Source organism: Bos taurus, chromosome 12, assembly GCF_002263795.3.
Source record: "Bos taurus isolate L1 Dominette 01449 registration number 42190680 breed Hereford chromosome 12, ARS-UCD2.0, whole genome shotgun sequence".
Taxonomy (NCBI): Eukaryota; Metazoa; Chordata; class Mammalia; order Artiodactyla; family Bovidae; genus Bos; species Bos taurus.
This window is the reverse complement of record NC_037339.1, coordinates 34,603,137-34,747,315: the sequence shown is the minus strand read 5'-3', so window position 1 is coordinate 34,747,315 and position 144,179 is coordinate 34,603,137. Positions and strand designations below refer to the sequence as shown.

Here is a 144,179-nt window from a genome sequence, read left to right as displayed (position 1 = left end):
CACAAGTAAGAGCCAACTATTAGGTCCATTTTTCAGACTAGGAAACTGAGGCACAGATTGCTGAGTGACTTAGCCCTACCCAGGCAGTCTGTTTCCAGAGTCTGAAGTCTGTTTTTAAATGCTGCTCTACTTCTCAGTCCCAGAGTCCATTCAGGTATTTGTCATGTCCAACTGAAAGGGGGAATTCTGAAAGCCTTCTCGCACTACAGTGGTCCAGGGAACCTGTCTTTCTTATAGAAACCACAGGTTACTTGCCTATCCTTGGCCATGCTTGCCTCAAAAGCCCGATGAGAGTCACATGCATGATGTTTCATGAGCAGGAAAAAGAAATGGGCTCCATAAATCATAACTGTACACATCTGAGAAGGAGAAGAAGACCCAGAAGTAACGGTAGACTCTATTCAGATGTTGGACAAACACTTAAATGCTCATGACCCAGTGATGAAGGGCAGGCGGCTACCACACCTGTACATGTCCCATTCAGGGGGCTGTTTCTCAGAGAAAAATGATGGCTCCTCCTTGGAAATAGTTCCTCCTTGATCTCATATTTCTTGTTAATTTTAAGGTGGTAATTTCAAATGGTTATTCCCATTTGCATCAGATGAAAACTAAAAGATTGAAAGCAGAAGGAGAAGAGGGTGACAGAGGATGACATGGTTGGATGGCATCACAGATTCAATGGACAGGAACTTGGGCAAACTCTAGGAGATAGTGAGGGACAGGGAGGCCTGGCATGCTGCAGTCCATGGGGTTGCAAAGAGTCAGACACAACTTAGTGACTAAACAACAATAACAAAGACTGAAATGTCCATCGAATTCAACAACCAGGTGGTGTGGCTACAGTAGAGCAAACCAGGGAAGCAAGGCAGGGGTGAGATGCCCAGGCTCACGGAGCCCTGTTGAAATGCTGGCTTTCATGCTGAACATGGTGGAATCATGGGCATGACTCAAGCACAGGAACGGTGTGTTCTGGCTCAAGATGTTAAAGGTTCATGCAGGCTGCAGGGTTGTGCATAGGCTCAGGGCGACCAGGCAAAACAGACCCCTTAGGAAGGGATTTTAATCATCCCAGCAAAGGAGGACTAGAAGCTTTGTGGTAGCAGGAGAGATGGAAAGAAGGGGTGGTCAGCTGGGGTGCAGGGGGAACCAGTTAGGTTTGCTGATAGATGGGATGTGGATAAGAGAGACAGAAGGTCCAAGGATGACTCCAGGGTTTTGCCCATGGCACTGGTCCTGGCTTATTGCTTGTTTGCTTGTTTTCTTGGAGTGTCTACAAAGATGGAGTTATCAGAGGAAGTATTCAGAAGGAAGAACAGATTGTGCAATGTGTTGGTGCCATCTTATTCTACTGCATTAATTTGATCAATAAAATGCATCGAGTGTCAATTTCACGGCATGCTCTGTGCTAGATGTCAGAGACGGAAAACAGAAAGACATGCCATCTTTGCCCTCAAGGGAGTCACAGTCTAGGAGGAGACAGACATATAAGACCATGTTTCAAATAATTTCCTTCCCTCTCAAGAGGAGGAAATTTGTTACCAGGGAAGAGAAATTTATCACCTCACCGAACAGGACTAAACAAATCATCCCCCAGCCCCATTTACTAAGGTTCTATAATGATAAAAGTTTGAAATGTCCTCACCCAGAGCAGGTCCAAACAGCTTAAGCCCCAAGGACAAGTCAGTGTTAACATCACTCCCCACCACAAGAAGATACAAGATGACTTTATATGAAGAGACCTGAGCTGAGAGAATAACTATTTTTCTATTTTCAAAATTTCCTATTGTCTTGAAGCACCAACTGTGAGAACCCAGGAGCACAGAAAAAGATCTAGGAGTAAATCAATTTAGAATAAATTGGCATCCTTCTGAACACAGAGATTTGGAAAATTGGAGGAAAAGTGTCAACCAGAAAACTGAAATAGCATGTTATCACTCTGAATGCTTTGTTGGTTCTGGAATTCTTCCTTCAGCTTTTAAGATCTTAGACTGAAGGAGAACATGAGAAACACATCACAAGCTTTATTCTGAATCACTTATTTATGGTGTAATCTTTTTAAAGTTGTCATACATTGCAGACATTTTAAGTTTAGCCCCTACTCTTCAGAAATATAGAACTTTTCCTTCCAGTGTATATATATGTTTCCTACTGTGATTATATAATATTATACATATTCTTAAATTATCATTCTACTTTGAAAAATAGCCCCAGTAGTTTATAGCACAGCTATCTTGAGCCAGCATCCCTAGGCTGAGCTGATCATATTTCATTTCTAGAATTTATTAGACACAAATTCCAGGACTAAACCTAGGTATGAGCAAACTTGGGGTAAGAGCAAAGCTAACAAACCAGTGCTCTGACTTTTTATGGTGACATTTCTACTGTGGTCATGAAAATCAATGTGGCTATGTGTCTATGAAATTATTTTAAATGTCAATAAAGACATACAGTGAACATTGAAGAATCTATGGAATAGAAATTTTATTTTTGGATAAGTTTTATATTTGGATCTGACTGTGGGCAGAATAACCAGAGATCAAACTGACAACATTCACAGAATCATGGAGAAAGCAAGGGAATTCCAGAAAAACATTGACTTCTGCTTCACTGACTGTGCTAAACCTTTGACTGTGTGCATCACAACAAACTATGGAAAATCCTTAAAGAGATGGGAATACCAGACCACCTGACCTGCCTTCTGAGAAATCTGTATGCAGGTCAGTAAGCAACAGTTAGAACTGGGCATGGAACAATGGACTGGTTCAAAACTGGGAAAGGAGTACGTCAAGGCTGTATATTGTCACCCTGCTTATCTAACCTACATGCAGAGTACATCATGCAAAATGCCAGGCTGGATGATTCACAAGGTGGAATCAATACTGCTGGGAGAAATATCAACTACTTCAGATATGCAAATAATACTACTCTAATGGCAGAAAGTGAAAAGGAACTAAAGAGCCTCTTCAGTTCAGTTCAGTTCAGTCACTCAGTTGTGTCCAACTCTTTGTGACCCCATGAATTGCAGAACACCAGACCTCCCTGTCCATCACCAACTCCCAGAGTTCATTCAAACTCATGTCCATCAAGTCGGTGATGCCATCCAGCCATCTCATCCTCTGTCGTCTCCCTCTCCTCCTGCCCCCAATCCCTCCCAGTATCAGAATCTTTTCCAATGAGTCAACTCTTCGCATGAGGTGGCCAAAGTATTGGAGTTTCAGCTTTAGAATCATTCCTTCCAATGAACACCCAGGACTGATCTCCTTTAGAATGGACTGGTTGGATCTCCTTGAAGTCCAAGGGACTCTCAAGAGTCTTCTCCAACACCACAGTTCAAAAGCATCAATTCTTCAGCCCTCAGCTTTTTTCACAGTCCAACTCTCACATCCATACATAACTACTGGAAAAACCATAGCCTTGACTAGATGGACCTTTGTTGGCAAAGTAATGTCTCTGCTTTTGAATATGCTATCTAGGTTGGTCATAACTTTCCTTCCAAGGAGTAAGCGTCTTTTAATTTCACAGCTGCAATCACCATCTGCAGTGATTTTGGAGCCCAAAAAATAAAGTCTGACACTGTTTCCACTGTTTCCCCATCTATTTCCCATGAAGTGATGGGACTAGATGCCATGATCTTCGTTTTCTAAATGTTGAGCTTGAAGCCAACTTTTTCACTCTCCACTTTCACTTTCATCAAGAGGCTCTTTAGTTCCTCTTCACTTTCTGCCATAAGGGTGGTGTCATCTGCATATCTGAGGTTATTGATATTTCTCCTGGCAATCTTGATTCCAGCTTGTGCTTCTTCCAGCCCAGTGTTTCTCATGATGCACTCTGCATATAAGTTAAATAAGCAGGGTGACAATATACAGCCTTGACGTACTCCTTTTCCTATTTGGAACCAGTCTGTTGTAATGAGGGTTAAAGAAGAGAGTGAAAAAAACTGGCTTAAAATTCAACATTCAAAAAGCAAAGACCATGGCATCTGGTCCCATTACTTCATGGCAAACAGATGGGGAAAAAATAAAAATAATACAGCATAGTATATACACATATATCAGAGAATAATTTGGTGAAACCTTGACTTGACAGTGGAGTAAAACATTTTGAGATGCTATTTAAAAGATACATGCAAATAAACCTATAATTATAAAACTGATAGAATTGTATTAGAAAAATTATAGTACCTCACTTAATATGGCACTTTGAGAATTAAATGGTATAATATTAATACAGGTAAAGCCTTTGCATAGTGACTGAAAACTATATGTGTACTCTGGAAGATGGGGATTCAGGAAGGACTATTGGCAGTTAAATTTGTAAAACCTTGAGAAAAGCCTGTATGAAAATTTAATGAGTTAAATAAACATTTATCAATGACCTGTTCTGCTGTGTGCATGCTCAGTCATGTCCAACTCTTTGTGACCTCCATGGACAGTACCCGCCAGGCTCCTCTGTCCATGGAATTCTCCAGGCAAGAATACTGAAGTGGGTTGCCATTTCCTTCTCCATGGAATCTTCCTGATCCAGGGATCGAAACTGCATCTCCTGCACTGACAGGCAGAGTCTTTAACTACTGAGTCACTCAGTGACTGAGTGACCCGGGAAGCCCTATCAATCACCTACAACACAGCAATTCTGAAGAAGTTGTTAGACTTCAAAGCATGACTAAGACATGGCTTCTGCCTCTGGTGTGTGAAGGTGAAGTAATGATAAATAATTCAAATGCAACATATAGGTGCTCTGATGCAGGTGTGTCCGAAGCTCTGGCAGGGGGTGGGGGTGCGCAGAGCAAGATGAGCGACTTCCCTGTTGAGAAGAGGACCAGGAGCTGGGGCACACAGGATTTTCACAGGGCAGAGGAGGAACGAGTTTCTAAGCAGAGAAAACAGATGCTCAGGAACTTGGCAGCAAGACCATGGGGTGGATTCACTTTAAAGGGAGAGAAGATGTGGAGTGAAGCTTAGGCAAGACAGGGAAGAGTGGTGACCTCAGACTCAAGGGCCCTTTGGGTTTAGTGTTCTTCTCCTAGGCAATGGAGCACCACCAAAATTTTGTATATGCCACAGCCTAAAAGGTAAGATATTGCAAAATACTTTGGAAATCTTCTGAGAGTTGAGCCACTGAAAAAAATATACAATGACTAGAGTTCTGAAAAATCTCAGGAGACAGAGTCTAGCCTTTCCCGGGTCTCTCTTGGGAGGAATGTGGAAAGCTGGAGTGTTACTAGCTGCACTCCAGTGAATTTAAAGAACTTAATTTAAAATAAGGCATTAATGACAGCATTGGAAAGAATCCGGTCCATGGTCCTTAACCAAGGTCATTAAACAATGCTATTTTTGCATATATTACATACAAAGCTAAAATTAATCCCGATTTTCTTATATTTCAATGTTTCATCCCAGAATTGCCCATGCAGCAGCAAGAGGAAACATTGAGCAGACTCCAAGGCAAGAATGAGAAATAGGAAGATTCTCCTGACTTGTCTCTAAATCTCTATGAAAACTACATTGACAAAGTATGTGATGGTCTTCATATATGAACTCTTCTCTTTAGAAATGAAAGTCCCTATCAAAAATTTTAAAGTACTGACGATTATGAATATAAATAGGTCTTTAAATACTATGGGCTTTAAATGGTTTCTAGCCTACGTGATAAGAAAGTAAGCCTCTAATCCGAAAGTTATGTTTCAAAGGCAAGCATTTCACACTTTCTGTGTCCATTATTACATTCTATTGAGGGAAGGCAGTCAGCTTGGAATAATGCAACTCCATTTCCTACTTTTGGTAAAGAGCTGTCTTTGGACGTAGATACGGAGCTGTTTCAGTCATAGATTTTCATGACAACCACTCAGAGTTCACTGCAAATTCGATTACGTTCAAATTTGGCAACTCAGATGGTCATAGCACCGACTATGTTTCCTCTATTCCTCAAGAAGATTGGTACATGTTTTGATGGCCCCTTAGTGTCATGATGAAAAATAAGTGTCCCTGTTTTTCCTCTCCAGTGTCAACAATTTTGGATGATTATATATCTTCTGAAATTGCTGCTGTTCTAGTGTTGTTCTCAAGGTCCACTTAAGTACTCAAATCTACTCACATTTTTATGCCTGGGATGGCAATTTGGAAAAATGTAAAATACTACAGAGCAAAATGAAGGCTATCTTTACAGAGATATGGCAATTTTTATCTTCATTTAAAAGAAAGTTGGAGAGATTTTAACCAGCTCAGAAGCCCAGAGAGGTTAAATAACTCATCCAAGATCATATTATTAAATCTGGTGTCAGGTGGGTCTACCTGACACCAGATTTCAGTCTCTGCTGACAGTGAGACCTCTGTTCCTACTGGTGTTAAGCTAGGATGTTTGTTTCTATTAATATATGAGTCTCCTCCACACCTGGACTTGGGCAGGTGAGCAACTGAGATGCTGTATTTTTCTGTGTTTATCCATTCAAAATATCTTTTCCAAGCACCTAGTTCCAGGTCTTATGTTTACAACAAAAAACTAAGCACTGTTCTTGGCCAGAGGAATCTTTAATCTAATTAGAGAGGAAATCTCATGAATTACAAAAATAAAGGGGTAAAACACTGCTATGTATCAAGTGCTGTTAAAAAGAACATGGAATTGCAGAGAAGGAATGAATCTGCTGCCACTGTGATGAGTGTGGTAGGAGGTGGAGGAGGGGCCCAGATCCGTGAAAGTGGGCAGAAGTCAGTGTCCCCACAGTCAAAGGGAGTAGAACCCAACTCCTCTTTCAAAAATTCACATCCTGAGACAGCAGTCCCCTGACTTGCCTTTGATGGCTCATATCCATTAAACCACCCTGTCCTGCCCATGTTTTTCATGTCATGCCCTCTTTTTTAGTTCCTGTATTCTGTGCTAAGTTCTTAGCAGCAGACACAGAAAAGGAGACATCCAGCTAAATGATTCATATTTGGTGTATAAGATGGGCTGGGTCATTGTTGTAATCAAGATTTTTGATGAATACTGGAAACAGAGCTAGAAAACAGTATTTAAGCAAGTATTTGAAAGGTGCCCATTTCGTGGGGTTTTTCAAATTTTGACTCTACTGAGGTATAACCGACTTATAAAATTATAAGATATTTAAAGTATATATCGTAGGGATCTGATATATGTATACATTGTGAAAGGACTCCCCATCTAGTTAATTAACACAGCCATCATCTCCCATATATATCTTCTTTTTTAGATGAGAACATTTGAATTCTACTCTCTTAGCAAATTTCCATTATGCAATGCCATGTAGTGTTGACAGCTAAATAAAGAATTATTTGACTTAAGAAACAATGGAGTTGGGTTGGGTTGGACACCTTGGTGAGAACCAAGATTCTATGAAGATGAAAATAAAGCCAAAAATTTTATTAAGACAATAACTCTACATCTTTTCTAAGGCACAGATAGACAATGGAAACCTTAAAGTTGTCATTCACTGCATGATTCTAATAATTTAACCTTGAAAATTTGAAGCAATATCAGATAGTCTGCCACAGAGTGCAAAGGAAAAAAGAAATGTCTTAATACACACAGGAAATGAAAAAATTTTATTGCACCTGGATTTAACTTTAATAAATGCTTTTTAACTTTCTCCAAAATGACATTGGTCATTTGACTAGAAGGAATGCTGAGGGGAAATTTTAATAGAGATAATTTTAAAGGCTTAGGAAAAAAGGTGGTGCCAAAAAGATGTTAATGAAAATGGGGTTACAATTGACATTAACTTTTCTTTATACTCAGTTTTTCAAAATTTCTACAATGTATGTGAATTGGTATCACAATCATAATTACCATATACGTTAAAAACAATGGGAATACAAAAGGAAAAGATATGCTCGTTCATTGCAAGATAAATGAATCCGCTTTCAAAAAGTTTCCAGATGTACAACTCTTCTGTCTGAATTTCTTGGCCAAAATACTCTGGCCATTTTTAAAAGAAAAAAAAAATCACAAATTAATAAAGATAAATTGCCTAGAGGTAGATTTTCATGAAAGTGAACTCACAAGAGCAGCATAGTTATTGCCTTGCACTGGCAGTTTACCAGGGGCACACCTGGTACTGAAACGCACACTGTTTAAGCTGTCTGAGCACATCTGGTCTTATCTTACCAAATAACGCAGATTCAGGTGAAACTGGGGAAGCCCTCATGTCTGTGGGTTTCTGGTATAAAAACTTTCTAAACAGCAAAACACACAAGAGATACAGGAACACCTGCAGAAAAACACATTCAATCATGGGGAAATTTCACTAGGTATGTGTCAGATCATGGGAAAATCTGGAGACTGACGAGCTCGATTAAAGCCACGCTTGCTTCAGAATAATGACAGTTTTAAAATGAAAGAGAGAAAAATAAACTTATAAGTACATTCTAAGAGCATATGAGAAGACAGCTTTAAAATTTTAGTTCCTACAGAACCATACCCTTATTCATGTGTGCACCTATTTGTGAACCAAAATTTTTTATTTAGACACTCATGTGCCAACCTCTGAGAAGCCTGGTGGGCGACAGGTGAGTGAAGAGAATCATCTCAGAGTTCCAGGTAAGTGGGGAGCAGACAGCATGCTAGAACCTGGGGTGTGGTCTACAGGGGGGTCCTGATACTTCAAAGAAGCCCCCAAAGGAGAGCAATCAGGTACCCACCACGGATTCCTACTAATCCGTAACATAGCTCCTACGATTAAATCAATCAGTCACAAACTCCACTCCATGAGCAGCTAAACAGAGGTGTGGTGGATAAGCCAGCTGGACGAGGCCTTAGCCTCCTGCATGCAAACTGGTTCAACTGAAGTGTGTTGTGTATGCCTGCTCAGTCATGTCTGAGTCTTTGCGACCCCATGGACTGTAGCCCTCCAGGCTCCTCTCTCTGTGGGGATTCTCCAGGCAAGAATACTGGAGTGGGTTGCCATGCCCTCCTCCAGGGGATCTTCCCGATCTAGGGATTGAACCTGGGTCTCCTGCATTGTAGGCAGATTGTTTACTGCCTGAGCCACTAAGTGAGCACCTAATAATAATAATGTTCAATGAATGAATTGTTAGATAAGGGAGTTAAGGTCTTCAAATTGCTTCTCACTGCCTCTCTTTAAGAGATTCGACAAAATTTCCTATGTCTGGGAAAACATGTGTGAAAAAAGGAAGCTATTTTTTTTAATGTCTAAAATTTGCCTTGGAAATGATTTTAAAATGTTAAGGCAGTTTGAGAATCATGAAAAACTGTAATTAAGTAATTTAAATTATTGAAATTACAGATTTTGTAAACATGACAGGAAACACTGACCCAGATATTGTAAATACCACCACACAGAACTCCCTTCCCTTCCATCTGTTCTGAATCTGGAGTCTTACTCAGGATAGAATACTCCAGGAATCACTGGAAACGTCTTTTTGACACTTGCTCAGAACTTTCTCCCCTCTTTAGCATGATTTTATTTCACAAAGCAAGGATAAAATATTCTAATAAAACACATCTCTAATTTAATATTAATAGGAAAATGATTTCTCTTTCAAAGGTTATTTTTTAAAAGGTCGAAACAATTTATTCCTTAAAGCAAAGAATTATCTGTACAATTTATTTTAGAGATGCTTTTCTATCTCACATGGAATAATTACCTAACTTAACCATTTGTGAGCTCCATATTCTTAAGGATATAGAATTAAGACATGATTACTGCTACCAGTAAACTTACAACCCAGCAAGGTAAACACATAAAACAAAACAATATACTAGAAGTAGCTAAATGAATCTTGAAATATATTAGATGGCATATACCAACCAAGTCACATGATGCAGTAATTAATAAATGGCTCAGAGAATAGACCCTCAGAAAGGACTAGAGGGATCCAAGAAGACTGCACAGAGGTGTCAGCCAGGGAAGACTTGAAGAGAGAGGGTTTTGACTGACTTTGACTAAAAGTCAGTACAGATAAATGGAAATTTCCTACAACACTCTATTGCCCTTTCCATCTCCATCTAATCTGAGAAACATTAAACGAGGTATTCCATGCAAAACTGGAATTCTAGAGAGAACATATAAATATATATCACAGGCATCTACATAGTACATACCAGAAGGATATATGTGTGTGTAATATCAGATCAGGGGCTTCCCTGGTGGCTCAATGGTAAAGAATCTGCCTGCCAATGCAGAAGACGTGGGTTCGATCCCTGGGTCTGGAAGATCCCATGGAGGAGGAAATGGCAACCCACCCCAGTATTCTTGCCTGGAGAATCCCATGGACAGAGGAGCCTGGCGGGCTACAGTCCATGGGGTCGCAAAGAGTCAGACACAACTGAGAGACTACAAAACAACAAAACATCAGATAGATACATATCATATCTGATGGATGTATTTCATGCAATATATACATATATGTATCATTTCGTATCAAACAGAGGGACCCAAATCCTATCTATGAACAATGATGCTGACCCTACCTACATTCCTGACCCTCAGAGCTTTCTTTCCCCAAAAAATCCCTCAAAGGAAGTGGCTTCAGAGCCACAGTCTCAGTCCTAAGAGCTAACATCACCCCACAACCAGCTGAGAAAGCACCAGGATGTGAGATGTCCCATAGCAGGTTTGCCTGAGCCCACCATCTGGGGAGTTCTCTTCGTGTTTACTAGTCAAGAGGCTCATTAGTTCTCCAGTTGGTACCATCATGCCACCAGCCTTTCAGCCTCACTTACCACAGTTGATAACCCCCTTATCCATGAGAAGCCACATTTATGAGGCTCTAAACATGGATCACCCTGTGTTCTCTTCCCAACTTCTTCCCATTTCAATGGGGACACCTTCTCACCACGCATTTCTTTGTCCTCTTCATCTCCCCAACTCTAAATACTATTGTGACCCAGAACTGAGTCTTCCAGACTCCTCTCTCCAGCTGCACCTCTGTTCCTTCAGTATCTTCCTCAGGGTCATGGCTTAAATTCCAACTTCCATCTTCATATCCCCAGCCTGGAGCCTCCCTCCTCAGTTCTTGATGCAGACATCTGCTCATGGGATGCGTCAGCTTGATGTCTTAAAGAGGACTCAAATTTCACAAGTCTAGCACTAGACTCTTCACCAACTGCTTGAAACTCTTTTCCAGCCATCCCCTCCAAATCAGTCCTCAGGACCATCATTCACCATTTGTTTGAGGCAAAATGTGAAGTTATCTCAAACTTGGCTCTTTTTCTTACCTCGTATCCAATCCATCACCAGAGGTGTTGACTCTGGGCAGTCCTCCACACTGACCCGCTCAGGCTGTGGTCACCTCCCACCCGGCTATTGCAGTAAAGGCCTGTCATGTCACCCAATCACTACAATCTACTCACTGAGAAGCTTATACAACAGGCATTTACATCTCACAGGCTGGAGGCTGGGAGTCCAAGATCAAAGTGTCTGCAGGTTTGGTTTCTCCTGCACTCTCTCCTTGCCTTGAAGATGGCCCACCTCCCTGCTCTTTCCTTAAGCAGTCTTTTCTGCTTTTCCTCACCCTACTAGTGTCTTTCATGTGTCCTGATCCCTTCTTATAAGGACACCAATTAGACTGGATTAGGGCGCCACCCTAACAACCTCATTTAACTTTAATTACCTCTTTAAAGGTCAGTCAAGTCTTAAAGTGTAAATATAGTTACACTTGCAGCTGGTGCTTCAGTGTATGAATTTGGGGAGGCAACATTCCATTATGGTATCATTCAGTGGTTTCCCATCTCACACAGGAAACAAGCCAGCATCTTTTCAGTAGCCCGAGAGACAGCATGTGGCATGGCCACCCTGTGGCTAGTCTTACTCCAGCTCCAGCACGCAAGCAAATCAGCTTGTTTGCCATTCGTGGAAGAACAGGCACCCTCTTTACTTGTGATTCCCTCCTTGGAAGGGTCTTTCTCTCCCTGTCACAGGGTTCTCAGGTCTTTGCTGAAGCATCTCTTCTCCAGGAGACCTTCCTGCCTAATTTACAGCTTCACCTTGAACACCACGACCCTCCTCTCCCACTTTATTTTCCATCAGGACACCTGTCATCATCTCTCCCAGTGTTGACATGACATATATTTTACGTATTTATGGGTATTTGTCTGACACCAAGCTTCCTAGTGGCTGAGGTCTTTGTTTTATTCAATGCTGGTTCTCCATCATCTTGAACAGGAACAAACATTCTCCGATCAAGGTGACAGAAATTCATGACTGTTTTCAAGGGTATAATGCTGATCAGAACTATCAACTATTTCTAGAACTTATTTGATCTTGGCCAATAAGCAACCTCTACTTTCTCCTAGTTGATAATAAACTCGTACTGGTTTTGAGATCTCTTTCTGGTGACTGACTCTGCACAGCTACCCCAAATCCATTATTATTTCTTGTTTCTTTGCTTGTATACTTAGAACATGCTGAAATAAGCACATACAAATTCATAAATTCAGACCTCAAGGGCTTTTCTATGAAAGTCCCTGGTTTATTGAGGTGTTAACATAAACCATAATCCTGCAAAGAGTTAGAAATTTTAGATGAAAGAAGAGAACATTTATTGAGCACCCACTTTGAAAATGTATGGTTTCATTGAATCCTTACTACAAGTCTGACTTCCCGTGGCTCAGACGGTAAAGCGTCTGCCTACAATGTGGGAGACCTGGGTTCAATCCCTGGGTCAAGAAGATTTCCTGGAGAAGGAAATGGCAACCCACTCCAGTATTCTTGCCTGGAGAATCCCATGGACGGAGAAGCCTGGTAAGCTACAGTGCATGGGGTCGCAAAGAGTCGAATACAACCGATTGACTTCACTTTCAATACCTTTACTATAAGCCTCTGTTACCACTGTTATTAAGTCTGTTGATACTCATTAAATCTATTCATACTGTATTGTCTATTGATACTGGATTAAGTCTATTGTTAGTGTTATTAAGTCTACTGATCTGATTCTGATGTTGTTAGTAAGTCTAGTGATACTGTATTGTCTATTGATGTTGTTATTAAGTCTATTGATACTCTATTAAGTCCACTGATCTGATTGTCTCCTCCCACACATCAGAGCCAATATGGTTCCCTGAATATATAACAAAATCTACCTTTTTTTTCCTCCTGAATATGAGGAGTTAATTCACAACCCTTAAGGATTTTGTATAACAAGAAGCTTATCTTCTCCACTGAGCTAACAACATTCTCCTGCTGGACACCCTGTGCCTGTTCTCACATGTGGAACCCTGGATACAGCCTTGATCTCAGAGGCTTGGAATATGCAGGAGCCAGGAGGGAGGAAAGGTATTGTCTTCAGCAATTCTCCAAATACAGCATAATGTACTCTGTAAGAGTCTGGACTCCTGAGTGCAAAGCCCAGGTTGTCCATTGACTAGCTGTACATCTTGAGGAAGATACATCACTTTTCTGTTAAATAGGAAAGATGACAACAAATACACTGACAGCATTCATAGAGATGTTATGCCCACAGCCTGTAAGAGCTTCAGTAATGTAAGCTATTGATCTGCAACTTGCTTTTTTCATTTGTACCAGCAGTCACATGTTTCCCCTGATGATACACATTTAATTTCTGATCTCTTGCTTTAACAATGCAAGTCAAACATCCTCATACATATTTCCAGAGGCTTATGTGAAAATTAGTCTAGGATATATACAGAGAACAGAGTCTGGCAAGTGTTCATCTCCAATTTGTCTGGATATCACAAAATTGTTCTCTAATGCATTTGTACTGACTTTTACTTCAGTCCCCCCACATAGCAGTGAATGATACCCTCCCATCATCTGATTGTCAGGATTGATTGAGTGTGGCCTTCTGATGTGTGTGAGATGACCTCATAAGATACTCTGTTTTCATTTCCCTGATGGTTAATAAGGTTGGATATCTTTTCATCGTGTCGACCTTTCAGATTTCCTTTTCGGCTGATTGCTTATTCACAATCATTTCTACTACATTTTATTGATCAAGGTAATTCATAAAACCAACTTTGATTTGAGGGTAGAAGAAATAGAGTCCATTGCTTAAACAGACAGAACATCACACCACACAGTGCATTTATCAGTTCTGTGGCTTGCTTTTTGTAACTGTTTTAGTTAATTTTACTGGAATTATCTATCATTCCCAAATAATATCTTCACCCATTTAGATTATTACAGAATATTGAGGAGAGTTTCTTGTGCTATATAGTACATCCTGAATGTAAAGAGAATTTGAAAAAGGATAGATGTATATGTATAATTGAATCACTTTGCTGTGATTTATGCATCACAGATGTCGCTTCCCAGCGTGTGGCTGATCTTTTCACACTTTACAGTGTCTTCTGACTCATAGACATTTTCAGTGTTAACATAGTCAAATTTACTGTCTTTGTCTCATGAACTGTGATTTCTGTGTCTCTTTTAAGAAAATCTGTGCTCTCCAAAAGTCATATTCTGCTGTTTCTCCAAATGCCTTAAATTTTAGTATCTACATTTGGGTCATAAACCATTTGGTATTTATTTTAGTACATCATTTGGGGTAAGAATAGAATTTAATTTTACTTTTTTTCATGTAACAAGCCAATTGCCCCAGCAGAGTTTGTTAAAGAGTCTAGATTCCTCTATTTATTTGTAATATCCTTCTGCTGTATAATAAGTTTCCTTATATTTATGGTTGTATTCAAGTCCTCTCTAGCTAGAATACAACACTATTTTAACAACTGAATAAGTTAAGACTGAACATTTGATTTGATACACCTTCATTTTTTTCTCCTTTAACTTCTCCTGACTATTAATGTTCTTTGCTTTCTCATACAAATTACAACTGGTTTGTCGAGTTCCACTTATTAGTATCTTGAATGTTATTATATCAAATTTTAAAATTTAATTACATTGTAATCAATGCAAAAATCTCATCAGGAATGTTTTTCTTAGAGACTGAAAAGATTATTCTAAAATTAATATGAAACCGTCTAGCATGTAGGAATCTTGTCTATCCAAAGCAGTCTTTGAAAAGAATTAAGTCGAAGGACTTAAACGACTTGATTTCAAGACTTATTATAAAGCTGTAGTAATCAGGATTAGTTTTACTGGCATGAAGACTGACACATCAATGGAACAGAAAAAAATTCTGGAAGTAAACCCACATCTGTGCTGATGTTTGATTACCAGCAAAGTCAGCAAAGCAACAACTGAGAGGGGAACCTTTTCAAAAGGAATTGTGGGAACAATTGGACATCCATCTAGGAAAATAGACCATAACACTCTCCTCAAACCAAACACAAGCATAACTCAGCATGGATTACAGACCTACATTTAAATGCCAGAACAGTAAAGCTTCTAGAAGTTACAGGGTCCAAGTTAGGTCTCGGAATATCTGTACCAGTCCTTAACTAATTTAACAAGAAAGAGCCAAGCAATAGTAAATTGTTTCATAGCCCTGTTCCCATGAACAGCACAAAATTTTCTCTAAAACACTACACACTCCAAAACTAACATATTCAACAGCTAAATCTAATCATACTCAATATGCTTCTACCTTACTTTGTGTCAGTGCGTAAAATCCTAACAAGATTCTTTTAAAAACTCCTTATGGGAAATCTGTCACCACCTCATTTCCTGAAGCTCCAAAGCGAGCTGTTTAACTCAGCGTTAAGAAATTTCCCACATCTTTCTTTTTGTTTTCCTTCTCCTGGCTGGCACAATTTTTGATATGTAGTAGGTACTACTTTGTTTAATTTCATTTAATTGAAGATATAAAATCAAGGTTTAAATGTTCATAAAAATTTATGAGGGAAACATTTCTTTAAATTACTAAAGCTGAAGCCAATAAAATGACAGTAAAATTCTAAAACACCTATTTTCTTTCATCCAAAAAATCCCTATTCTTCTATTGCAGATTAGCTCAAAGAACTTAAAACATTTTTTTTCAAAACCAACAAAGAACAAAAGGGTAAAATTTTAAAACACAATTCAGGAGTTTGAGCAGATTCAGAATTTTCTTGTCATTAAAGGTAATGAACCTTTGACACTGTAGCTTTAATATTCGGAGAAGGCAATGGCACCCCACTCCAGTACTCTTGCCTGGAAAATCCGGTGGATGGAGGAGCCTGGTAGGCTGCAGTCCATGGGGTCGCTAAGAGTTGGACACGACTGAGCGACTTCACTTTCACTTTTCACTTTCCTGCACTGGAGGAGGAAATGGCAACCCACTCCAGTGTTCTTGCCTGGAGAATCCCAGGGACAGGGGAGCCTGGTGGGCTGCCATCTCTGGGGTCGCATAGAGTCAGACACAACTGAAGCGACTTAGCAGCAGCATTCTTCTTCAAATGTGTTCATAACTATTCACGGTGAAGCAGTTTTAGGTTCACTGAATTTACATGCTGCATATTACAGAGCATGACAGCTTTGAAATTCCATAGGCAAGAAACTTGTGACTTCCAATTCATTGTTATGCTGTAAATTTATAGATATGTAATAGATATTTTCATCTACAAAGATTACACTTGCAGTAAGAAGCATGATAACCATTTCATTTCTGCCATGTTTAGCACCAGTTTCTGAATGAGCACATCCAATCACGTTGTTATCTATTCCTTAAATATTTTAGGACCTTTCATGTTTGTTCCAGTATGCTAAGCCATGCAACTCTAAATTTCTAGTGCCGTCCAGAGGCTGCAAAACTTTAACATATTTTTGAAATCAATTATTAGAACACAAAGGTGTCTGAAGGAGAACGTGACACAGCAACTGCGGAGCTATTTTATTCACGGGACTTTTTTGAGAATCTTATAAAGATTACAGACACTGTCAGAACAAATGCATACTTTCACGAAATTTTGCTTACAACTTTAGGAATTTCAAAGAATACTGAAGTCTGATTCTTGGATCCCAGATTAAGAATCTTCACCTAGTTTAGTCCCCTTGAGTAAGTGAGTATATGTGTGCTCAGTCACGTCCGACTCCTTGCAACCCCATGAACTGTAGCCTGCCAGGCTCCTCTGTTCATGGGATTTTCTAGGCAAGAATACTGGAGTGGTTTGCCATTCTCTTCAGAGGATCTTCCCAACCCCATGTGCTATGCTGTACTTAGTCACTCAGTCATGTCTGACTCTTTGTGACTCTATGGTCTGTAGCCCGCCAGGCTCCTCTGTCCTTGACGATTCTCCAGGCAAGAATGCTGGAGTGGTTCGCTATGCACTCCCCCAGGGGATTTTTCCGGTTCAGGGATCGAATCCAGGTCTCCTGCATTGCAGGCGGATTCTTTACCATCTGAGCCACCAGGGAAGCCCCTTCCCAACCTATACTGGGAGCCAAAGCCCAGCACTGTGGGCCAGGACTCAGCACTTCAGTGGCCCAGCCAGTCTAAAACTCAAGCTTTTGCTGTCTGAGTTCATTACTATTTTTCTGCACAGTACTCAAATTCAAAAGAGGTAACTAGGAACAAAACACAGGATAACAATTCAAAGTTCTTATTAGATATGGAATAAAGTCTGAACAAGACAGACAAGTAGGTGCAGTAATTCTAGCATAATATATTTAGTGGTAGAAAATAATCATAGCAAGCCATCAAAAATGACATCCTAGGGACTTGCCTGGTGGCCCAGTGGTCAAGATTCTACCTACCAATGCAGGGGACAAGGGTTCAGCCCCTGGTGTAGGAAGATCCCACATGCCACGAGGCAACTAAGCCCGCGTGCCACAACGAGAGAGAAGCTTGGATGCCGCAACTAGAGATGCCCATGTGCTGCAGCTAAGACCCAACCAGCCAAATAGATTAAATAAATAAAAGTGACAGCCTAGGCATGAGTGGTCAAAGTACATCCCACACAGTGAGCACAGATAACCAATATAAAGTGATCGCTGGAAGGAAGGAGGGGGAAGGGCAGAGACAAGGTGGGAAGTCAAGGAGGGGAGGGGAGAGAAATGTGTTTACCAGCACAGAATTAAACATTCATCTAAAATGTCGTGCTTCTGCTAAGGTTAACACAGTCTTATTTGTCCAGTTAAGTGAAAATGTGACCATGATATGGTGCTTCCCTGATGGCTCAGCAGGTAAAGAATCTGCCGACAATGCAGGAGATACACGGATTTGATCCCTGGGCCAGGAAGATCCCCTGGATGAGGAAATGGCAACCTACTCCAGTATTCTTGCCTGAAAAATCTCATGGACAAAGGAGGCTGGTGGGCTACAGCCCATGGGGTGGCAAAGAGTTGGACATGACTGAGCAACTAAGCATGCACATCATGTGACAATACAAAAGCCTGCTATTAAGTAGTTATCAAACGAACAAATATTATCTCAGTTTTTTTTTAACCTTGGAGTAAGATGGATCCTGCTAAGATGGTGCTTTGTTCAGAGAAGGAGCAGGTGGGGTGGAAGAGCCTGGGAGATGGCGGGAGCTAAGATTTCAGAAGAAAGCAGAAGCCACTCTGCACAAAGAGGAAGACGTGTTTAGAACCCCTCGTAGAGGGAAGGACAGAGATGGGAAAGAGGACAGGGTGCAGAGTGGGCAGGTGGCAGGAGGGCTCTGCTCTGGGAATGTACTGGAAAAGGGAAGGACTAATCTGACTCCACATCTCACCTGTTTCTTTTGCTTTAACACTGTGCTCAGTTGCCCGTGCTGAGTCACATTGGCTTTGCATCTTTTGTAAAAGAATGCTGCCCAGAGCCTGAAATACACAGGGGAGTCTGTTCTCAGGGCTCTGACCTTTAAGGGTCCATCCACATAGAGATAAAAAGTTGCAGAACAGACAAGAGCACTTGTTTTATTGGAAGTTTATAGAAACATAATGACCTGACCTAACTGCACAGCTGCAAGAACAAAGGATTCCTACACCAAAACGTCTGCAACAGAAAACAACCCCCCTTCCTCACCTTGCCCTTTAAAAATGTTTTGCTGAAACACTTCAGAGAGTTTGAAGTTTGGGGAGCACAAGCCACCCATCTCCTTGCATGAGCCTGCAATGACTCTTTCTCTGCTCCAAACTCTAATTTTTTTATTTGTTTGACCTCACAGTGCAATGGGCACATGAACATGCTGTTGAGAATATGAACTCAGTAACAGTATCTCTTTCTCAGAACCCCCAAATCTTGAGATTGGTCTAAAACTCAAAGAATGTTTAATATGAGTGGTCAGTTTATGGAAGACACTGAATGACCTAAACACTTTCTTTAGGGGCACCCCACTCCAGTACTTTTGCCTAGAAACTCCCATGGATGGAGGAGCCTGGTAGGCTGCAGTCCATGGGGTTGCTAGAGTCAGACACAACTGAGAGACTTCAGTTTCACTTTTCACTTTCATGCACTGGAGAAGGAAATGGAAACCCACTCCAGTGTTCTTGCCTGGAGAATCCCAGGTATGGGAGAGTCTGGGCGGCTGCTGTCGATGGGGTCACACAGAGTCAGACACGACTGAAGCGACTTAGCAGCAGCAGCAGCAGCAGGGGCCAAAACAAAGCTGTTAACTCTAGCTCAAAGGTTAAAGCATTTGCCTGCAATGCAAGAGACCTAAGTTCGATCCCTGGAAGATCCCCTGGAGAAGGAAATGGCAACCCACTCCAGTATTCTTGCCTGGAGAATCCCATGGACGGAGGAGCCTGGTGGGCTACAGTCCACAGGGTGGCAAAGAGTCGGACACGACTGAGCGACTTCACTTCACTTCACTTCAACTCTAAGAAAACTCTTTCTGACAATAGAATGTATGTCCAAAGAATATTATAGACTCTTCTCTGGAAATGTTAATGTTGAATTAGTTATCCAAGAGATTGAAATGACGTAGGTATAAAACCAACTGAACTGAAGTTCAATCAACTAACTGAAGTTACCAAAGTCTGCTAAATATCTTCTTTAGTATCTTTTAACTCAATTTTTATGTTTCCATGGTTTGCTTTCTTCAATAGTCCACATGTTTTAATATATTAGACACCATTAGAAACAAGAATTTCAGGTACTGAATTTAAATATATCTGTGAAATTCACTCATGCACATGGATTTCATTAAGTTCGGTGAAGCAAATAAAGTCTGTTGTTATGAAGAGGACCTTTGACAGCTCATAATTACATAAAAATAAGTGCATCAGTTGAGGAGTAGAACAAAATTAAGATGTCAGCATTGATGAATCTCATAACTAAAATTTTAAGAAGCACTTTAAAACTCGGTAACTTTTCCCTATTTTGTGTGGCTACATTAAAGTGGTAATAATTAATTTTGCAGCAACTTGACAGTAATTATTTAACCCAACACATCATGGAAGGTAATTTTAGAAATGATGGACTAAAATACATTAAATCTGCTTAGCTAATTAAACCATGAAAGACTAAGATTGGAATTGCAACGAGAATTCAATTTAATTCAAAACCTGAACAAAATTTATATATTAGAAGTAAATGATTGGTTCTAACACTTATAAGTAAGGATAACAATACTAAAACAAAAACAAGCTCCAGGTCAAAACGCTAGTAAGAGGCATCTTTGGCAGTGGTAGCAGCAAGATTCTTTTTGGTAAATACTGGTAGCCAACAATAGTTAGAACAGATATATGTCCAGGCTTCACTTAAAAGCTAGTCTCAGATCAAAACCCACCACACATGGTAGGTATTGCATTGAATCTGTAGACTGCCTGGGGTAGTATGGTCATTTCAACAGCATTAATTCTTCCAGTCTACAGGCACAGTATACCTTTCCATCTCTGTGTCACCTTCAGTTTCTTTCATCAGTGTCTCAGAGTTGTCTGAGTACAAGTCTTTGACCTCCTTAGCTAGATTTATTCCTTGTTATTTCATTATTCTTTATATGATTGTAAATGGGACTGTTCTCTTAATTTTTCTTTCTGGTAGTTCCCTGTTAGTGTATAGAAATACAACTATTGGCTTTGGGCTTATTATATATGACTTTATTTGAAGAAGGAAATGGCAACCCACTCCAGTATTCTTGCCTGAGAAATCCCCATGGACAGAGGAGCCTGGTGGGCTACAGTCCATGGGGTCACAAAACAGTCAGACATGATGTAGCAACTAAACAATAACAGCAACATGCCTTTATTGTGTTGAGGGATGTTGTCTCTGTAGCCACCTTGTTGAGAGTTTCTATCGTAAGTAGACATTGAATTTTGTCTAAAGCTTTTTCTGCATCTGTTGAGATGATCAATCTGTTAATGAGGTGTATTGCACTGATACATGTGTGGATACCAAACCATTCTTGCATCCCTGGGATAAATCCCAATCATGGTGTATGATCCTTTAAAGTATTATTGAATTTGATCTGCTAATATTATGTTGAGGATTTTTGCATCTATGTTCATTAGTGATAATGGCCAGTAATGGTCTCTTTTATGATATCTTTGTCTGGTATCGAGGTGACCCTAGACTTATAGTATGTGTTCAGAAATGTTCTGTCCTCTGCAAGTTTTTGGAATAATTTGAGAAGGATGGATCTTAACTCTTCTCTAAATGTTTGGTAGAAATCACCTGTGAAGTTATCTGATCTTGGACTTCTGTTTGTTGAGATTTTTTAAATTACTGATTTCATTTCATTAATGGTCACCAGAGCTATATGCTATAGGGGTTCCTCCTATGTGGACTGCATGGGCCCTTCTGCTGTTGTGAGCTGACTACTGTGGGCTAGTATGCTTCTCTGACTCTTGTTTCAGTTGGTTGCCAAGCCCTGTCTTGTGCGGAGGCTGCCTGCTGTGGTTGGTGGGGCCAAGTATTGGCATGGCTGGATATAGGGCCAGGGAATCTTGGTCCATACCACCTTATTGGTGGGAGGTGCTGGGTCATGATGGGGGGTGGACTTCTGGTAGGCAGGGTCAGTTTTGTCATGGCTGACTATGGAGTCCATGGTATCTTGGAGCCGGAGGTGGGGCCATGCCCTGGTGTCTCTAGCCCTGGGCATCCTGGAGTCAGTGTTAGCTCACAGGTGGTGGGACGAGGGCCCAAGGGATTCCAGAGATGGTGCTGTCCCTTTGGTGTGTAGGGTTGGGTTCTGGGCCCTCTGGTGGGCAGGGCCAGTCCCAGGGCAGCTGGGGTCATAGGGGTTCCATGGCAGCCAGCTGTTGTGTGGGGCTGTGTCCCCACCCACCTACCTGCCTGGTCCGGGGTGTCCCAGGGCTGGTGCTGACTGGCTGGTAGGTGGGACTGGGTTCTGGAACTAGAGGGAGGATTTCAAAATAGCACTCACAGCACCAGCATTCTCATGGTGGATGAGCCCCACACAATGGCTGCTGTAGCATCCACATCCCCAGGGTGAGCTTCCACTACCTCCAGTCTCTCTGCAAGTCTCTTCAGCATCAGCAAGCAGGTTTGACCCAGACTCCTTCCAAACAACTGCCTCTGCCCTGGGTCCTGGGTTCTGTGTGAGCTTGGCAAGCATGGAGTCTCCCCTTCCCACTTGTCTCTCTTAAGCCTTGACTTTCTCTGTAAACTTCTAGCTAGCCTACCATTGAGCTCTCAATTATCATGGAGCCTCCTCTCAACTGTGTATTACCAAGCTCTCCATCATTTCTGAGAGTGTCCTTAACTGGGAACTTCCCCAAGCTCTCCTCCAGAAAAATTCTGTCTCCTTAGGGAGGGCAGTGAACCCCCTGCTTCTTCCCTGGGAGAAGCTGGCCCATTGCTCCAGAGCTAAGCAGGACATGTGCTTTAGTCACTCAGTCGTGTCTGACTCTTTGTGACTCCATGCACTGTAGCCCACCAGGCTCCACTGTCCATGGGTTTCTCCAGGCAAAAATAATGGAGCGGGTTGCCATGCCCTTTTCCAGGGGATCTTCCCAACCCAGGGACTGAACCAAGTGTCTCCCTTCTCCTACACTGACAGGTGGGTCCTTTACCTCTAGCACCACCTGGGAAGCCCAAGGACTTCAAATAACTGCTTTCAAAATAATTTTCACCACTTTTGTTTCATTGGAGAGAGTCTACAGAGAGCCCCAGATCACCATTCCAATATGTTTTCCATTTATGTATGTTTTTACCATTCAGTTAAATTTTCTATTTGTGTTTTACAATGTAAGTAATATATTAATTTACTGCATATAATATAGTCATACATATACGTAAGTTGCAAATAATCCTACCTGTGTTGCTCAAAATATCTCCGAGAAGGCGCTCAGTCAAAACTGTATGAATGGATTTATCTCTGGGCTTTCTATTTTGTTCCATTGATCTATATTTCTGTCTTTATGCCAGTACCATACTGTCTTGATGACTGTAGCTTTGTAGTATAGTCTGAAGTCAGGCAGGTTGATTCCCTTAATTCCATTCTTTCTTTCTCAAGATTCCTTTGGCCATTCGAGGTTTTTTGTATTTCCATACAAATTGTGAAATTATTTGTTCTAGTTCTGTGAAAAATACTGTTGGTAGCTTGATAGGGATTGCATTGAATCTATAGATTGCTTTGGGTAGTATACTAATTTTCACTATATTGATTCTTCCAATCCATGAACATGGTATGTTTCTCCATCTATTTGTGTCATCTTTGATTTCTTTCACAGAGTTTTATAGTTTTCTATATATATTCTTTGTTTCTTTAGGTCAGACGTGACTGAAGCAACTTAGCAGCAGCAGCAGCATTACTAAATATTTTATTCTTTTTGTCACAATGGTAATGGAATTGTTTCCTTAATTTCTCTTTCTGTTTTATCATTGTTAGCATATAGGAATGAAAGGGATTTCTGTGTATTAATTTTATATCCTGCAACTTTACTATATTCATTGATTAGCTCTAGCAATTTTCTGGTGGTGTCTTTAGGGTTTTCTATGTAGAGGATCATGTCATCTGCAAACAGTGAGAGTTTTACTTCTTTTACAATCTGTGTTCCTTTTATTTCTTTTTCTTCTCTGATTGGTGTGGCTAAAACTTCCAAAACAGTGTTGAATAGTAGTGGTGAGAGTGGGCACCCTTATCTTGTTCTTGATTTTAGGGGAAATGCTTTCAATTTTTCACCACTGATAATGTTTGCTGTGGGTTTATCATATATGGCTTTTATTATGTTGAGGTATGTTCCTTCTATGTCTGCTTTCTGGAGGGTTTTTACCATAAATGGATGTTGAATTTTGTTGAAGGCTTTTTCTGTACCTACTGAGATAACCAAATGGTTTTTATCTTTCAATTTGTTGATGTGGTGTATCACATTGATTGATTTGCAAATATTGAAGAATCCTTGGATCCCTGGGATAAAGCCCACTTGGTCATGATGTATGATCTTTTTAATATGTTGTTGGATTCTGTTTGCTAGAATTTTGTTGAGGATTTTTGCATCTACATTCATCAGTGATATTGGCCTGTAGGTTTCTTTTTCTGTGGCATCTTTGTCTGGTTTTGGTATTAGGGTGATGGTGGCCTCATAGAATGAGTTTCGTAGTTTACTTTCCTCCGCAATTTTCTGGAAGAGTTTGAGTAGGATAGGTGTTAGCTCTTCTCTAACTTTTTGGTAGAATTCACCTGTGAAGCCATCTAGTCCTGGGCTTTTTTTTGTTGGAAGATTTTTGGACACCTTATCTTTGACAAGTAGGCAAGAATATACAATGGAGAAAAGACAATCTCTTTAACAAGTGGTGCTGGGAAAATTGCTCAACCATCTGTAAAAGAATGAGACTAGAACACTTTCTAACACCATACACAAAAATAAACTCAAAATGGATTAAAGATCTAAATGTAAGACCAGAAACTATAAAACTCCTAGAGGAAAACAGGAAAAACACTCTTTGACATAAATCACAGCAGGATCCTATATGACCCACCTTCCGGGGTAATGGAAATAAAAGCAAAATCAACAAATGGGACCTAACTAAACTTAAAAGCTTTTGCAAAATGAAAGAAACTATAAGCAAGGTGAAAAGACAGCCTTCAGAATGGGAGAAAAATAATAACAAATGAAGCAACTGACAAAGAATTAATCTCAAAAATATACAAGCAGCTCATACCAGAAAAATAAACAACCCAATCAAAAAATGGGCCAAAGAACTAAACAGACATTTCTTCACAGAAGACATACAGATGGCTAACAAACACATGAAAAGATGCTTAACATCACTCATTATCAGAGAAATGCAAATCAAAACCACAATGAGGTACCATCTCACACTGGCTGCTATCAAAACGTCTACAAACAATAAATGCTGAAGAGGGTGCAGAGAAAAGGGAACCCTCTTACACTGTTGGTAGGAATGCAAACTAGTACAGTCACTATGGAGAACAGTGTGGAGATTCCTTAAAAAATTGGAAATAGAACCCAGCAATCCCACTGCTTGGCACACACACTGAGGAAACCAGAATTGAAAGAGACACGTGCACCCCAATGTTCATTGCAGCACTGTTTACAATAGCCAGGACATGGAAGCAATCTAGATGTCCATTGGCAGACAAATGGATAAGAAAGCTGTGGGGCATATACACAATGGAATTTTATTCTGCTATTAAAAAGAATGCATTTGAATCAGTTCTAATGAGGTGGATGAAACTGGAGCCTATTATACAGAATGAAGTAGGTCAGAAAGAGAAACACCAATACAGTATATTAATGCATATATATGGAATTTAGAAAGATGGTAACGATGACCCTATATGCAAAACAGCAAAAGAGACACAGATATAAAGAATAGACTTTTGGACTCTGTGGGAGAAGGCAAGGTTTTTGATTTGATAAAATGACTTGAAACATGTATATTACCATATGTGAAATCGATCACCAGTCCAAGGTTGATGCATGAAACAGGGCACTCAAAGCTGATGCACTGGGACAACCCTGAAGGATGGGATGGGGAGTGAGGTGGGAAGAGGGTTCAGGATGGGGGACACATGTACACCCATGGCTGATTCATATCAGTGTATGGCAAAAACCACTACAATATTGTAAAGTAATTAGCCTCCAATTAAAATAAATTAGTTAAAAACAAAACAAAACATGTATGGAGAGTTCAGACCTTTCCACACTCCTGGCTTTTTCCCCATATTTCTCTTCGGATACATTTAGCTTTTCCATCAGGGAAATCATGGCCAGCGCTCTGGGTCCTCTGGGCCGTCACCTTCCCCAGGAAGAAACTGTGGAGCCAAGTCGCTCTCCTACGTGGGCGAAGGGGTCAGTGAGCAAATACTGACAGACACAGAAGCACTAATAGGAGAACTGTGTGCCTTAAAATCATTTCAGCGAACCTCTTCAGGCTTTAAAAAAGAAAAGAAATGAAAAGAATCGTGGTACTGCTTCTTCTCCTTTAGGAAGTAGAGGATGAGCACTATTCCCAAGCGCAAATCCCGCGGGGCACCCCCAGCGGCCAGTCCCTGGCCCTGCGCTGTGTCCGGAGGAGCCAGGGAGGTTCGCGGCGGGCCGGCCGGGGTCCCTCCGAAGCCCGCGAAAAGCCGGGCCCCCCGCATCGATGCCCGGACACGCGCGGGAAGGGCGGCGCTGGCTGGGGTACCTCGAGGGACGAGGGCCTTGGAGGGGGACCGGCCGGTGCTCGCGGAACTCCGAGCACCGATCCGCGAGGCCACGGCGCTGGACCCGGGGTGGGAGCGTCTGGAAGGCGGGGGCCGGAGGAGGAGGGGTGCCCTGAGGCCGCGGGGCCGAGAATCGGGGAGGGGGCAGCGAAGGGCGCGCCCGTGGACTTGAGCGCGGGGCCGGTGCGCGTCCGGACCCCCAGCCACCCCGCCTCCCCGGGCGCCGGGTCCAGGGCGCCACGAGCCCGCACTGGGATATGGGCACCCGCGGCTGGGGGAACGCCCCCCAAGCCTGGGAGCTGAGCCGCCTTGGCGGTCGCCGAGGGAGGAGGACGAAGGCGCGGCCCGCTCTGCCCGGGAGAGGCCGGTGGTCCCCTTCCGCCTGGGATGGAGGACCTGGCGGAACCGGCACGCACCCCCAGACCCGGGGAAGCGGCTCAGGTAAGGAGCGTGGCCGCGTGCCACCGCCTCGCCCCAGTGGCCCAGTGTCCACCCCTGAACCTGCCCGCTGCTCACCCCCTCCCAGCCCTGTCCCACGAACCCCGCCGCCTCCTGCCGGGGCCCTGGCCGGCCAGCACCTGCCCCTACGCCGCTGCGCTCCGCGGAGGTGGGGAGGGGGAGCTCTGCGGTGTAGTTGGGACCCTTCTCCAGTCTTTACTCCAAAGACTAAAGGCTGAGCCGTGCGCAGACAGGACTTAACTTCGGGAGAGGGAACGGTGGTCCGTGACCCGGCCTTGCGCATCCCTCGGCGGCGGGTGGGTGGGAGCGCCCTTAGGGGCTAACCTGGGCTTCGGGGGACGGGAGGGGGACAGAAAGCCCTGAAGTGCCCCGTCTCACCCCCTCTTCACTGGGGTGGTCCCTCCATCCTCATCCACTACCCTCAAAGCACCCTTAGGTGTATGTTTACATGTTATCACTTGGTTACGTTGGGATTAATTATCAATAGGAAGTCAGTAACAGCCATCCAGCGTAGTTGCTGTTCATAAATTTCGGGACAGTAGCGTGCAGTATTTCTGGGAAGCCGCTGATCTTCAAGTGTTACCCGCTGTCTCGGAGCAGGTGATGCAGGGCTGGCGCTCCGTGTAGATGCGCGGTACCTTGGTGCAGTGCTGCTGGGTCTTCCTTAAAGCGGGTAAATCCGTGTGAAGCAGAGGAGTTGGTTTTTTTTTTTTTTTTTTTTTAAGTAAGCCTTTTAATATGGCTCTTTTCGTGCTCTTCTTCCTTTCATATGAGCAGGTTATTTTAAAACTATGAAAAGTAGATTTTACAATATTACTCAAATATTTACTTAAGCTGATCTCTTGGCTCTTGGTGGTGGACTACTTTGCTGGAGGGTTCGATGTGCCTGGTATTAAAACTTCCTCGGAGAAAACAGAGCCTCCAACAGAGTGCTGTCAAGCGATATCCAGTCCACGTATGCAAAACGTCTTTCAGGGAACTTTTCAAATTGTAGAACAGTCATGTTTTCAAGTATTTTACTTTCTGTGAATCCTGTGTTCTTTCCATTTTCAATGCTTGTTAGTGCTGACTCAACATTAAGCACAGTATTTAATAGATATTTCACATAAATCATTAACACAGATAATATACTTGCACTTACAGGTTTAGAAGCATAAAGTGTCCTGCATAATAGTTATCATCTATGAGATAATGTTTCTTTAATCTCAGAAAAAAATGTAGTGATGAGTTTTAACAAATTAAATTCATTAGAGCTACATAGCAGACTATGAAAGAAATAAGCAAAGCTTCACATTTAGCCAATAATTTGTTTGCTTTTTTTAAACTATAAAAGCACCTCTTTCGGAGATAATGAGACTCATTTCAATTTTAAAGACGTGTTTTATTCCTCTGGCTAGATCATATTTAAAATATATCAGATTAAATATATATATATGTACTATTACATTTTAATCAGCATCATTTCATTATCTTGGTTCTTATTTTTCTTTTAATTTATCAGACCCTCATTTAGTCGTTAGTACTTAAGATTGTGCCCTACAAGAACTCCTGTCTTACTGTGGGTAATACATGCAAGTGTCCACAGACATAGTTACAGTTAAGCAAAAAAAAAAAAAAAAAGGTAATTTTTTTCTTTCTCTAGAATTGTATAGTTAAAAAGTGATTTATATGGGAATGACCATTGTAGTGTAATAATTAAACATTTAATTTTACAAACATTTAATTTTCTAGACATAGGAGATAGTGATTTGTGATTTTTAAAAAAATACCTATTTTATTGTCTTCTTAGTTGAATTTATATGAAGTAAACACAACAGGCTATGTGCTGTCAGTTCTGCAAATGCAGTGTTCTCTGTATAGACGACCTCATTTGAAGTATATTTGCATATAAATTTCTGAGTGTAGCACCATCTAAATTAGGAAACAAAATAACTGTGTATAACAACTTGTCTTTTTAGCATATCATTCTGCTATATGTGAGGGAGATGTTTGTTGTGGAATAGGAGGCCTTGGGAAGAGGAAGAAGACAGAAAAGAGATGCTTCCTCAAGGTCGTGTACCCCTTTGAAGATTTGGTGAGAGTTACAGGTGTGCTATCCAGAAAAATGCCTGGAGAGGTGTACCTACTTTGGATTCAGTTTCAAGAGGTTAACAACCCTCTAAGCTCAGTCTTGGACCCCAACCAAGATCACTTAAGTTAGGTTTTTAGCATGTCAGTGGGCTTGGTTGCTGCACATACAAAACCCTAAATCATTCCATTATAGCAAAACAGAGCTGCATTAATAATTACCTTCATAATAAAACAATGAAAACTGAATTGGAAAAGAAACATGAATTAGGTATAAATTTATTAAAATGTGCTTATTCTTTTTGTCTGTTGCTAAACTCTTTTTTCAAAAATAAGGTCTCTGAATGAGAAAAGGAAGAATTTTAATATGAAAATGTTAACTAAAATCGTATTACACTGATGACAGAGACCTAAGGAGCAAACAGATATGAAAAAGCTAGGACTGGACACAAGCTGTGTTCAATGTCTGTATGAATCACTGAGTTATTTAGGTGAAATTCTGTGGGTTGTGTTATAAGTGAGATTCTAACCAATGATCCCTCTTGGTAGCCATGATTTCATCCTCCGTATCCTTCTCCTTTAAGATTCTTAACTCAGTCTGTTTGTTTATAATTCCTTAGTTCAAAATGCCTTGAGGGAAATATCCAATAAATTGCTGTTGAGAATCTCCTTCTCAGATGTATCCTTAGTAATTGTCTTCTGGTGTTTGCCCTCAAAAGAAAAGTGCTGTTTTGTTGCGTTGATTGAGCTCCTGCTTAAACCAGGCACTTTAGGAGTTCTACTTCATCCCGTCTTCACCAGCACCCCCTGATTAGGGCCCCTGATAATACAGAAGGAACCTGGGCCCAGAGAGGCTGTTTTTGTTTTTTTTTTTTAACTTTACAATATTGTATTAGTTTTGCCAAATATCGAAATGAATCCGCCACAGGTATACCTGTGTTCCCCATCCTGAACCCTCCTCCCTCCTCCCTCCCCATACCCTCCCTCTGGGTCGTCCCAGTGCACCAGCCCCAAGCATCCAGTATCGTGCATCGAACCTGGACTGGCGACTCGTTTCATACATGATATTATACATGTTTCAATGCTATTCTCCCAACTCTCCCCACCCTTTCCCTCTCCCACAGAGTCCATAAGACTGATCTATACATCAGTGTCTCTTTTGCTGTCTTGTATACAGGGTTATTGTTACCATCTTTCTAAATTCCATATATATGCATTAGTATACTGTATTGGTGTTTTTCTTTCTGGCTTACCTCACTCTGTATAATAGGCTCCAGTTTCATCCACCTCATTAGAACTGATTCAAATGTATTCTTTTTAATGGCTGAGTAATACTCCATTGTGTATATGTACCACAGCTTTCTTATCCATTCATCTGCTGATGGACATCTAGGTTGCTTCCATGTCCTGGCTATTATAAACAGTGCTGCGATGAACACTGGGGTACACGTGTCTCTTTCCCTTCTGGTTTCCTCAGTGTGTATGCCCAGCAGTGGGATTGCTGGATCATAAGGCAGTTCTATTTCCAGTTTTTTAAGGAATCTCCACACTGTTCTCCATAGTGGCTGTACTAGAGAGGCTGTTTTTATTGGCCCAGATGGCTGCTGGGCAAAACTGAGTAATAACACAGACCTGACCCCAAATCTGTGCCTCCCATCACAGACAGAGCACAGAGGGTTTTTAGGGCAGTGAAAATACTCTCTATGAATCAGTACAGGAGGAAAACTGCAAAATTCACAAATATGTAGAAGTTAAACAACACGCTCCTGAACAACCAGTGGGTCAAAGAAGAAATCAAAGGGGAAGTGAAAAAATACCTTGACACAAATGAAATGACAACACAATATAAAATCTTTGGGGTGCTGTAAAAGCAGTTCTAAGAGGAGAGTTGAAGGCAAAGTACTTATATTCAGAAAAAATAAAGATCTCAAATAAACAGTTTCATTTTACACCTCAAGGAACTAGAAAAGTAGATCAAGCCCAGCAGAAGGAAGGAAATTACAAATGTCAGAGGAGAAATAAATGAAATAGAGACTAAAAAGACAGCAGAAAAGATCAATGAAACTAGGAGCTGGCTTTTAAAAAATAATTAAAATTTACAAATCTTTAGTTAAACTTAAAAGAGAGGACTCATAAAATCAGAAGTTAAAAGAGAGTCATTACAAATGATAGTGCAGAAATACAAAGGATCATGAGGGACTACTATGAACAATTATATGCCAACAAATTGGATAACCTAGAAGAAATGGATATATCCTAGAAAAATGCAACATACTAAGACTCAGTTCAGTTCAGTCACTCAGTCATGTGTGACTCTTTGCAACCCCATGAACTGCAGCACGCCAGGCCTCCCTGTCCATCACCAACTCCCAGAGTTCACTCAAACTCATATCCATCGAGTCTGTGATGCCATCCAGCCATCTCATCCTCTGTCGTCTCCCTCTCCTCCTGCCCCCAATCCATCCCAGCATCAGAGTCTTTTCCAATGAGTCAACCCTTTGCATGAGGTGGCCAAAGTATTGGAGTTTCAGCTTTAACATCAGTCCTTCCAATGAACACCAAGGACAGATCTCCTTTAGAATGGACTGGTTGGATCTCCTTGCAGTCTAAGGGACTATCAAGAGTCTTCTCCAACACCACAGTTCAAAAGCATCAATTCTTCGGCCCTCAGCTTTCTTCACAGTCCAACTCTCACATCCATACATGACCACTGGAAAAACCATAACCTTGACTAGATGGACCTTTGTTGGCAAAGTAATGTCTCTGCTTTTCAATATGCTATCTAGGTTGATCATAACTATCCTTCCAAAGAGTAAGCATCTTTTAATTTCAGGGCTGCAATCACCATTTGCAGTGATTTTGGAGCCCAGAAAAATAAAGTCTGACAGTGTTTCCACTCTTTCCCCATCTATTTCCCATGAAGTGATGGGACCAGATGCCATGATCTTAGTTTTCTGAAAAAAGTTGAGCTTTAAGCCAACTTTTTCACTCTCCTCTTTCACTTTCATCAAAAGGCTTTTTAGTTCCTCTTCACTTTCTGCCATAAGGGTGGTGTCATCTGCATATCTGAGGTTATTGATATTTCTCCCAGCAATCTTGATTCCAGCTTGTGCTTCTTCCAGTCCAGCGTTTCTCATGATGTACTCTGCATAGAAGTTAAATAAGCAGGGTAACAATATACAGCCTTGACATACTCCTTTTCCTATTTGGAACCAGTCTGTTGTTCCATGTCCAGTTCTAACTGTTGCTTCCTGACCTGCATACAGGTTTCTCAAGAGGCAGGTCAGGTGGTCTGGTATTCCCATCTCTTGAAGAATTTTCCACAGTTTATTGTGATCCACACAGTCAAAGGCTTTGGCATAGTCAATAAAGCAGAAATAGATGTTTTTCTGGAACTCTCTTGCTTTTTCAATGATCCAGCGGATGTTGGCAATTTGATCTCTGAAATCCCTTGCATTCCTATACACTAATAATGAGAAAACAGAAAGAAAAATTAAGGAAACAATTCCATTCACCATTGCAATGGAAAGAATAAAATACTTAGGAATATATCTACCTAAAGAAACTAAAGACCTATATATAGAAAACTATAAAACACTGGTGAAAGAAATCAAAGAGGACACTAATAGATGGAGAAATATACCATGTTCATGGATTGGAAGAATCAATATAGTGAAAATGAGTATACTACCCAAAGCAATTTATAGATTCAATGCAATCCCTATCAAGCTACCAACGGTATTCTTCACAGAGCTAGAACAAATAATTTCACAATTTGTATGGAAATACAAAAAATCTCGAATAGCCAAAGCTATGTTGAAAAAGAAGAATGGAACTGGAGGAATCAACCTACCTGACTTCAGGCTCTACTACAAAGCCACAGTCATCAAGACAGTATGGTACTGGCACAAAGACAGAAATATAGATCAATGGAACAAAATGGAAAGCCCAGAGATAAATCCACACACATATGGACACCTTATCTTTGACAAAGGAGGCAAGAATATGCAATGGATTAAAAACAATCTTTTTAACAAGTGGTGCTGGGAAAACTGGTCAACCACTTGTAAAAGAATGAAACTAGAGCACTTTCTAACACCTTACACAAAAATAAACTCAAAATAGATTAAAGAACTAAATGTAAGACCAGAAACTATAAAACTCCTAGAGGAGAACATAGGCAAAACACTCTCAGACATACATCACAGCAGGATCCTCTATGACCCACCTCCCAGAATATTGGAAATAAAAGCAAAAATAAACAAATGGGACCTAATTAACCTTAAAAGCTTCTGCACAACAAAGGAAACTATAAGCAAAGTGAAAAGACAGCCTTCAGAATGGGAGAAAATAATAGCAAATGAAGCAACTGACAAACAACTAATCTCAAAAATATACAAGCAACTCCTACAGCTCAATTCCAGAAAAATAAATGACCCAATCAAAAAATGGGCCAAAGAACTAAATAGACATTTCTCCAAAGAAGACATACAGATGGCTAACAAACACATGAAAAGATGCTCAACATCACTCATTATCAGAGAAATGCAAATCAAAACCACTATGAGGTACCATTTCACGCCAGTCAGAATGGCCGTGATCCAAAAGTCTACAAGCAATAAATGCTGGAGAGGATGTGGAGAAAAGGGAACCCTCTTACACTGTTGGTGGGAATGCAAACTAGTAGAGCCACTATGGAGAACAGTGTGGAGATTCCTTAAAAAACTGGAAATAGAACTACCTTATGATCCAGCAATCCCACTGCTGGGCATACACACTGAGGAAAGCAGAATTGAAAGAGACACGTGTACCCCAATGTTCATTGCAGCACTGTTTATAATAGCCAGGACATGGAAGCAACCTAGATGTCCATCAGCAGATGAATGGATAAGAAAGCTGTGGTACATATACACAATGGAGTATTACTCAGCCATTAAAAAGAATACATTTGAATCAGTTCTAATGAGGTGGATGAAACTGGAGCCTATTATACAGAGTGAGGTAAGCCAGAAAGAAAAACACCAGTACAGTATACTAACGCATATATATGGAATTTAGAAAGATGGTAACAATAACCCTGTATACAAGACAGCAAAAGAGACACTGATGTATAGAACAGTCTTATGGACTCTGTGGGATAGGGAGAGGGTGGGATGATTTGGGAGAATGGCATTGAAATACGTATAATATCATATATGGAACGAGTCGCCAGTCCAGGTTCGATGCACGATACTGGATGCTTGGGGCTGGTGCACTGGGACGACCCAGAGGGATGGTATGGGGAGGGAGGAGGGAGGAGGGTTCAGGATGGGGAACACATGTATACCTGTGGCGGATTCATTTTGATATTTGGCAAAACCAATACAATATTGTAAAGTTTAAAAATGAAATAAAAAAAAATAAAAATAAAACCAGCTTGAACATCTGGAAGTTCATGGTTCACGTATTGCTGAAGCCTGGCTTGGAGAATTTTGAGCATTACTTTACTAGCGTGTGAGATGAGTGCAATTGTGCGGTAGTTTGAGCGTTCTTTGGCATTGCCTTTCTTTGGGATTGGAATGAAAACTGACCTTTTCCTAAATCAGGAAGAAATACGATATCTAATTGGCCAGTAGCAAGTAGGGAGATTGAATCAAAATCAAAACTCTCCCAACAAAGAAAAGCTATAGACCAGGAAAATTCTACCTACATTTAAAGAATTAATGCAGTTTCTTTTCAAACTCTTCCAGAAGAGTGAAAATGTGACAACTGCCTTTTGAATTTTTACTTTTTAAATCAACCTGTTCAAATCATAGGAGAAACAGGAGCCGATCATTTCAAAATGGAACATGTGACCAGTTTGATCATGTGAAAGTAAAGGAGAAGTGATGGAGGGCTGGAGAAGAAGGGGCACATGTCTAGGTGGGGGGAAATGCTAACATCCTCAACTAGAGAGCAGACAGATGAAGAGATGCTCTGTCGTCAGGGACCAGGAAAGAAATGCTGACATAGACTGTTTGGAATTTCAGAGGTGACCGCGGATAAAACAACATAGGGAAAAGGAGAAGAAGGTCACTGGGTGATAATGTGCATGAACTCAGCCAATAGCATGAGTCCAGAGTTAATAAATCAAGCTACAGCCATTTAAGGTTATTTAAAGGTCAGAAGTGAGTATGGGGAAGAAGATGTAAGTAGTGACTCGGGCCAGTGGACATGGAGATTGGTAGGGAGATGCGGGAGACTTCAGGTTTCTCATAAGACCCCCCCACCTTTTTTTTTAGCTGTGAGACTTACAGGATCTTAGTTCCCCGACCAAGGATTGAATGCAGACCCTTGGCAGTGAAAGCACAAAGTCCCAACCACCAGACCACCAGGGAATTCCCTATCACAAGCCCTTCTGATGGTTTTCCTCCCCAGCGTGTGTGGGTTCTGCTTTGCTAATTGCTCAGTGTTTCCTGTCATTCTGATGGGCACACACAGCACTTCCATACTCTGCCCAAAAGTCCATACTTACTGAGGCTGTAGTATCCGTTTTCTGTGAATTAGCAAAGTTATATGTTCATGGAATAATGCTTTTTAATTATTGTGATGCAATTCAGGCATTACCAGTGGATAACCTTTGAAATTTCAGGTCATGCTCCACTTTCTCTTCTTAAATCTTAAAGTTTTCTATTCCTTTTAGTCTTCCCTTTTCCTACCTCTTATTTTTCCAGCAGTCCAATGCTTTATCCTCTCTGTCTTCCCTAAAAACACTCAATTAGCCCTTGATACTGAATACTGACTCCTAAATTCCCCAAAAGTACCATGAAAAGTATAAGATACCCCATCAGTAGTCTAGTAGTTTCATTTTTATTGATTTGGAGACTCTGAAGGGACTATGAATTGTTTTTGTTAAAATGCATACACTTGGAGACGTCTCTGGTGGTTTAATGTAAAGTATCTGCCTGCCAAATGCAGGGGACATGGGTTCAATCCCTGGTCCAGGAAGATTCCACATGCCAAGGGGCAATGAAGCCCGTGTGCTGCAATTACTGAGCCCTCACTCTGAAGGCCGTGCTCCACAACAAAAGAAGCCGCTGCAGTGAGGAGCCTGTGCACTGCTCTAGAGAGTAGTCCCCACCCGCAGCAACTAGAGAAAGCCCGCGTAGCAATGATGACCCAGTGCAGCCAAAAAAACAAATAAATAAAAATAAAATGCATACACTTGGATCACCCCTATTTAAAAAGTCATCAGAGAGGCGGGTGAGAGGGCTCCGGGTAATTATATTAATAACATTCCAGATGAAAAACTTGAGTTTTCAGTTGTGTATAGAATCATTTGATCACTTCATTTTACTTACTTGAAAAGTCTGTGGCCATCTGTTTTGAAGAACTACAGCTTCAATTGAAGGAGCAAATGATTCACATGGTATTTTTTTAAAAAGGTTTAAAGTTGATCACTTACAAAAGAATTTAACTTGATTTCACATTTCATTTACTCTGAAAGCCATCCTCTTACCACTGTTATACTGACCTCTTCTGGATAATTCTTGCAATGTCATTCTGATCATATATGTTAGCTCTGTGTGTGTGTGTGTGTGTGTGTGTGTGTGTTACTGTACACTGTGGAATTGCTGCCATTAAAAAGCAGAGTTTGGTGTAACTGCAGAGTTCAACTAATTGAGGGTTTACTATATGCAGGTGCAAAGCAGGTAGTTCATGGTCCAGTAGAGAGAACAGGTTTACAAACCAATGATGGCCATGTACCTACAAGCAATTATAATAAGTTTTTAAGTGCATATAGAAGAAAAAGCAGAAAAAAATGAGCGAGAGCTCTAGTCCGAGGTCCAGTGGGCGCCCGACAGCACGGTGACTCCTGTGGTTCCTTACAGAACCCACAGGGAGAGGACAGGTGAGATGGGCAGGGCCTGACTATAAAGGGGCGTGTGCCTGTCTGGACCTGGCACCCCATTCCGACGGCTTGCTGAAGGACTTGAAGCAGGGGAGTGATAAGGACAGCATTTCCTGTTCTCAGAGTTAATGTGGCATCGGGGAGAGTAAGACACAACACAGTGTACCTGCACTCAGGGAAGCAGGTACCAGCTACACACCAGGCAGACCTTAAGGGGAGGTCCCCAGTCAGAGGGGGACCCAGGGCGGAGAGGGGGGCAGAGCAGGAGGGGCGGTGTTGATTGGTGACCGGCAGGCGGGTTAGCAAGGGGGCTTCCTCGATGTGTCTCCCTGGACTGTGTGGAGGATGGAGTCGTAAGCCAGAAAAGGAAGGATGGGCAAAGGGGCAGGTTTGGGGAAGTGATGAAAGTGTAGCCAGGGTCAGGGAGACTTTGCTGTCGATGCTGTCAGCGGCAGGTAGAGTATAAAGTCTCAGGGACCGTTCAGGATGGGACCATTGTCTATTCATCAACTTCAGCTGGACCCTGAACGGAGACTCATACATTTCACTGGTAACTTTACTCCCTACCTCTTCAAAGCAGCTACTCCTCACTTCTCTGTTCTTTCCAAAACTCGAATTATCTCATCTAAAAATTGCTTCCCTCCATGCCCTTAGCAGCTCTGACCTTGAACAAAGTGGTTTACATCTAGTGGAGGGGTAGACTAGTTTTCTTTAAGGCTTCTTATAGCTTTATAATGTTATCATTCTGTTGAAAACAAATGCGACGTGTGCATGTGAGTTACAAACCTGAACTATGCTTTGATGCTTTGAAGATCTCTTTTCAATAGTATCAACTGTGGTATAAAATCAAAAGATTTTGTTTTCAAAGCCATCCTTCCAGCAGGATTAAAAGTTTGGTCGATAGTGTTAAATATATCTGTGAATGAGAATGGAGAACAGATATAGAACTTGACTAATGTGCTTACAAGACAGCCCCCAAGCTGAAAATTCATCGCTGTAACTCAGTTAATCGACTGATGAAAGGTCCCTTTGTAAGTAACTTTTAAGTGTGACATTTCAACCAGAATATTGAGTTAGGGGTTTCAGATTTTGACTATTCAGGCACTCGGTGATATTAAAATACATCTCATATCATCACTGTTAAATATAATAGGTATTTTTGTTGAGAATTGGTGGCTTTGCCATAGTATTTTGTCCAACTGAATTGCCACGAGAGAAAAAAATAGTGATGCACAAAGAATTCATGTAAGATTTTTCAGTGTCTTATAAATAAATGTACGATTAGTTGAAGCTGTATCAGCTTTTCATTTAAGGCCTGCAGCTGTTGGTGTAAGAAGCATCAAATTTCAAAAGAAGTTAGAGCATAAATAAATAGCATGAGAAAAAGTCTCCTGAGAAGAAAATAAAATAAAAATTAAGCATCTGGATTATCATTCACATTGCTTCTCACAGTCAAGGTTTGGTGCCAAAATATCAATTTCAAGTACATAATTTAGTCAGTTTCAATTCATGCTAGAAACCAGGCTCTGTAAAAATAATGAAGAATAAAAGATTAAGATTATTCAAAAGTTGAGTAGATTTTCTTTACACCTTATAAAAGATGAATGATCTAATTGTTCTTTTTAAAGAAACAGACTTAAATTGAGAGACTTAAATTGAAGAAAGTAGGGAAAACCACTAGACCATTCAGGTATGACCTAAATCAAATCCCTTATGATTATACAGTGGAAGTGAGAAATAGATTGCAGGGACTGAATCTGATAGATAGAGTGCCCGATGAACTATGGACTGAGGTTCTTGACACTGTACAGGAGACAGGGATCAAGACCATCCCCATGGAAAAGAAATGCAAAAAAGCAAAGCCTTACAAATAGCTGTGAAAAGAAGAGAAGCGAAAAGCAAAGGAGAAAAGGAAAGATATAAGCATCTGAATGCAGAGTTCCAAAGAATAGCAAGAAGAGATAAGAAAGCCTTCCTCAGCGATCAATGCAAAGAAATAGAGGAAAACAACAGAATGGGAAAGACTAGAGATCTCTTCAAGAAAATTAGAAATACCAAGGGAACATTTCATGCAAAGATGGGCTCGATAAAGGACAGAAATGGTATGGACCTAAAAGAAGCAGAAGATTTTAAGAAGAGGTGGAAAGAGTACACAGAAGAACTATACAAAAAAGAGCTTCACGACCCAGATAATCATGATGGTGTGATCACTCACCTAGAGCCAGACATCCTGGAATGTGAAGTCAAGTGGGCCTTAGAAAGCATCACTTCAAACAAAGCTAGTGGAGGTGATGGAATTCCAGTTGACCTATTTCAAATCCTGAAAGATGATGCTGTGAAAGTGCTACACTCAATATGCCAGCAAATTTGGAAAACTCAGCAGTGGCCACAGGACTGGAAAAGGTCAGTTTTCATTCCAATCCCAAAGAAAGGCAATGCCAAAGAATGCTCAAACTACCATACAATTGCACTCATCTCACATGCTAGTAAAGTAATGCTCAAAATTCTCCAAGCCAGGCTTCAGGAATACATGAACTGTGAACTTCCTGATGTTCAAGCTGGTTTTAGAAAAGGCAGAGGAACCAGAGATCAAATTGCCAACATCCGCTGGATCATTGAAAAAGCAAGAGAGTTCCAGAAAAATATCTACTTCTGCTTTATTGACTATGCCAAAGCCTTTGACTGTGTGGATCACAATAAACTGTGGAAAATTCTTCAAGAGATGGGAATACCAGACCACCTGAGAAACCTGTATGCAGGTCAGGAAGCAACAGTTAGAACTGGACATGGAACAACAGACTGATTCCAAATAGGAAAAGGAGTATGTCAAGGCTGTATATTGTTACCCTGCTTATTTAACTTCTATGCAGAGTACATCATGAGAAACGCTGGGCTGGAAGAAGCACAAGCTGGAATCAAGATTGCTGGGAGAAATATCAATAACCTCAGATATGCAGATGACACCACCCTTATGGCAGAAAGTGAAGAGCAACTAAAAAGCCTTTTGATGAAAGTGAAAGAGGAGAGTGAAAAAGTTGGCTTCAAGCTCAACTTTTTTCAGAAAACTAAGATCATGGCATCTGGTCCTATCACTTCATGGGAAATAGATGGGGAAACAGTGGAAACACTGTCAGACTTTATTTTTCTGGGCTCCAAAATCACTGCAAATGGTGATTGCAGCCCTGAAATTAAAAGATGCTTACTCTTTGGAAGGATAGTTATGATCAACCTAGATAGCATATTGAAAAGCAGAGACATTACTTTGCTAACAAAGGATCGTCTAGTCAAGGCTATGGTTTTTCCAGTAGTCGTGTATGGATGTGAGAGTTGGACTGTGAAGAAAGCTGAGGGCCGAAGAATTGATGCTTTTGAACTGTGGTGTTGAAGAAGACCCTTGAGAGTCCCTTAGACTGCAAGGAGATCCAACCAGTCCATTCTAAAGGAGATCAGTCCTGGGTGTTCTTTGGAAGGAATGATTCTAAAGCTGAAACTCCAATACTTTGGCCACCTCATGTGAAGAGCTGACTCATTGAAAAAGACTCTGATGCTGGGATGGATTGGGGGCAGGAGGAGAGGGAGACGACAGAGGATGAGATGGCTGGATGGCATCACCAGCCCGATGGACGTGAGTTTGAGTGAACTCTGGGAGTTGGTGATGGACAGGGAGGCCTGGCGTGCTGCAATTCATGGGGTCGCAAACAGTCGGACACGATTGATCGACTGAACTGAAATGAAGACTACATAAATCACCTTGTTGCTGCTGCTGCTGCTAAGTCATTTCAGTCATGTCCGACTCTGTGCGACCCCATAGACAGGCCCACCAGTCTCCCCTGTCCCTGGGATTCTCCAGGCAAGAACACTGGAGTGGGTTGCCATTTCCTTCTCCAATGCATGAAAGTGAAAAGTGAAAGTGAAGTCACTCAGTCATGTCCGACCCTCAGCTACCCCATGGACTGCAGCCTACCAGGCTCCTCCGTCCATGGGATTTTCCAGGCAAGAGTACTGCAGTGGGGTGCCATTGCCTTCTCTGCCTTGTTGCTTTCATGTAATTTGTTAAACAAGATGTAATTTTAGTTTACTGAGAAAATAACTGTCATAATTTTAACATGTTGAGTCTAACTTCTCTTTATTGTAATGATCATTATTTAAGGTTTTCTCAAATATTAAAGTTTTTTCACTTAAAAGAGGTCTAAAAAAAGTGACAGTCACTCAGTTGTGTCCAGCTCTTTGCGATCCAGGGACTATACAGTCCGTGGAATTCTCCAGGCCAGAATACTGGAGTGGGTAGCTTTTCCCTCCTCCAGGGGATCTTCCCAACGCAGGGATCAAACACAGGTCTCCTGCATTGCAGGCAGATTCTTTACCAGCTGAGCCACAAGGGAAGCCCCCCCCAAAAGATCTAAAGAAAGTGATTTTTAAAGACTGTTACATAAGACTTAGCAGTTTACTTGAAAGAGAACAGTATACATTTAATACTAGCAAAGTCGCATGTGAATCTGATTTTTATAAGACTTTTGTTGACATTGGATTCCGCTGGAAATGCGTCCCACAGGCTTTTCCTGCTCATTTAAGGTCAAGTTCACTGTAGATAGTTAAAATCACATACTAGGGTCATGATTCAGGGTTTAACTGTTGGTTTTGTAGGAGGATTTTCTCCTTGGAACACTTAGTGCTGTGTCCTGGAATTGGTGCCCAGACAATTTTAAGTGTGGTATGAGCTGTTTGTGTCACGGGAATAAAATTAGATGCGCCTGTTGCTAATAGAAGGGAATGAAACATGAGACAGACCCAGAATGGGAGCCTTCCTCCGGCTGCCTGGCAAACTTGACCCCTCCCCTCTCACTGCGCGATTCCTGGGACAGCCTCAAATCCTGTCTCAGAAGCTCTGAAGGAGTACAGTTAATTCACTTTGTGCTTTTTGACAACATTTAAGGTAAGTAATCGCCTTTAACTTGGATCTTACAGAATTAGAATGTTCAACTTAAAGACCAAATAGGTATAAGGCTTCTTGATTATTTTTCCTTCATAGATGACATAATGGAAAATAAATTTAAAATGTTAAATAAATTTAGCTCAAATGATTATATATTAAATATCAACAAAATGGAATTAACACTTCATTTCAACTTTCAAGTTTTTCCAACTACTAAAATGCTACATGATATTCTAGCATGATTATGTCCTTCTAATAGTTTTAATTTTAGAACACCATGACAGTATTTTTGTATTATCAGGCATTCAGTTGTTGCTGCTGCTGCTGCTACGTCACTTCAGTCATGTCCGACTCTGTGTGACCCCATGGACGGCAGCCCACCAAGCTCCCCCGTCCCTGGGATTCTCCAGGCAAGAACACTGGAGTGGGTTGCCATTTCCTTCCCCAATGCATGAAAGTGAAAAGTGAAAGGGAAGTCCCTCAGTCATGTCTGACTCTTAGCAACCCCATGGATTGCAGCCTACCAGGCTCCTCCATCCATGGGATTTTCCATACTGTAGTTATCTAGATAAAGAGTAATCTTTCAGATCACCTACTTCTAATTCTGGGCTTCTCTGGTTGCTCAGACAGTAAAGAATCTGCCTGCAATGAAGGAGACCCGGGTTTGATCCCCGGGTGGGAAGATCCCCTGGAGAAGGGAATGGCAACCCACTGCAGAGTTCTTGCCAGGAGAATTCCATGGACAGAGGAGCCTGGCGGGCTACAGTCCATGGGGTCAGAAAGAGTCAGACACGACTGAGCGACTATCACTTTCACTTTCACTCACTTTTCACTTCTAGTTCTACTCTTAAACTTTTGTGGTAGAAGTACATTTGCTTTACATTTTGTCATAGTTTTGTCAAAGACGTTTAAACAGAGTAAAATTCATGAGAACCAAAGCCCAGGTGGTTTGATACATTGAGAATAAGCAAAACAGAAGCAAAATGCCAGCTTCAGCTGCCCAACTCTTCTTGGATAAAAAAGGGAAAAATGTCTCTCTCCCCAAATCTGGGGAAAATAGTCTATTGCTCAAAATATGTATCAGAAAGTATAGTAAGTAGAATATGAGGTAAACGTGTGCTGTGCTTTGACCTGTTAAATGTCTGTTCTTTCTGGTGGATCCTAAGTAACATAGGCCTTTGGAGGACGTGTTTCTAAAGAAAGTCATCAAGGAAGATAATAGGGAAAAAATAGCTTGGCTGGCTGGAAAATTTGCCAGCAGAATGGAGTAACTCACTAGTGCAAAATGAACTACAAAACTCCCTGTGTTTATGTTTTGCTTGTTTTCTTGGAAACGTTTTGTAGAGATGGATACAGAGGCGTACTTACCACCTTGTGGTTCAAGTTGTTGTTAGTCTTAGAGGTTCTAGAATTTATCTGAGGTTTCTTTCAAAGCCAAATGAAAAGCAGTGTTTCACTATATTTAAATATCAAATTCCAAACACTAACACATCCAAGTTTCCTGAATATGTTGGCTAAGCTTGCAGCTAAAATGCTGCAAATAAAGCTGTTCCGTGTTGTCCTTTAAAAAATAAACACTGTAGTCATTAAACTAAATTCCTACTGTTGTTTTTCAGTCACTTAAGTCGTGTCTGACTCTGTGACCCCAAGGACTGCAGCACACCAGGCTTCTCTGTCCTTCACTATCTCCCAGAGTGCTCAAACTCATGTCCATTGAGTCGGTGATGCCATCCAACCATCTCATCCTCTGTCGTCCCCTTTTCCTTCTGCCTTCAATTCTTCCCAGCATCAGGGTCTTTTGCAGTGAGTCAGCTCTTTGCATCAGGTGGCCAAAGGATTAGAGCTTCAGCTTCTGCATCAGTCCTCCCAATGAATATTCAGGACTGGTTTCCTTTAGAATTGACTGGTTTGATCTCCTTGCAGTCCAAGGGACTCTCAAGAGTCTTCTCCAGCACCACAATTTGAAAGCATCAATTCTTTGGCACTCAGCCTTTTTTGTGGTCCAACTCTACTATACTGAAGGTGAAAATCAAATAACAATTGTAAATTATGAATGGGTGCCCATTTTGTTTAATTTTGCACATTTTGTGGGACCTGGGAGGGGTTCCCCCAGCTCCCTCTTCTACATGGCTGCTTCTCAAGTGAGCCCAGCACTGCTCGCCCCCCGTGGCTTTGCTTTCCTAGTGAGGAACCTTCAGAACCCACCTCTGCTTCCTTCTTTCCTTCCTGCCTCCTTTCTCAACCTCAGGAGCATCTAGCCTTATTCTTCTCTGGACCTACTTCAGGACCAGATCGTTCTGTGGTGTTCGTGTGAGCTTTGTAGAATTCCTTACCCACTGTCTTTGCTGTTCCAGACTCCACGCTCACTTCTTGTTTCACATCTTACTGTGCCTTAGGGAATTTCCTGGGAAATAGATGCAGGAGTGTTTGGTGATCTGCAGACTTACAGGAGACTTGAGACTTCTCCCAGAGTCCTTCACAGTGTCTGAGTCCACTTGACTTTGTTCCAGCTGGTGTGCTGTGCATGCTGGTGAAGGAGCTGGCATTCCCATGGGTTGTGTGTGCCCAAAGCACGTGTGCTTCATCCTGAAGCCACTGGGATAGAATTAGTCTTGTGGGAGGTCACTTTGGTTGCCATGAAGATTGGATAAGGGGCATGGAGGGGGAGAGAGGAGCTGTAAAACGTCAAAAGATGGCCTCAGCTGAGGTCTGGAAAACAGACCCCAAGGGAGAACCAGCAGGAAGAAGTCGTTGCCGTGGAGACAGTACCTAAAACCCATCCTCACTTTTGTGACTGTTTTAACTCTTACTTGAAACATTTTCAGCGAGTTTTACATGTGCAGCATCTTTGAAGAAACACACTCTCAAGAAGCCTAGTAGGTCACTTGAGTTGATCAGTTGACCAACTGTTTGTTCCTCAGTGGACAGAATCGATCATCACGTCACAGAACTAAGCAGGTGTGACTCTTGATTTCAGTCTGTGTTATATGATAGTGAAAGGGAAATACCTAAGATAATATGGTTGAAAAGTGAGAGTAGAAACAGCCCTTCTCTGATGCTAATCGTCTTCCCAAATCCAACTCATTTATCAAGGTAGAACTTTGCATGATCTTGAAATACACTGTTGAAATACAGAGTACTTATGGATAGACATTCCTGGTAGAAAATGAAGTAGCCTGAGGTCACTAAGGTGTGAAATGCAGGACAAGTCCAGCTATAAACCTGTAGGTGCTGGTTATATACTGGTGAACAAAACAGAGAACAAAACACCCTTATTTGGGCCTTATTTCTGCTAACTTCAGCTTCTGGACATTGCCATTACTCCTTAGTCAAACATGACATAAGGACGTGGTAAAAGCTTCAGATTTCTGAGTTTATTTAATAAAAACAAGAGTAAAACACTAAGAAAACATGTTTGAATTGCTCATCTTCATAATCATAGCCCTGCTTTAAAATAGTCTCTAACTGAACTAAGAAACAAGCATGCATTTTAAAACCGCAATTTTATGACCTAACAATTGTATGACGGTGGCTGAAAGTGTGGTTTTTTTTCCTCTTGTTACTTTTTCATTTAAATAAAGGTTTCTTCCCTGATCAGGAATGTTAGCTAGTTAAAGGGCATTTATTCTGTTGGTTTGGTGTATTCTGTAAGGAACTTTTTAAAAATGGCAGCTTGCCATTTTGTTTTAAAAGTCAGTTCTGTTGTAGAGACGAGAGAACAGTTTGATGACCTTGTAACCTGTGACTCTCTCTGTGCGTGTGTGTGTTTTATAGCAGGGGCCTTTGTGATGGTGAGAATTGTATTGATTGTGACTTTGGATGAAATTGATAACTACAGGTTGTGTACTTTGCTTTATTTTATAGTCATGCTAAGCAATTTGGCCAAAAATGAAGCAGAACTATTTTTTAAATTATTTGGTCATCCTAAATGTAGTCATAAAGTTGGGACAGGTATAGTGAATTTTCTGTTAGCTTTTCTATTATCAGAGAAATATATATAGCAAAAGGTAGATATATACAAATTTTTTAATCTGAAAAAATACAGAAAGACATTTGGGAAATGCAATTTTAAGTGAAAAAGGTAGAATATAGAGAGAAATTATTGTTAACATTTTTAAAATTTGTTTATAGTCTGTTTCTATGGGTGTATATTTTAATATGTATTTCACATTCTGTTTTTCATTCAGCACTCTACCATTAGCATTTCTCTAGGATATTCGAGATATATGCTTTCAAGCAGTTAATTCTGTTATGTTATAATAATCCAATAACTAGTTACTCTGATGTTTAAACCTTAACATTATTTGTTGTTGTTGCTTAGTCATGTCTTGACTCTTTTGTGACCCCACAGACTGTATAGCCCACCAGGCTTCTCTGTCCATGGGATCCTCCAGGCAAGAGTACTGGAGTGGGTTGCCATTTCCTCTTGCAGGGGATCATCGAACCCCAGGTCTCCCATGTCTCCTGCATTGGCAGGCAGATTCTTTACCACTGAGCCACTAAGAAAGCCTTTACTTTCCAGTCATTCACCATTATAGATAAAGTAAAACAAATACCTTTAAACATCAATCTTCATTTTCATTCCTGATTGTTTCTTTGGAATAAGTTTCTAGAATTGAAATTACTGTCTGTTTGAAATTCTCGGTACATAGTGCCAAATATCCTTCTAGAGGAATGGTGTTAATTTTCACTTTCAACAGCAGAGGAGTTTCATGCCCATTTTTCAAACATATCCATATGATATCACTTATGTGTGCCAATGTTGGCTAGAACCGGTTTTTAAATTTCCCTTACTGTTTGAAAACTGCCTGTGGAATTTGTGTTTGTGCTTCCTGGTGAAGTAGAATCCTTTACTGTGTATTAACCATTTGAGTTTCTTTAATGTGTGTGCATGGTTTTGCTCAAGTTGTATTGATTTATTTATCTTTCTAAGGGTATTAACGTTGTCTTATCTTTAAGGCAAATATTTCCTCCATTAGTTATCTACTGTTGAATTTTCCTTATTGATGTACTTTTTGTCACATCTACCAAGGCGACCTCTTCGTTTTCCTAAATGTTGGCACCATGTAGGAATTATGTGAGTTATGATGCAAACCGTGACCTCCAAAACTAAAAGATAATAAGATTATCTTGGATGAAGCTAGGTTTGTGATAGGTTTACACCAGCAATAGTAAGCTCTATATAGGAATAGAAATATGTAACAATTGGAAGACATACATGTGTGTGCGTGCGAGAATGTGTATATACACTCATGCTTAGAAAACAGCTGTTTTTATTGATCTCTGACAATATTGTAAAAAATATGTGATAGTTTTGAATTCTGAGTCTCTGGCCATACCCCTCCAATCCAGTCTCAGACTCTGAGCTTATCTTTTATGGACTGTCTGAATTTGCCACCATTATTTAGATGACACGTGTTTGAAATTAATATAACAGAATGATGTGATATGATGGGATTGAGTGTGTCCAGGGAAGACTTCTTGGAGGAGATGACATGTGAACTGGTGCTGAAGGTGAGGAGGGGGCCAGCAGAGGGTGTCAGGTGGGGAGGATGCCCAACAGTGAGTCCTGAGCTGAGGGTTCACCTGGGCTGTTTGCAAGTAGGTGGGGCACCGTGGTAGCAGATGAAGAGGTGAGCGAAGGCTCTCATGTAGGGTTGGGGGTGCGGGCGATAGAGGAGCCTCGATGTTCTCAGTGGGGAAAAGCCATGGGAAGATTTGACATTGTAGAGTGACAGGCACTGAATTTTATTTCATGTTCCTGCCGCTGGGTAGAGAGAGGCTTCCAGAAGGGGAGGAAGGGAGACAGGTTTGCAGTGGTGAAGATGAGGGACTTCGAGGGGCTGGCACCAGAGTGGTTGCCATGGAAATGGAGGGAAGTAGGCAGCCCGAGGATCTAGGCTGAAGGTGGAGTTGGTGTGGGGCTGATGTGGGGCTTGAAGGGGAAAGGGGGAAGCAAGAATGACTTCAGAGACTTTGAAGACCTGGGTGGGTGGTGATGGACTTTCTCATATAAAAAAAAAAAAAAACTGGAGGAGTCAAAGATGAGTAAGTGAAGAATGCCCTCATGAAACTGTTAATAACTGCTTGGGTTTTGAATAATGCAGATTGTCAGTCTTCGGTGTTTGAAAATACTGAGTGATGAACAGCACTGTTTTATACAATCAGTTTGAACATGGGGGAAATGCCCATTCAGTTGGAAAGAGATTTAAAGAATTATTTTAGACCATGACATTTTAAATAAGGATATCTTTAAATCATTCCTAAAAGTAAATGCATAAAAAAATCTCAGAGGAGAGTTCTTTATGTTCTGATTCATCATTTTGCTATCTTTACAATCAGAAAAGTCATCATAATTTCTAATTTTAATTTAAACAAAACTGCGCTCTTTGTGTGTGTGTGTGTAAAGAGGAGAATGAGCAACTTTTACAAATCTCTTCCTAAAGTGGAAATTGTTACTGAAACTCTTACCCTGATTTACATAAAATGATGGATGTTTATAAACATTTGTACACATCCACGTTTTGATCTTTCTTGAAGTAGGTCAGTACTTGGGACCTTTATTATAAGCAAATGTTGGTGTGATTGGTATCTTGTAAAGATAATTCTAATTTTAAATTCTGAGTAATATTTAATGGCTGAAGGAAGATGTAACCTAATTGTTTGGCATAAAACTGAGGAACTGGAATTTTTTTCACAAGACTTATAGGTACCAGCTTGATTTTCCTCCCACTGAATCTTTTAAGAACTTGATCACTTGACTGTTGTAGGTTGATGCTTCAATTCCAAAGTTAATCCTGCAGAATTTTGAAAGCTGTATATGTATTGAGTTTATTGAATAAGACCTGAAAATGTGATTGTTGTTGTAGTCGCTAAGTCATGTCCAACTCTTTTGCGATCCCATGGACTCCATAGCCCACCATGTTCCTCTGTCCATGGGATTTCCCAGGCAAGAATACTGGAGTGAGTTGCCATTTACTTCTTCAGGGAATCTTCCCAAGCCAGGGACTGAACTCTCATCTCCTGCATTGACAGGTGGGTTCTTTACCACTGAGCCACCTTGGAAACCCTGGAAATATGATCACTGGATCTCAAATGAATTTGTTATATCTAATATGGTAAATGACAGATTATCACTGTGGCTGAAATACAATGACATGTTTCAAAGTATTCTTTAATGCTCTTTTCAAAAATCACTTAATTTTGGAGATTTGTTATTGGGGTAAAAAAATGTTTTGTTGGACTAATGGTCAGTCAATATTGACAAATTCTCTCTCTGTCTGTCTGTCTGTCCCTTTGTCCCTCTCCCCACTCCCACTTCCCACCTCCTCCCCTTTTCCCCCTCCCCCTCTTCACCTCCTACCTGTGGCAGATGGTGCGTGAACAATACACCACGATCACGGAGGGCACCCACATAGAGCGGCCAGAGAACCAGGCTGTCTACAAAATCGGCATTTATGGCTGGAGAAAGCGTTGCCTGTATTTGTTCGTCCTTCTTTTGCTCATCGTCCTCCTTGTGAATTTTGCTCTTACCATTTGGATTCTTAGAGTCATGTGGTTTTCCCCAGTAAGTGATATTTTTCCTGATAATCGTGTTCTCGTCTTGTTTGTGCTGTCAGTCCATCCCCATTGCATCAACAGAAGCTCCCTGCCATGCAGTTAGTGTTTGTCTCCTGTCTGGATAGAATGCTCAGTAGCAAAAAAAAAATACATATAACATTTAAAGTAATATAGCATTTACCTTTTCTTAACCTTTTTTAACAGTTTCACTGCTAATTATACGGTGTTGATTTTACAGTGAGTTTTCATTGCAGTTTTTCCACTCGTCATTATCTTTTCATGGTGGGAAAATTGGAGCTATCTTGAGTTTGGGGTTGATTGTGTGTCATGATTGCTTAAAGGATTATTTAATTCATTAACTAACAAAATTTTGCAAATTGTTTTTTTCTAATTTCACTAATTTATAAATATTTACCATTCAGATGCAACTTACTTGATTTTTTAAAAGCCCCATTCTGATATGCAATAAATTCTAGTACACATTTCAGTATTTAACAGCAAACTTAGTAACTAACGAATTCAGTTCAGTCACTCGGTCATTTCCGACTCTTTGCAACCCCATAGACTACAGCACGTCAGGCCTCCCAGTCCATCACCAACTCCCAGAGCTTACTCAAACTCATGTCCATTGAGTTGGTGATGCCATCCAACCATCCCATCCTCTGTCATCCCCTCCTCCTCCCGCCTTCAATCTTTCCCAGCATCAGGGTCTTTTCCAACAAGTCAGTTCTTCTTCTCATCAGGTGGCCAAAGTATTGAAGTTTCAGCTTCAGCATCAGTCCTTCCAATGAATATTCAGGACTGATTTCCTTTAGGATGGACTGGTTGGATCTCCTTGCAGTCCAAGGGACTCTCAAGAGTCTTCTCCAACACCACAGTTCAAAAGCATCAATTCTTTGGCACTTAGCTTTCTTTATAGTCCAACTCTCACATCCATACATGACCACTGGAAAAACCATAGCTTTGACTAGACTGACCTTTGTTGGCAAAGTAATGTCTCTGCTTTTGAATATGCTGTCTATGTTGGTCATAACTTTTATTCCAAGGAGCAAGCATCTTTTAATTTCATGCCTGCAGTCACCATCTGCAGTGATTTTGGAGCCCAGAAAAATAAAGTCAGCCACTGTTTCCCCACTATTTCCCATGAAGTGATGGGACCAGATGCCATGATCTTAGTTTTCTGAACATTGAGTTTTAAGCCAATTTTCACTCTCCTCTTTCACTTTCATCAAGAGGCTCTTTAGTTCTTCATTTTCTGCCAGAAGGGTGGTGTCATCTGTGTATCTGAGGTTATTGATATTTCTCCCAGCAAACTTGATTCCAGCTTGTGCTTCTTCCAGTCCAGTGTTTCTCATGATGTGTTCTGCATATAAGGTAAATAAGCAGGGTGACAATATAGAGCCCTGACATACTCCTTTTCCTATTTGGAACCAGTCTATTGTTCCATGTCCAGTTCTAATTATTGCTTCCTGATCTCCATGCAGATTTCTCAGGAGACAGGTCAGGTGGTCTGATATTCCCATCTCTTTCAGAATTTTCCATAGTTTGTTGTGATCCACACAATCAAAGGCTTTGGCATAGTTCACAAGCAGAAGTAGATGTTTTTCTGGAACTCTCTTGCTTTTTCCATGATCCAGCGGATGTTAGCAATTTGATCTCTGGTTCCTCTACCTTTTCTAAATTCAGCTTGAACATCTCAAAGTTCATGGTTCACGTACTGTTGAAGCCTGGCTTGGAAAATTTTGAGCATTCCTTTGCTAGCGTGTGAGATGAGTGCAATTGTGCAGTAGTTTGAGCATTCTTTGGCATCTCCTTTCTTTGGGATTGGAATGAATAATTTAGTAACCTAAAAATCAGTCATTATAAGGAATTCAGAGTCTGTTTTAGGCACTTTCACGTTCTCAAGATAGCTGGGTAATTTTATATGCTTTAATAATATTTTGTGTCCTTTTTGAAAAAAAATTCATCTAATGCAGAGTGTTTTTTACTTTACCAGATAGTCACAGTGAGAAAAGATGCAGCAATGAACATTTTTTGGAGACTGAATGAAAGTTGAACTCCTCAGGTTTACACCCCAGGGTCTGTCAGGGACACCTCCTGACTACACGGTCCTGTCTGGCCTCAGAAAGACCCTTGCTATGTGGAAGGCTGGGGGATGAGCAGGAAGACGCTGGAAAGGCCTGGAAGGGAGACGCACCCACCCGCCCCCCACCTCCAGCCCCACAACTGCTGGAGACAGAAGACTGTAACAGCCCCTGGGCACCAGGGGCCATGCGTTCTCCCAGCCACTGTGTGATCCTACAGCGTGGTTGGCGCTCAGTCAGTGTGTCCTGAAAGAATAATGATGTGCATTTTCTTAGAAATACGTGTCAATTAATCCCACAGACTTTGCGTGAACATTGTTATACTGTGAGCCCACCTGGTGCTCTTGGCTGTTTATCATAAAGTGATTATTTAAATCTTACCTGCATTTCCTAAATAGTCCTTTGTATTTACACAAGATTTAATATAACACCGAATACTGAATAAAAACAACTAAAGTTATAAATAGAGTGCGTAAGAGAAATGCAGAAAAAGGCCGATAGGAAATCTATGAAAATGTATACATAATTTAAGTTGATAATAAAAGAAGTGAAAAAGAAAGCAATAGCAGAATCTCTGCTCTTGTTAACAGGTAGGCATGGGTCACCTGCATGTTACGGCAGATGGACTTCACCTGGAGGGGGAATCTGAGTTTTTATTCCCATTGTATGTCAAAGAAATACGCTCCAGAGTGGTAAGAAAATGAGGACATGTTTAAATAATTTGTTTTATGAAAAATAAATAATGGTTTGCGTTTCTAATGAAAAGGATGTCTGCACTGACATTGCATGGCTCCCTGGCCATGTGCCTTGGTGTGCCCGGGCACACAGTGAGTGACCAGCAGGGTCACACCCCAAACCTTGCCCAGAAACCCCAGCCCCACCCCCAGCAGGTTTTTTTCATCTCATTGACCAGAGTTGTGTCACTTGGGTCTCCCTCCCCAAAGACAGGCTGAGAAAGCAATTAGCATTTCCAGCCCCTGAGGTGGAAGCCAGAAAAAAAAAGTGGGGAGAGGGGAGTTGGAAAGCATCCATGAGACAGGCAGAGTGGTTCCCCCGACAGCTGACTGTGTCCATGCCCGGGGGTGGGCCCCGCAGCCCTGACTGCAGCCGTGTCCTCCCTTTCAGGGAGAATGATAAAAAGAAAAAAAAAACAAGGGCCTGGACGTTGGCACCTGAAGACTGGGCTCCATCATGGAACTGTGACTTGCTGGCTGTGACCGTGGGAGAACTGTCATTTAATCTCTTTGAACTCAATTTCCTCATCTCTAGATGAGGAATAAAGCAACCTCCTCCAAAGTGTGGAGGTAAATGAGAGGATGGATGGCCAAAATCTTTGGTGAATTGTTAGCTTTTATTATCATACTAGTTATTTCATAACAAAGCAAAAACAAGTAGTAAGCTCACACCATTGGATAAAAGGTGAGACGCTGGTAAACCCATGTGCTTCCACAAAGCAAATTGGAGAATTTCTAACCAGCCAGACGTCCAAAGGGCTCCTAAAACTTCTTTCCTTCTGGGGAAAAAAAAACAACGCACCATTCCTCCACAACTTTGGAAGATATTTGGTTCCCTCTGAGTGACATAAACCCACCTGAATCCAACAGCCGAATTACTGCATTCCTTTTGAAGAAAACTGTTTACATAAGAGCCAGCAATCTTCTGTGAAACAAAGCCCCCATTCAGACTGTGACCCCACTTACATGCTCATAAAGCCACTTTATCTTCCAACAAAGAGCTCTAAAAGCGTAGGCATCCAGCAGATTTTAAAAGCTCTTGAAATTGTGAGAAGGCTTTTGTGTTTTGAAAATAAGTAATACAGTCTTTATTATAGAAGAGCTAAACATTCTCTGATTTATCTTTTAAAATATATCATATCCTGAACATAAATTGTGAGAAATGAAATTTTAATCTTTTTGAAAAGACCAAACAAACACTGACTAAAATTTAATTGTTTCAGATCTTCACATTGAGAATGGACCTGGTGTATTATAAAATGTACATGGGCTCTGTAAACCCATGAGGTTATTTATATTTTGTGGGGAAATAATTTAATGCATTTACCCCATTCACATAATACAATCCAAGTTTTAAAAAATTTAGCCGCAGTTTATAGGCTCACAGGATCTGTGATATCAGAAAAATTATTTTCTATAAATCCTCAATTTATATACAAATGTAAAGGTATAGTCATTTTAGATAGTATACATTTGGCTCACTGTGTGAATCCACTTTTAGGACTCATCTCTGCTTCTGCAGTCTACACAGAATGTGACCATGAATGCACGCAACACGGAAGGAGAAGTCACAGGCCGGTTAAAAGTGGGTAAGTTGAGCTTCATCAGAGTGCTTTGAGTGTGTGTGTGGTCCACGAGCAGTTGTGCCAAATGGATATATTTGTTTTTCTCTTCTAAAGGGTTCAGAGTTATTTATGAGCAATCAGAGTGTGAGTTTTCTAAGTATCATGCTGTGTCGACCATAGAGAGTCACTCACCTGGTGGGAGGACAGTCTGAAGTATTTTAATTGAAGTTATTTTGATTCCAAGAAATAGAGGACCGTTTCAGGTAGTACAAGAAGCACAGTGACTACTGCAGGATACAAAACCATCTTGCAGAGACAGAGAACAGAAAACAAAGTAGTTGAGCTCAAGGAAAAAAAGACCCGGGGCTGAGAGTCAAAGTATTCCTCCTCCCTCTTTCTCTCCCCTTCCTTCTCTCCACCATGTTTCCTTCCTTTCTGTGTGTGTTTGCCCATGATTTTCACTTGGGTATTGTGATTACATCAGTCCTAACTCCACAGGACTCTCTGGTCCTTCCTCTGGTTGACTGTAGTTCTCAACACCAGCCAACTTAGTCTTCAGTGTCTTCAATTCTGAACTCACAACAAAGTACCCTAATTGGCCCAATCACTCTGTCCAATCAACTGCCCTTGGGTGAGCCTTGTACACCCATCTGATCAACGAATAAGATCAGAGAATATGGTCACATGGAAGCAAGGTCCCATGGAATCTTGCACAGAGAGCAAAATGATTAGAAGAATAAGTATCAATGGAAGAAATAACAAAAGAGCAAACAGATGGTGAAAGGAATATATATTTGTACTACATATATATATAATGTGTATGCATATATATAATATATATATAAATGTATATATATATATATACATTTACCAGTTCAGTTCAGTTACTCAGTCATGTCTGACTCTTTGAGACCCCATGGACTGCAGCACGCCGGATCTCCCTGTCCATCACCAACTCCCAGAGTTTATTCAAACTCATGTCCATTGAGTTGGTGATGCCATCCAATCATCTCATCTTCTGTCGTCCCCTTCTCCTACTGCTTTCAATCTTTCCCAGCATCAAGGTCTTTTCAAATGAGTCAGTTCTTCGCATCAGGTGGCCAAAGTATTGGAGCTTCAGCTTCAGCATCAGTCCTTCCAATGAATATTCAGGACTGATCCCCTTTAGGATGGACTGGTTGGATCTCCTTGCAATCCAAGGAATTCTCAAGAGTCTTCTCCAACACCACAGTTCAAAAGCATCAATTTTTTAGTGCTCAGCTTTCTTTATAGTCCAACTCTCACATCCATACATGACCAATGAAAAAACCATAGCTTTGACTAGATCGACCTTTGTTGGCAAAGTATCATCTCTGCTTTTTAATATGCTGTTTCAATGGCAATATTTTAATAATATTCCAAAGAATGTACATATATAATAACTTGATTATGTTATACTCAAATATTGTAGTTAGGTTATTCTATTCAGTCATTATCACAGTTCTTAATTCAGGCCACTCATATACTTAGTAGGTGTTTTCAATAAATACTTATTGAATGAATGAATAGAGGAGTGAATGAAAGATTGTGTAGTATGGGATGGGCTGAAAAACCAGCTGGGAGAGAGTTCTAGGAGACGGACTGGGGTAAGATGGCCTGTCTAGGGAGTTCCAAAGTGCGCTGGGGTTCAGGTATAAGTCTGAGCTACACCACAAGGGATTTGGGGTCATGGAGAGGATCATGGGTGGGAAACAGATTCAAAATTTAGCAGCCAAAACAGAGAGAACTTCAACAAAAAAAGTCATGAATAAAAATCAAGGGGTTAGCAGCATTATGCACAACAGTCAAAACATGGAAACAGCATAAGTGTCCATCAGTGGATGATGGATAAAGAAGATGTGGCATATATGCACAATGGAATACTATTTATTCCGCCACAGAAAAGAACAAAATAATACCATCTGCAGCAACACGAATGAACCTAGAGGTTGTCATACTAAAGTGATCAGATCAGATCAGTCGCTCAGTCGTGTCCAACTCTTTGCGACCCCATGAATCGCAGCACGCCAGGCCTCCCTGTCCATCACCAACTCCCGGAGTTCACTCAGACTCACATCCATCGAGTCAGTGATGCCATCCAGCCATCTCATCCTCTGTCGTCCCCTTCTCCTCCTGCCCACAATCCCTCCCAGCATCAAAGTCTTTTCCAATGAGTCAACTCTTCACATGAGGTGGCCAAAGTACTGGAGTTTCAGCTTTAGCATCATTCCTTCCAAAGAAATCCCAGGGCTGATCTCTTTCAGAATGGACTGGTTGGATCTCCTTGCAATCCAAGGGAATCTCAAGAGCCTTCTCCAACACCACAGTTCAAAAGCATCAATTCTTCGGCACTCAGCTTTCTTCACAGTCCAACTCTCACATCCATACATGACCACAGGAAAAACCATAGCCTTGACTAGACGAAACTTTGTTGGCAAAGTAATGTCTCTGCTTTTGAATACGCTATCTATTCTATTGGTCATAACTTTCCTTCCAAGGAGTAAGAGTCTTTTAATTTCATGGCTGCAGTCACCATCTGCAGTGATTTTGGAGCCCAGAAAAATAAAGTCTGACACTGTTTCCACTGTTTCCCCATCTATTTCCCATGAAGTGATGGGACTGGATGCCATGATCTTCATTTTCTGAATGTTGAGCTTGAAGCCAACTTTTTCACTCTCCACTTTCACTTTCATCAAGAGGCTTTTGAGTTCCTCTTCACTTTCTGCCATAAGAGTGGTGCCATCTGCATATCTGAGGTTATTGATATTTCTCCTGGCAATCTTGATCCCAGCTTGTGTTTCTTCCAGTCCAGTGTTTCTCATGATGTACTCTGCATAGAAGTTAAATAAGCAGCGTGACAATATACAGCCTTGACATACTCCTTTTCCTATTTGGAACCAGTGTGTTGTTCCATGTCCAGTTCTAACTGTTGCTTCCTGACCTGCATACAAATTTCTCAAGAGGCAAGTCCCAAAGAGATATGGCTAATACCATATGATATCAGTTATATTTTGAATCTAAAAAAAAATTATAAAATATGACACAAGTGATACATACAAAACAAAAACAGGCTCACAGACATAGAGAACAGATTATGGTTGCCATGGGGGAGGGGACTGGGAAGAGGAATGGATTGGGTGGTTGGGGTTAGCTGCTGCTGCTTCTAAGTCGCTTCAGTCGTGTCCAACTCTGTGTGACCCCATAGACGGCAGCCCACCAGGCTCCCCCGTCCCTGGGATTCTCCAGGCAAAAACACTGGAGTGGGTTGCCATTTCCTTCTCCAATGAGTGAAAGTAAAGTCTCTCAGTCGTATCTGACCCTTAGAGACCCCATGGACTGCAGCCTACCAGGCTCCTCCATCCATGGGATTTTCCAGGCAAGAGTACTGGAGTGGGGTGCCAATGCCCTCTCCAGCTGGGGTTAGTAGATGCAAACTATTACCTAGAGAAGGCATGAACAGCAAGGTTCTACTGTATAGCACAGGGAACTATATTCAATATCCTGTAATCAACCATAGGGCTTCCCTGGTGGCTCAGTGGTAAAGAATCCACCTGCCAATTTGTAGGAGATACGGGTTTGATACCTGGGTTGGGAAGATCCCCTGGAGAAGGAAATGGCAACCCACTCCAGTATTCTTGCCTGGAACATGGGGAGCTTGGCGAGCTACAGTCCATGAGGTTACAACATGAAGTTAGACACGACTTAGCAACTAAACAACAAAAACAACAATAAACCGTAATGGAAAAGAATATGAAAATGTGTGTGTGTATATATATATATAACTGAATCACTTTACAGCAGAAGTTACAATATCGTAAATCTACTCTACTTTTAAAAACCCCTTTTTAAAAACAAGGGGTTCATCCACAGTGCTGCTGTAAACAGGACTGGAGCCCTTTCCTCGTTATTTAGGTCCGTGGACTCATGCGTGTAGATGTAAAAGACTAGCCTAAAGATTAGAGTCAAGCTACACAGATAAGGGTCATTGACTCCAGGCTTATAAAGCTGAACTAAATAATGCAAGATTACTCTAAAAAATTAGTAGAGTGAACTTAACTGCAATTTTCTACTTCCAGGCCAGTATTTGTCCGGTACCATATTTGCAGCGGTAGAATAAAACCTTCCTAAAGGACTTTGTGCTGTTTGTTTTTAAATGATGCTCTCTTAAGTTAAAGCTAGCATAGTGGGGAGGGGCAACGTTAATGGGGTATATTGTGAGTTAGGGAGAATTTGATTGTGTTTTTACAAGAAAAACCCTTGGGCCAGTTTCACAAACTGAATTCATCAGACCATAAAACCTGCCTTTATTTACTTCCTTTATCTTTTATTTATTTCCCTCTTTGTTTGAAACAAAGCCTTTCATTAGAAATTTTATTTTACCAAATAGCTCTTTCTTCATCATGAAAAAAGTATTTGAGTTTTGTTTCTTAAAGGACGTGGCTGCAAATGAGGGTGATGTGTTCACCTCTAATGCACACCACTAAGGTTATAAAATCTAGTAGACTATTAATAAGAGTTAGAAGATTTAGTTATAAACAGTTATTTTAAGAGGTGATTTATTCCTATGGCAGGCTTGTTGTCACGTGGAGAACAGTTTCTTTTGAAGTGGAAAACAGAAACATGTTTAAACACTAAACATGTTTCAGTGTCTATATTTTTTATTAAATGAAGATGGAATTTTATTCACCTCTGTGCCTTTGCTGGGGTAGCCCCTCTACCTGGAAAGTCTCATTCTCCCCTCATCAGGGAGACACTGATGCTTCCAGGTCAGCCCAGACATTCTCCTCCCAGGGTGTCAGGAATTCCTTGTTGGGTTCTCGCTGGACACTGTCCATGTTCGTTTCATGGCACTTATCACATTGCCCTGGGCTTACATTCTGTTGTCCTCAGTGGACTGTGAATTCCATCTGCATCTCACTCATTCATATATATTAAATTCTTAGCACAGAACTTTGAACATAAAAAACATAAAAGAAATTTGTATTGAATGGGAGAGACTCACTCTCCTGCATTTTCTTTGATTTGACAGTTTGCTTGGCTCTGTTACTCATGAAAACTATGCAGCTAAACTCATTTGTTGAATATTTCAACAATATATATGAAGTAATGGTTACAGAAAAAATAGGTCATTTAGTTGAGCCCTTTTACTTAATAAATTTCCCTCAAATTGTCATATGAACCTGCAGGGAGCTAAACAGTGAACTCTTACTGGATATATTACTCCGGTTTTTTCATCTTGATTTTAAGCTCAAATAACTTCAAATTCATCACTTAATGCAGATCAATGTTTATATGATAAATACATCAGATATATCCGTGACCCAGAAGAGATAAATAGTGACACTGAGTCACAGGGTAACTGAGTTTGGGGGAAAGCTAAGAAGAGCAAAAATACAGGCAACTAACAAAAAATAAAGCGAGCCTTCCTAAAGAGAACAGAGAAAACATAGAGGGGGAAAAAATCACTTCCACTTTATAACATACGCATACATACACATACATATATTTAAATGAAGCATGTATGTGGAGGGTTTTGAGGTACAGATCAGAATATGTATTGTGACAATATCCAAAACTGATTAATGTATTATTGGAAAACTTCTATTTAATTTCTAGCAGGTCCCCCTCAACTTGAATGAATGCTGTGAGGGACACAGGGACACATACACAAAAGCTTTCAGTTCAGTTCAGTTCAGTCGCTCAGTCGTGTCTGACTCTTTTCGACCACATGAATTGCAGCACGCCAGGCCTCCCTGTCAAGTATCCATTTGACAATAAACTTACTTTTCTAGATAAGACTATAGAGCCAACAAAAGAATTCAGGAACACTTGAACAAATGCTGAATGCTGTGTTCTAGAGAGATTAGTGAAGTAAAGTGAAGTCACTCAGTTGTGTCTGACTCTTTGTGACTGCATGGACTGTAGCCTACCAGACTCCTCTGTCCATTGGATTTTCCAGGCAATAGTCCTGGAGTGGATTGCCATTTCCATCTCCAGGGGATCTTCCCAACCCAGGGATCCAACCCCGGTCTACCACATTGTAGACAGATGTTTTACCGTCTGAGCCACCAGGGCAGACAGGTAATCAAGAGAGATTAATCCAGCGTTAATCCTTCATGCTGGGTTAAGGTGCAGGGTTGGAAGAACAAGAAGCACAGAGAAATTAGGAGACATAGAATGATGTGCACCAATGAGGGAGACTGAACAAGATCTCACCCACCAAACGTACATCATCACAATGCCTGGCCCTAGAAGCATCCATGAAACAAACATCTGCTGAGTCAGTCATGGGTTGCTCACAGTGGGTCTAAAGTTCATGAGAAAGGAGTCAACTTGGAGGACAAAGTGATGCCCTGTCCCTGAAATAGAAGATGTGGAGGAGACAGAAATGTCTGGGATGAAGGGGAAGGGCAGAAGTTGGAGGGTGTATTTCCATGGTGATGTCTGTTTTCTCCAAGGAGTAGGAGGTGAGGGGTAGGGCAGAGGCGAGAATCCGAGTGACTCATTGCCTGGGTTAACTTTGGTCACCGAGATGGTCTTTCACAGAGCTCACATTTCAGAAAACAAAATCCTCAGTTGTTGATATGCAAAAGAATAGCAATTTAAGTAATCTGCATAGAAGAATTATATTATTTTTGGCAGGTTTTAAAAACTGGAAAAAATTAATTTTTAAATAATTCGTTCATACATATATTTGATATATACTAACACACATGTGACCTAAATTAATTTTAATAAGATTTAGGGTTAAGACTTAAAATTTAATCACAGAATTAAAAAAAATAAACTTTTGGTGACAAATCCCAAATGTTTAGTAATTTGGTACTACTGCGTGACAGCACATGTAAAAGTAGAGTTTGTAACACTGCATAGAGTAAACACTTTATAATAAGCTGTTTTAATTAATTCTTTAGGTCCCCAAATGGTAGAGGTCCAGAGTCAGCAGTTTCAGATCCACTCCAAGGATGGCAAGCCACTGTTCACTGTGGATGAAGAGAAAGTCATGGTTGGTACAGATAAACTTCGAGTAACAGGTAGGTATAGCTCTTAATTTTTGATTAAGGAATACTTGACAAACAACATTAGCTTCAGGTATACAGTATGGTGATTCAATATTCATATATATCGTGAAATGATCCACACTAAGTCTAGTTAATGTCCATCACCACACATATTTACAAATTTATTTTCTTGTTATGAGAACTTTTAAGATGCACTGTCTTAGCAACTTTCAAATATACCATACAGTATTATTAACTAGGGGGCTTCCCAGGTGGCTCAGTGGTAAAGAACAAGCCTGCCAATGCAGGAGACTTGGGTTCGATCCCTGAGTCAGGAAAATCCCCTGGAGAAGGAAATGGCAACCCACTCTAGCAGTCTTGCCTGGGAAATTGCATGGACAGAGGAGCCTGGCTGACTGTAGTCCATAGTGTCGCAAAAGACTCGGACAGGACTTAGCGACTAAACAACAGTTGCTTTCTGGTTTTAAAATAAGCCTGAGTAGGAAAGATACGTACACCCCAGTGTTCACAGCAGCACTGTTTATAATAGCCACGATTTGGAAGCAACCTAAGTGTACATCAACAGAGGAATGGATAAAGATGAGGTATGTATATACAATGGAATCTAACTCAGCCATTAAAAAGAACGAAATAATGCCATTTGCAGTAACATAGATGGACCTAAAGAGTGTTATATTAAATCAAGTAAGTCAGACAGAGAAGAAGAAATATGATATGACATCCCTTATATGTGTAATCTAAACAGAAATGATACAAATGAACTTACTTACAAAACAGAAAGAGACTCACAGACTTAGAGAGTGAGTTTATGGTTGCTGGGGGGAGGAGAAGGATGGGGGAAAAGGATACTTAGGGAGTTTGAGATGAACATGTACACACTGCTATATTTAAAATGGATAACCAACAAGGACCTACTGTATAGCCCAGGGAACTCTGTTCAATGTTATGTGGCTGGGAGGGGAGTCTGGGGGAGAATGGATACGTGTATATGTAAGGCTGAGTCCCTTTTCTGTCCACGTGAAACTACCACAACATTGTTCATCAGCTATACCCCAATACAAAATAAAAAGTCAAAACAAACCTGGGTATTTGCAACTGCTTTAAAAATCATATTTGGTTTATAGGAACCTAGTGAAATCGTGGTGTTCTTGGAAAAGTAGGAAAGCAGTTATGCCTATGTTATCCCACAACTCAAACGTCTGTACAGTCAACAATCAGAACCTACACGTCCCGTAAAACGCAGTATAGAGGCTTGATCTGCTGGCCGTTGTTTACTTTTGTAAGAATGCTGCACCTTTGGTTTGTGTTTAGGGCCTGAAGGGGCTCTTTTTGAACATTCGGTGGAGACGCCCCTCGTAAGACCCGACCCACCCCAGGACCTCAGGTAAGAGTTTTGTTCAGACGCCTCAGCAGATGCTACCAGGTGGTTCCTCATTCTGATGACCTTCCACCCATGACAGGTCATTTCTGACAGAATCCAGGGGTGAACGTCCTTGTGCGCGTCCCGTCTTCCCGTCTCTGAGACGCAGGCCTGGTGACCAGCCCTGCCCCTGCCCCAGGGCAGCCTGCACTGTTCTGGTAGACTAGTTCCTCCTCCAGGAAACCTCAGGGACTTGGCTAAATGCCACTATTTTATTTATTTTTTCCTAGCTTTTTTTTTATTGTGGTAAAAATACGCATATAAAATGTATCATTGTAACCATTTTTAAATGTATAGTTCAGAACATATTTATACTTTACAAACTTAAAAGTTTTGTTTTTTATTTTCTATTATGGTTTACCACAGGATATTGAATATAGTTCCCTGTGCTCTACAGTAAGACCTTTTTGTTTATCCATCCTGTATATAGCAGTTTGCATCTGTTAACCCCAAACTCCCAATCCTTCTCTCCCTCCATCACCACTCTTCCCCTTGACAGCCACAGGTCTGTTCCCTATGTTTGTGGGTCTGTTTGTGTTTAGTAGATGAGTTCATTGTGTCATATTTGAGATTCCACATACAAGTGGCATCATCGATGGCTCAGCAGGTAAAGAATCTGCTTGAGATGCAGGAGACACGGGAGATGTGGGTTTGATCCCTGGGTGGGGAAGATCCCTTGGAGGATGACATGGCAACCCACTCCAATATTCTAGACTATTGCTTGAAAAATCCCATGGACAGAGGAGCCTGGCGGTCTACAGTTCAAAGGGTCGCAATGACTCGGACGTGACTGAGCCCACAGCACACATAAGTGACATCCTATGGCATTTGTCTTTGTCTGACTAGAATATGTACTAGAGAGTAGTATAATCTCTAGGTCCATCCATACAGTTGCACACAGCATTGTTTCACTCTTTTGTGTAACTGAATAATATTCCATTGTGTGTGTGTGTGTGTAAATATACCACAGCATCTTTATCCCTTCACTTGTCGATGGACATTGAGGTGGTTTCCACAGTTTCTGGTTACTGTGAGTAGCATTGCTATTAAAGTAGGGGTGTAAATGCAGCTATTTAAAAATGCTTCATTGACTCCATGTCAGCCATAGGAAAGTCCAGAATGCTCCCGGGGCACTTGGCCTGTGACCTAGTCTCCGTGGGGCCCCCTAGACTGGCACCCTGGGCACCTCTGCTCACTCGTCCTGAGACCCAGCAGCTGCCAGCCCCAAGCTCCACACTCCCACACACCTTGTCCCACCTGACTGGGGTGCCCCTCCTGACCTTGGACACCCATGGACGTCTCCTTGTCCTCATGCTTCGGCTCACCAACCCATCGTTCTTCCCTGAAAATCATCAGCTGAGGTAAAACAATGGCACCTTTTAGAGAAAGAGAATTGTGTCCTATATGGGCTTAAAATGTCCAAAAGGCATTCTCAGAAATTTCAGTTTATATTACATTTTTAAAATATGTGCACTGTGAGTAGAGACAAGAGCATTACAAAACTGAGAACGTGATGAATCCATATATGCAAAGAAATTGGAAAACTTTGATATATCTTTTTTCAACTGTGGCAAAATGCACATAAATTTTACCTTCTTAACCACTTTTAAACGTACAGTTCAAAAGCCTATGGCAGGCTCATTGTTGTCAACCATCCCTACCTCCAGTCGCCAGAATTCTTTACGTCTTGCAAAACTGAAACTCCACGCCCCTTAAACACTAACTCCTGTCCCCTTCCCCAGGCCCTGCACGCCACCACCCTGCCCTGTGTGTCTATGGGTCTGAGGGCTCTCGGCACGTTGTTTAAGTGGGATCGTACAGTATGTGTCCTTTTGTGACTGGCACAATATCCTCAACCTTTGGTATATCTCTATGCAATATCAAAATGTATAAAATCACCTCGTTCCATATGTGTTTATTCTTTATACAGAGTCTCTGTGTGCCTGTGTGTATTTCACCGTATCACTGGCTACTGAATGTCCTTTACTGCTGTAACTGTTTATTCCAATAGTATATTTGTGCTTTATAACAAAAACAAACAGTAGTTTTAAAAACAAGTGTCTTCAAGTCTACAGTGTCACTTAAAGTCACATTTAGAATTTGAACTGGAAAAATATTCAGGTCAACTAGCACATTCTAATATATTATGTATAATAGGGGAATAATGTACAGTAGGAACCCTAGCTTTACAAACAAGCCTGGTGACCTTGGCCAAACTAACCCTTTGAGGCTATATTTCATCATAAAACATTGGTAGTATTATATATCTCAGTATTCTGGGGAAGATTTAATAAGCTATGAAGTTAAAAATGTTTTGTAAACTGAAAGTGGCATACAAATAATCATTTTTATTATCATTATTATACCAACTAGATATTCATACCAAATGGAATTGGAGTTAGGAAATTTGGCATTTCACTTAACGTTAATGTCTAATTAAACATTAATCTAAAGCAAGTGAGAGTTCAATTCATCTTACCCACTTAGAGAACATTTGCAGCATAAAATTAGATTGTGACTATAATTAAATTGTAACAGTTTCATTGATTTTGATAAAGGACCATGAGATCAATATTAGGGAAGAAGAACATTTTATCTTTGTAGGAAAGAAACATGATTCAATCTCTTAAAAAATAATGCCATGAGAAAAATTTTGTTATTAAAAATAATATAAATTGTAGAGCTGCCAAACCACTCTTTGCAGTGAACGTCACTGTTTTAAAAGTATGGGCCTCATTATTAAACAATTCGTCTTACATTTTTCCCTTTAGGAAATAAATTTTCTGGCTTCTACAGCAGGCCTTTCAGTATTCTCTGGCTTTCTAAAACGTGACACTAAGGGAACATTCCATAACCCAAGTGTTACAACCAGAGTGACTGAGAACATAATGAAATTATAAGGAATTGCTTGAGGAATGGGGTTTGGATGGAAGACATGAACTAACAGGTTTCGAATGCCTGCCACCGCCAGGAAATGCGTCTGTACTGTCACATAATTTCTCTCATTTCCTCATCAGCTCGACCTGAAAAGCATCAACTCAATCCCCATTTTACAAAAGAGAACACTGAGCTCAAGGTAGGAGCACGTTCTAAGACACAAAGGAAAAAAGGCAGCCAACTGATGACTCAACAGCTCTGGCTCCAAAGCCAGTGTACGCTGTGTTCCCACCTTCCACCACGCAGGGGAAGCCTTTAGTGATTCACTCCCTGATTTACCACCGGACTCTGCTGACTGAGTGCATGAGAGCTGTACTGTCTTCTGTGAGTTTGTGCTGTCACCTGTCCTTCCCTTTTTATGTCTATGTCCAGTAGCATTACTATTCCTGGCCTGAGTAAAAGGAGATCGATTCTGGAATATCTTAACTGACCTATGAAAACTTTGTGGATGTTGTTGGGTTAAGATCATGAAGATCATTTATAAAAAGACCTCTGAAATATACATGTTTAAATATCACAATTTAAATTTTGGTATTTGCTCAAATGGTAGTTATGAAAGCGTAACAGTTATTTTCTTTAAGAAAAGTATATAATTGACTTGTATTTAAGCTAGATTTACATTTCTTAGGGCAAGGTCATCCTCAAGAGAAGCATGAACTGTAACATACCATTTTAAAGCTAATTCTCATTTATGCATGATATAATTCAATCTTTTTTAAAAAAAATCAGCAAAAATGTATAAAGTGTGTCTACATGCCAGAGTCTATATAGATGCTGGTTCCACAGTGATAAAAGGCATGGTCCCTGACCTTAGTGAGTTTAGAGTCTGTTGGAAGAAAGAAACGTGCAAACAAGTTACAATGACATCATTCATTGTGATGAAGGTGCAAAACGATAGTGAGGGTGTAGGAGAAAGAGTGTAACTCTTCCGAGGGTGATCTGAGATGAAGTCACAGATAGGAAAGCTCTTGAACGGAAACTTAAGGAATCAGTAGATGTGGATGCAGTGGGGTGAACTGCAAAGCCCCTACAGTCCAGTAGGGATGTGATGGTGGAAACCATGCCCAGGACACAGTAACAGATATGTTTCTTCATTAGATCAATAAAATGAACAGACATGGAAGTATTTGTTCCCATTTCAAACACTTGTAAATGTTGGTTTCCTTAGTACAGTTCATAAATATAAGTAGAAACCAAGGAAGCCCATTCATTCCCAGGTCCCAGTAATCAAGTAGAAAATTCATGGTCACTGCATGTGTCACTCAGTCGTGTCTGACTCTTTGCAAACCCGTGGACTGTGACCCACCAGGCTCCTCTGTCCATGGGATTCTCCAGACAAGAATACTGCAGTGGGTTGCCATGCTCTCCTCCAGGGGATCCTCCCAATCCAGGGATCAAAGCCAGGTCTCGTGCATCTCCTGCATTGCAGGCGGGCTCTTCACCACTGGCACTACCGGGGAAGCCCATGGTGGAGTGGAAGCTAAGTCAGGGGTACTCAAGGGGAAAGCAGGATTCCACAGAGACCAGGGGCTGGGACTTGAATATTTTATGGAGACTGAGATTCCAAGCTACAACCCAGTGTGTATGAAATACCCAGAGATATCTCATAGATCTTGAGAAGATATTTCAGCGTCTGGTAGGACTAAGCACACACGCGCGTGCACACACACACACAAACACACACATATGCATACACACATACATACACACACACCCTCTCAGAGTTTTTCTCTCTCACCATTTCTCTGTCTGTTCTTGCTTATTTTTCCATGTTAGGTCTTTGATATCTGACCATGCTGAACGCATTCATGGAAATGTGTACTTCAGAGCATTCTCATCTTAGCCTTTTTGGTAATATGGGTCTAAACCTGTGCTGAATTGAAATGTTTCATCTTCAAGGATAGAAATGATGCAGAGGGGAGGAAGTCTGCTTCTGGGAGCATCGCGTTATGAGAACATTAACAACTAGTCATTGGTCCTGTTGAGGTCACTTGTGGTTTGAGAATGACCCTGGAAATGGACTCACCTTCACCAGGGTCCCTGAAATGGGCCCAGCAGTGCAGGGTACTCACACCCTCCTCCTTCCCCTCCGCTGTCTTCCATCAGTCCAGGCAGGAAAGACGCAGGCAGTTAGCAGTGGCCAGAAGGTGCCTCCATCAGCAGACCAGGCTCAGTGTGTTTCCCCCAACACCTAAACCCAACAGAACTTGACCAATACATTCCAGGAATATCTCTGCTTCTAACACTCAAAGTCATATTTTAACATGTATAACAGGCCAGATCTTACATACTGAGAGGGACATAAGAAAAGGGAGCTTTATTTTCCATAACAAATAGTGGTAGATGAGAAAACCTGCCAATTAAAGGTAGTAATCCACCTGACTTAAAGGTTGATCAGTACCACTTAGTCATAAAAAAGAACGAAATAATGTCATTTGCAGCAACATGGATACAACTAGAGATTATCATACTAAGTCAAGTAAGCCAAACAGAGAAAGACAAATAATATAGGATATCACTTATATGTGGAATTTAAAATATGACGCAAATGAAACTGTCTGTGAAACACTTAAGGACATAAAGAATAGACTGGTGGGTGCCAAGCAAGTTGGGGGAGGGAAGGATTGGGAATTTGGGATTAGCAGATGCAGATTATTATATATAGGATGGATAAGCAACAAGGTCCTACTGTGTAGCATAGAGAACTGTACTCAGTATTCTGTGATAAACTATAATGGAACAGAATATAAAAGATTTTATATATATATATATATAAAATGTATAACCAAGTCACTTTTCTATGCAGCCAAAATTAATTAACACAACATTGTAAATCAACTATACTTCAATTAAGAAATTATTTTAAATGTCGATCAGTCACTTCAGATGCACGTTCATTACCAGGCACTTCTCACCTCTTAAATGTTACCCTTTCCTTCTCCTACCACCTGCACCCTACTCTGACCCTGCAGTGGGATGGGTCCTTTTCTCCTTCTCGTGGATCTTTAAACATTCCAAGCAAGTCAGCCTTTCGCCTTTTGGTTGAGTCAGGCTGGAGCAGCTGAAAAGCCTGTCCAGTGATCCTGTTGGGCCATCTGGTGGAAATGCCATCAGTCGCTTCCAGGCAGAAGCAAATAAGAGAAGTTCCCTGCTCCTGTGTTCCTGGTTCTGTATCTGTGTTTGACTAAATCACAAGGAGATGCTGCTGAATCTTACAGAAACAAGGCCTGCTGAGGCCAGTCTCAACCCTGTCTGTAAACTCCATTAGTTAATCATTCTTCCAGGAGAAATTGCTGCATGTGCCCTGTAATCTTCCTAAATGGAAAAATAAAAAAGCAGACAACAAAGTCCAAACTTTGTGAACATGTAGCAAATGAATGTGTTGCCCTTAAATTTCTCTTTTTCCCAAAGAAGTTTGGGTTTGGGCTAAAAAAAAAGTTTTCCAGAAATATTCACCAGTAGCACTTTCTTTTGGTGTGGCATGCCAGACCACTGACCACGCTGTCTGGAGCTGCCGCACAGGGCTGGGATGGTCTAACGTTTGCATCAGTTTTCAGAGGATATTAATTTCATAGATTCTCATTGATGGGAAGTTAATTTCTTTATTCCACTTTATTTCTGGATTTATCAATGAAAATCAACCCTGAATATTCACTGAAAGGACTGATGCTGGAGCTGAAGCTCCAATACTTTGGCCACCTGATGGGAAGAGCTAACTCACTGGAAAAGACCCTGATGCTGGGAAAGATTGAAGGCAGGAGGAGAAGGGGACGACAGAGGATGAGATGGTTGGACGGCATCACTGACTCAATGGACATGAGTTAGAGCAAACCTGGGAGACAGTGAAGGATAGAGGACCCTGGAATGCTACAGTCCATGGGGTTGCAAAGAGCTGGACATGACTTAGTGACTGAACAGCAGCTGTTCAGTCCAACCCCATGGACTGCAGCATGCCAGGCTCCCATGTATGGCAAAAACCACAGTATTATAAAGGAATTAGCATCTAATTAAAATAAATTAATTAAAAAAAATTTTTAAAGAATGAATGAATATACTATATATCTTACTGATATATATTCTCTATATGTCTCTATCTCTATTGGAAGATACTATGTCTTACTGATTATATTCTCTAAGATTTATGTTCTCTAAGAATATAATAAGTAAAATACATAGTATATTTTCCATTGGTTGGGAGATTCCTGAGGTGGCTGTTTTTTATGCCATTTTTTCTTGGTTTCCTTCCCTCATTTCAGACTAGAATCCCCGACACGGAGTCTCAGCATGGACGCCCCCAAAGGCATTCACATTCAAGCCCCTGCGGGGAAGATCGAGGCCCTTACCCAGATGGACATCGTTCTTCAGAGCAGTGATGGGACGGTGAGTCCATCAGATGGTGCGTGGTGGGTGCTCCCATTGTACAAGCCTCATGTCTACTAAGTAATGATGACATTCACGTCCAATAAGGCATCAGCAAATTACAGTTTGCAAAGAGACGTCATGAAAGGCATCACAGAAAATGTGAAAGAAGGAAAAAAATTAACACTGAAAGAAAAGCCAAAAAAGGTTAAAAGCAGTCTCTGTTGGATCCAGACTGCTTTCTTTGGCATTTGTACTATCAAGTCTCCTGTTGTTTTCAGCTTTGAAAAAGTCCTGGACATTCAGAGCTCGCAAAGAATGTCCAGCCTGCCACTTCCTAGTGACCCTCTCGGTAGAACTGTCCCTGAGGGTCACCTGTAAGGGATAACTCTTTATTTATTTTTTTTTTTTTTTACTACCCAGGGTGCTCGCTCACATCAAGTCCTGGTTCAGTGAAAGTCAAATATGAAAAATAAGAGTTGCAATAAAGAAAACTCTGGAACCTCCAGTCCAGAAATAAAACATCCCTGATAAGAGTCCCTCTCAGAATGGGCAGCAAGGCACAGGCTCCCTATTATTTATTGATCCTTCTAGTGTAAAATCAATTCGCCAATTACCTGTTTGAATCAGGGACATTAACAGGCCTCTCTGGGCCTCTCTCCTCATTTGTCAAGTACCGGAAATAGTATCTACTTCACTATGTCACAGGGCTAAGAGACATCAATGCAGAAAGATAATTTTGAACTGATACTAATTTAACATTAAGAGAGGGTGTGGTTGAGGCTGCAGAGGGAGACCACAGGAGGCAGGTTCAGCCCTGGCTTGGCAAGATCCCCTGGAGAATGGAATGTCAACCCAAGTATTCCTGCCTGGGAAATCCCATGGACAGAGGAGCCTGGGCCCGCTATAGCCCATGCGTCACAAAGAGTCTCACACAACTTAGTAACTAACAGCAGCAGCAGCAAAGCATTAGACAATAACCTATATAGGTTCTGCTCCAAAAAACATAAGACCATTTGACTTCCTGCTCTGACGGTGACTCAGACCCCAGGGCAAAGCCTGCCTGCCATGCACTTGTACTGTCACCCTGCACTTCCCCCAGAGACGTCAGCATCCCAGGATGCCAGTGTATTCAGAGCTTGGCCTGACGGGACCAGAGCCACATAAAACAAAGGTGGGATTCAACCTTGTTGGCGAGGAAGAACATGGGAGCTTCCCAAACATAGTTTAGTTCATTCTGATGAGTGAGCACCCTGCCAGGGCTCAGGCTTGGTTGCTCTGTACTATGACTCTAATTTCTTTCAGCTGTCACAGATTTCCAAAACTCAATCAACAGCCATTTGTGTGCATCTTGGTTCAACTAAACCTCTCTAGGAACAAATCCCATGGACGGAGGAGCCTGGTGGGCTGCAGTCCATGGGGTCGCTAGAGTCGGACACAACTGAGAGACTTCACTCTCACTTTTCACTTTCATGCATTGGAGAAGGAAATGGAAACCCACTGCAGTGTTCTTGCCTGGAGAATCCCAGGGACGGGGAAGCCTGGTGGGCTGCCATCTATGGGGTCGCACAGAGTCGGACACAAGTAAAGCGACTTAGCAGCAGCAGCAGGAACAAAAGTCCAGTGGGTCCCCTCTTATTTTAGTTGTCTGTCACCTGCTTCCTGTATCTAATAGAAGGCAACAGAGTTGCAAATAAAATTTTAAAAGCTGGAGAAATGGTTGCTAGCCATTATGATGAATTTAATTGCCTCTCCTAGGAAAATAATATCATGAGCAATTCCAGCATTCACATGGTAAAATGAATAAGATGAGTCAACTTCTGCGGCTTGTATTTTATCCTAATAGAAGGAGAAGTTGAAGGTCAAAGTGGAACACAAAGTCAATGTGAATCAAAAAATGGTATTTATTTTGGCCAGATAACTCTGAAAGGTCTTCAAGGAGTGTCACATCATACACTTTCCTAGCTGGCCTAGTGCAATGAGTAAAAGAAAAAAAAAAGACTTCCCTCCAGTTCCTAAGGAATATTTATCCCCACTGCCCAGATGGAAACTAGAAATAGGCTTTGAAAGAATCAGGTCATCGTAATGTGACTTCAGCCGAGGCAGGTGCCTACTTCATTTTCTATGCAGAGAAAGAACTTGGAACATTTGGTGCATTTGAGTTTCGTGTTTGTCATGTTCCCTCCCCCTTGACCACATCTTGTCTCGCTCTCTCCCAAGCAGGTTGTGCTCGACGCGGAAACTGTGTGTTTGCCGGAGCTGGCTCTCGGGAGCCAGGGGCCCGCGGGCAGCTCCCAGGGGCTCTACGAGGTCTGTGTGTGTCCGGATGGGAAGCTCTACCTGTCTGTGGCTGGCATGGGTACCACATGCCACGAACACAGTCACCTCTGCCTCTAAACCATCAGCATCGCCCAGGGAGCACCTTCTGTGTCTCGGTACGCTCAGTAGTGCAGACCTCAGCCTTCCCAGCAGGAGCCACTCGACAACAGTGAGCTGAGTTTGCGTGTGGGAGTTTGAAAGGAGCTCAAATGTACGACTGAAAATGTTCCCATGAAACTTTGTGATCTCAGAGTGGACCTTAGACACAGAAGTCCAAGGATCAGAAGAAGTGTTGATCCCACCAGACGGGCTCGTTGCCATCATAACCAATGTGACTTTCCCTGTCCTGTGTGTGTCGGTCTGTGATGGGATGTCGGGCTGCTGTGTGGAATGGATGCATGGATGCGTGATGCTCAGCTGGGGACCTCTGACCTCCTGTGAGAGTAGTCTGAGTCCTGCCCAGCTGCCCCAGAGTTCTCTGAGGTTTTCCACTGTGTCACTCAATCCTGCAGGAGCTGTATTCATTTCAACACAAAGTGTGTCTGGTTTCAGAAGAAAATCTTCAAGTTTTAAAGGGATGTTCAAATTGATTAGTCTTTCAGAATGTGGTCAGGGAGTAAATTGTACACAACTGATCATGTTTCTTTATATAGTCCATAAGCAATAAAAATCAACCTACATTTTTCATAGACTTCACCGTGTGTGTTACTTTCTTTAATCCTCACAACTCTTTGAGTTCAGTACTGTTTTTCCCCCAGTTGCTGGTGATAAAAAAAAAAAAAAAGGTTCAGATGAGTCAAGTCACAGGTCACCCAGTATCTACTAAAATTAAACTCAACTGGACCCTAACATTTCAACATCAGTTTCCACTTTGGAAAACTTTGATCTGTGTCTCACTGCACCTGCATCACCTGTTTACCTGATACCTGCACAGACGGGCTGATGCCTACATGAAAGGTGGAGAAACTAAAGTCAAGGGGAGTTTTGTCACCCACCAAGACGGCCCCACGAGCTGGTGGGGGCTCGCCGCTGCCCAGCCCGCGTGCTCACCTCACAGGAGACGTGAGGGACCGGGAGTGGAGTGGCGCTTCACCGAGTCACTGCTCACAGTTGCCGTCCTTGGCTGTGTGATCTGTATATGAATACGGTGGACGCACACACTGAACCCATGGATGCTCTGGTTTTGTGGTTTTACTTACACGGTGGAATGCCTTCATCACACCGAAGGCCAGGTGTTGGTTTTGATGTCTGTTTTACTGATCGTTCCCGTTAGAATCCCCACACGGCACAAGACGTGGTGGGACCAACAGCACTGCAACTTTCCCATCAAAGGATTTATGACTAGAAATACAACATCGGTTTCATTTTCCACAGTCTCAGAACTGAGAGAAAACTGGTCTTTATTTCTAATGCTGTCTTAACAAGGTGTTAACAATGCAACCCATTCCTAACAGTTTCTTAATATTTAAATTACTGGTATTATAAACATTTGAAATTATTAATACAAAATAAAATACAAATTAAAATTTTAAAAATACAGTGTGTCCTAATCAGTTAAGAGCAAACTCAACTCTGAATATAACACTCCTAGTTTCAGGGTATTGGGAGGGTGGGGACTTAGATTATTTAAATAAGTATTTGCCTTTTCCATTTAGTTAAGTCCTGATTTTTAGAATTAATGTCTGCTTTCTTGCTGTGACACTCCTGTTGTCATAGTAGTGTTGTCATTTTTGTGTCATATTTACTCTCTTATACCATGTTTGTGCAGGAAAAAAAGTCTTCCAACCCAATTGATGTAGATGGGTTCTCATAGAATGTGTGTACATGTCCAAAAAAATGATGTCGATGATAAAGCAAAGTCAAAAAAAAAAAAGAATCAAAGGACGGGGAATGAACATTTTAAATGTATAGATCAGTCTTATGGACTCCGTGGGAGAGGGAGAGGGTGGGGAGATTTGGGAGAATGGCATTGAAACATGTATAATATCATGTATGAAACGAGTCGCCAGTCCAGGTTCGATGCACGATACTGGATGCTTGGGGCTGGTGCGCTGGACAACCCAGAGGGAAGGTATGGGGAGGGAGGAGGGAGGAGGGTTCAGGATGGGGAACACAGGTATACCTGTGGCGGATTCATTTCAATATTTGGCAAAACTAATACAATATTGTAAAGTTTAAAAATAAAATAAAATTTAAAAAAAATAAAAAACTGTAAACAGAAAAAAATAAATAAGTAAACATAAGACATGACATCATAAAACTCCTAGAAGAGATTACAGGCAAAACATTCTCTGACATAAATTGTACCAATGTTTTCTTAGGTTAATCTTCCAAGGCAATCAAAAATAAAAGCAAAAACAAATGGGACCTGATGAAATTTACAAGCTTTTATTTAACAATGGAAACCATAAACAAAATGAGAAGGCAACCTATGGACTGGCAGAAAATATTTACAAATGATACAACCAACAAGGGCTTAATTTCAAAAATATACAAACAATTCATACAACTCAATAACAAAAAACCAAACAGTGCAATCAAAAAATGGAATACTACTCAGCCATAAAAAGCCATAAAAAAGAGTGAAATAATGCCATTCACAGCAATCTAGATGCAACTAGAGATTATAATACTAAGTGCAGTAACTCAGAAATAGACAAATACCATGTGATATCACTTATATGTGGAATCTAAAATATGACACAACCAAACCTATCTGTGAAACAGAAGCAGACTCTCATGGACATGGAGAACAGACTTTTTGCTAAGGCAGAGGGGGATTGGGGAAGGGTTGGAGTGGGAGGTTGGAGTTAGCAGGTATAAATTATTAAATATGTGGAATGGATAAACAACAGCACCCTAATATATAACACAGAGAACTAAATTCAGTATCCTATGATAATCCATAATGGAAAAGAATATGAAAAAAAAGAATGTGTATATACATACATATGTAAAATGAAACCACATTGCTGTATAGCAGAAATTAACACAACACTGTAAATCAACTATATTTCAATTTAAAAAAAAGAAGAAATTTATCATATAAAATTATTAAAAATAAAAAATAAATAAATAAATAAAAGGTGTAAATCCAAACTTTTGTTTCTAGCTGCATTCTCCAGAGTGATGAGGAATTTCTCCTTGGTTACAACACAGACTTTCAGATGGGCTGTATTCTAGACTGTACTGCATAAACCTACCGTGTTAAGTACATTATACAGTGTAGTTGAAATCTCCACCGAAGGGGCGAGGCCATGCTAGGAGCACCCACAACGAGGCACATACCCAGAGAGCACTACACACCAAGTGGCTGCGACCACTGACTATCGGTTGATACTTTAGGGACCTTGAAAAACAGTCTTTATTTCTTTTCCAATTTCCGAACCGACTGAGAAGCAGACACAAGTCAAAAAATGAAGATCAAAATGTCAGCTTTAATAGTAAAGTTAGATTTGCAGCAAACTAGACTTGCTAAGACCTTTCAGTGGAGCAAACGTGAACCTCTCAACCCCTCCCAGTTCCGCAGCTCCTACAGGGCTCAGGTTCCCCCCTCGGGCACCCCCCAGGTCAGTCTCTGCCCGTGGGGGACAGGGTGGGAGCTCTTCTGAAGAGCAGAGCCATCCCCGGCATGGAGCCAGCGAGGCTCGGTTGCTTGCACTGTTTGTCCCCACCATTCCCTGATCTAACACATCACGGCTCACTGGGCTTCAGTCTTCTTTGTAACTGCCACTGCACACTGGCTGTGGTTTGAAAACCAAGTGAACTTTGGGTCGGGCATAAACAAGCAGGTGGAATAAGAGGGTAAAAAGGGCACGGAGTAGAAAGTGAATTTTGAGCTGAATAGTCAGTGCAGCTTCAGTTTTTGTCCTGGGCTTTGTATCCAGGGCCTTAACAAACACAAGAGAAAGAAGCAGAGATTTTAAGCACGTGGTTCCTCTTTTTAAATAAAATGTAACGCACGTTGGCTCTGGTATCCATGTCCCCCCAGGCTCTCCCATGCCTTGACAGCACAGGCCTGGGACTAGCTTCCTAACCAATGGAGGACTGATGACACTTTAGACCAAATGTGGCAAAACAAGATCAGTGGAGAAGCTTTAGATGTCAGGGATTTAGGAAACTCCACCCACAGTTAGGAAGCTCCAGCTCCTGCCCATGGGCAGGCATCCTGCGGGCATGGACTCTGGCCCCAGTGGCTGGTCAACTCCTGGAAGGAGACCTCTTCCCACGTGGTGTCCGCATGTCTCCCACTGGCTCCAGGCTCTGGTGGAACCCTGAGCAATACTTGACTAGCTAAGTCTTATCTACTTGCCATTCTCTACTCTCTTATCCTTGAGGTCGACAAAACGCTGAAGGACACAGGATGTCAACTGGCACTGATGGAAGGATACCCACTGGTCCCCAAAGCTAACCTGTCAACTACTTCTCTTTATTTGACTAAACGCTACGTGAATGTCTTCCCAGCATCATTCTCGGGCCTTCACCTGTTCCCCACTGGTGGCTGCGGACCACTCGGGCCTCCTGCCCACAGGACAGCACAGAGCCCATCTCCATGGGCAGAAGGCCTGTTCCAACCCCCTCCCCGGGAGCAGCTGCTCACACACTGGTTGGCAGTCTCCAGTTTCCTTTTAATAAGAAAAGCAAAATAGGGTAAAAGGCGTAAAATAATAATAATAAAAAAAAATAGTTCGGGTCCAAAATTACTTACCCTGAACTTCAAAATCTAAGTTTCAAATAATGAAAACTTCCCAAATCCACCTGCTGTAAACTCTGGGCAGCAAAACCTGATCTAAGTTTAGATAAGGCTGTTTCTCAGGTCTGTGTAGTTTAGGGTGGGTGGGTGTTCATGGTTTCACTGTGTTTGATTAAAGGGAGTGGCCCAACCCCCACCCCCAATGGAAAAGCCTCATTAGACCCAGTTTATACACAGTGGTACTAACTTTCTAAAATCCAAATTCTGAAATACATTTGTATGCAAGGGCTTCATGGAAAGGACTGCAGACCTATAATTTTTCTGTTAAAGGAAGTCTAGAAAAAACACAAAACTCCATCAACTATCACAAAGGCCAAAATTTTCTGTGTACATTTTAATATCCGAAAGCAATAAAATACATTGCAAGTGTTGAATCTGAGTTTTAAAGTAGCAATAACTTAAAAGTCCCAAATAGCTGGAGACCCAGAATTTGGGGGTCCCCAGGACAGAGAACCCCAAGTTTGGTGTGTAGGGTTTGAAAACTTGTGCCTCAGGTATAAGAGGAACATCACCCACCTGTTAGGGCTCAGGTGTGAACTAGCCCCAGCGCACAGCCCTTCCCTGAAGCAAGGTCAGCATCCATCCAGCCTCTACTACAGAATAATTCTATTTCATATATTTCCAAATACATATGTGTAATCACATATGTTGAAGTTCCAATACTTTGGCCACCTGATGCAAAGAGTCAACTCATTGGAAAAGACCCTGATGCTGGAAAATATTGAAGGCAAAAGGAGAAGGGGGCGACAGAAGATGAGATGGTTAGACAGCATCATGATTCAATGGACATGAATTTGAGCCAATTCCAGGAGATAGGGGAGGCCAGGGAAGCCTGGCATGCTGCAGTCCATGGGGGGGTTGCAAGGAGTCAGATACAATTTAGCAACTGAACAACAACAAAAATTATAAATGTCAACTAATCGCATTCCCTAAAAAGGTGAAATAAAATCAACTCTTAACAAAATCAACGAGCACCTAATAAACTGAATATATACCAAGTACTTTATACTCAGTCATAAAAAGAAACCCCTTAAAATTCCAGTATAAAATACATACGAAAGTTCTATCCTAGTATTTCCAATAAACACACATATACACAGCATGTCAAACCTTAATACCGGAAGATACTAAGTTTGATTTTCAAGGAACTTTTTCTCAAGAAATACCAGTTACAATGACTTCATATGTACATTTGCTTTATTAAAATTGTGGCACTTAATATAATAGCAGAAATCATCACATGGCTCACATCCAGAAGCAATACAATAGTGGAGGTGCAAACATTCCTTATTACCAGTACAAGTAAAAAAAGTGGTAATGTGTCCCATAAGCCCTTAATTGCATAAAATATTATACTGCACATCATTTACAGCCAGCACACTTAAATAATTATCATCTTTTATATTCTGCAAGGGATATAACGTTCATAGGACATTCAAACATGATAAAAATTAAACATCAGTTCTGAATTATTCATGGGGAAGACACAAGCTGATAATTCCTCTTTTATAACCTACTGGATATTTTCACATGATTTTACAATTTTTCAATGTCTTCAGAGTGAAATCCCAAGAAAAAAAAACTCCACTAAGTGCCATGTTGAAGGACAAAAAATGTTGAGTGCAGCACCTTTAGACAATGAAAGATCACATCCTGTCCAACCACACCATATAAATTAGGGCGTTTGTGGGAAACGCGTACAAACAAACATCAAGCAAATGCCCTCACAGGTGACGGGCATGGCTTTGGCAAGCAGTTCTCAGAAGCAATATTCACATCCAGCGAGAACAGGGGCCACCACCAGGTCTCCCGTGTGCCACCTTCGTGATCTGGGATGCCTGCAAGCCCAGGGAGGGGGACCTCCAGGAAAAGGATGTGAAGGGCACTCAGGGCACCCTAGTGGGGGCTGTCTGCAGAGTCTCAATCAAGTAGTATTCAGGATAAAATACTGTACCACGTTATACATGTGCTAAGTATCTAGTATGTAAAACTGCAACAGGCTCATAATCAGATCCAGCTGATAATGCACCCAAGAGGATCTGCTTAAAGAAACAATAAAGCTCCACAGACCTAATCCCCCTAATTTGTTTCAACCAATGATATGTCCAGTGTTTCATTAGCTCCTTCAAAAATACTGCATACATTAAAAACATAAAACTAACTCCCCCCGCCCCCCCACCACCAACCAGAGACACAGAGACTCTAACAGACCGCTGAGCTTTGGTGTGTAAAGTGCAGTTCACAGAGGTGCTGGCCAGCCAGCCAGCCGCATCCAGTGATTTCAAGTTCACCACCAGCCTCAAAACACTACTCTCTCAGGTCAAGGTTCCCTGTGGACATCCACATTAGTAAGAAGGTCAAGATTCTACCTGATCAACCCCCAATGTGCTTCACCATCCCTGAATGCTGGCAATGGGGCTTAAGGAAGGACAGTGAGTCATATTTGTGCTACGACATGTCCAGGACATAGCTCCCTGCTTCTCTCCTGGTGTTGCCTCACACTTTCTGTTGTATGAAGTTTTCAAGTTTTATGATGATACAGGCAGTACATTCCATCACCCTCATGGCAACCTCAGACGTGAACCTGTCATTGGGGATCTGCGGGAAGGGCAGCAGGTCAGGGTACCTGGTCTTCAAGCTGTCCACACCGTAGGCCTCCAGGGTGTGGACGTCGTTGGTCAGGCCCTCCAACTGCTGGCTGTACTCCTCGATCTTCTGCGCCAGGGCCGTTGGCTTCACATCTTTGTCAGATTTGCCCCGCACAGCGTAGTCGGCCGCTATGAGAGCCAGCTTGGCAGACAGGAAGCATTTGAAGCACACCCACTCGTTGGCATTCTTGTGCAGGTCATTCCTGGCAGCCGAGAAGTTGGCCCTGGCCTGGCGCAGCCACCTGCGCGCCTCCACCGGGTTGCCGACCGTCTTGAAAGTAGGGGGCACAAAGAACCTCTGGGAGTACGTCTGCCCAGCCGGTGGCGGGCCTTTCTCTTTATTTTGCTGCTGCCTCTCGGATTTGTGGCTCGTGGCCTCCTGGTTCCATGATGTGTAAAATCTCTGGAAGGAGAACTTCTCTGACTGGAACCGGGTAGCCGAGGTGGGAAACGTCCTCCTCGAGGCTCTGTCTGCATTTTGATCAAGAAAAGCCTGTTTCTCTAACCTGTTAATCTCATTCTGCAGATGCTTGAAAACCTCATTAGCCATGTCATGGTCCTCTGGGTTTTTGTCAGGGTGCCATTTCAGGTACAACCGCCTGATAATCTTCTTCCTCTCTGACTCAGGAAGCTTCCAGGCTTGCTCCACCACAGACGTCACCTCCTTTAGAATTTCTGGGAGAGAAGTAGCCTTGAGCTTTTTGGGGGAATGATGCTTGGAAGATGGGGTCTTGAGGCCCTCTCTCCCAGGGAAGAGGGGTGGGACGCTTCGAAGACCGGGGGCCAGGAACTCTGTGGGGCTGGTAGGGGTGGAAGGGGCACTGTCTCTGCTCTGGGAGCTCTCCTCTGGCCGTGAGAACTTATACAGATCCAGAGAGCTAACGATTTTGTATTCACTGTAGCCAATGTCAATCTGATAAATCTTTCCTAGGAAGCTCGAGTTGTCGGCGTCTTCTCTTTCGACCTCTTGTACGATGATGGCATACGTGTACGTTGGCTGGTACGACCCGTAGATGTCCCCGCCTTCGGCATCGACAAGGTACCCAACATACTCTCCCGGGTAAAAGACATTCATGGGGTCCATGAGCAGGGTGTAATGAATCTCAGCAGGTATTGGCGTGCCAGGCATTGGCAGTTCAAGTTTTGATGGTTCTGAAGAGTCGTACTTCACGCCTAGGCTGTCAAGCTTCTCACTGATCCTGTAAATGTCGTTGCATCCCAGCATAGCAATTAGGTAGGACGTGTCGGAGATCAGGTTATCGGTCGCCGACTTCAGCGTCATGGCCAAGGCCAGCAGGAAGTTGATGTCCTTACTGTCTGAGTGTTGTATGTACAGCAGGATGACGGCATTCCCAAACCGCTTCAGGAAAGCGAAGGTCTCGCTCCTGCTCTGGGGGATGGGGTTGAAGCCTTTCACCCGTAGTGTGGTCTGAAGCTTCTCGAAGCAGGACACCTTCAGCCCTTCCCGGAGGGCCTTGCAGAGGCGGATGGCCTTCTCCTCATTGGCCAGGAAGGCATTGTCATTCTCATGCTTCATGATCCTGACGAGGCCTGCGATGAACTGCTCAGAGGACAGCAGGAGCTGCAGCCGGCCTTGGAGTGAGCACAGTGCCCCGAACTGGCACACCCTGGGGGTCTCCTCGTCCAGCTGCTCCTCCAGGATGCTGCTCAGCAGGCGCGGACGCAGTTTCTGGGGGAAGAGCATGATGAGCTTGGTGTGGAAGCCGTGGTCCTTCCCCAAGTAACACTGGCTGAGGTCCACCAGCATCTGCACCCCGATGCTGCCCTGGATCCGGCTCTTGTAGTGTGGGGCATCATCGAATACCAGGATGCTCGACCTGACCAGCCGGCCATCCTGGCTTGGCAGGTAGAGTGCGAGGTCCCGGATGTTCTCCAGGTCGCCCCGTACCTTGACGGAGTCGTTCTGCAGACTCCTGAACAGGCCAGAAACAACCCTCTTGACAGTGCGCATCTCGTTCGGGTCCAGCTGCTTCCCTTCGGAGTTCTTGAAGATGCGGCTCAGCACCTCCACATACTGCTTGGTGGAGATGACGTCCTCAGTACCCAAATGTTTGAACAGCTGGTGGAAGGTGCCCAGCTCTAAGGGCAGCTTGTACAGATACGGCTTGAAATCGGACTCGTACTCCAGGTTGATCACCACCTCCTCCGGCTTCAGGAGCTTCCAGCCATCTTCCACCATCACAAAAGCAACACCCCGCAGCTGGAAACGGAACTCCCTCTTCTCGGCGCTGAGGAACTCGTATATGCTCCTCAGGACCTTGGCTCTAGTCCTGACCATATCTTCATCCAGTGTCGTGATGTTGCACACATTCCTGCAGTTGTTGATGACCTTGTCCACGGGGGGGTCAAGGTTCACGTTCAGCAGGCTCAGAACCTGCTCCAGCTGCTCCTGGGGGCCGAGGTCACTCCCTGCTTGCTCCCTGATGCTCAGGGGCGTGGCCTTCTCTGGGAGGATGGGGCAGGACGTCCACAGCAGCTGCAGCACATCGCACTGCTTGAACTTCGGGTTCACCTGGGCACCGCTGAACCTGATGAGGGGGAGCGTCCCGTTCACCTCCTGATATTGAGGGTGAAATCGGATGAACTCTGCGGGAGCCCGCTCTGGACACAAGAAGGGGATCAGAGACAGTTCTTTCAGGAAGTCCCCCACGAACAGATCCGTTCGTTCCTGGAATATGTGATGGAGAAGGATGTCGACCGTGTTCTGCAGCGTTTCCTTAGACCAGTTTTCTGTATTAGCTCGCACACTGATCTCCTTAGCAAACTGCAACAACTGCTGCTGAGAAAGGATGTGTTTCAGTCCAATGTTTCTTAGGAATTCTACCCAAGAGGTCATAAATGCAACTTGATTTTTGGGTTTTATAAGTTGTTCCAGTTTTTTAAAGAAGTCCTTTGGGATGAACAATTTTTCAGGAAGCATAACTTCAAAAACTCTTACAGTTCTGTCATAGAAATGCTTTGCTTGCTTTAGTCGGTTGTTAGCATCGTGGATTATCAATAAGCCTTCCAGCTTTTCAAAAAGCTGTTCCTTGATCTCAGACAGCTCCTCAACATTCGACAGTCTATTCTTGAGATAAATCAAATGCTCTAGTTTTGCATCGTAAGAGAGATTTTCAATTTTTGGTAAGAGGTGTTTCAAATATACCTCAAGATCATCCACAGGTACACAACCCAGAAGCTCATACAGTTCTTTCAGGTGTATTTTTTCTTCAAGAAATGCAGAGGACGATGATTGCGTCCATTTTTCCACTTCAGCGGAGGGAATACTTTTTGTAAGCACGTAGCATGTTCCAAACTTTGCAATGCTCATGTAGCGACCACTGATGGATTTGTAGCATGGAAGTGACTTTAAAATTTTTATGTCATCTTGAGACATCAAGTGATTCAAATTGCAGTTGAAATACATCAAAAGTGCTTCAAAGTCATTTTCCACTAATTTTTCAGTTCTAAACGTTGAGGTTTGGACCATGTAATGCACAGCCTTCAAAATGCTTGTGGGGCTCTCTATGTTGGCCGTGTGAGAGGACAACAGAGGGACAAATGCACTGTCTTTGGAGCAGATTTTGTTCAAAGCCAGCTGAATGCAGCCAGCTTTCATGAGGGCATGAAAAACCTTATCAGTCTGGGCGTTTGGGAATACAGCGATGTGCATGAGGCTCAGCGGGAGCAGGACGTCCCCCTCAGGGACCACAAGCTGGTTGGCCGACACAGTGAACTTTGTTCCGGGGAGCAGGGCCCAGTCTCTCAGGGTGTCCATGACGGCATCAAAGGCTGGCTTTGTTTCCTCTTGGTCCTCCTTCACGTTCATGGACTCGCTGATGAAATGCCAGGCATTCTTCAGCCAAGACTCACTGGCAAAGCTGTCTTTCCACTTGGTGCAGCTCTTGGTCTTGTACTCGCGGGGCAGCACAGAGGGCAGCAGGTCAGCAAAGCTGGAAATGTCAAACACTTTTGCGACTTTGCAGTTCAGTAAAATATTGCTGTACTTCAAGTACAGTGTGTTCATGAACAGGTCTTTGCGGGATGGGATCAGTTCGTGGTATGTTGTTAGAAACTTGGGACGTTTTGCATCAAAAGTTTGCAAAACACTGTCCAGGGTAATGAGAAGGGGCAGGCCCTCCACTTCAAACTCACTTTCTTCTGTGTCCTTAAAACAATAATCGACTAAAAGTTTTAAACTGTGGAAAAGCTTCAGGTTGGTCTGCTGGAGACGACAGGGCAGCTTCCCAATATGGCAGTTGGTGTCGGGGGAGGAAAAGGTCATTAAGAAAGCCCGGACATCGGCAGGGGTGACATAGCTCACAGGGATGTTGGCGTCCACAAGGCAGTGGTACAGGTTAGCAGTCTCATCACAGTTATAAACCAGGTTGAAGCCGATCTCCAAGAGCAGGTGTTTCAGCCTGTAGACGTTTTCTGCGACCGTTTTGCGTGTGGTGATGTTATAATCTGCATTTTTAAGGTGCTGTAGCTCATCCTGCAGTAGATTGTCAAAGAACGGCCTGGTTTTATTTGAGGTGGACATGTTGACCCAGGTGATGATGACGGCGGAGTGCAGGTCGGAGCCGTCGATGCTGGGAGCGCGCACCACTGGAAGGAGGCGCTTCATGTCATCGTGGATGCAGCTGTACAGCGCCTTCACCAAACAGTACAGGTCTGGCTGGAGGTCCAGCCTGTTGACGGGGAAAAATGACAGGAACTTCTTCAGCGTGTCCTTGACAACGTGGATGGGCGTGCTCTGCAGGACCGACAGCGTTGGGTCTGAGCCGGAGAAGTAGCGCTTCTTCAGCTGGGCCAGCAGCTCCACATACGCAGGCGCAATGAGTGCCGTCATCAGGCTGCTGTTCCAGTCGCTGCGCACGCCGACCCCGTTGTCATCTCGCCACAGGTTCCTGCGGGCCGAGTCCAGTGCAAAGTGGCCGTTCACGTGGAATGGGAGCCCCGTCTCTAAAGAGAGTGGCAGGAAGCAGAAGACCCTGTGGGGCTTCTTGTAGTTGTGGGTGATGCAGGCAGCCACACCCCCGCGAGGGAAGAGTGTGATGTCCTGGTTCTTGTGTGCTGACACAACGCTCTTGGACACCTTGTCCATGCTAGAGAAGCCAGACCTGTTACAGATGAGCCAGGAGGTGAGGCTCCCCTCAGAGTCCTCAGTGTCCATGGTGTAGGTGACCTGCTGCACTGGGATGTCTGGGAGCTGCCTCTTCTTTGTGACACTGTCAATGACAGACGCGTGAAACTGCTTCCTCTTCAGCCGGTCCCCGTCAGTGATGTTGCCCTTCACAGAATACAGCACGTTCAGGGCACCCGTGGCTTTGTCTATTTCACAAATAGAGATTTTTTCCATGTGGTTAAGAAACATTAACAGCTCTGCCCCATCTGACCGCAGCTTGTCCAGGAGGTTCTGGACCATCCTATCAGATGATGGAACTGATGAGATCTCCGAAACCTTTGCCATCTCTGCATTACGGAGAGGGAATCGGAACATCGTGCAGTTGTCCAGCTTGAAGTGGGTTCCCAGGTAAAGATCCAGGACGTCCGAGAACTGAGTTCTAAAATCCGCATCCAGGTCTCTGAACATGCGTCCAGGACTGACAGATGTGGCCCCCGGTGCATACCTGGCGTGAGGGTCGAAAATGCACAGGATGTCATTGCCAGAGATGAAGGAGGGGCAGTCTGTGATGTGATATACGGAGTTGAACCCCACCCCATACTGCCCAGTCTTACAAGGGTTCCCTTCCTTGGTGCCTCTGCCCAGGTTCTGGATCCCTCTGACGTCATCCTCCGTGAAAGGCTGGTTGTTGTACACACACAGTGCTGGCCCCTGCAAGGGTGCCCACTTATCATCAAATATCCTGTCCACTGGGTGCTGCCTGGGGTCAAACACAAAGCAGATCTCCGTGGCTTTTGCATCATCAGCGTTCTGAAGCAGCTCTTTCAACATTTCCTTTTCTGAAGGATAGGCATTGAGGATGCTCTTAATTCTGCTGGTCAGTTTTTCCTTCTGCCCAAACTCCGAGCCCAGCGTCGTGAAGCACACGTTGGATGCATACCGTTCCAGGGCTTTGTGCCGCTTTGGCACTGCACCCAGTTTCACGGCTACTTCCCTGGGTATGTCTGCGTGACAGTACTTGACAGTGCTGTCCTTCACTTTTATCCAGGGACAGTCATTATAGCACAGAGACTTCGCAGGGAGAAGCTTAAGGTTAGTATCTGGCAATAATATGTGGCCATAATTTTTCTCACAAAATTCTTGTTTCTTTTCTCTAATGAGACTCCATATCCCCTCACTGATTATTCGCCGGCAGAGCTGAAAATTCTCTTCTGTTACTTGTTTGGTTTCTTTTTCTTGAGCTATGGATTCCAAAACGAGGGCAAAATCTTCCACAGTGAAAGACTGCCTCACACCCACACTTTCAAAAAGTTCACGGAAATTATTTTTATATTTATTAGGCAACTGATAAAGGTATGGGGCTGCTTCAAAATTTAAATGAAAAGCCACCTTTTCTGAGTTGACATATGCATTCTCAACTAGAATGAAGCTAAAGGTTTTCAGCTTTTCAGTGACTGCCGTCTTGGTGCTGTCATTCTGCATCATCGCCTCATGGAGGTATTTGTAGCAAGCGTTGGTGATGTTCTCCTGATATAATGTGATCCCATCATCAACTGACTTTGCAACTTCTCTCAGCTGGTTCACAACCAGCTCAACTGTGGGTTTCCGGAGCAAACCCAGAAACTCCTTCACCGCCAAGGGCACAGACCCACAGCCTCTGAAGGAATGAGAATTTTCATTTAGAATTGGTTGCAAAAGACAGACTATATCCTGGTGCTCAGCTATATAGAGGTCAGTTGCTGCAAACATGGTTTCAGGCTTAAAGCTGTTGCCTTTCCAATCCAAAGAGAAACCTGCCGGCTTCGTCAGAAATGGGAGGAAGGGGATTGTTTGATACGTTGCAGCAAAATCCTTTGCTCTTGGATCCCTTATTTTCAGTTTTTCATCAATAAGACTTAACAGGATGCTACTTCGTAGACAAGCAGCGCCGTGATCACTTTTATTAATTTCAGCTACTGACTCTGCACGCTCCAGCATGTCGTCCCACAAAATATCATCCTTCGCCATACCTAGCTGGACTAGTTTGATCAGAATAATAGGGTTTAGATAGTCCTGAGTGGAACCGTAAGGAAATCGTCCATCTTTAGTATCAAATAACTTAGCGACGCGTCCTTCAGGGTGGATTAATCTTGACGGTAAAACCAAAGGATGCCCCTCCAAAGAGCAGGGGATACATGGGGTAACGCGGAGGATCCCCGAGAACTCATCAACTTTCTCATTTAGGACAAAATTCATTAAAGGATCTCTGAGTTCTGCTTCAATTTCCTGAATATTTGGGAAAAACACTTCTGAAAAAAACTGTCTCTCTGAAAATGTATTTTCCAACAGTATCTGTTTGCAGCCAGCTTCTTCAAATCCTAGCTTTACCGAAGAAGGAAGTTCAACAGCACAAAGGTTTTTCGACCCTGTCTTCTTGAGGTATTTCAAAAATATCTTGAAGGCGGCTGGACCAACATCTCTTCTTTTAAGTATGGAGTCATCCAGAAATCTCACGTTCTTCATGGAGACCCACATGGACCCGTCGGAAAAGACCCTCGTCAAGTCCTTCCCTTTCCCATGGGCGATGTCTTCATAAAACCCTTGGCAGATGACAGAAAAGTCATCATGCACTAGGTCGGGGTCAGGCCATACAGTGTGGTAAGTGTAGTCCGTCAGCTCCCCGCTGGCAGCTAGCTCACGCAGCACGCTGAGAGCCTCCAAGTACGCTTTCACGACCACGTGCCTCATGAAGGTGGTGTTCCAGCGCCCCTTCGTGTCTGTCTTCCAGATCTCTTTCCTGTTTGAAGTAACAGCAAAGCACCCATTGATGTGAACTGGCAATCCCGTCTTTATCCGCAGGGGTAAATAGCAGAACACTTCTCCAGCCTGTGGCCGCACGGCCCACTTCTGGTCCTGGACTTCAGCAAGGAGAACCGCCACAGCCCCACATGGGACCAGGCCCAACCTTCTCCCGCTCTCACTCAGGGAGAACCTGAGTGCCTCCCCTGTGTCCATGCAGGTACAGATCAGCCATGTGGTACAATCCACAGTTTTCTGGGGCAACTCATCCGACGGCTTTTTGGATTGGCCCACCTTAGCCATTTCAAAGAGAGCAGCCGGGTCATCTTCTGGACCTCTGAAAAGTGGTGACTGTAAGTCCGCAATCCTTCGGAACACATGGTGAAATTCCTCCACTGTGATCTGCAGGATGCAAGATGACTTGGGGGCCTCAGCGGGGAGCTTTTTGTTACTGGTGCCACAAGTTTTCATGAGCTTAGCAGCTTCTTTTAGAACGCTGATGACAGGTGCGGTCAGCGCTTTGGTGGAGCATGGTTTTTTTTTTATGACTATTGTGTCCTGTGCTAAGCTGGGATTGGTCTCCTCAATCTTCAGGTACTTCAAGTACATGGAGGTTACATTCTGAGTGAAAATGATGAGTCTGTGTCCACAGAGACTAAACTCATCCACCAGAGAGTAGATGTCAGCTGTGTTGTAGCAGGTGCTGCTGACCTCGCTCACTTTGGCTTCCTGCTGGGTTCTGAAGGACAGTCGGAACAGAGTCCCGCTATAACTGTAGGGTGCCTCCACCGTCAGGGGCAACTGACAGTCAAACACGTTCATGAATGGTTTGAACTGATTAGGAAACTTCCTGAGTCTCTTCTGCTGTTTGCTCCAGTTAATTTTGATCCCAGGGTTAGACCTGTCCTTAATGTGCTTGCTAATGTGGTTGATGTTCGGGTCAAACATTATCATGAACTCTCGGCTCATAATGACAGGGATGTCAGTGATGTGGTACACAGAGTTGAACCCAAGACCAAACTTCCCAACCTTGTCAACTTCGGCCCTCTTCAGAGATTCCCCAAGCCTGGTTATGTTCACGAAGTCTGAATCCGAGAACTGGGAGTTGTTGAATGACCACAGAGCCGGCCCATGGCACGCTGCCATCCCCGGGTCCAGGAGATTCTCTCGGATGTCCATGTTTCTTCTCATGTCAATCATGAAGCTGCATTCTGTTGCATTTGCATCATCAGCATTTTGAAGAAGCTCTTTAAAGATATCTGACACCGAAGGGTACTCTTCCAGAATGTTTTTGATCCTTACCGTCAGCGGTTCTCGTTGTCCTGACTGCTCAAAGCCCATGTTCTCAGGGTTGATTAGTCTTGTACTGAGGCATGGGACTTTCAGCCACTCGGCGGTTTTCATGGGTATGTCCTCATGCACCAAAATGATAGGCTCCACAGAATCTTCCAGTAAGTCATTCAGGTCATCAACTTTGATGTCACAGTAGCAGCATTCATGAATTGGCTTCATGATGAGCTTGGAAGGGTTCTTGCTATGATGTATAGGAACCGGTGTGTTGGGGCTTGCTGGAATCTGATTGCTGTAAAGCCACCTGATAATGTTCAACATAAGATGAAGATTCTGTTTGCTTTCCTGGTCACTGAGGTCTTGGTCACTTTTGAGATACACCTTCTGAATGACCATGGAAATATGATCTGCTGTCAACTCCTCTATTGAGCCACAGGCCTTAAACAGCTGGTGGAACTTTGCCATGGTTTTAGGCACACTATGCAAATAAGGCTGAAGGTCAAGATCATGGAATGGTTTTATCACAGCTTGGGCGAGAGGACAGAACTTTTTGCCAGTCCAAACCCACGGAAATTTTAAGGCTCTGAAAGCATCTTTCCCTTCATTTAAATGATCATGCATGAATCCATAAATTTCAAGCAAAATATGTTGGAATTGGTAGTAGTCTTCATCACTAAAGGTCTTTGATGTATACCAATCCACAACGATCTTAAAGTGCTTTAAGACAGCGTTGATACCAGGTTTTGTGAGGATGCCTAAAGCTTTCTCCAAGTTTACATGTACGCTCTCCACAAGGGGAAGTGACGAGCCAACCAGGATGGCATGGGCTGCATCGCACATGTCAGGGGGTGCACAGAGCTCACAGAGGTCGCCCTTCCAGACTAAGGAGCCTGGGTAGTTTGGGGGCCTTTCCTTGCAAGCTGGAACCCATTTTATCTTCTTTAAGGTCGCCTTCCCTTCACATGAGTGCAGCAGGGCAGGGTTCTTATTTAAAACCAGTAAGAGTGTCCTGGCTTTCTTCAGGAGAGTGTCCTGATTTGGACAAGAACTGGCCTGTAAGGCTTCAATTTTTTTAGCCACTTGCACAACATCTTTCTCTTTGAGACTGGCTTCATTTTTCAAGCCAATCTGTCTTAAAGAGTGAAGGATGTCTGGGGAGGTAAAGGCCGAAGGTGGGAAACAAGCTTCCTCTTCATCATAGAAGAGGTCCTTCAACACCTCTATGTCAGGGTCGAAGAGTTCACTGGCCATCACCAGCCGCCCTGGCGGGAGCTGAATAAATTTTAGTGGTGTTAACCAATCAAGCACATTTGGGTTCTCACTTTTGAGAGAGGACAGGTTCTCAAGGACCCATAGCACAAGGTGTGTCACCTCTTCTTGAGAGTAAAATGTACTTTCTATGTCTTTTAAGATGAGCTTCAAGCAGCTGGTGGTCCTGACCTTCTCCACCTTCAGCAAGTTCGCCAGGCGGATGGTGGCCTCATCGCTGCTGTCGACCACTGAGATGGAGAGCCGCAGGCCAGCCGGGAGAGTGGCCGCAGGGTGCAGGACCCTGCAGCCCTTCAGCCTGGTGTAGGAGGACAGCCCCTGGCTGGATGAATGGTTGATGCGCTTGAATATTGTCAGCTCCTGAATTATTCTCTTCTCCTTCTCACTGCTCTCAGTCAAGTTGGCTAAGAACTTACGCAGGGCGTCTTTGTGCGTTGGAAGCAGCGATGCAACCTGGTTACACAGCTTCTGCAGAGGCATCTTCTCCATGATGTGTAGCACAGCACTCGGTGAGGGCAGGTGGATATATTTTTTAATAAGTGGGTGCTGTATGGAGGCATCTAATTTTTTAAGGACAATCCCTCCAAGCTTCTGTACCACATCCGCTAAAAATTCTGGAAGCTGTGCTTCCGACTCGTCATCTAAAATGACTAATGAAGGAGCCCTGAGTCTGATGAGCTCCACACACGTCTGCCCTTCTTCTAGTGGGGTCCTGGGGATGAGCGGCATCTCATCAAATAAAGTCAGATCCTCTGAAAAATGTACGTAGAGATGCTTCCACACCATCCTAAGCCATGACACAGACGGGTGCTTTCTGTCTTCATCGCATGGGTACCACTGGACAATCAACTCTCTGCCAGGCCAGAATGTGTTCATTACTTCTTTGATAAGACGTGCAAAGCGATCTGTATTAAGGAGCTGAAGCTGAGTGCAGGGTCTTCCTGCAAGTCACATAAAGAGATGCTATGAGTACATACAAGTCTGCTGTCACTCATTTAACTTGCATATTCTTGCACAGTGGATAGGCCTAGAAAGTCACTTTGAGAGTTTTAAGCACACTGTAAAAATGCAACAATTTGGCATAATTGTGCTGATAGAGCCTAGAGAAGTAATATTTTTCTCTGGAAAGTGCTTACTTTATTTTTTTTATAAATTTTATTTATTTTATTTGGCTGCATCAGGTGTTGGCTGCAACACACAGGATCTTCAGTCTTCACTGAAGCATGTGGGACCTTTAGTTTGTAGCAAGTGTGATCTAGTTCCCCGGCCAGGGATTGAGCCAAGCCTCCTGCACTGGGAGCACGAGTCTCAGCCACTGGACCACCAGGAAAGCCCCTGGAAAGTGCTTATTTTAAATAAATACATAGAATGCATTTACATGCATTTTAAAAATTACCCTATAGTATCACACAAATGGAATCAACATGGAAAATAATTTTTAGTGGTGATTTGATCACAAATAAGACCATCAAAGAAAATGTAAATAAAGCTTAAAGAAGCCTCATTTTATTTAAGAATAATTTATAAGCAGGCCCTGTAAGAATTTTTCTTTGTGGTGCTCCCAGGAGCCAAGCAGCTGAAAGGATAAAGTGAGGCTCCAGGTGAGAGTATGGGGACTGGTGTCCCTGTCCTAGCTGACCCAGGCTGTAGGAACTGAGGCCGCCAGTAGCCTGGAGCTTCCTGTCTACCACGACTGGACATTTGAGAAGAGGGGGCTAGCACGGCCTCTCTGGGACTTGAGGGCTCACTGGAGAGAGGAAGGGGCCGAGGTTACAGCTCTGAGATGCTCTGTGCATGTCCAGGCAGGGAGCACAGCCACGACCCTCCGAGGCAGAGTTTCACTTGTGCTTATCACCCAGGAAAGGGCATTCTTCTGGACTCTGGCCTTGGCAGCAATGCTTTAGGGATAAGCAACAGGGCACAGGGGCCAGCTGTGATGGCATCCTTTCCCCACCAGGTAGCTGCACCCTGGGACGGTTGATAAACCAGGAGGCTAGTAAGGTTTTCTCTGGGGAAAAAACATGTTTGCTGATTTTCAGCCACTGGTCTAGAAGATAACATTTTATTTCTAAGCACAGTTTGTGTTTCTGTGTATTTGTCTATAATACCAGGGATAATAAAATTTTAAAATAACATGATATACCTGTGGGTATATATTTGCCTATACAGGGAAATAAAAAGCATCTCAAATTCAATCTTATGCAAACTAACATTCCATTTTCTCCCTAGCATACATATAATATCTAGACTCTGGAAAGACTAATTTTGGAAAAAAATATAAAAAGGGGAACACCTCAAGCCCCTTGAAATTTTGTCCATCAATATCTGTTAACCAGGGAAGGACACTCTTATTTCACAGACTCACATACCAGGGAGATGGCCTTAACTTCTACCAAGAAGATTCTCTCTCATGTTACAATAAGACATTTAAAATTACTGCCACAGAAGTTTAAGCAAGGACACACTTCTGCAACTGTTGAAGACACCAATACCCATGTCCTAATTATTGTCAGTTTCTACACTATGTGACATAGGGTGAGTCAGGCAGTAGTGTTTAAGAAGTCACAAAATCTTGTCTATAGTCTGAGTAGCACAGCCTCCTTGGTCTGTGAGTCCCATTAAAATATTATTTTTTAATTCATTTTTAATTTTCTGAAAAATGCTTACTGAATTATCTATAATAGAATATCCAAATCACAAGGCAAGGATATAATATCAAAGATACAAAAAAAGAGTTAGAAATTAAAATTCAGAACACTCAAAAAACAGAAAAACCAAATGTGCAGCACACTGTGTTCCATGTTAATAACTGCCACCCAACATGCACTCTGCAGATAATCCTGTCCAATAACCTTGCATGAAATTCAGCAGCCTATAAGCCACATACCTACCTTCAGTACAGCTGTCTAGTATCGATGTGCAAATAAAATGTCAATGATATGCACACACCACATGTAACATGCGACCATGTGCGCCACGTGTAACATGTGATTCACGTGTACACCACACGTAATGTGGTTGCACACACCACATGTAACATGCGATTGACGCACACAGCACATGTAACATGCGATTAATGCCAGTCATGCTTTGATGAAACAAATCATAAAAAATAAAGGAGAGAGAAAATGTAGTAAGAGACAATTCTAAGCACAGAAGTCAATTAGACTTGGAGTTCTGATTTCTGTTTATTTTGTAGTTAAGCTTTCAGCTTTTTCCCTAAAGTATAAATGTTAACACAGAAAAATGTCTCCATGCCCTGGATTGGGGCACCCTTGAAATTGTGAAGCACCTCAACTGGTATCCATAAAATAGTTCAACAGCATTTATTAAATGACTTGTGCTTCTGTGGCCCTGCCTTTCGAATTATCAGCACTGTCAAAAGAGGTTAAGTATTTTGTGCCAGGCATGTTCCTAGAGAGAGAGTGTTTATCAGTTGTAACTATTCAGGAACAACTCTGCTCAGAGTGGTTTGTGCTTTCCTGTGGGTCAGCTCAAGGTAAAACCGTCAGCATGCTAAATCTATGGTTCAGCCCTCACTTTGAGGAAGATTTTCCATGTGGATGGAAACAGGATGCTACAGTCCACTTGAAAATAAGATGAGGTGCCAGTTAAACTGTAGGCCATCTGTCAGTCAAATCTTCAAAGGAAGAAAAAGGAAACAAAGGACAGAAAAGCAGCACACAGGGATGGAGAGGGCAGCTCGGTGGCCAGCCCGGTGCTCCCAGAGCTCTGCAAGGTCCCAGGGAAGCCTCCCTCTACTCCACAGGGCACCAGGCTGGCTCAGAACAGCACTGCGAGCAGACTTCTCAAGAAGTCGGCAGTGACACTGCAGTGCGGCCCTCGCTTCCATCCTGAACAGGAGACAGACGACAAGTCGGGCGGTGGCCGACGCCACCCAGAGCACCCCCTGCCCCGGGGCAGGCGGCTAACCATGCAGCCTGCTGACAACAAGACTCTGCCTTCCGCTCCTTAAAGATGTAGGAATACAGTCACGGTAGCTGTGAGGGATCAGCCACTTTTCCTACAAGCTAGAAAACAAGGTTAATACTTATATGAATTATCACTATAACAGTGACTTAGCTTCTAAATTAATTTTAGCTTCAAGGAATAGACTGACTCCAAATGTTTACTATAATGTTTACTATAAAAACAGTTTCTATAAAGCTAATCTCATATCCTGATTTTCCAAGGGAAACAGAAACTGGAGGAAAACAATGCAAGTCTATCAAAATTTTTTATAAAAAGACAGTCAATAACTGACACTTCACGGACAGAGATCCTAGAATGGATGTCCCTCTGTCCATTTCAATCTCATCATATAACAAGTGTGGACACTCTCACCCTTCCATTAAATCCCACAGCTTAAATACCAATCTCAGCATAATTGTTTCATTTGAGACTAAATGTTCTATGAACTGAAACATGGCCTGATTGTGGCATGTGTAACAACCACCTATGTACTCTACTAGTATAGTTTCCTCTCTCCTTTAATTGTTAGCACCAGAAAATAATACTGATACAACTTCTAGCTACTGGGGTAAATGAAAAAAACAGGATTCAAAGAATCAAATGAAAAAAACATCAGGCTGCAAATGAATACAACACTTAGTCATCATACCTGAGTATCCCCAGAGAAGTTGTTGTGCTAGAATATAATTAAATCCGTTCTTAGAAAAAGCCGGAATTGTCACAGTTTTCACATAATGGCTACAGCAATTATTCTGAATCTTAAGATAGCACTGTTTTCAGAATCTTACACATCATTATGTAAAAGAAAAGCCATAAACAAACTCCAAACATAGCAGAATATACATTTAAGATTTAAGGATATACTTCAATATAATTGACCTAGGTTCGATTCCTGGGTCAGGAAGATCTGCTGGAGAAGGAATAGGCTACCCACTCCAGTTTTCTTGGGCTTCCCTTATGGCTCAGCTAGTAAAGAATCCACCTGCAATGCGGGAGACCTGGGTTAAATCCCTGGGTTGGGAAGATCTCCTGGAGAAGGGAAAGGCTACCCACTCCAGTATGCTGGCCTGGAGAATTCCATGGACTGTATAGTCCATGGGGTTGCAAAGAGTTGGACACAGCTGAGCAACTTTCACTTTCAATATAAACTAAATCCAAATTATGAAGCATTCCTACCATGTGTCTGATTCAACTGCTTTTCTTCTACTTCCTCCAAAACCTATTTACCTGCTCTTCTAACTTCCAAGAGTCACCCATTTACTCAAGTAACTTAATACAGAAATAACCTAGACCTGTGATAGAAAAAACAAAACAACAGAATCTTCACCCCAACTCTGAAGCTCCAGATAGTCCTAAGTCCTTCAAGCTCTTTCAGCCTCAATGTCTCTGTCCCTCAGAGGAGGATTAAGGTGGAGAACAAATAAGACACAGAAGATATGCATTTGAAAAGAAATTCTGACTCATGGCCACACTACAGGCATCTGCCTGCTTGTATCCCCGTCCCCGCAGCTCCACCCCACCCAGCCCAGCAATGGAAGCTCAGCATCAGCCTATCAACCTGGCACTGGGAACATGAAAGAGACTAATGGGTGGCTTCCTAGTCTGTCTGGCCCAGGAAAACGGGGCTGTGATCAGGCAGAAAAGATTAAAAGGGTGGCGACAGACTTGAATGACACAGGTCTGTGTGGCCTGCAGGGGCAGGGGCGTGGGGGGGTGCGGGGGCAGGGATAGCACAGAGAGCCTCTCCCTGGAGGAGACTTGTGGGTTGAAGGCAAAGAGATGAACAGAAGCCTACAGGCAGGGTGCAAGAGAGTATTTTAAGCAAAGGGGACACTGTGTGCAGAAACACAGATGCACGAAAACCTGAATTCGTGTAAAAGAAAACTTTACCAAGTGTCCACCCTGAAGCGGGCACTGTGCCGCGCGGGGGTGACAAGCCTCACAGGGCTCTGCTCTCTCGGATGAAGGGAACTCTGGTCTCTTGAGGCCAGTCACGGGAGCCCCGCAGGCCACTCAAACAAGACGGGACCTGTCCAGAGTCAGGACACACACTGGAACCCATCAGCAGACGGTGATGAGATGAGATGAGCACAGCAGGGAGGAGGCCCTGGGGGCTCACAGCACAGCGGGAGAAGGGCGACGCAGAAATTCCATCCCCAGAGCCCAGAGACACGAGAACAAGGGTGGTGATGGTGCTGTGCTCACAAGGAAAGATCACACAAGAGGCGAGACAGATATGGACACAAGATGAGGACTCGAGCAGGGAAAGCGTGGACTTTGAGCTCCCTGAGGAGCTCCATGGACAGAATGACAACAGTGTTTCTCATTAGCCAGGTGTCATGTTAAACTACACGCTCTATGCACACCAGCTTATCTTCAGAGAAAGCCTGCCCAAACTAAAATATCACTGGAGAGGTTGTCAATAGCCTGCCTGATGGCATCATGCAAACTGGATAAAATTCAGCTGGTAGGCTGGGACTGCCTGCCATGCTCCACTCAACCCTTATTCTCATTTCATTACACTTGTAAGAAAGAAAGCAATCTTTCGTTTCATGTAGTTGAATCTCGAGCGCCCCAGATACACTTTTCTGGAAGGATGTCACTGATGAGGAAAGAGGTTCACAGAGATCAGGTAATTTGTTGAAGGTCACACAATGGAGGAATCAAGTCTGAGCCCAGATCTGTGCATTGACAGAGCCTGGGCCCATACCCACCACCCTGCACAGCACTGCGAGTCCTGAAACTGGGGACCAACAGAAGACATACAGACTACTACACGTGTGTGATCAAGGGACCTGGGTGAACAAGGAGGCCCAAAGACTATAAGGAGTTTCTGAACTGACCCCCATTAAGGGGTCAACTAAGGAACAGAAATTCACAAATAATTCTTAAAAGCAGCCAAAGAAGTATCAGGACAACAAGAGAACCGGGGAATTAAAGATGAGTGACCAGTAGGAGCAAAGCCTCAGGGGGACCAGGTAAGAAGAACAAAACAATTTCACTGGATTTAATAATTTTTTAAAAGTCATTAATTGGTGATCTCAGTCAGGCAATTTTATTGCACTGAATGAAAAGTGCGTCTGCAGAGACAGCAGATGGTGAGCAAGTGTAGACGACAAGCACATGCCACTCCCCTGGATGCTGGACTACACAGAAAGCAAACCAAAGTCAAGGTTGGCTTTGTTTCCCCCAAATGGAGAAGACTCTGTGGATGACAACAAACTGTGGAAAATTCTTAAAGAGATGGGAATACCAGACCACCTGACCTGCCTCCTGAGAAATCTGTAACCAGGTCAGGAAGCAACAGTTAGCACTGGACATGGAACAACAGACTGGTTCCAAATAGGGAAAGGAGTACATCAAGGCTATATATTGTCACCCTGCTTATTTAACTTATATGCAAAGTACATCATGAGAAATGCCAGGCTGGATGAAGCACAAGCTGGAATCAAGATTGCTGGGATGAACATCAATAACCTCAGATATACAGATGACATCACCCTTAAGGCAGAAAATGAAGAAGAACTAAAGAGCTTCTTGATGAAAGTGAAAGAGGAGAGTGAATAAGTTGGCTTAAAACTCAACATTCAGAAAACTAAGATCATGGCATCTGGTCCCATCACTTCATGGCAAATAGATGGGGAAACAATGGAAACAGTGAGAGACTTTATTTTTTGGGTTCCAAAATCACTGCAGATGGTGATTGCAGCCATGAAATTAAAAGATGCTTTCTCCTTCGAGGAAAAGTTATGACCAAAGTTGACAGCATATTAAAAAGGAGAGACATTACTTTGCCAACAAAGGTCTGTCTAGTTAAAGCTGTGGTTTTTCCAGTAGTCATGTATAGATGTTGGACTATAAAGAAAGCTGAGCACCAAAGAACCGATGCTTTTGAACTGTGGTGTTGGAGAAGATTCTTGAGAGTCCCTTGGACAGCAAGGAGATCCAACCAGTCCATCCTAAAGGAAATCAGTCCTGAATATTCATTGGAAGGACTCATGCTGAAGCTGAAACTCCAATACTTTGGCGACCTGATGCGAAGAACTGACTCATTTGAAAAGACCCTGATGCTGGGAAAGATTGAAGGCAGGAGGAGAAGGGGATGACAGAGGATGAGATGGCTGGATAGCATCACCGACTCAGTGAATATGAGTTTGAGTAGGCTCTTGGAGTTGGTGGTGGACAGGGAAGCCTGGCGTGCTACAGTCCATGAAGTCACAAAGAATCAGACACGACTGAGCTACTTAACTGGCTGACTGAACTGAAGTGTACAACTGCAAATGAGAGGCAACAGAGTTAAATAGTGAGAGTACAGTCAGTACCACAGTACTTAGCTGAGGATTTTACAGTGAAACAAGTGGAAGATAAAACTTCCACATGATGAGGTATTTTGTTGGGGCTACTCCCACTGCCAAAGAAAACACTTCCCATGCAACTGTGTGCAGCTGTACTTCCAAATGTGGCCAATCAGATTTTACTTACATTTAGGAAAGAGAAGCCCACAGTGCTTTGTGTCAGCAAAAGGATCACATAATCGGTTTTTGCAGCCCAAAAGATCCACTGACATTTCACGTCTGTGACGTTCCCACCGTAGGAAGGGAGCCCCACAGATGCAGCCCTCTTGGCCTCTCTTCTCATACTCCTGCCCCACACACCAGAAAGGAGACTGGCTCATTGACTGCTCAGTGTAGGAAGAAACGCCTGCCCCTGCCCAGGGGGATGCCCAAGGTAGCTCCCGCAGCTCCGCAGTGCAGGGCGGGCCAGGAAGGAAGTCGAGGTCCCCAATGCTGCCTGTAACCAGCCTGGTAAGCTCGTCCATCTCACCCTAGAGGTCACAGTACAGGCCCACAGCATGCCCTAAGCCACACCCCCAAGACCAGGGTCACCGCAGTGACGCAGGGCTGACCAGTAAGGTCTACCAACTGGTTCCTCTCTGGGTCTTCCTTCACCAACTGGGGTCCCAGGAAAGGAAAGCAAAGGGGTCATTACTGAGTCCCCACTGGCCCTACACCATAATGCTCCCCAAGCAGTAAATCTGTTCTTGGGGATAAAGTGACATCAAAAATACATTTCTGTCTAGAACTAATAGTAAAAAACAACAGGGAGGATGCCCAGGAGGTAGTCCCTTCACCAAGTGGCCAGATAAAGAAACCAGAAAGGCTAGAGACCAGGATGATTACATAATCACAAGGGTGGCAGGCTAATACTAATACTTAAATCCAGATAAGTGACAGTGAAGACAACTCCTGAGATAACTAGCTGCACATCACGGGTGACAGTAACAGCAAAGACGTCCCTTCTAGTGTAAAACCAGGAACCAGAGATAAAACACAGAGTCTGCAGATGATTCCAAAATAACAAATCAGAACTCACAGTAGATGAGAAAACGAGAACACACACAGAGTGGGAAGACTCAGCTTTACAAAGACGTCAAATTACTGAGTTAACAGTAGATAAATGTAACTCATCCCAAAAATATTACGATAGGTCCCCATTCATGCAAGGCTAGAGAAGAGGTTGTGGCCACTCCCTGTGCCACAGAGTACTTGAAAATTCGAAGTAAGACCAACATTATCCTGCTGGTCTTCTACCCTTTGAGTCTGATTTGATTCTGAATAATTTTCAACTGATTTTCAACTCTCTACCTACCTCAGAAACTAATGCACATGAACAAAAATTCTCTCTTCAAAACAAAGTGAAACCACACAATGAAATAGCACTGCTGTGAGAAAGAACGGTCTGCAACTGCAGACACCAAGCTGGATCCCAAATTCAGGGCCAGTGACCGCAGCAGACTGTGTGCACATGGATTCCCCCCACAGGAAGCACAGGAAGCCCTGAGTCCATCTGTGCTGTCGAGAGTCAGGGTCACAGTTGCCTTTGGGTGGCCAGGACTATCTCAGAGAGGCAGCCAGTCTTCTGGTTCTGATCTGGGTATGTTCAGCTTATAAAATTCCACTAGACCTATACGTCAAGGCTGTATATTGTCACCCTGTTTATTTAACTTATATACAGAGTACATCATGAGAAACGCTGGACTGGAAGAAACACAAGCTGGAATCAAGATTGCCGGGAGAAATATCAATAACCTCAGATATGCAGATGATACCACCCTTATGGCAGACAGTGAAGAGGAACTAAAAAGCCTCTTGATGAAAGTTAAAGTGGAGAGTGAAAAAGTTGGCTTAAAGCTCAACATTCAGAAAACGAAGATCATGGCATCCAGTCCCATCACTTCAGGGGAAATAGATGGGGAAACAGTGGAAACAGTGTCAGACTTTATTTTTCTGGGCTCCAAAATCACTGCAGATGGTGACTGCAGCCACGAAATTAAAAGACGCTTACTCCTTGGAAGGAAAGTTATGACCAACCTAGATAGCATAATCAAAAGCAGAGACATTACTTTGCCAACAAAGTTTCGTCTAGTCAAGGCTATGGTTTTTCCTGTGGTCATTTATGGATGTGAGAGTTGGACTGTGAAGAAAGCTGAGGGCTGAAGAATTGATGCTTTTGAACTGTGGTGTTGGAGAAGACTCTTGAGAGTCCCTTGGACTGCAAGGAGATCCAACCAGTCCATTCTGAAAGAGATCAGCCCTGGGATTTCTTTGGAAGGAATGATGCTAAAGCTGAAACTCCAGTACTTTGGCTACCTCATGCGAAGAGTTGACTCATTGGAAAAGACTCTGATGCTGGGAGGGATTGGGGGCAAGTGGAAAAGGGGACGACAGAGGATGAGATGGCTGGATGGCATCACTGACTCGATGGACGTGAGTCTGAGTGAACTCCGGGAGTTGGCGATGGACAGGGAGGCCTGGCGTGCTGCGATTCATGGGGTCGCAAAGAGTCAGTCACGACTGAGTGACTGATCTGATCTGATCTGATGTGTAAGATAAGTATACTTTTCTGTGTGTACATCGTATTGCACTGTAATGTTTTACATAAGAAGATAATAGAGAACTTGGGAAGTAAGAACTTGGAAAACTTTGGAGCAGAGAACGGCAGAGTCATAGGAAAGAATCCACATTAAGACTCCTCACAAGGCTCCTCTAAAGCTCCTGACACAGGCAACAGCAGCGTCCGGACGCCCTCCGGCTCACACCGCATTGCCCACAGCCTCCCTGCGCTCCATCCTGAATCAGCACCCCAAACCCCAACTCCTTTTGCTTCCATTTACAGGAATGAAGGCGCATGACCATTAGCAAGTTTTCCTTTAGCCATTACCTTTGAAAACAAACCAGCACACAGTACAAAGACAGGTCACAAAGAGCACGCTTTACAACCTTACCTAGAACAAACCCAGAATTTTTCAGGCCGGTATCTAACTTTAAAAAAGTTCAATATCCTTCAATACAAAAAACAAAAAAAAGAGTGGCTGAAAGAATATAAACAAACAAACAAAAAAAATTCAGGCAACAGTCTTACAAAGGTGCTCACAGAAGTTGAAAGATAAGGTTAAACAGAACCATGGTGATTTTTCCCCCAATTATTCTGTCTTTTCCTAAAAAGTACTCCCGATAGAGGACACCCTTTCCTGCCTCGGCCCCCAGGAGTCCTCCCAACCCTGATGCACAGGTCTCTTCTCAACGTGTAGGTCCCCAAAGCCGCCCCAACACAACCATGTGGAACCCTGGAGGCAGGTGATGTAGGGGCAGAGCAGGCGGACCCCGTCTCCCCTTGCATGTCCACCTAACCCACAGCAGCGCTCTCACCGCCACGTAGCCCACCAGGGAGGAGGCCGGGGGCAAAAAAGGGGAAAGAAATGGGGAAGCATGCAGGCCCGTGAGGCACTGTGCAGGGGTGAGGACCACTGCCATACCCGAACCCTAAACACAGGTTTCTAAACACAGGACCACCTTTGCATTCGGACAGACGTCAGCATCCACGACTGACACATCTCAAACCACGAGTACATGAGGTTGAACCACATGGGGCTGCTGACCAATAGGCAATTCCATACTCATTCAACTTAACAGGAAACACATAAATTGTTCACATTTTTATAATTACACTTATTTTTAAAAAGCTAAAATAGCTATAATACCTCGGGTTTGGGCAGCTTCCTTTAAAGCAGCTAGAAGGTGAGGCTTCAAATTATCCAAAAGAAATCTTCCTTCAAGACCTGGGAAAAGGGACCTAAAAAGTGACAGAAATGCAGCAATTTTAAGTAGATAAGTTCAATGATATAATTTCAAGCCAGTTATATGTGCTCACTATTTTACCTAAATTATAAGGCACACCTCAATCACACGCAATCCTTGTAATCCAGTCCTATCCAGGTGTGGCTTTAAACCCTGAGGCAGCATGCAAACCCAGGGACAGCCCAGAACACCTTAGAGAAACATGCACTGTATTCCCTGAAATGTCAATAGGCATCCTGAGCTATAATTACCGAGTTATTTGTGAATTTAATTTCATCAAAATAATTTCCTTTTGACTAACTTTAGTTATTACTAGCTCTTTGTAGCCATTCTTTTCTACGTTCTGTTATTAGAATTTCCAGGAACAACAATGGCTTGGACCGCTTTTTAACGCGTAAACATCTGGAGGCCCTTCCACCTTAGAACGTAATGGTGTGTTCTTTCTAATGGAGCAGCTCTGCAGAGCCCCCTAAGGCCGCACGCACACCGACGTGTGCCCCGCCTACCTGGGGTGCTCCTCTGAGGCAATGTAGATCACGTCCTGGTCGCAGGCGGACGAGGAGAAGGGGAGGAAGGCCCCGCTCTGCAGCGGCAGCAGCTCCAGCCCCAGCAGCTCGCTGTAGGCCTGGTCGGAGAGCACGAACTCCAGCAGATGCAGCCTCTCCGGCGCACTCGCGCCGCCCAGGCCCACCTTCCGCAGCACCTGCCGGGTCCACGCAGGCGTCACCTGCGTCAGCGGCCCGGCGCTGGAGGCCATGAGCTGCGCGGCGGCAGCCAGGTGGGCCGGGACCCGGACCACCTCCTTCCCCGAGCGCTGCAGGAAGCGGAGCACGGCCGGGGCGTAGTCCAGGCCCTCGTCCAGGTCCGAGAAGCATGCCTGCTCCAGGGGGACCCAGTGGCCGCCCAGGGAGGGCAGCACCTCGTGCTGGAAGAGCTCCTGGAACAGCGGCTCCAGCGCCGGCCGCCAGGGCAGCTTGACCTGAGCAGCGTCGGGCCACAGCCCGTAGACCCCGGCCACCGAGAGCGGCAGCCCAGGGCTGCAGCCGGCCCGCAGGCGGGCGACGGCGTCGAGGATGAGGGCGGCGTAGGCCCTGGGCACCACACTCAGCACGAGCAGCTCGTTCCACACAGCGGCCGGGTCCCTCCACTGGTCCAGCTCCCGCCACTTGATGCTCCTACGGTTGTCCGTCAGGCCGAAGAAGCCACTGACGTGGACCGGGAGCCCAGTCCGGCTCTCCTCGCCCGGCGGTAAGGGGAGGAAGCAGAAGGCTTTCCCTGAGAATCCAGCTGCCCCGTGCTCCTCAGCCAGACCCGACAGGGGCGTGGCGATGCCGATGACAGGGACGAAGCGCAGCTCGTCTGCCAGCGCGTCCAGCTGCGCGCTAAGGCCCCGGCCTCCCACGCTGTTGCACACCAGCCAAGACGTTTCCCGGGCGCCCTGGGCGTCCCCGTCCTCCAGGACTATGCTCACCGGGTACGTGACGCACGTGACGCCGCCGCTGGGCACCCGCTCACAGTAATCACTGAGGGCGGCCCCCAGCGCCTCCACCGCCCCTGGCCGCTCTGGCGCTGGCGCTGCCGGCTCGCGAGCCGTCACTCTGAAGACCAGCTTCTCCGAGCCGTCGGCCTCGCGGACGTGCAGAGACACGTCCTGCACATTCTTCAGGAAGAGCAGCACCGTGTCCGCGTCCGCCTGGAAGGACTCAAACAGCTCCAGTACCTTTTGCTTGTTGTAGAGGGTCCCGCTGAGCTGGGAGGGCTGCCGCCGAAGCGGGAAACGGAAGAACGTCCCAGGGAAGCTGCCCTTCACAAACGTCTCCTTGGTGCTTCCAAAAAGGCCAATAAACGGCGCAAACTGGTCTGAAAGCTCGCTAATTTCTTTGCTGTCATCTCTGAGATTCCAACACTGGCCTGATTCATGTGGACCGAAAAGTGTCTGATGAGGATCTAACATGCCAATCTGGTCACCACTAAAGATGCAAGGAACATCTGCAAAGGAAAATTCAAGTCACCATCAACTCTGACCTATACCGACACTGATAATCACAATTACACTACACAGTTACACACGGAGAAGCATGAGCCACAGAAGGATTCTAAATAGAGTTATCTAAAAATGAACTAAGTCTTGCTTTGGAAACACAATTCTTTGAATGCAAAAAATGATTTCTCTTTAGATTCAAAAAGCACCAGGTATTGAGAGGGTTTAAGTGATTATTGTGAAAACCTAAGATGTATCTTCAAGCATTTACTAAATTAATTAAAATACATAAGGAATATTTGGATATTTACACTCTCCCTAGAACCTTGTGAACCCAACTAAACAGAACAGAATTGTAGCCTGTGTGCAAAATAAAATTTCAACCACAGATTCTCTGAGAGAATAAGAAAGAACAAGTGATCTCAAGCATGCGTCCCAGAGCGAGTCTGAAATGGACAGTAACTTGAGGACCTAACCTTCACACAAGACCTCTATGGGGTCCACCCATGACACGCAGGGTCACCGACTACAGGCTTAGGCATCACAAGCACCAAATCCTGGGCTCTGGGGTATTTTTAGTAGGCAATGTTATGTCCACCAGCCCACCACCACGTCCAGTCAACAAGGCTGGTCCACAGCCCCTCATTGTCCACAGTCCCTTCTGCACTCCCATTACTGAAACTATGTCAGGGAGAAGACTGGTGGCTGGAGAGCAGAACTAATGACCTTGGAAAGTCCTTGGATTAGAGGTCAGCACCCAGGGAACCCATCCCACATAAGTGTGCTGGTTCTCAGACAGGGAACAAACCCACAGTGAGAGCAGATACCTGCCGCCAGGGGACTCTCTGGACAATACATCCCTGACAATAGGCTCTACACTTATGCAATGCACAAGTGTGTCCCCATAAAATTTAAAAACCACTGCATGTCACAGATGTGAGGAATAACTCACAAATAGTTGAACACATGACTGTTAATATTCACATAATTGTTATATAACATAATGACTTCATCAGTTTTATTATATAATACATAATATACTTAACACAATAGTATACATTATAACACTGTAAATGCAATTTTAAAAATAGATTTGCTAAAAATGGGCCATGGTGAGGATGCTTCTGCGTCCCACTTGCTCAGGGCAGTCCCAATTCGGGCCAGTGGCCAAGAATAATATCACTTCTTAACCCTCAGGACTACCCCAGTTTGGACGATCAATTAATGTTATTCTAACAACAGCTAGAACTCTGCCAGCGCAGCCCCTTCTTCTCCTGCAAGTTCAAAATGCAAAAACAGTTCCAAATTAAGCCATAACTGGTGCTTATTTCATTAAAAAGTTTTATCTCAAAACCACAGTAAATACTAAGAACTCTGGTTCCAGAAGAACAGCCCTAAAAATTATAAGTATTTCCTAGTGTAACTGAATCAGAAACCTCATATTCTTTCTAGATTCCAAACATGACTTCAAAGTAATCATCAAAATACTCAAGTTTAAGAAGAGCAAAATTTCTATAGGGAAAGTGAGAAATCAGATCATTTTAAAGTTCTCTTCTGTGTCAGTTACGTACCATTGGATATTATATTTCCTTCTTCCTGTTATTTAAAAATATGTATAAGAAAATCTGTGAAAACCAGTTTGCCTGACTCAAAAATTTGCAGTGCAAAAGTTTTTAGAGTAACAATTTTGTATAGGCTTTCAACTGCTGATGTAGTAGGCTTTCAGCTGCTGATGTAAAGTCTCAAACTTCACATAAAGTAACTGACTATACTACATTGATTCCACCGAAAATGATGACATTAACTTTTGCATCACACGATGAAGATTTGATATGGTTACCAAGATAACTAGAGAAAACACAAGACACACTGAAATTTCATTGGCGTTCAATATTGTCTCTGAAGTTTACCCAATAATATACAAATCAGAGGCTAAAATAACTTTGAATCTCAAGACTGAAAAGCAAATACCACACCTGTGATATGATAGACAGAATTGAAGCCAATTCCAAATCTTCCAACCTTCAAAGGGTCGTCCTTCTTCCTGCTCCGCGCTATTTCCTGAATGCCGTGCCAGTCCTCCGGGGTGAACACCGCATTGTTGTACACATAGAGAGCAGGCCCTGGGGTCAAGATGCACAGGAAGGGGCTTAGAAAGAAGGGAGCTTGGACACTCACTTCTCCTATACAAACTTCCTCTATGTAATAATGCTTATTTGATGAAAAGACAGAAAGAACTGAAAACAGTGACTGATCCAGTATCACCGTTTGGTTGCTCTCACAATAAAAACAGTATTGTTGACCCAAAATCCAAAGAGGAAAAATTATAGTGCTTAGATACTGAAAACACAGCACAAACAAGAAAATTAATCACAGTGTACTACTTTGTAAAACTTGACCCTAACATATTTACTTATATATTTTTGTAAATGGAATTACCTATAAATGTACTGAGAAGACTAAAGAAACCATGTTAAAATAATGCTTTTCACGTGCCTATGAATTCAAGCACAGATATGGGGATGCTGGTTATAATCTATGTTACAAAAATGGCATGACTGTAAAATATCTGTAAAATAGTCAAAGTAGAGACATGAAAAACCCAAGCCTAAGAGGTTACTACAGGAAGGTTGACCACATGGAGATCATGGTGTGTCCCACATAGCAGGAAGGGCGTGGGTGGGCTCTGGGAGCCCCTGGCTTCTGGGAGCCCCTGCCCTTCCTTCACTTGTAGCTCCTAATTAACTACACCCTTGAAGTCCTTAGTAAAGTGAGAAACTGAGGAAATCTCTCATTTTTCTGCATTGGATCTCTCTCATCAGACACATTCTGAGTCTTCTGTCTTCTCATTATATAAAAGAAACAAAAACAAGTTGAACCCAAGAGTTCTCATCTACAACACTAAGCGTCCGTAAAGGGGAAAAAACGGTAATCCAAGAAGATGACACCAGCCAAGACACCACTCTTGTCTGAATGTGAGAAAAACCACTCACACACCATGAGCACAAAGCGCCCTCAATAGACGTTAGTTAAATAGATCACCAGCTTGAACATCTGGAAGTTCACGGTTCACGTATTGCTGAAGCCTGGCTTGGAGACTTTTGAGCATTACTTTACTAGCATGTGAGATGAGTGCAATTGTGCGGTAGTTTGAGCACTAGTTGGCATTGCCTTTCTTTGGGATTGGAATGAAAACTGACCTTTTCCAGTCCTGTGGTCACTGCTGAGTTTTCCAAATTTGCTGGCATATTGAGTGCAGCACTTTCACAGCATCATCTTTCAGGATTTGAAATAGCTCAACTGGAATGCCATCACCTCCACTAGCTTTGTTCGTAGTCATGCTTTCTAAGGCCTACTTGACTTCACATGCCAGGATGTCTGGGTCTAGGTGAGTGAAAACACCTTCGTGATTATCTTGGTTGAGAAGATCTTTTTTGTACAGTTTTTCTGTGTATTCTTGCCACCTCTTCTTAATATCTTCTGCTTCTGTTAGGTTCATACCATTTCTGTCCTTTATTGAGCCCATCTTTGCATGAGATGTTCCTTTGGTATCTCTAATTTTCTTGAAGAGATCTCTAGTCTTTCCCATTCTGTTGTTTTCCTCTATTTCTTTGCATTGATCACTGAGGAAGGCTTTCTTATCTCTTCTTGCTATTCTTTGGAACTCTGCATTCAGATGCTTGTGAGAGTTGGACTGTGAAGAAAGCTGAGGGCTGAAGAATTGATGCTTTTGAACTGTGGTGTTGGAGAAGACTCTTGAGAGTCCCTTGGACTGCAAGGAGATCCAACCAGTCCATTCTGAAGGAGATCAGCCCTGGGATTTCTTTGGAAGGAATGATGCTAAAGCTGAAACTCCAGTACTTTGGCCACCTCATGCAAAGAGTTGACTCATTGGAAAAGACCTGGATACTGGGAGGGATTGGGGGCAGGAGGAGAAGGGGACGACAGAGGATGAGATGGCTGGATGGCATCACTGACTCGATGGACGTGAGTCTGAGTGAACTCCGGGAGTTGGCGATGGACAGGGAGGCCTGGCGTGCTGCGACTGATGGGGTCACAAAGAGTCGGACACGACTGAGCGACTGAACTGAACTGAACTGAACTGAAAGAGATTACCAGGGCTTCGCTGGTGGCTCAGATGGTAAAACATCTGCCTACAATGCAAGAGACCTGGGTTCGATCCCTCGGTCAGGAAGATCCCCTGGAGAAGGAAATGGCAACCCACTCCAGTACACTTGCCTGGAAAATCCCATGCACCAAGGAGCGTGGTAGTCCGTGGGGTCGAAAAGAGTCAGACATGAACTGAGCAACTAACACTATAGTCCATGGGGTCGCAAAGAGTCAGACATGACTGAGCAACTTTCACTTTCAAAGAGATCACAATCGTGTTCAGCTCCTTCTGGACATCCAAGTTTTAAAAATCTGTCTAATGTGACATCACTGACTCAGCTAAATAGCAAAAACTCCTAGACATGAAAGAGCTGAGAAGCAAAACACCTCCAGGATCTCTTCCCATTTACAGCTCTACAGGACACTCCGACCAGCAGAATGATGCCAGACAGAGAGCATGGCGACACACGCAAGCTCCTGGGACCCTCAGAGTAACTGGGGGTGGCCGTGTCCTCGCCAGTCCATGGACAAGCAGGCTGACATGCCACCAGGCTCAAGCTCCACTCAGGCCCAGGGAGGAACTCGAGGGGCAGAGCTGACACTGGGTACCAGCGCCCATGGACGTGGAGCACGGGCAGCCCCAAGCAGGATCGGGACTTAGACAGAAGTCCGTCACATCTGCACTAAGTGTCTTTCAACAATGCTTATATCACAGACTCTCAGGGCCAGGAAACCTACTGGTTTCATCCTCTCACTGTAAAACTGAGCTTGCCTGAGATCAGCAAAGGTGGCAGGAGTCAAGACTAGAATGAAAACCTCTTAACATGTTACATCTCATCTCTTTATAGAATTAAAAAAAAAAATGCAACTTCCACATCATAAGAATAAACATATGAGCTATCATAAATGCTAAATATTTAGTATTTAAATATTTAACAGTAATGTTGATTATCCTCCTAAATCATAAAACATCTTTTAAAGAATATATGATTTACACCTCTCTAAAAAAGTATGTCCAGGGAAGTCTGACTTGATCTTCCCTTTTCTCAATGACTTTCCACCACAAACAGTCATTCACAATCATTCTGTAGACTTTAATGCTGCTCTGCAAGTGATGAATACCCTTTTCAACGCAGCACTTCACAACGCAGGGCTTCAGGAGTCCATGTGTTAGTTATGGTTCCTACTGTCTTTCCTTTCATTCTCCTTACTCTATCCTCTCTAGTATTTCTTCCCACCTCCCTTCAAAATACTCCAAGGGCACCTCTCACAGCAGAAAGTAAGACAAAAAACCACAGCCTCTCATGTGAAACAAATCGCCAGTCTAGGTTCGAGGCATGATACAGGGTACTTGGGGCTGGTGCACTGGGATGACCCAGAGGGATGGGATGCAGAGGGAGGGAGGGGGGTTCAGGATGGGGAACACATGTACACCCATGGTGGATTCATGTCAATGTACGGCAAAACCAATACAATATTGTTAAGTAAAATAAATAAATAAAACTGAGATTAAAAAAAAAAAACACCACCTCTAACTTCTTTCCAAATGCAAAGAAGTGTTCTCTTTGGAAAGCGTGCCATTCTATCTTGCTAACAATATAAAAGGCCCACAAGTTTACTGAGTAGAATAAGAGGTTTACGTATTTACACTGTTTGTTACTCTGAGTTTTAAGATTTTTATTCTTTTCTGTTCTGTAAAAATACCAACTAGCAGAGACAGTTGCCCACGAAAAGCAGAGAAAACCTCTGAAGAAGTGGAGTTAAATACGCAGAGAATTGAAGGAGAGGTGGTAATGTGACCATGCACTGAACGCTGTACTGTAAACCATGAAATTCACCTGTTAGTGCACAGAATAAAACATGCCCCTGACTAACGACTGACTCTTACCCTGATATTGTGCCATGTCTTTCGACCAGAGAGTCTGTGTTCCATACTGAGTCTCATCATACAAGAACTTAACTTCTGTGGCCCCAGCATCTTCTGCATTCTGAATTAATTCCTAGAAATACACCAGAAAGAGTAATAGTTAATAAAACAGTAATCTGCCCACCTTGTATTCACCTCGAATATGTAAAAAGCATTTAAACATAAGTAAAGGAAACCCACTATCTGGATCACGAGCTGGTCTTTGTAGGTTTGCTTGTTTAGTTTATTTAATGAGTGTATTCAAACTAAAAGGATATATCGTAAATACAAATACTGAACTAAAACAATTATCCTTTTAAATACACTCACCCAAAAAGCAAACTTCTAAATCCAGGAGTCAGGCAGGCATGGGTTCATGGCCCCTGACTGTGGGTTTAGTATTATTTTATTTGGTCAGCTGGTTGGTTTGCAATGCTCCTGCACAATGTTTTACATAAATTCACAAAATTACAATATGTAATTATATAAAAATTGCCCCAAAAAAGCATTAGTAGAGCAACACTGCTTGACTCCAGCACACAGGGGCCCCTTTGCCTCTGAACCCTCACACATTCATGCCAACTGCATCTCAAGCCGTCCTGTTCAGCACATGCACGGCAGGTGCAGAGGGAAACAGATACAGCCATTCAAATCTAGACAAAGCGTTAAAATGCAAACACGAACAGGACTTCCTGGTAATCTCTCTCATCTCATGGTTACCAGCATGGAGGTGCACATGCATGCCACCCTGCCCTACCTTCAGAATCTGCCCTCCTTCTGGGTACCGTCTCAAGATGTCCTTGAGGAAGTCCACAAGCGGTGGCGTCGTTTGACCAAATCGACCTAAAAGAGAGAACACGTTCCAACATGATTGTTATTAAATCATTAATAGCCTTTACAAATAATGAATACCATTTGGTTCTTAGAGACAGTAAAGCTGTGCAATTCTTACTTCACACACGTCACTGCAGCCCTCTGGTATGAAAACCTACCTGACTACACAGCTTCAGTACAAAGTAGAGTAGACTCAATTTTATCAAATCTGAAACTTCTTAATTAAATTACAAATTTGGGTTTTAAAAAACACTAAAAAAAATCCTAAATGTCACATAAGATTATTAACTCAAAAATAAAGAGCATGGGGAGCTGCTATTTTCCAAAGCAAATGAAATAAATGGCGCTATTTTATGGGTGCTTTGGAGGTGGTTTTTGTCGCTAAGTCGTGTCTGACTCTTTGTAACCCTATTGACTGCAGCCCGCCAGGCTCCTCTGTCCACGGGATTCTCCAGGCAAGAATAGTGGAGTGGGTTGCCATTTCCTTCTCCAGGGGATCTTCCCAACCCAGGGACTGAACCTGTGTCTCCTGAATTGCAGGCAGATTCTTTACTGCTGAACCACCAGAGAAGCCTTTGCATCTAAGAAGCCAGAGATGGAAGTGCCTGTCATGCCAGCCTTAATATTATTCTCAAATCAACCACCGTTCTCACTGTTCTGAAATGTGGCACAGGCAGCATTCCAATGGCTGTCTGGTTCCCATACCCTCCGTCTCTCCTAAACTGGAGACTTTCAGGACAGGCCAACCAGGTCACCTTCAAACAGGGGACAACAAAGTGTAGGGAGAACAGGGGAGGGAAAGTAATTTCCTACATGTACAGAAAAAAATACATGTTTATAAGCAAAAACGAAATCTGTGCTGATGACAAAACCTCAGTCTTAATTAATCTGCATCGTTCTAGTACAACGACCCACCACCACCAAACCCCACAGAACCCAACCCGCAGACAGCTCACCCCAAGGGAGGCTCACTCCACCCATGTGTGCTTCTCTGACCCTGACATGCCCTCATCACATCCCAGTGGTATGTACTTTCATTTCATTTTTAAAACATTATCTTTATGCAATTAAAAATGGAATTGACTCCTAGTAAAGTCAGTGGTATACCTCCCCCTTTTAAGCCTTTTGATTGAAGGTTTACAAAAAGATGACAGTTCTGGGAGGTCAGATCTCCAATCTTGATCCAGTCAGATAACTGAAAAAAAGAAAATGTATGAAAAGCAATACAGTTCCTACTTCTATAAATTCAAAACTTTACCTCATTCTGTTTCACTTAAATAATGTTTGTTAAGTGTTCTAATCAGGAAATAAGTTGCTCTGGAGAAGTGAATATTTCAGAGAACAAAATTTAGTCAAAAATTTTATTTAAAAATTTAAATGGCTCTTCCTTGTGTGCGTGTGTCAGTCACTCAATCATGTCTGACTCTTTTCGACCCTGTGGATTGTGGCCCAGGTTTCTCTGTCCATGGGATTCTCTAGGCAAGAATACTGGAGTGGCTTGCTGTTTCCTCCTCCAGGGGATCTTCCCCACCCAGGGATTGAACCAGCATCTCCTGCATCTCCTGCATTAGCAGGTGGGTTCTTTACCACAGAGCCACCTGATTTTTCCTTAAATAATTACAAATAAAGAGACAGGGACACAAGCCATGGAAGAAAAGCACTGAGGCCAAGAGAGACTGTTAACACTGTTCCAGTGCTTCAGTTGAATGATGGGTTCGTGGCTGTTCATTCTATTAATAATTAATTGATGACTAAAAGAGAGCTATGCATAAGCCAAGGATTAGTAGTTCAACTCAGTTAGCTAAGGTACATTTAAAGAAGAATGCCAGGAAGGGAAGCAGAAGTTTGTACCAAGGACCATGTCTCCAGGTTTTAAGGAGGACTTGAAAGGAAGAACACACGCTGTAGAAGCCTGTTAGTGACAACAGACATGACTGGCTGTGTGACTCCGACACTGGATGCTTCTGGCAGATTGTAATCAGTGGCCTATCTCAGGCAGTAATTCTCCCAAAGAGAACTCAAGCAGCAGAGAGAACCCAGCAGTGTACCTGCGTTCCCTCCTGAGCCTGCCAAGATCTGGGGGTTCTGCTTGGGCCTCTCTCTTGAGACCTTAAGTCACTCAACCAAGCAAAGCTGGTCATATCCATCTCCAGAGGCAATGAAACCTTAAAAGTTGCCGATTTCAGTCTTTGTATTTTGTTTTTAGAACAGAATGATTACAAAATAACGTGAACATTTGGGTCTCTGTTCAGGTCAGCCCTGCTGCTGCTGCTGCTGCTGCTGCGTCAAGTCAGTCGTGTCCGACTCTGTGCGACCCCATAGACGGCAGCCCACCAGGCTCCCCCGTCGCTGGGATTCTCCAGGCAAGAACACTGGAGTGGGTTGCCATTTCCTTCTCCAATGCATGAAAGTGAAAAGTGAAAGTGAAGTCGTTCAGTCGTGTCTGACTCTTTGTGACCCCATGGACTGCAGCCTACCAGGCTCCTCCATCCATGGTATTTTCCAGGCAAGAGTACTGCAGTGGGGTGCCATTGCCTTCTCCGTCAGGTCAGCCCTAGTCTTCTTTAAAAACCTCAGCGATGCTCATTTTCATTTTCCATGAAACAATCATTGTGAAGCAAATAGTATAATATTAACTGCATCTGGATCTCCCAATACTTTTCCTTTGTTCAGTTGTCAAGAGCACAAGGAGTCTCTCAAGATTCAAGGGTTGATAGGCACATTTCTGATGAGCTAAATAAAAGGTAACAATACTTCCCACATCCCGGTTTGAGGTTCAAGCAGATTTGGCTGGAGGAGAAAGAGTCAGGAAGACACACAGTTCTAGTGAGCAGTTTTCCTCTCTTCACGGGACAGGAGGTGGAGGGAACAACGCATAGACCCCTCTTCCAGACCAGGAGAAGCAAGAGAGACAAGGAGGAGGAGGATGGCAGGGGACCTGGAAAGACTGAGGACCAAGTATTGTAAGAGCCCACTCCTAAGTCCATAACCAACCAAAACCAGTTTCTTGCACACCATGAAATATTTAGAATTCTCATCAATAATTCAAATCTCAAAAGTTCTGAGCAACACTGGATAAAGAGGAAAAGAAATTCACCTCTGTGAAAGGTTCACTTATGTAAAAGAGACCCTTCTTGACAGTACATGTTGGCATCACTAAGGTCACCAGTTCAGTAGAAGTCACAGCTCATCTTCTGCATCAGGAGAGAATTACACCCTCTGATTGTTTTCTGGGAGAGCTCCAAACTTGAGTTCAAAGATCACCTTTACTAGTTTAAGTTCTTCTTTGTTTTAAAGAACTTTACATTTAACTTTCATTTATTCCCGATTGACAGCCTGACAGGTTCTTTCTGGTGTGGACTTTGGAATCAGACACACATGGGTTTGAATCCTGATTGGATCCTTCATCTCTCTGACTCTTAGTTTTACTCTTCTGCAGGACGGACCAATCACAACTCTCTCATGAGGCTGGCTGTCCTGCGTAGTAAACGAGATGACATGGGCAAAGTCACCAACAGAACAGTATGTGGAACACAGTTGACTGCCCAGCAAACATTAATCATTTCCCCAGTGAGCTTACCAAGATGCAGAAAGAGAAAGGCCCTGATCAAGTGGTTCCCAAACTCATGGCCCCAGCCCTGCCCTCTAGCCCTTGAGCTTCAGGACCAGATCCACAGCTATCTGTGGGCCACCATGCCCTAGACCATTAACACAGCAGAGATCTTAGAACTGGATCGGTTCAGTTCAGTTCAGTCACTCAGTTGTGTCCAACTCTTTGTGACCTCATGGACTACAGCATGCCAGACCTCCCTGCCCATCACCAACTCACAGAGTTCACTCAAGCTCATGTCCATTGAGTCAGTGATGCCATCCAACCACCTCATCCTCTGTCGTCCCCTTCTCCTCCTGCCTTCAATCTTTCCCAGCATCAGGGTCTTTCCCAATGAGTCAGTTCTTCACATCAGGTGGCCAAAGTATTGGAGTTTCAGCTTCAGCATCAGTCCTTCCAATGAATATTCAGAACTGATCTCCTTTAGGATGGACTGGTTGGAGCTCCTTGCAGTCCAAGGGACTCTCAAGAGTCTTTTCTAACACCACAGTCCAAAAGCATCAATTCTTCAGCGCTCAGCTTTCTTTATAGTCCAAATCTCACATCCATACATGACTATTGAAAAACCATAGCCTCGACTAGACAGACCTTTGTTGGCAAAGTAATGTCTCTGCTTTTTAATATGCTGTCTAGGTTAGTCATAACTTTTCTTCCAAGGAGCAAGCGTCTTTTAATTTCATGCCTGCAGTCACCATCTGCAGTGATTTTGGAGCCCCAAAAATAAAGTCTGTCACTGTTTCTACTGTTTCCTCATCTATTTGCCATGAAGTAATGGGACCAGATGCCATGATCTTCATTTTCTGAATGTTGAGCTTTAAGCCAACTTTTTCACTCTCCACTTTCACTTTCATCAAGAGGCTCTTTAGTTCTTCTTCACTTTCTGCCATAAGGGCGGTGTCATCTGCATATCTGAGGTTATTGATATTTCTCCCAGAAATCTTGATTTCAGCTTGTGCTTCATCCAACTCAGCATTTCTCATGATGTACTCTGCATATAAGTTAAATAAGCAGGGTGACAATATACTGCTTTGATGTACTCCTTTCCCTATTTAAAACCAGTCTGTTGCTCCATGTCCAGTTCTAACTGTTGCTTCTTGACCTGCATACAGATTTCTCAAGAGGCAGGTCAGATGGCCTGGTATTCCAACTTCTTTAAGAATTTCCAGAGTTTGTTGTGGTCCACACAGTCAAAGGCTTTGGCATAGTCAATAAAGCAGAAGTAGATGTTTTTCTGGAACTCTCTTGGTTTTTCGATGATCCAACAGATGTTGGCAATTTGATCTCTGGTTCCTCTGCCTTTTCTAAATCCAGTTTGAACATCTGGAAGTTTCACAGTTCACGTACTGATAAAGCCTGGTTTGGAGGATTTTGAGCATTACTTTGCTAGCATGTGAGATGAGTGCAATTGTGCAGTAGTTTGAGCAGTTTTTCGCATTACCTTTCTTTGGGCTAGGAATAAAAACTAACCTTTTCCAGTCCTGTGGCCACTGCTGAGTTTTCCAAATTTGCTGGCATATTGAGTGTAGCATGTTCAAAGCATCATTCCTTTAGGATTTGAAACAGCTCAACTGGAATTCCATCACCTCCACTAGCTTTGTTTGAAGTGATGCTTCCTAAGGCCCACTTGACTTCGCATTCCAGGATGTCTGGCTCTAGGTTGGTGATTATACCATCATGATCATCTGGGTCATGAAGATGTTTTTTGTATAGTTCTTTTGTGTATTCTTGCCACCTCTTGTTAATATCTTCTGCTTCTGAAGGGCAGAGAAGCCCCAGCAAGATGGTAGGTGCTGGGCGGCAGCTGCGCAGCACTTGAGCAACTGTGAGAAGATACCCTACGTGCGAGAACAAAGGAGAAGCCCCAGCAAGGTGGTAGGAGAGGAGAAATCGCATTTAGAATCAAACCCTATACCCACCAGAGATGCTCAGAGGACTCAAACAAACCTTGTGCACACCAGGACCCAGAGACCCACAGGGACTGAGACAGATCTGTGTTTGAGCATCTCCTGTGGAGGTACATCGGAGAAGGCAATGGCAACCCACTCCAGTACTCTTGCCTGGAAAATCCCATGGACAGAGGAGCCTGGTAGGCTGCAGTCCGTGGGGTCGCGAAGAGTTGGACATGACTGAGTGACTTAACTTTCACTTTTCACTTTCATGCATTGGAGAAGGAAATAGCAACCCACTCCAGTGTTCTTGCCTGGAGAATCCCAGGGAAGGCGGAGCCTGGTGGGCTGCCGTCTATGGGGTGGCACAGAGTCGGACACGACTGAAGCGACTTAGCAGCAGCAGCAGCAGTAGTGAAGGTACGGGTCAGCAGTGGACTGTCACAGGGACAAGGGCTCTAGGTGCAGCAGACCTGGGTATGGCATAAGCCCTCTTGGAGGAGGTCTCCATTAACCCCACCATAGAGCTATCAGAACTTATACAGGACTGGGAAACAAACTCTTGGTGGGCACAAACAGAATCTTATGTGCACCAGGACCCAGGAGAAAGGAGCAGTGACCCCACAAGAGACTGATCCAGACTTGCCCGTGAGTGTCCAGGAGTCTCTGGCGGAGGCATGGGTCGGCGGTGGCCTGCTGCAGTGCTGGGGGCACTGAGTGTAGCAGTGCATGCAGGGACCTTTTGAAGGAGGTCACTATTATCCTTCATTAACTTCACCATAGTCTGGCCTCAGGTCAAACAACAGGGAAGGAACACAGCCCCAGCCATCAACAGAAAATTGGATTAAAGATTTACTGAGCATGGACTGCCCATCAGAAGAAGACCCCAGTTTCCCCCTCAGTCAGTTTCTCCCATAAGGAAGCTTCCATAAGCCTCTTAACCTTCTCCATCAGAGGGCAGACAGACTGAAAACTACAATCACAGGAAACTAACCAATCTGATCACATGGACCACAGCCTTGTCTAACTCAATGAAACTATGAGCCATGCTGTGTAGGGCCACCCAAGATGGATGGGTCATGGTGGAGAGTTCTGACACAACGTGGTCCAGTGGAGAAGGGAATGGCAAACCACTTCAGTATTCTTGCCTTGAGAACCCCATGAACAGTACAACTGATTAGAATTCATTTTATTCCACTGCTACCAGAAGAGGAAAACAGAAGTCTATCGTGTGTTACTTAATTTGGCCCCTGTTACCCACTGGTAATACAGAAACAAGATCTAGGTCACCCCCTTTTCCATGTGCTGTCCTAACTGCTTAAGTCCTGCACAAGCTCAAACACACATAAAAGCAAACTGAAACCTGGGTCACCCCCATCCGCGACCTGCTCATCTCTGCCAGCTGAGAATTATCCTCCCGTCCTGCTCAAGGCTTGTGAACATCCTTGGCAAGGCCTTCCCCTTTATTCTACATCCAACACTCACCCACCATTTCTCCCACTGTTTGCACAAATACACATGGCCATTTGGTACCACACAACCCTGTCTTTCACAAAGCCCCCCATGTATCCTTTCCTTTGGGTTTAAACTCTACAGCACAGGTCTGAAAGCTCACCACTTACACGAGCACAAGGTTCCTACCTAGACTCTCCACACCCACCCACTCAATCCGACCACTCTGCACGCCACACCCACGCCCACCACCCCGCATGGGTGCTCTGCAGAGACGCATCCAGAAACGCTACCAACGGCAAGACTGAGCCACAACTGACTCTTTGGCTATGACCATACCTAGAGGATAAGATGACAAAGCAAATCCAGAGGAGCAACCAAAAAGGTAGGTATAGGACCAGGAGAGGATGTGCAGGAAGGTCAAGAGATGGAGGCGGACGCAGAGAGAGAGGTAAGGCCGAGGAGTTTTCTCCTCTGTCCTGTCCAGAGCCCTGATCCAGTCACTGACCACCACCAAACACCCTGGGGACCAAGCAGTAGGAGGACTGATCCCTGAAGGAACATAAGAACAGGCTAACCTGAAAGCTGTTTAAGCAGGCAAGAAACGGGAGGGTGCACCAGGCACCCTAAAGGCCAGAACTACACTGCGAGATTAAAAATCACAGGCACCAAGTATGTCACTGATGTCTGTACTGGTATTAACAGTAAAGAAATCCAGTACTTGAAATGCCATCCTGGGTACTCAAGCAGTCCTGTGTATCTGGTTCAACTCTTAAAAAGTGAAGATATTTACGAGGATAAAATAATAAGCTAGTTTTTAGTAAAATGTCTCCATTTAACACCTCCTTTAGGAAAACTGCAGTATTTTCACCAGTCTTAAAGGTTATATATAACATGAAATACTCCTGTTTTCCAAAGTTCTGATTAAGTCATTCATTTGCATCTTACAAGCTTTCATATAAATTTACTCCTCAAAATAATGGCTTACATGTTAGAGTATGCCTGAAGACCTTCTCGGCCCTAAATTTCTGTGCTTCAAAGATGGGGGGAACTTCTAAAACATAAAAAGCTAAGGTACTGACCAAGATCCCAGTCAAATGCATAACAAAATCAGAAAAATATGAGTAATGATGAAGTCACTTCAGTGGTGATGGCTCCGAATAAGCAAACCATAAAAAAAAAAAAAAAAAAAACCGCTTGCTATACCGCACATCAGAAAAGTATCTTAATTCAGGAAGTGAAGATTCAGACAAAAAGGGAGAAGGGGATACAGTGCTAAAAAGGCAAATCGACAGAAATCTGAGCAGTGACAGGCGCACACAGCCACCTCATCTGATCACTATTCTCAGAGAAGGATGACTTCCAGGCGGGCAGGAGCCTGGGGCCCCTGTCCCCTGCCTCTCGCCCCCAGACCCCGGTCCTCCAGTCCTCCACCACCGCCCCTGATCCCCGCCCCCAAGCTCCGTCGTCCCAGGGCCCCGTCCCGGCCCCCAGCCATCCCTAATCCTCTTCCCCAGGCGCCCTGTCCCGGGTTCCCCCTATCCCCATCCCCGTTCCCAGACCCCCCAACCCCTGTCTCCCATCCCCGATCCCCATCCCCAGGCACCCCATCCCTAGCTCCCCATCCCAGGCCCCCTCATCCCCTGTCGCCCCCCATTCCCGATCCCCGTCCCCAGGACCCCCGATCCCCGCTCCTCCTCATCCCCGACCCCCGTCCCCAAGGCCCCTGTCCGGTCCCCGGCCCCACCCCAGGGCCCGTCCCCGCCCTACCTGCCGGCCGCCGAGCCACAGCTTCTGTTCCGACGCGGGGAAGCCGGTCTCGGCCGCGAGGCGCCGCTTCACGTCGCGCACCGTCCAGGACGCGGGCACCGCTACTGTCCTGCAGCCCGCGCAGCCGGGTAGCACGGTCACCCGGAGCCACCTGCGTGAAGGAAAGGTCTCAGCGGGAGCCACGAGGGGCCTCGGCCCCCGCCGACGCGCGCTCACCTGTCGCCCATGGCGGGTCCTCACGGCCGTGACCACCGAACCCTAGCCATGCTCCCCGCCGGGCCCGGCCCCGCCCGCCGACTGGAGCCGCGGGAGGAAACCGCGGCCGGGGAGGGGCCCCGGAGACGCCGCCCGCGGGTACGCGCCCGCCAGGACCGTTAGCTGAGGAGACGCCCGGCCTGCGCGTCAGGACTTGGAGGGCTGGCCCCGCCCCGCCCCAAGCTCCGCCCCGCTCTCCAGGTCCCGCCCCTTCCTCACCTTTTCTTGAGAAACCCCTGGGCCCACCAGGCCTCACCCGCCCGTTAGGACTCGCCCCGCCCATCCGGCCTGTCCCGTTACTTCAGACGCCGCTGGCCCTGCCCCTCTCTCAGGCCCCGCGCGGCCCCGGCCCTCCCGGATTCGTAGGTGAGTTGCTGCTGGCCCCGCCCTCCCCCCAAGCCCCGCCCCGAGGCCCCGCCCCCGCCCCGCCCTCCCCACGTCTCTCGCGCGGACAGCCTCCACACGAATTAGAGAAGACGTGTGTTTTCCGTGACCGAGTTCCAAAGAGCCGGTTCGTGCAGAACTAGCCCTTTCCAGGGCCTCCGTCTCCTTCAACCCTAGGAACTTGTGTCTGGAGGCATCTCCAGATGAGATCGGCGGGGGCCTCTCGGGCACCAGCGGGGAAAGAGGCGGCCGCAGAACCGTGCCTCCGCGCTTTCGTTTCCTGTTTGCTTTTAAGGCACAAAAGGACGATCTATCGATTCAGTTTCCTGCTGGACTTCCAGCCAGAAAGCCATAGATGAGAAGGCACGCGGACTTAACTCGGCAGTATTGTCTTCTGTTGTGGCCTGTTACCCATCGCACCTGCAAGCTCCTTGAAATCAGAAGCACGCTCTCAGAGTCGATGGACTCGCCCCCGAGTGACCAACGTGGCCTTGCCATTTGAAAGTGTATGTGGCTTGATGACCCTTCAGAACATGTCCTTTCTTCGGGCTAACTTCTCCTAGGTGTGGATGAGACACGTTGCAAAAAAAAAAAAAGGCAACATCTACTAAGGCAGCTCAGACTCTGTCGTGAACAGGTAAACTTGTGTGCTTCTTGTTTAAATACCCTTGGTAGAATTAAATTTTCGTGTTGACCCCAACGATGGCATTAATTACTGGTTTTCAATTATACTTCTCTCTCACACACACACACACACACACACAAGAAATATTACTCAGAACTCATTATCAGTAATAAAGATACAAAACATCCCTACAGCTGTTCCAACCATATTTAAAAGTGAAGTTCCTGTAAATCATTCAGTTCTTTCTCTGCTTGGAAAGTAAGTTTGTTCAATCAATCAGAGGGAGACAAGCTAATGCAATATAAAGATCAGGTCAGAAAACTCTAACAAATATTCACTTCTTCAATCAGACAAGATGATACAAGCAAGTGTATCAGACAGAGTGAGACTAGTATGATATGCTATAGCTTATATGCAGAATCCTGATACAAATGAACTTATTTACGAAACAGAAATAGGTCTCAGAGAAGTAACTTATGATTACCAGAGGAGAATGGTAAAGGGGAAGGATAGATTGGAGTTTGGGATGGATATGTACACACTGCTATATTTAAAATAGATAACCAAAAAGGACTTACTGTATAGCATGGGGAACTCTGCACAATACTCTGCAATAACCTAAATGAGAATTTTTAAAAGAATAGATACATATATATATATATAACTGATTCACTTTTCTGTACACCTGAACCTAACCCAACATTGTTAATAGACTATTTGTGCTTAGTTGCTCAGCCATGTCCAACTCTTTGCGACCTCATGGACTATACCCCGCCAGGCTCCTCTGTCCATGGGATTTTCCAGGCAAGAATTACTGGAGTGGGTTGCCATTTCCTTCTCCAGGGGATCTTCCCAACCCAGAAATCAAACTGGGGTCTTCTGCATTGCAGGCAGATTCTTTACCAGCTGAGCTACCAGGGAATACTGCAATATAAAATAAAATAAATTTCTTTAAAAGACTGTCAACAAGTAGAATGTAAGCTCTCACTCCTCTGCTGAAGTGTCACAGTATGCACGACCCCAGGACAAATCCTTCACACCTCAATCCTTTGATAACCCCCTGGTCCCTGATTTTCTTAAGCATCTCCTAGGGAGCCAGGCAAACAGGATGTGGTGACAGAAGAATATAGATGCACAGTGAAGACTTGAGAGACAGAGAAATGACCTGAAAGGACAGGATTTCATAAGAATCAAAGCAGATTTGGCTGGGGAAGGACGCGGATCACAAAAAGCTCTGAATATCTGGGGTTCATAGTATGCTTGAAATACACGTTAAAGGATTAGTCAGCATGGGGAATGCCCATCTGGAACTCAGCAAGGTGTCAAAGCTAAGGATATAGAGTAGGGAATCATTCATTGAATCAGTGAGTATTTATTCAACCTCTCCTATGTACTAGATCAAGTCACTCAGTCATGTCCGACTCTTTGCGACCCCCTGGACTGTAGCCCTCCAGGCTCCTCTGTCCATGGAATTCTCCAGGCAAGAATACTGGGATGGGTTGCCATTTCCTATGCCAGGCCATTCTCCTCACCCAGGGATCAAACCCATATCTCTTGCATCTCTTGCATCTCCTGCATTGGCAGGAGGGTTCTTTACCACTAGGGCCACCTGGAAAGCCCAGGTGTCTGTTTAGAAACAGACATTTCTAAATGGCAGGAATACAGCAATGAACGAAACAGAGTCCCTATCGCATGCTGATGTTTTGAGGAAGGAAAACAATAATAAACAAGTGGACAAATTATATAAATTCACATCACGAGGTCAGCCTGTTCTTTTTTAAGTGAGGGGAGGGCATCGGGGCAGTACAGGACAGGACAGGAGAGGTACTAGGGTGGTTGGAGAACTCCTACCTAAGAAGGCCCAGTGAGCAGATGCCGGGGTAAAGCACAGGGAGATGACCTTATGCAGAAAGAACCTACAAAGGGGGACAGAGAACTGGGGCAGCTAGCACTCCCTCCCCTTTCACCTGCATTCAGTGTGATCTAATTCTTTTCCCTCTGCCAGTTCTCTCTCTGATCCATGTCTCACCCAACACAAACCCAGGTTTGGAATTACTGTGTCCTTTTACTGATGGTTTCATGGGGCCTGGAAGAGGTCGTCACACACAATAGGTGCTCAGTAAATACAGAGAAAGGAAGGAAGGACCGAGAGAAGGAGGGAGAAGAGAAGGAATGAGTTAATATCTGGAACATACAAAGAAGTGGAAACTCAAACATTATTCATGATACGAATGCCCACCCAAATGCTAATGATTTTATACACTGCCATAAATGTAAGGGTTTTTAATATGATGGTAATTACACCATGGACAAATAGTATTATTCAGTATTCTTGTCACGGTGTAAACCTCATTTCTAATAATTTCCTGACTTTCCACTGCAAAGAACTATCTTAGGCCACTTAACCCAATGAATGCTTACATGGGTATTTTAATTTTTCAAAAGTGTACAAACTTCAATGAATATCTGTTCATGAAACATCACCATTATGTATGACAAGAAGGAAATTTGAAAAATATATTCTAGGAAATGTTAGAGAAGTGTGAAGTTCGCTCAGTCATGTCCGACTCTTTGTGACTCCATGGACTGTACAGTCTATGGAACTCTCCAGGCCAGAATACTGGAGTGGGTAGCCTTTCCCTTCTCCAGGGCATCTTCTGGACCCAGGAATCGTACTGGGGTCTCCCACATTATGGGGTGGATTCTTTACAAGCTGAGTCACCAGGGAAGACTTAGGAAATGTTAAGCTGAGCCTTAATGCTTTTATCAAATGCAGAACAACAAGAAACCAGAGCTTTCAGTCCCTCCTTTCAGGCTAAGTCCAAGTCAGTAAGCAAGGGGGATCATGGGACCACCCTCTGAGCCTGTTTCAGTTGTGGAAATGGGCAGATAAAGCTGTTTGATCGCACATGTTGAACTCTGCAGGACACATTGAACAATATTCCTTCTCATGACACCTGTTATAACTTGCCCTGGTGTTTCCTTTCTCTTTCCCTGGATGTCACACCTGGCACAACACGGGCCCCAGCTTCCCCATCACTCTTAGGTGATGAAAATCTCCCAGTCCCTGCCAAACGATTCATTTTAGTAACTGAAAATCCTACCCAGGGTCATCATCAAAAAACACCAGTCCAGGGCTTCCCTGGTGGCTCAGTGATAAAAAATCCACCTGCCAATGCAGGGGATCTGGGTTTGATCCCTGGTCCAAGAAGATCCCACATGCTGCGGAGCAACTAAGCCACGCACCACAACCACTGAGCGTGTGCTCTAGAGTCTGCGAGCCACAACTATTGAGCCCAAGTGCCACAAATACTGAAGCCTGTGTGCCAAGAGCCTGTGTTCTGCAACGACAGAAGCTACTGCGATGAGAAGCCCTTACACAGCAACGAAGACTAGCTCCCTGCTCACTGCAAGCAAGGAAGAGTGCGGCCATTTTTGTTGTCGTTTAGTCGCTGAGTCATGTCCTACTCTTTACAATCCCATAGACTGTAGCCCGCCAGGCTCCTCTGTCTTTGGGGTTTTCCTGGCAAAAATACTGGAGTGGGTTGCCATTTCCTTCTCCAGGGGATCCTCCTGACCCAGTGATCAAATCTGCATCTCCTGCATTGGCAGATTCTTTACCAATGAGCTACTAGGAAAGCCCATAAATAAATGAATCTTAAACACACACACACACACACAAAACACGAGTCCAATCCAGTGTAAAAATTCCTAAATTTTTATTGTGGTCCATTCTCAGCCTCATACTGCAGTTTGGAAGCATAGCTCCAGGCTGAGGTTAACTTCCCCTGAAACAATTGCTTCATGACTTTATGAAGTGGAATGTTCCCGATTGTGTGTCTTTGATTCAAGGGAAACAATTAATTGGTTCCTTCTGCAGAATGTTGGCCAGTTATAAAAAGACAAAAGTGTAACAAATCATTATTCCCTTGTTTCATGAGTCAGCACAAGACTATTTAACTTGGAAACAGAAAGATGACGATATTGTGGGCACACAGTTCAGTGAAGTCCTAAAGGATGAGTAAAACCATAAGCCAAGCAGAGAAAGGAAGACGGTGTCTAAGGGGGAGGAAACCGGACCACAAATCATGGAATAAAAATAGCAATAAAGCTGAGGAGCTTCTACAGTTGCCTTTGAAAGGGTCAGAGGGTAAAAGTCATGCACAGCATGAAAAAAATAGAACCATGTGGTCATGAAGCCTCTACACCACGAACATGTGGAGTGACCGGAAGGACATAGGGAGCACCCTTTAGACTTTAATCAGGTTAGGTGATCATAGCTACATTCTACAAAGACTCCTCAGGCACCAGAGCTTAGGATGACTGAAGAAGATAAGACTTAAGAACAAAACCAAGAAAAACTGGTCTCTGTGAGATTAAGTAAAATGCTTCAAGAAGGGAATCAAGAGTGCCAAGTTGCTGAAGTGCCCCCACTTGACAACAAGCAGGCCACTCTTGACTTAGTTCTTTGCTCCAAAACCTACAGTGATCTGTAGGATCAATGGTCAAACTATCCAGCGTGGCACATAAGGCTCATCACAGTTTAGCCCCCATCAATCTTCTCAAATTCTTCTGTGGCCACCCTGCCAACCCTGATACAGTCTGTGTCCAAGATCAGCTGATACTTAATATCAGCATTCATGGAATACTCACTACATGCCAGGCACCTACTAAAAACCTTCTGTGATTCAGCTCATTCAGTCTTCCCAGCCACCCAGAGAAGCACATGAAGACCTCAATTTCAGGTAAGGAAAATGAAAGTAAACATCTTATTTATAGTTCTACAGCTACGAACGGAAGAGTCTGATTTTGAACACAGGAAATGCAGCTGCAAAGCTCCAGCACTGTTCAGTGTTAACCTAGTCAGTCAGTTCAGTCGCTCAGTCATGTCCGACTCTTTGTGACCCCATGGACTGCAGCACGCCAGGCCTCCCTGTCCATCACCAACTCCCAGAGCTTGCTCAAACTCATGTCCATTGAATCAGTGATGCCATCCAACCATCTCATCCTCTGTCATCCCCATTTCCTCCCGCCTTCAATCTTTCCCAACATCAGAGTTTTTTTCTAACAAGTCATCTCTTCACATCATGTGGCCAAAGTATTGGAGCTTCAGCTTCAGCATCAGTCCTTCCAATGAACATTCAGGACTGATTTCCTTTAGGACTGACTGGTTGTATTTCTTTGCAGTTCAAGGGACTCTCAAGAGTCTTCTCCAACACCACACAGTTCAAAAGCATCAATTCTTTGGTGCTCAGCTTTCTATATAGTCCAAGTCTCTCTGTTAACCTAGTGTTTACAAAATGTGGTCACTTCACACTGCCTGACCTTCCCCATGGGCTCACCTGCATTGTCCCACCTGCCTGCATCCTCCAGTCAACCCTCTCTTTCTGAAAATCCCTAAGTTGTAGTCCTAGATCACTACTTCCTTAACTTTTCCTGAACTCTTCAGTCTGATTCATCCTGTATAACCTGTATGTTGTACATTCACATTGGTACTATAGTGCCAATCACATTTCTGTTAATCATATTTCATTTCTATTCATTGCAGTGCGTGTCTCTTTGTACCTTAAGGGCCTAGAACTAATAAATGTTACTCAGATAGTTAGAGTTAAATGAATGGCTGCATATAAATGGATATTCATTCTACCCCTAACATCAGTCAGCAAGGTTTTATTTTGTTTTTTTGTTCTGTCCAAGATGCTTTTGGTTGCAAATAACTGATTACCTGACTAGCAGTAGCTAAACTGGTAAGGGTTTGTTTTTCTCACAGCTCAGAGGAAGGGTGCTCTTCTTAAAGATCAGCACCCCAGTGACGTGGGGACCTCTCCTCCTTCTCATAAAATGGCTAATACAGCTCAACATTTCCACATTCAATGAAGGAAGAAGGGAAAAGGGAAGACTCCCACCCTGTCTGTTTTATGGGAAAAGTAGAATTTCCCAAGCACACTTCTGTTTCTCTCTCATTGGCCAAAATTCTTATCACATGGACACCCTGTAGCTGTGAGGAAGCCGCAAGAAAAGTGAACACAGTTGTCCCTGGGTATGGCGGGCAGGATGGAGGTGGATTGGTTCCAGGACCTCCATGGTTTCCAAAATCCTTGGATGCTCAAGTTCCTTGTATAAAAGGACATAATATCTACACATAACCTACACACATCTTCTGCGTACTTTAAATCATCTATAGGTTTACCATCTGAGCCACGAGGGAAGTCCCTAATACTTTAGGCTGAACCAACAATTACTCATAAATTCTATATAGGTTATATATAATACCTACTACAATGTAAACACTCTGTAAATAGTTGCCAGCCTGTAGAAAATTTAAATTTTGCTTTTTGGAACTTTCTGAAATTTTTTTCTAGTATTTTCAACCTATGGTTGGCTGAACCCTCAGATGCAGAACCTGTGAATACAGAGGGTCCATGGGTTTATCTAGCCTTCCAAACATCTGTGGTAGGTTCTAGCAAGAGAGATGGAATTTATGAGTGATTGTTGGCTCAGCCTACAGCTTTGTTCTAATCTACACAGCAAAGTTATGTTTGAGTTATCTGTAGAAGTATTAGGGACTTCCCTCATGGATCAGATGGTAAAGAATCAGCCCGCAGTGTGGGAGACCCAGGTCCTATCCCTCGGTTGGGAATATCCCCTGGAGAAGGGCATGCAACCCACTCCAGTATTCTTGCCTGGAGAATTCCATGAACAGAGGAGCCTGGTGGGCCAGGGTATGGGATCGCAAATAGTCGGACACAACTAAGTGACTAACACATACTTTAGAAGTGTTAGAAAACAGTGTAACTGGTAAGACTGTAAAACCCTGAGTACTAACACGTCAAGGCACATTTTCTGAAGGATTAGGGGTAATGTTTTGTGCTCGTCACCTTTCTCTGCCTTGGGATGGTAATCAGGGCAGATTCTATGGTTTTTCTGCTCACTCTAACATAACCACAGTTCTGAGGTCTCTTTAAGTTATACAACATGATTTCACTTCTATAATTGGAACAAATCCAGCCAAAATCATTATATAAAATTTAAACCTTCAATCCTCATGCAAAGGTCAGCTTTCTCCTTGCTGAAGCCATCAGCATCCCACACTAGGGTAGGTAGTCAAAGGCTGCTGGCCTTTGAGGGGAGCACATGGGGGTCTGCTCTCTCCTGACCCCACATAGTCAGCTGCAGTTGACCCCACATAGGCCAAAGCCCTGAGACAAGAGAGGAAGGGGGTGGGCTGTTCCTCCTTGGCTGGGTGGTCCTGAGCCCCATGGCTCTGGCAGGGGAGTGAGTTCACCCTCTCTCTTCTTACCCCCTGTTCCTGAGCATCTCTGTTTGATAAAGCTCTCCCATTTCTGCTTTCCATCAGATCGCCTGACCTTGAAGGAGCACAGAGAGTCCACTGTCTTGGGTGAGGTTTGGTGGTCGCACAGGCTTTCTCTCCCGGCTTTCCCAGGGTGCCCAGCACCTGTCCTCTGCCCTGTGCAGCCTCCACTGCTGGTGAACATCCTAAAAACCCTTTAAAATGGTGAGTCTCATGATATGTGAATTATATCTACCATAACAACAACATTGTAGTTGATGTGAAGCAAGGCGTTCCCTGCACACTGTGTGTAGAACCCCTCTGGGCTCAAACACCTGTGAACGTGGCTCCCGTGATCTTTCTGGTGGGTCCAGTGGTTTATCTATTTAACTGTCTTCTTAAGATGTTCTGGGCCTTTTCCAGAGTGGTCGGAACAGACATCTTTGCCCTCAAACACATACGTGAACAAGATGAACTACAGACTCCTTAGGAGAACATGCGAGTTCTACTTTGCACACTCATCCACGCCCCCCCACCTCACCACTGTGCTCTCCCCGCCTTTCACCTCCCCTTCCTGGCTCTGCTCCAGCCCCATCAGATCAGCTCCCCTGCTCTCTCACGTGGCCTTTGCCTGTGTCCTTCTTCCTCCTCCAGCACCTACTCCTCTTTCAGATTCGGGAAGCCTATTTGACTTACCCCGTGTGTGTCTGCTCCCTAAGCTCACAGACCCCACGCTCCACCATCAAGGCCTCACACAGAGTGATCCTTACACAGAGGACCTGGTCTTCAACAAGAGAGGCCGGTGGCCCAGGCATAGCTTTTCCAGAAACCACGTTCAATAACCAATCAACCAAACAAGTGAAAAAACTTCCTTCTCTTCATGCCGGTGTAGACACAGTAGTTTGACTTCTATTTTTAGTTCCATTCAACATGCTTTGGGAAATGATGTCATGTTTCTGAATTAACGTTCCTGCCTTTGCTTCTTCCAAAGAGGGCATTATGCACCCCCTAGAGTAAAAGCATCAGGTAAAGCATGAGACTGTACACGCTTTACCTGATGCTTTTGAATCTGTTGTTAATGTGAGAGGTAGTTGTTGAGTTGCCAGAAATCCAGATTGTTCATATATAACTGGGCCAAAGCCCCATTACCCAGGAAGAGCCTTAAGTGTAGTCGTGCTTCTGAACGGCAACAGGGTAATCAGAAAGAACTTGGCATTAGAAAGGGAAAAAGTGACTCAGGCCCTCAGATTTTGTCAAGGTGACACATCTTGAGCTGTCTTAACCATTTCAGGAATAATAAAACCGCGCATGGCCCCTGAATTCCTCTTCTATTATGATAATCTTTGATGCAACATCCTCTTTTGGAACATTTTATAGAAAATACAGGGACACAGCGAGCTAACTATGGCAGTAGGTACATTAAAATGAATGTACCCCATGCTAATAATTAGAGTGAACTGAACTGAATGGAGTCTCGCCCTAGACACAACAGTAAGGAAACTTTTGACATAAACCTATAAAACGCTCCATCATAAAAATTGATTACACTGGATATAAAAAAGGAAATGGTATGAGCAACGATACCATAATGCACTCTAATACACTTCTTTTTTCTGTTTCTTCTGGCTATTTATATTTTTCTTTTCTTTTAGGAAATTAACAATTTCCCTTCTGTTTTGCCCTTTATTTTACATGTTGCTTTTCTTCACTCTCCACCTGTCTCCACCCCTACCCCCTTGAAATTGAAAGTGAAAGTCATTCAGTCATGTCAGACTCTTTGCAACCCCATGGACTATACAGTCCATGGAATTCTCCAGGCAAGAATACTAGAGTGGGTTGCCATTCCCTTCTCCAGGGGATCTTCCCAACCCAGGGATCAAACCCAGGTCTCCCACATTGCAGGTGGATTCTTTACCAACTGAGCTATCAGGGAAGCCCTCTGCCCCCTCGTGTGCAAATGAACTGATGGTCAGATTCTCGGCTCTCACACCTTTCCATGGGAGGGATGTCACCACTCCGAGCTCACCGCCTCACCTGTAGGACCCTTCCTTGGGGTTATGAAGAGGTGAAACAGGCTATCGCTGACCTGGAAGGGTCACTTGTATTCATACAATAAAAATGCACGACAACCAGGATGCTCTAGGCACTGGCACTCTGATTAAGGGGCACAGTCCCTAGAGGGGTATGTCCCCTTCTATCTGGGGGGTGAGTCAGCTCACAGAAACAGCAATCAGGCAGGTACCATGAGAAGGAGGCCTCACACCCTTGTCACCTTCATCTTCCCCCGTGCTCTCCTCTCTGGCTCTGGAGGTCAGTGCCGGAAAAACCATGAAGCAGGCCAGTGTGTCTCAGGTCCCCTTCAACCTTTGATCTGAACTTCACCTCCTCTCCTGACATGCTCTGTGCTTGTATGCACTGTATCCCCAGCTCTGCTGAGCTCAGTAAACATTACCCCTCCTAGGTGTAGGCTCTCTGCCAGGGGCTCAGAAATCAGACAGATAATGATCTTAATAACGGCTCCACTGCCCATTAGGAACTCAACAGCCTGTGTGCTCAGTCATTCAGTCTTGTCCGACTCTTTTGCAACCCCATGGACTGTAGCCCACCAGGATCCTCTGTCCATGGAATTTTCCCAGCGAGAATACTGATGTAGGTTGCCATTTCCTCCTCCAGGGAGTTTTCCTGACCTAGAGATCAAACCTGCATCTACTACATTGGCACTCAGACTCTTTACCACTGAACCTTGAGGGCAGCCAAGACTAAAATTACGCAGAAACATCATTTCAACATAAAAGGGACATGCTGAAATAAAGGCAAGCTGCTGAGTGCCACAGCATGGCTTTCCATTAAAGGCTTTCCTGGACGAGCATCGCAGTCAAGAAAGAGACTGCTTTCCTGGGTGACCCTCTGTCTGTACAGAGGTCTGGTCTTCTCTTCGCTTGTTGTCTCTCCTCCTGAGCGTACCCAGGCTCAGCTCCCATCAGCTGTATCCTTCACACCCCCACCAGGCACACCCCTTCTGCGCACCAGGACCCCCTCCAAAGTGGCCCTGGGACTCCATTCTGGTGCATTCCCCTGTGTTCCTGTGTGTTTGGAGATATCATTTATTTTTCCTTCCATCTCTTTAACCTTCTTTGGAGAAGACCACACACACAGGGAGCTCCCAGCCAGCCCTCCCTCTCCAGCCCGAAGCACTGCACTCTGACCCCCGCTGCTTCTTCCCCCAGTGGCTCAGCAGACACTTCCTGGCTCTCAAGGGGCTGTTTTAATTTCTACCACAGTGTGGGCCCTGGGATCACAGGGCAGGGGGAGGTACATCACTTACTGCCTCTGAAATCCTATCCCCAAGACCGTTGTTCACTTAAAGCAGTCATTGGGATGTGAGAAATGGAAAATCATGCACAATAATAATAATCCATGTGGCTAATGAAACACTTCCTAGGCACCAAACACTTGTCATTTAATCTTCACTAAAATCCTATGAGGCATGTTTATTCCTATTTTACAGATGAAAAGGAGATTCAGAAAAGTTCTAACTGCCCCAGACCACATGCAGAACCTGCAAATCCATACCCTGTGCATATCCCCATGTGGGGCTGTTTATCCTGGGGAAACCGTGACTCCAGGGTGCATGCTATACTGTTCAAATCGGAGAAAGGTTTTCATGTACAAAAATTTCTGTGACTCCAGAGACAGATGTGGGGTTCACTATAAGGAAAAATATCCCACCAATTAGAACAGCGCTTGTTTGTATTTACTTATCACCAACCACATGCTGACTCTTTCACATCCACTGTCGTATTTAATTCCCAGATGAATCTAACATTATCATCCACAATTACAAATTAGGACTCAGGACCCAGAGAGGGCAAGTAATTCGTCTGAGGTTTCCTTGCAAACACCAAGTGTCAAGACCGGAACCCAGATCTCCATTCAATGTTCTCATTCTGTGCTGCACCCCAGAATTGAAGCAAAAGAGAAACATCTGCTTTGAGATTCTAAAAATCTCGCAGAGTCAGCACACCTTAAGGGGTGCATGCATGCTTGACTGCTAAGTCGCTTCAGTCATGTCCGACTCTTCGTGACCCCATGGACTGTAGCCCACCAGGCTCCTCTGTGCACGGGATTCTCCAGCCAAGAATACTGGAGCGGGTTTCCATACCCTCCTCCAGGGGATCTTCCCAACCCGGGGATCGAACCCATGTCTCTTATGTCTCCTGCATTAGGCAGGTGGGCTCTTTACCACTAGCACCACCTGGGAAGCCCATGCCTTAGGGGTAGGTGCCCTAAATTCTCTCCTAAGAGCTAATCACAATCTTGTATTCTCAAGCATGTGGCAGTTTTACAGTCTGGCCAGACCTAGGCAGCACAAGAGCCCTTGGGCACATGCTGGGAAACGCTTTTAAATGAATATGATAAATATGTGAGCATGCACTACAGAATAGAGACACAGACAATGCAGCCGAAAGGGTGTGATTGTACATTTCACTACTTCTGTTTCATTCATGATAGCCAATTGAGTTACTTGTTTAAAACTACGCTCCCCTACATATTTGAGTGCCTCTGAGAGTTCTTGAAGGATAGGCCTGCTGCAGTCCATGGAGTCGTAGAGTTGGACATGACTTAGGGACTAAACAACAACATATTTAGCTGTGAAGAAGTGTTTCAAACAGAATCCCTAGACCATAATTTGATTAAACTAACATCCTCTGGTCAGAAGTATTTGAGAAATGAGTTTATTTATGAAAAACAAATGGGAATCTTCTTTATTTTGTCATATTTTATCTTTACCATTTCTTGCTTATGTTCATTAAAATTTTTTTTAAACATTTCTTATTTTATCTCATTTCCAAATGTTTGGACTTGGAGTAATAATGTCAATGAATGATCACTTCAAAAGCATCATGTTTTATGTCTGTGCAGTCAGTGCCACAATAACTTGAAAATATGAATCATAGAAACTGTGCCCACAAAATTATAGATCTGTGAATTTGTGAGAAACAACTTTCTGGTTTTTTCCTTTGCTTTGTATAAAAAGGGATCATGCTACAGCCTTCCTCATATGGAAGGTTTACAAATAGCTTCATGCATTTGCTGTTTGGCGGACAATGATAGTAGTTGGCAGGCAACCACTTGGAGGGGACACAAAGGAAATGCTAGTTAGAAATAGGTCAAGAGAGAGTTTTTTAAGGAAAATTGGGAATGAATCCATAAAAACCAAAAATGACTGAATTTTATATGATTACTGTAACTGAATGGAGACTTCCACTGTTAAAATCCTACATTTTGCTCATTTTCCAAACCATTTCAAAATTTCTCTTGATAAGGATTTTATTGGATAAATTAGTTATAAAATGGAAAAGATATCTATTTACTAACAGCATCTAAAAAATGAATATTTCTGAAGAACCAAAGACAAAATTTTTAACAGAGAAAGCATAGACTAATAGTCATATGAACAGTTTTTTTTTCAGAATTCATGCAAATCTAAATCTGAAAAAAAAAAAACCCTATGATTGTTCACTATTTCTATAATCTTTATAAATATAAAAGCTAAGTAATTTTGGCTGATTCATGTTGATGTTTGATAGAAACCAACACAATACTATAAAGCAATTATCCTTCAATTAAGAATAAATACTTAAAAAAAATAAAATAAAAAAACTCATCAGTGTAAAAGCTATTAAGGGCAATTGAGTGTACTTCAGAAAACATATGCTTAATGTTATTAGCAATTAAAATTTATATGTGTGTTTGTCTTTTAAGCCTCTGGTCACTTTCTTGTTTTCTAAATATTTTCGCACTGCCCCGAATCCTTTCCCCTCTGACTAATCCTGTTAATCAATTCCTGTTGCCACTGAGTTGACCTGTTATGAAGTATGACTTAGCCTCTCCCCAGCATAACAACACTCAGTCCTTCAAGTCCAAAGGCTCCGTAGACTCAGCCTTCCCACCTCATCCCCACCCCTCCTTCCTGGGCATCCTCCCAGAGCCCTGCAACCACGCTTATATCCTTATACCTTTTTTGCACATTTCTCTGGACATTCTGTTTTAAAGACATTAAAGAGGAAAAAAAAGCACCAACGACTAGACATGACTTAACCAGTCAACTGAGTGGACTTAATCCATGGATAATCCATGCTATGAGTTTCAAGAATGGGCTAAACCTAACTAACCCTTTAACCCTTCACTAAACAGTTGTAAGTAAACTGGGTAACATTCACGGTATTTATGCTAAAAATGCATTAGCACAATTTCCTGGTCCAGAACAGGAAACAAGGATTTCGAATCATCTCTTATTGTAACATGACCTAAGAATGCAAAGAATATGATGACAAGGTACACAACTACTAAAATGCAGACATACAGATGACCCTCCCAGTGTTTGCCTTTTTCAGTGACTGTGGGCAGTGGGCAGAGAAGCCTCCAGTTCTCTGCAAGGCACATGTTCTGCTTGCCAGCCCTCTGTCCTCTTCTTCTGGGGCTCAACTGAAGCTTTAAGTTAAGCCTTCCCTAGTTTAAAAAAAAAAGGACAATAGAAGTGTATGATGGGTCTCTAGTCATACACAGATCCATCACATTTGCCTCCATCTTCTCCATGCATGAAAGGAACAAATTAAATAGTGTCTGAAATCTCTTCCTTTGGGACTCTGCTTTCAGCCACCACTTTCTTGCAACATGAGAAAGGTTTTCTTTATTTTGTTTTTTATTTTTTTCTCTTTCTGTGGGCAGTAGGGAGCAGGTGGCCATTTAATTTTATGTCAAAATGTCAGATTGTTAGGCTGCGCCTTCCAATGCCAGTTGTCACAATCATAGGCAATCCCTTTTATACATTTTTCTGTTTTTAATATTTTCTGTGATTCTTCAAGGGACGTTTTCTCTATTCAGTCTTTGAAGGCTTTTTCTACAGCACCTATTTAACTTGATCTAGGGATGCTGCAGGTTTCAGATTGCATTTGGCATTGGCTCTGGAAAGAATTAGCATTTTGTTTCTATGTTGTTTTTCTGCGGCTATTGCTTTCAATCATAACAAACTAGAAATAAAAACCATTTATATTAAAGTATCATAAACAAATCATTTTGCCTACTGCTTAATTAAAAAAAAATAATAATCTTGAGTCAGTTGGACTAAGTTACCATTTCTATATGAGATTCCCTCTCCCTCCACCCCTCCCCCAGGAGATTCAGTAAATGAGATAATTTAAAACTGCGTTTTTTGCTGGATAATACACTAACATTATCATTATTCTCAAGGAAAAGCTATCAGTTGGTTTTTCAGTGGAGTGGACCTTCCTGAGCAGTATCTAGAGGGCAATAATTCCGACCCCTGTGAATTTTCAATAACACATGTATTTCTACAGCTGAGACAGTTCCTCGTCTCCCATCAGTGATTCTGTGACTGCACTGAACCCGTCCTGGGTCTGCACACAGGTCCTCCTTCCCCGACACTAGCCCTCCTAAAGCGGGGCAGCCCTCGGGGTTCCCCAGGGACCGCCCTGCAGTTTACAAAGCTCACACACACACACATCTGTATCCCCAGGGCTCTGCTGCGAGGACCAGGGAATATAGGACATCTAGGGTTTGCTTCAACATGAAAAGGCAAAGAAAAAGAGAGACAGAAATAACTGGCAGAATTATGACAACTGCTGAAATCTCCCCATTGGGTATAGGATGTTCACTGTAATAAACAGTTCCCTCTGCTTCTCTGGACACCTGAAATTCCTCATGATAAAATTTTTTTACCACGAGGCACAGGGGTACCAAGGCCAAGCAGAGGATTTCTGCTAATTCCAGGGGAGGGGGATGACAGCCGGCACCCTCCATATGCACCAGCACCCCACGGGAGGCCCACTCTCCACCTTCTCTGGGCCCCAGACCAGCCTGGGACCCAGAGTGGACCGTCAGTGGCGTCTCCAGGATGCTCCTTGGGCCTTCTCTTTGCCTCTTGCACTTCCTGTCTGATGGCCAGTGACATGCCATAAGCCCCTCCCCAAAGAGATTCCAGAGCAGGTGGAAACAGAGGGGCTGACACTGACGGGAAGTGACACCCCGCCACCAACAAGAGGGACGAGACAGACTGGTCTGCAGCTGCTCTGTAGGCTGGGGCAGCAGTGGTGGTGACCGCGGCACCCCCCAGGGCACCTGCATTGAGGACAGGTGCCCAGGTTGTGGTTGGGGCTTCGTGCAGGCTTCTGGAGGATGGAGGGATGAGAGCAGCATCAGATACAACACAAGTGTCTTACATTCACGGGCTCTCATCTAACATTTTTATGGGCATTGTTTTCCCTAAGGCTGCATGACTAGAAAATGGGATTCAGACCAAGTATGTCTGGCTCCAAAGTCTACACTCTTTCCATTACATGATTTGTTTTCTCTTAAAACAAATGGGTGTCTGTGTTTGTGGAGGGTGTTTGTGGAGTTGGTCCTGTTTTGTTTGGATGTGGAGGTGTGTGTCTAAGGAAGAGAGAAGATGTAGAAGGGACAGGATGGGACCCACCGTCCCCTCTCTGGCCACATGAGAGGGACCGGTTTGGAGCCTGTGAGGACAGAGGGTGAAGGACCAGTGCCATGAAACCCTGGGTGGGAATAAGTCCAGGCAGCACTGCCTCTCTCCCGGGAAACAAAATCAGCTCGGGCTTGGGAAGAAGGCATTCCTCTTCCTGACCTCCAGTCCACAGGTGGCAGTCACTTTGGTCTCACGGGCTCTGCTGGGTTAAAGTCTTACAGAGGCACCACCTACAGAGGTCATGACAAGTGCCCCTGACCCAGAGGCTCAAGTGGAAAGAACATAAGCAAATCCATTCCTGAGACCATAGGAGATGTCACCACCCCAAGGACACCCAGAAATAGCCAGGGAAGAAGTTAAGCCAACAAAAAGAGCATCAGGGTTAAGGTCTTATCAACAGGTGAAGATCTGGAGTCATGGAGACGTGGGTGTAAATATGAATTGACCTTATTTACACTCACGAACTTCTGAAACCTAGGAGGGGCAGCATAATCACTAAAGCACTTGCTCTTTCTCTGGACTCCACCTCCCCAGCTCGAGTCCTGGCTGACTGCACCACGTCCATAGCTCCATCAGAAGTCAGGGCTGGCTGGTTTGCTTGGCCCTTTACAGCCCACTACTGCTCTTCCCCACTAAGCTTAGTCTTCATACACTTGGACTCAGCTAGTCTGCCTCCTCTCCTGCTCTCTGGACCCTACTCTCTTACCTGAATCTTTACTCCTCCTACTATGGCATAATAGGAAATAAATATGTGCTCTTTGCCTCTGAGTCTTGGCACAAAACTCCTAAAACTCTCGGAATTCCCTGAGAAAAGAGTGTCTTTCATATACTGATGAGGTAGCTCAAGGCAGGGCCCGTAGATAGCTTCAGATGGGGAGGGAGGCCTCAACCCTGTGATTAGAGGGTTGGAGTTTTCTGACCCTTCTAATCTCCATGGAGTGGGAAGGACTAGAGTGAGTTCAATCAGTCGATGATGTAATCAGTCACCCCAACATGGACACTTTGCTGGGAACTTGGAAACAACCACTAAGCTACAGGAACTTCCAGGCTAGTGACCACATGGAGGTGCTGGGATGTGGGGGCCCCCGGAGAGGGCCTAGGAGCTCTACACATGCACTGCCCCCAAATCTTGACCCATGATCTTGACAAGAGCTCTTGTCTCTTCCATGAGCTGTTACAATAAACAGTAATTGTAAGTAAAGCACCCTATGGGTTCTGGGTCAGTCTAGTGAATTATTGAACCCAAGGGAAGGGGTTCTGGGAACCCCTGAATTTGTAGTTGGGGTGTCCCAGGGATCCCATTCCCACAGGCACCTGAAGTGGAGGTGATCCCGCAGGACTGTCTGTGACATGGGGTCTGTGCTAACTCTGGTAAGTTAAGTGTCACAATCAACTTAACAGGCTGGACTCCCAGGAGGTCCTGGAGAATTAGGGAACCGATCATTTTGGAGAGACGACTCAATCCCCATCCTCATTGGGTTGTTGACATTCATCTTAGATGTCCTGGCCACTCTGACACTGCCAGGTGGCCAGAACACTCTCCCAGCCTCAGTGGAGAGACTGACATGGGAGCAGCACTGAGAGGTCAGTGGGGGGCCTCCTCCATGCAGCCCTCCTGGCAGCCTCGTCGCTCACCTGGGTGGTGACCACAAACTGTAGTGGGCCTTCCTGCCTCTGCTCCTGTCCTCCCCACAGCAGCTGGAGGGATCCTTTTACAAAGGAAGTCAGATTATGCCTCTCCCCACAGTGGGTCCCCATCTCCTTCACGCTTCCTCTTTAACTGTGACTTCAGCTCCCTGGCCCTAAGCCCCTCCCCCGCCAGCCCACCAGCCTCCTCCCTGTTCTTGGAACATTCCAGGCAGCACCCACCTATAAGATCTACACAGTCTGGAACATTCTTCCCCTAAAGAGCTTATGACTAATTCCCTCACCTCCTTCAAGTGTCTGCTCAAATGTCACTTCCAAGAGATTTGTCTTGACTATCCTATTTAAAACTGTGAGTGACACACGTTCCTATGAAACCCCGTAGACTCCCACCTCCTTTTCATGCTCACTGGTCTTTTGTTCCATCGTGTGAGGTACGACTTAGTGACTAAACAACAACAAAAATGAGGTACCCTGTAATTTAATTATGTATTAGGTTTATTGTGTACTTTCTGTCTTCCCCCTGTTGGAGTAGAAAATTCATCAGAGTCAATACCTACATCCATTTCATTCGCTTACATATTCTAAAAGCCTGGCCTAATAAATGCCCCACATACGTTAGCTAAAGGAATGACTTTGTGATGAGCAGGACCCTATAGGGTCTTCGCAAAACAGACCTCCCTCGCTGTCTCAGCAGGTCCTCCGCCTGCCTTTGTCTGTAGAAAAACTGTAGGCTCTTATGTTTTTCCCTGAGTCCCAAAGAGTAAATTTAACCAGAAAAGTGAGAAAATGCAGGAAGAAAGGAAACAGTCAAGCAAGACAAAAAAATTAATAGTTTAGTCGCTGAACAAAGTTGAAGATCTTTAGTTCCACCTCAAGGGCTGTAGAGGATATTCTGAGCCTTGTCCTTTGAGCTGTTTTGCAACTGCTGAATGAAACCCCACCAGGTGGGAGAAGTTAACTGCACACTGTCCAGAAGCACACAGACCCCAGATGAGTTGAAACCAGGTTGATTATGCTGACCCTGATAACCTTACCATCAACAAAATCAGAAGAAAGGTCCATGAGCCGACCACACAGCCCATGTCCCCTCCTTCACCCTGTCTTTATGAACCTGTCCCTGAAAGCTTTCAGGGAGTTCAGACTTAAGCACCAGCTTGCCTGGAGTTCTCGCTTGCAGTGAATGCTGCCCTTTCCTTCACCTTGACCCCGGGGTCAGCACACTTGCCTTACTGCATATGGGACTCGCCTTACTGCGTGTGGGTGAGAGGATTTGTTTGGTTCAGTAACAGTTAGTGTGGAGGGTCCTAACTGAAAGGCTGCACTGTGGTCCCCTGGGAAGGTGGACACTGGACACCGGATGGACCCTGGAAGAAGAGAGGCTGGTCCAGCCATTCTGGGTTTGTACCTGACCAGAGCTCTGTCTCTCTCCTTGACCAAACTTCAGAAGCTCCTCTGAGCTCTCTTTTCAATGAGTCTCATCCTCGGGCTCTATCTTTGAACGGCCTGGCCCAGTTTTAGCAAGAATCCCGCTGTCAGTGTAGCGAGACCTCCTCCCCCTTGAGGTCTGAGTAGCCTCCACGTCTGACCAAAGTCCTCCCCACCCACCCATGACATCTGAGCACCCTGGCCTGCTGTCAGCAAGTCAGTTCAGCCGGGGTCCCTGCCCTTGATGTCCCATTAATTTGCCATCCACTGACTCCCCTCTCTGTGCTCAGTGGCTGTAAATACCCAGCTCTCTATGCTGTATTCCAAGTTAAGCCAGATCTCTTCCACAGTTGCAATAGGTATTAAGTCTTAAAAAAGACTTCCTTACTATTTTAATAAGTGTCAGCATAATTTTTTCTTTAAAACCCTGTGAGTTTGAACAAGTCACATAACTTCAGTTTTCTCATTTCATCTCATCAATCCACTAAGATAGGATCTTTCAGATATTCTCACCAGCCTGAATCAACCCCAAATGGACCAAGCGCTTTAGCACCCTGAACTTAGAACTGTTTCTTCAGCACCTTAGGGGACAGGTTCCCCAAATCTGGTCCACCTCTCCGTATCCTGGAATCTGCTCTTTGCACGGTAACACACTGACACTCCAGAGGTCCCCTGGACACAATGGAAGGGAACCAGTCCCAAAGTACCCTTCAACAAGGGAGACCCGGGACTTCCCTGATGGTCCACAGGGAAGGGGACCCAGGTTCCGTCCCTGGTCAGGGAACTAGAGCCCACATGCAACTTAGAGTTCACGTGCCCTAACTACAGAGTTCACATACTGCAACTAAAGATCTCTCATGCTGCAACTAAGATGCATTGCAGCTAAATAAGTTTTTTTTAAGTAATACCAACTCAATTTTAAGGTTAATATTCAGATGGTATAGTCAATAATATGCCTGCTTTTATCTTGACACAACATTTTAAACTGCTTATCACATAGATAATCTTCTTTTCCTGAATACTCACATAAATCCAGTGGGCTGGGAAGGCTCTGCATGTTAACACAGTGGGTAAGAGCAAGCCTTACAGCCTACACACGCCCCCTGAGCACTCAGTTACAGCGCCTAAGATCAAGCCCACCCCAGATCCTTTTTAGCTTTAAAAATTATTATCTTGCCCCTTAACAAAAAGACCAGGCAATCAAGTTTTACACAGTAAGGGTCTTAATGAGACAAGTTTTAAATATCTTAATAAAAATGTGTTTATAAAATAATCTTAAGATGCTTTGATGATGAACATATACTCTGTGTATTTATAAATGCTGTTGTATGCGGTCACTGACATTTTAGCTTTAAGGAAATTATAAGTTCTGAGGAAATTCTAAAGAGCCCAAAGCCTACAGGATGTAAATCTCTGCAAAGATATTCTCAAAGGTAATTTATACCTTGTTCTAGCTAAAAATAGGCTTGAGCACCTAGTGACTGCAAAGATGATCCAATCTGTTGGGTTTTTTTCACTGTCTCTTAGATGCTTCAAGTCAATCTTAATTGTTGAAAATATATGCTTAGTGTCAGCATCAAAATGTCTGTGTCATCACTGCTATTTAAAATAAATTTATACCTGAAATTATTTCTAACAAATCTACTAACTGATAAGCTGAATGAAAATGAGTTAACATTTAATTGGGAAAAAAATCTACTTTCAAAACAAGAGGAAAGCACTATATGGAAGCAGTTTGCTGCTGCTGCTGCTAAGTCACTTCAGTCGTGTCCAACTCTGTATGATCCCATAGACGGCAGCCCACCAGGCTCCCCTGTCCCTGGGATTCTCCAGGCAAGAATACTGGAGTGGGTTGCCATTTCCTTCTCCAATGCATGAAAGTGAAAAGTGAAAGTGAAGTCGCTCAGTCGTGTCCCACTCTTAGCGACCCCATGGACTGCAGCCTACCAGGCTCCTCCATCCATGGGATTTTCCAGGCAAGAGTACTGGAGTAGGGTGCCATTGCCTTCTCCGATGGAAGCAATTTAGAAGGTTAAAAAAGAAAGAAAGAAAAAATCCACAGAAAATACTGTGATATCATTTGTATGATGCTATATGAGGGTTCCTCTATCAAGCTTAAACAATTTAGTGTCAGAAATAGCGAGAAAATTCATCTCAGATGACTTCTTATAATATTAGAAATAATCAAAAGTTCCAGTTTGTCAAAACTCAAACCCATTAAGTAGTCTCTGTTCCTGTGTTATTCTCACATTTGAATAACAATCGTCACAAGTTAATCCTGATTTGTTAAGAAGTAAGTTCAATTGAAAAAGTTACTCTTGAACTTCCTCTGTCTAATGAATAAAGGTTTTCAAAAGGTAAATGAGAAAAACAAATATTGGGTTTTCCCAATGTTTCAAATTGGAAAATCAAATTTAAAAAGTCCTTTTATTCATCGATGTCATTGGATTACAAGATGTGAGGACTTACCTGGTCTCTATGGCCCTAACTTTTCGATTATTGAACACACTATTTGAATACAGCCATCAAAAATCAATGAAAGAGTTTTTTGTTATAAGAAAAAAAGGAACACAGAGAAATTTAAAGGGTAATTCTACATATCACTGATACTATATGTTTTTGCATATACCCTCAAGCTTATAAAATAAGTTCCTATAAAACAGCAACTAAATTTGCTGAAAGGAGCAAATGTTATCTTTTATCTTCATAGTTTATAAAGGAAAAGCAGAGAGTCCTCTCTCTTCTCTTAGCTTATCTGATACAATTCCAGGTACTTGACAGTTGTTATTTAATATTTTCCAAATAATCACAGGCCAGTGAAAGGCACCAATACATACATTTTATGAGGGAGAAAATAGGACACATCGAGTCAACTGTCCACTGTAAGAGCCACACCAGGAAACAGAACCCAGAACCATCTGGGAAATGGAAGGAATGATCGTCAACCCATGGGGCAAGTGTTATCCGCACAATCCCCATTTGAACCAATGTGTCTGGGGTTGATTCACTTTTACCTCAAGAGAGCTTCCCTCTGTTTTTGCCAACGAATGTTTCCTATGTGAAAACCCAGCAAGCCTTGAATCTCAGTGCAAAGTGCCGTAATTTAAAACATTCACTCATTTACCTATTATCCTGGGTCTCCATTATCACTTGTCTTCGAATATCTGTCTGGGAAAACCATGAAAATATTTTTCCTCCTTCCAAGTCGTTCCCATAAGCGTGGACTCCAGTCCAGCTTGTCTGGCCAGCAGAAAGACTGTTTCCCCCTCAGTGTCCATTCATCATCTGATGTGGGAAAGCATCGCTGTGTTTGGTGTCTGCGCTCCTTACAGCAGGGCTCTCCAGTCTCAGTGTCACCTCCCTGGGTTACGCCTGCTGATCAGCAGCCCACGGGCCTTCTTCAGGTAAAACTGATCAGCTAATGGGTTCTGGCTTTTCCCCCCCAAAAAAGAGGAGCTATTTTCATCTGAGAACCTTCCTTATTTCTTTCTGCAGGAAGTGGGAAAGATGTTGTGGATGTTCTTGGGCCCCGTGCTCCTCGCCCTCATCTCAGCAGACGTACGATACTCCCTGGCGAGTGCCCTTCTTCTTGCTCTGGTGACACCTGCATCTTGGCATCACTTCTGGGATCCTGAAAGAAAAACCAAGGAAAGGTTAAAAAGGAGTAGGGGAAAGTCCTCCAGTAAAGGCACAGAGGAGGCAGCTCCTCGTGGCTGACAGCCACAGTGCTGAGCTCCAGGGACTTTCTAATTATAAGCTGCTGCTTGCGTCGGAGCCCTGCCTAGGAGCATGGCACTTGGTCTCCGCTCACCACCAGTAGATACACGTCGTAACCGCACACGGCCGTCGCTATAAATAAAAACACATCCACTTAGTTTCATGTTCTCACTCCCTACGCATTTCTCCTTATCCCTCCAATTCCCTGGCTTCGTCCAAGTGGAATATGTGCTTCGCACAACGTACCTTTTCTCAGGAACAGTACCCCAAGACCCAAACCTATGACTTTATACATTATAACTCACATCTGAAAATGAAACATCTATGTTTAATAAAAGAGTATCTTATTAGCAATACACTTAAGAACCATGGGTGCCTTCAAGAGTCTAACATGTTAAGAAATAAACTAGAAGGAAAAAATGACAAACTTGGACAATCAGACTAAGCCAGAGGGGTGTATGAGACTGAATTTTCTACCCACTCCTGCAAGTATCATGGTTACAAATCCTTTATAATGTCCAAGGCATGACAAGTCTTAGACATGATGGCATTTCTTTGGGGGAGACAGCTGTGTGAAAGCAGGAAACTTCCACACATCTAAGAAATAGCAACTCTGCCGGCGGTGAGGGGAGACCAGGCACCATGCTCCTAGGCAGGGCTCCGATGCAACCAGCAGTTTATAATTAGAAAGTCCCTGGAGCTCAGAACCACGGAGCTTAGAAACACCAAGCTAAGTGGCGGTATTTCAGATGCTCGACTAGAAAGTGAGGGGCGGAAAACGAGAAAACCAGCTGCTGACTTATTCTGTTTTTGCTACCCAGCAATGTAGTACTTGCCTTATGGAGAAGGCACTGGCACCCCACTCCAGTACTCTTCCCTGGAAAATCCCATGGACAGAGGAGCCTGGTAGGCTGCAGTCCATGGGGTCGCTAAGAGTCGGACACAACTGAGCAACTTCACTTTCACTTTTCACTTTCGTGCATTGGAGAAGGAAATGGTAACCCACTCCAGTATTCTTGCCTGGAGAATCCCAGGGACGGTGGAGCCTGGTGGGCTGCCGTCTATGGGGTCACACAGAGTCGGAAAT

General features: G+C 43.5%; 2 protein-coding genes and 1 long non-coding RNA gene across 8 annotated transcripts; 2 read left to right on the top strand and 1 right to left on the bottom strand.

Annotated features, from left to right (window-relative positions):
- The first annotated feature begins 26,708 nt into the window (after window positions 1-26,708).
- On the top strand, window positions 26,709-72,408 carry SGCG (sarcoglycan gamma). Of its 5 annotated transcripts, none has more exons than XM_059891979.1 (9): window positions 41,633-41,699; window positions 48,615-48,734; window positions 49,072-49,266; window positions 51,934-52,035; window positions 53,579-53,666; window positions 60,575-60,694; window positions 61,994-62,066; window positions 69,296-69,419; window positions 71,622-72,408. In XM_059891979.1, exons 3-9 carry the CDS (start codon window positions 49,072-49,074, stop codon window positions 71,793-71,795), a joined length of 876 nt encoding a protein of 291 aa, XP_059747962.1. In that variant the 5' UTR covers window positions 41,633-41,699; window positions 48,615-48,734; the 3' UTR covers window positions 71,796-72,408. The 5 variants fall into 5 exon arrangements, with proteins under 5 accessions (XP_005213820.1, NP_001068712.1, XP_059747962.1 ...); XM_059891978.1 differs by lacking the exon at window positions 48,615-48,734 and adding an exon at window positions 42,001-42,109; XM_005213763.5 differs by lacking the exons at window positions 41,633-41,699; window positions 48,615-48,734 and adding an exon at window positions 26,709-26,811.
- A 1,681-nt stretch (window positions 72,409-74,089) lies between these two features.
- SACS (sacsin molecular chaperone) lies at window positions 74,090-142,873 on the bottom strand. Of its 2 annotated transcripts, XM_059892246.1 has the most exons (10): window positions 142,500-142,873; window positions 119,243-119,393; window positions 111,632-111,719; window positions 110,448-110,533; window positions 109,673-109,784; window positions 105,651-105,797; window positions 102,200-103,682; window positions 101,597-101,688; window positions 94,205-94,231; window positions 74,090-90,524 (listed from the first exon to the last, which is right to left on the bottom strand). In XM_059892246.1, exons 1-10 carry the CDS (start codon window positions 142,517-142,519, stop codon window positions 78,967-78,969), a joined length of 13,764 nt encoding a protein of 4,587 aa, XP_059748229.1. In that variant the 5' UTR covers window positions 142,520-142,873; the 3' UTR covers window positions 74,090-78,966. The 2 variants fall into 2 exon arrangements, with proteins under 2 accessions (XP_059748229.1, XP_015329322.1); XM_015473836.3 differs by lacking the exon at window positions 94,205-94,231.
- Window positions 120,430-142,952, top strand: LOC107132991 (uncharacterized). The gene is made up of 3 exons (XR_001501510.3): window positions 120,430-120,518; window positions 127,864-128,022; window positions 142,871-142,952. It is a non-coding gene; the product is annotated as an uncharacterized lncRNA (long non-coding RNA).
- Window positions 142,953-144,179: the final 1,227 nt, after the last annotated feature.

Coding starts and splice junctions, on each gene's coding strand:
- SGCG (XM_005213763.5), top strand. CDS start 26,758: ATGGAGGACCTGGCGGAACCGGCACGCACCCCCAGACCCGGGGAAGCG. Junction 52,036..53,578: donor AAGAAATACGCTCCAGAGTG/GTAAGAAAATGA, acceptor ATCCACTTTTAG/GACTCATCTCTGCTTCTGCA. Junction 53,667..60,574: donor CACAGGCCGGTTAAAAGTGG/GTAAGTTGAGCT, acceptor TTAATTCTTTAG/GTCCCCAAATGGTAGAGGTC.
- SACS (XM_059892246.1), bottom strand. CDS start 142,519: ATGGAGACCCAGGATAATAG. Junction 101,689..102,199: donor GCCTCAGAGGAGCACCCCAG/GTAGGCGGGGCA, acceptor GTCACTTTTTAG/GTCCCTTTTCCCAGGTCTTG. Junction 90,525..94,204: donor ACTTCTCTGGGGATACTCAG/GTATGATGACTA, acceptor TGTGACTTGCAG/GAAGACCCTGCACTCAGCTT.